The sequence below is a fragment of the Hypanus sabinus genome, chromosome 16, assembly GCF_030144855.1.
Source record: "Hypanus sabinus isolate sHypSab1 chromosome 16, sHypSab1.hap1, whole genome shotgun sequence".
NCBI classification, from domain to species: Eukaryota; Metazoa; Chordata; class Chondrichthyes; order Myliobatiformes; family Dasyatidae; genus Hypanus; species Hypanus sabinus.
This window is the reverse complement of record NC_082721.1, coordinates 25,599,812-25,734,491: the sequence shown is the minus strand read 5'-3', so window position 1 is coordinate 25,734,491 and position 134,680 is coordinate 25,599,812. Positions and strand designations below refer to the sequence as shown.

General features: G+C 43.8%; 4 protein-coding genes and 1 long non-coding RNA gene across 10 annotated transcripts; 4 read left to right on the top strand and 1 right to left on the bottom strand.

Annotated features, from left to right (window-relative positions):
- Positions 1–881: 881 nt before the first annotated feature.
- shc2 (SHC (Src homology 2 domain containing) transforming protein 2) lies at positions 882–41,390 on the top strand. The gene is made up of 13 exons (XM_059990804.1): positions 882–1,315; positions 8,036–8,106; positions 11,628–11,688; positions 12,524–12,643; positions 18,496–18,549; positions 19,556–19,607; positions 21,274–21,400; positions 22,427–22,598; positions 29,815–29,902; positions 31,341–31,493; positions 34,514–34,806; positions 35,804–35,940; positions 40,294–41,390. The coding sequence occupies exons 1-13, from the start codon at positions 890–892 to the stop codon at positions 40,295–40,297; spliced, it is 1,758 nt and encodes a 585-aa protein (XP_059846787.1). The 5' UTR covers positions 882–889; the 3' UTR covers positions 40,298–41,390.
- A 14,773-nt stretch (positions 41,391–56,163) lies between these two features.
- On the top strand, positions 56,164–63,188 carry tpgs1 (tubulin polyglutamylase complex subunit 1). 2 transcript variants are annotated; one of them, XR_009516066.1, is made up of 3 exons: positions 56,164–56,403; positions 57,290–58,580; positions 63,067–63,188. XR_009516066.1 is itself a non-coding variant. In XM_059991345.1 (2 exons), the coding sequence occupies exons 1-2, from the start codon at positions 56,200–56,202 to the stop codon at positions 57,866–57,868; spliced, it is 783 nt and encodes a 260-aa protein (XP_059847328.1). In that variant the 5' UTR covers positions 56,164–56,199; the 3' UTR covers positions 57,869–59,167. The 2 variants fall into 2 exon arrangements, 1 of the variants encoding a protein (XP_059847328.1); XM_059991345.1 differs by lacking the exon at positions 63,067–63,188 and having other exon boundaries at positions 57,290–59,167.
- A 4,002-nt stretch (positions 63,189–67,190) lies between these two features.
- LOC132406115 (ubiquitin-conjugating enzyme E2 R2-like) lies at positions 67,191–76,691 on the top strand. The gene is made up of 5 exons (XM_059991344.1): positions 67,191–67,838; positions 70,113–70,199; positions 71,391–71,488; positions 71,616–71,750; positions 74,086–76,691. Exons 1-5 carry the CDS (start codon positions 67,662–67,664, stop codon positions 74,300–74,302), a joined length of 714 nt encoding a protein of 237 aa, XP_059847327.1. The 5' UTR covers positions 67,191–67,661; the 3' UTR covers positions 74,303–76,691.
- Positions 76,692–81,932: 5,241 nt separating this feature from the next.
- Positions 81,933–134,069, top strand: sin3b (SIN3 transcription regulator family member B). 4 transcript variants are annotated; one of them, XM_059991339.1, is made up of 20 exons: positions 81,933–82,027; positions 90,533–90,709; positions 93,784–93,890; positions 94,626–94,785; positions 95,913–96,224; positions 100,360–100,512; positions 102,034–102,162; positions 106,673–106,762; positions 110,808–110,926; positions 111,894–112,104; positions 114,792–114,908; positions 115,268–115,506; positions 115,871–116,054; positions 116,616–117,210; positions 117,802–117,971; positions 119,311–119,484; positions 127,494–127,586; positions 128,399–128,496; positions 128,712–128,916; positions 129,624–134,069. In XM_059991339.1, exons 2-20 carry the CDS (start codon positions 90,533–90,535, stop codon positions 129,852–129,854), a joined length of 3,564 nt encoding a protein of 1,187 aa, XP_059847322.1. In that variant the 5' UTR covers positions 81,933–82,027; the 3' UTR covers positions 129,855–134,069. The 4 variants fall into 4 exon arrangements, with proteins under 4 accessions (XP_059847322.1, XP_059847321.1, XP_059847324.1 ...); XM_059991338.1 differs by having other exon boundaries at positions 93,772–93,890; XM_059991341.1 differs by lacking the exon at positions 81,933–82,027 and adding an exon at positions 91,143–91,248 and having other exon boundaries at positions 90,576–90,709.
- Positions 85,183–118,386, bottom strand: LOC132406116 (uncharacterized). Of its 2 annotated transcripts, XR_009516065.1 has the most exons (4): positions 118,152–118,386; positions 115,292–115,428; positions 110,999–111,068; positions 85,183–85,534 (listed from the first exon to the last, which is right to left on the bottom strand). It is a non-coding gene; the product is annotated as an uncharacterized LOC132406116 (long non-coding RNA). The 2 variants fall into 2 exon arrangements; XR_009516064.1 differs by lacking the exon at positions 85,183–85,534 and having other exon boundaries at positions 110,931–111,068; positions 118,152–118,377.
- Positions 134,070–134,680: the final 611 nt, after the last annotated feature.

Sequence of the window (134,680 nt, the reverse complement as noted above, 5' to 3'; positions counted from 1 at the left end):
ACTTCTGCTCTGCTCCCCATCTTGCCCACTCTCCCACCTCTCTCTATCCTTATCAAATCTCCCCTTCTCCAGCGCTCTCCTCCTCTCCTCACATTTCCCCCATTCACTCCTCTCCCTCACTCTCCCCCACCCCAATCATTATTCCCATTATCCTCCTTCCCCCTCCCTTTCACTTCTCCCCTTCTCTCTCCCGTCTCCTCTTCCTGTATCCCACCTTCTCCTTTGACTCTCCCCTTGTCCTCTCGCTCTCTGCCTCTCTCCCCCTCCGGCATTCCACTTTGCTCACCCTCCTCTTTCCCCTTCCCCTACACTCCCCACTCTTCCACTTACCTCTCTCGAACCCCTCCCTCCCTCTCTCCCACCCCTTCTCCCTCACACTCCGCCCTCTCTCCCCTCTCACGTTTCCCCTTCCACCTCTCAGTCCTCTCATCCCCTCTCCCTTCTCCTCCCTCCCGTCCCCCCTCACGCACTACCCACACCTTCTTCCTCGCCATCATCATCCACTCCACCACCTTTCCGCTTCGCTCTCCACTCTCCCTCCCAAGTGCACTCTACTCTCGTTTCACGTTAACTTCATCTCTGTCTCTGCCTCTGGTCCTTTCTATCGATCTCTCCGCTTTCGCTCACTCGCACTCTCCAAACCTCCCGTACACGCTCCTCCGTGCTCCCTCTTCCCCTCACTTGTTATCTGGCAGCCTCGCCTTTGCCTCTGCCCCCTCCCCCGGCCGCCGGCTCTCTCCTTTCGCCTGCCTCTCAGTTGATGCCAATTCCCCGAATGACATCAGCGGCGGTGGGAGCGCCGAGCCGAGCCGAGCCGCGCCGGGTCAGTGCGAGAGCTCTCAGACCCTAAGGCGGGTCAGCGGGAGCTCTCCGGCCAGGGTCAGTGCTGATGAAGCCTCGCTATGACCGGTTCGGGTGCGGTTCGCTGACCATGAACGGCGGTGCGACTCCCGTGGCCGAAGAGCCGGACGATGCCACCACCTTTTGCGCGCTGTTGCCCAAGCTTCCGCCCTGGAAATTCTCGGCGTCCTCCCCGGGTTTCCTGGGCGGCCGGAGTCCGGCCCCGAACACTGTACAGCCGCCACCAGGGCTGGCCACTGCCCTGGGATCCTGCGAGTCCTTGTGCCCCGCTCCGTGCTCTCTGCAGCCGCCGTCAAGGTGCCGCCGAAGCGGCGACAGCAGCGTCCGACTCCAAGGGGTCAGCCTGGCCGGGGAGCAGAGCAATCGCAGGGGAAGCTTCATTAACAAGCCCCCGCAAGGCTGGCTGCACCCGGAGTCCAAAATCCTCCAAGCCGGAGTTTTCTACCTGGTCCGAGTGAGTAAAATCTGCCGGCCCCGGCGGCGATCCGAGCGAAGTGTGAGACAGGAGAGTGTCGGAGTGGGCAGCAGGGAGGGGCAGCGAGTGCCAGTCCGGGAGTAATGGAGGGGGAGAACCGCAGAGTGACCGTGTGTGAAGCTAAAGGAGAGTGACCGCCTCACCTCCAAAGTGAGAGTCAGTGTCAGCACCAGAAAGGAAGAGGCAGTGTGAGTTTCACAGGGTAGCAATGCACGTGATAACTGCAACAGCAGTTTGGTCAACACGGGGCCGGTTTCCCCACGCCAGTGCGAGGGCACCGGCACGAAGAGGGCAGCTGCTGGAACGCACTCGGAATGCGGGAGTGAACAGTCCGATCCTTCAGGAAGCCCCCAGGCTGTTCACACTTTTCCCATAGATGCCGCCTGGCCTGCAGAATCTCTCCAGCGGTGTGTGTGTTGCTTGAGCACTGGCAAGTGTGACTACCACGGGTACTGTGGGCACCCAGAGGGGTCTGAGCGATAGGGAGTTGTTGGGGGGATTGGCACCATCAGCTACTGTGAGTTACAGCAGTGGGAACGAGTGGTGGGGAAAGGAGGACGGATGTGAGCAGGGGTGGACAGTGCCGAGTGTGAGCCTTGGGAGGCAGTACCATGAAGTGAGTGTGAGCGTGTGAGATCTGGGTGGGTGGGGGCAGCAACAGCTTGAGCACCAGAGTATCCATGGGCAACTGTGAGTGTGAGGTTCTAAAGCGCCAGGGAGATTTAATTGACCCGATGCAGCAGTGACTGTGTGGAGAACAGGAGCGTGGACAAAGTCTGTCACTGTCCGAGTGTGTCACCTCCAAGGAAGGGAGAGAGAAATGGGTGTGGCAGTGCGTGTGATTGCACGCCCAGGGCAGTGACAGAGAGCAGCGGTGAGTGTGACTGTCGGTGCAAGAGTGATTGGCAGCAACTGTGGGCACTGGCGGCCAGCGGAGTGACGAGTGAGGGGTATTGAAGGGAGGCAGCAGCTCGGAGAGTGTGATCATCAGCAATGGCGAGCAGCCGCAGGCAGGAGCGTCCGGTAGCGAGAGTCCCAGTGGATTCCGGGGAGCAACAATGAGCTCCAAAGTAAGGCAGGAAAAGGCAGGGAGTGTGTGCACCTGGGCACACCAGTGAGAGTGAGTACCAAGTAAATATTAGTGGGGTGTAGAGCACACCAGCAGATGAAAGTGAGTGTGAGCCTACAGGAGAGACAGAGCTTTCCTTGGGACACGGCTGGTCTGAGCACAAGGGGAGAGTGATTGAAGACGAGCGCCCAATTAATTGTGAGTATCGGTTCGTGACAGTAAGCGTGATCACTGGTAATTGTGAGACGTGACTAAGTGCATGGGTACTGAGGAGTGCATTGGGCTAGCTTACATTTAGATACAGCAATCTAATCTGGCTCTTCATTTGCTGAGTGATTTTCTGAATTCTGGCAGTGATTTGGGGACTCCTGCACTGCCTTGTGCACGGGAATACACAGGGCAATTGTCCACAGTGAAGTAGCTGGTTAAGTTTCTACCTCACGTTTTCAGTTTGCACTCTTCACTCTTGCTGCATTAGATTGATAAAATAAACTGTTTTTATATTGTCTTTTCAAGTTCGTGGAAGATGCAGTTGCAGTGTTTGGGATTTTGAACATTTATAGTTGATGAGTTTAGAACAGGGGTGGGATTTTGCATCAGTGCCAAACTCTTCATGGCAGAAGTAAGGAAATACTTCACAGAGACTCTGGGATTTTCTCTCACAGAAAGCAGTAGCTGTTATCTCAGTTCATTACTGTAAATAAATCAAAATCAAATCAAGTTTAATTATCATTCAACCATACATGATAAAGTTGGATGAAACAGCGTTCCTCTGGGGCCAAGGTGCAAAACGTACACGGCACATTAAGACTAGCGAGTAAAAAATATATATAGTCGCGCAAAGCAAAGTATAGACCTTGAGCGACATGTCCATCAAATTGATAATACAATTCCAGGCAAACTGATTATTGCTATGCAATGATATTAAGGGTGTTGGAGACAAAATGATTGGATGGAACAAGAATACAGACCAGCCATGATATCAGCGGACAGCAGAGTGGGTTCCAGGGAATGGTAGACTCCTGTTCTTTTCCTGATGAGATAGTTTCGTAGTGAGAAATGGGAGGTGGGGCTGGTAAGGGGTGGTAGTGTCGGCCAGATATTGGGAGTGTGGAAAGAGGAGAATGGAACAAGTCCAAGGTTTCCTCTACTGCCGCGATGAGGCCACACTCAGGTTGGAGGAGCAACACCCCCACCTGGGTGGCCTCCAACCTGATGGCATGAACATCGATTTCTCGAACTTCCTGTAATTGCCACTCACGGCTTTCACCGTTCCCCATTCCCATATCCCTCTATTACCTTATCTCTGTACCTGCCCATCACTTCCCTCTGGTGCCTCTCTCCTTTCCCTTTCTGCCAAGGCCTTCCGTCCTCTTCTCCAGCCCTTCATCTCTTTCACCCATTGACTTCCCAGCTCCTTACTTCACTCCTCCCCCTCTCCCTGTTTCACCTGCTACCTTGTACTTCTTCCTCCCCCACCCCACCTTCTTACTCTGACTTCTCACCACTTCTTTCCAGTCCCGATGAAGGACCTCAGCATGAAACATTCACTGTTTACTCTTTTCCATGGATACTACCTGGTCTTCCGAGTTCCTCCAGCATTTTGTGGTCTGTTACTTTAATTTCCAACATTTGCAGATTGCCTCTTGTTTGTGAATCCCTTCAGTACTTGTAGGTGAGGTTGCTCAAATAGCAAAGCAGTTCATTTTCTTGCTAATATACTCATCTCTCTAAAGGACATTTCCTGATGGGACCTGGTCCAAAGATGTACTGTATTTCTTCATTTTGTGAGCTAGGCTGATTATTGTCTGGAGCACCGTTAGACAGGGAGGACATGACATCTGAGTCTGACACAGTCCTTTTTCTATTGGGCCATGCACAGCTTCTAAGTCCACAGTGGGTGACCCTCTGAAAAACATGCATGGGGTTTGCATTAATCTCACGACAGAACAGCAGCTCACGGTGTGCAGTGCTGTCTTGTTAGCAAAGTGAAGCAGGTTTCATCCCAAGCGCTGCAGCCACTGAGACTCAGAATTGATGTTCAATTCAGAATGAGTCAGCACTTCACCCTATTTCCTCCTCAGCAGTACTTGTGACCTGTTGGTGTAGCCTCCTTGTGTGGTGCAGGGGGAGCTGTGATGAAATACATTATAGACCAAGCTGTAACTTAAGCCATGGCAAAGCTCCCTTTGCAACCCTCCCCCAGCCAGCGGCATCTCTCCAGCCTTCCAGTCTGTGATGACAGCCTTTCACAGCCTTCGTGCTGGAACATCAGCACCAAACACAACATGTGGTCCTTGTGTGGGATAGATAAACCCTCCTTTTATGTTTCAGTCCTGCATGTGTGTATTTGCGTGTATCTGTCTGGATGTAGAGAGTGTCGGAAAGTGGGAGAGCCAAGGGATCTATATTGCTTATTGACAGATAGCATGGTAATTGAAATAGATGATCACTTACAGTTTGAAGAAAAATGTACTTCCTTTTTTTGGTGGTTCATCTTTATCAAACCCTTTTCTGGCTTCTCTGCTTGTCAGCCTCACCTTCTCTCTTCATCTGAGGTATAGGGGCATTAAAGAGCACCAGAAACCCTTACTCCTGGCCTCTGGCCATCTTTCCTGGTCCACCCGTAAACAAGCCAAAGCTGGGCTGTAAAAAGTAGTTCTTTTGTAATTTATCAGGTCTAAATGGAGTTGCTTGTGACAGGATGTGGTGAGAAATCTGCTTTGTAATCACTGTGGGTCTTTGTTTAATTATCTGGAATATAGATAAGCAGTGAAGTTATAATGCACACTTAAATTCTTGTTTCTTGACTAATGCTAACTAGACATTGATTAGGATGCAGAGAAGATTTATCGGGGATAGAGGGTGATTGGAGGAACTGGGATTGGAGCAAAACTAAGAGAAGTAATGACAGAATATAAAGTTGTGAATTAATTTGAAGTATCAGCTTTTTAACTAAAACCAGCAAAATCAATACTAGATTAATGGTCTTCTGTAGCAGTCTTCTCCCAAGAAGTTCATTCTATCCATCAGTAGATACATTGTGCTTGGTTTTCAATGCGTATTAACTCCAAAAGAAATGCAAGGCTTTTGTGTTTCTTTATTTGATCTCACGAAAACCCTTTGATAACATCAGTAAAGAGAGTCCATGGAGTATTACTTGCAAATTTGGCTTCCTACAAAATTTTTCTCTATCTGTTATGTGATGGTGTGCAAGCCATGGTGGTGAGTACAGTACAGAATGACCTCAACAAAGCTGCACCTTTTTCTCAATCTCAGACCGGGGCTCTGTGAGGCAACAATGAGTTCTGCTCAGAAAAATGGAAAACTTACAGCGCGCATCTCAAAACACCAGAGAGTTACCACCAATGAATTCTCCAAATCCACCAGCAGGATAAAGAAAACAGCAGCAGCAACCTCTCCCGGAACTACATCCCACACTTGCAGCCCTAATTTTGTTTTGCTGATCCTGATCAGCAGTCCGTAATGTTGCACAGCTGACACAAAACTCCAGGAACTGATGTCTGAACGTCAATTAATTGCAGACTACCAGGTGGATAGAGGGAACAATTTAAAAATATTCTCAAAGCCTCCTTGGGAAAGTGTAATGCGCCACACCCTATAGCATCCTCTGGGTCATACTCACTTGGAGAAGGGACATCCAGGATATCATTGAGAACCTCAAATCTATTTATCTGGAACACCTAGAAGAAGCCCAGTGTGAATGGCAAAAGGAGAGCATTACCTGCCAAATAGCTGACACATCCACACCGTCAAGCACCTTAAGCTCCACGAGTGGCAGAGTCCGGTCTCATCATACACCTCAAGGGCCACAGAAATGGAGAGTACGCAAGTCATCCTTAACCAGGAGGGACTGCCAAATCGGCAAAGTGCCAGACTGGAAATGCAAGGAAATTAATAAACATCAGAGATTCTGCAGATGCTGTAAATCCAAAGCCACACACACAAAGTGCTGGAGGAACTGAGCAGGTCAGGCAGCATCTATGGAAATGAATAAACAGTCCATGTTTCGGGATGAGGCCTTTCTTTGGGACTGGAAAGGATGGGGAAAGACGCCGGAATAAAAAGGTGGGGAGAACGGAAGGAGAGCCAGCTAGAAGGTGGAGTCAGGTGGGTGGGAAAGGTAAAGGGCTGGAAAAGAAGGAATCTGATAGGAGAGGAGAGTAGACCATAGGAGGAAGGGCATCAGGGAGAGGTGATAGGCGGGTGAGGAGAAGAGGTAAGAGGCCAGAGTGGGGAATAGAAGATGAGGGAAGGGGAGGAAAAAATTACTAGAAGCAGAAATTGATGTTCATCCCGTCAGGTTGGAATATAAGGTGTTGCTCCTCCACCTTATCATGGCAGAAGAGAAGGGCACAAGGAACTCTATCACTGTTAACGTGGCGTGGGAAGTTGGGGGCAAATGTGGATGTCTGGGAAATGGAAGAGATGTGGGTGAGGGCAACATCAAGAGTGAGGAAGGGAAACCCTAGTCTTTGAAGAGGGAGGACATCTCTGATGTCCCGGAAAGGAAAGCCTCATCCTGGGAACAGATGTGGCAGAGATGAAGGAACGGAGAAAGGGGACTAGTATTTTTGTAGGAGATGGGGTGGGAAGAGGTATAATCAAGCTAGCCATGGGAATCAGTAGGTTTATAAAAGATGTCGGTGGACAGTTTGTCCCCAGAGATAGAGACAGAAAAAAGCAGAGAGTTTTAAGGCATAGAGGGTATAGGGACTGGAAATCCATAGTGAAGATAAGGCAGTCAGGGCCAGGAAATCGAAAATTGTGAGATTGAGAGCATGTGAAGTGTCACGGATGTAAGTGGGAAGAGGCCGATTCAAGGGGGATAGAATAGAGATATGAGTTCAGTGGGGCAGGAGCAAGCAGAGACAATGTGGCAACTTGGACAGTCAGTTTTGTGGATCTAGGGTAGGAGGTAGAAGTGGGCAGTGCGGGTAAAGGAACTATGAGTCTGAGTGGCAGTGGATGGGAGTTCTCTAGAGTTGATGAGGTTAGTGATGGTGCCAGTGACTATTTTCTGTTGGTCTGGAGTTGAGCCCTTATCAAGGGGTACATAAGAGGAGGTATCTAAGAGTTGCTGCTTGGCCTCAGCAAGGTAGAGATACATCCATCACACTATGACAGAATGCCCTTTGTGGGTTTGATGGCGAGGTTGTGATTGGTGTGGAGAGAGTGTGGAGGTCAGTGTGTTCAGAGGGGGTGTAAGGTTCGAGGAGGAGAGAGGAGTGCTGAAGTTGAGCCAGTTGATGTCTCGTTGCCAATTGGAGATGAAAAAATCCAGAGCAGTCAGAGAACCAGGGCGGGGTTTCCGAGAAGAGGAAGACGGTTGGAGATGAGAGAAGGGGTCATCGATGTAGGGTGAGGAATTCTTATCAAAGGGATGCAAGTTGTTGTGATCTACTGAGAGAATGGAGGAAACAGGTTCACAGAAAGTTCAAAAGGAAATTGGATAACTCCTTGAATAAAATGAAAAAAAAAGTAGGAATTTGGGGGAAAGATTGTTCTTCCAAAGAGCCAGTATGTAGGCATGATGGGCTGAATATCACTCAGTCCTATATCTCTTGAATTCTACATTTAATGGTGTTTGTACTTTTGTCTTGTTGTAGTATATGGGCTGTATCGAAGTGTTAAAGTCAATGAGGTCCCTTGACTTCAGCACCAGAACGCAGGTGACAAGGTAGGATTATGTCCTCTACTGATCTGTATTGCTCCTACAAGCCTTGCATAAAATAGGCAAACGAATGGGTCTAAATCTTTGATCATTATTGGTTTAATCCTTGCAGGAAGAAGCTTAGACACAAAAGTGATTAAGTATATTAAAATGCCATTATGTCTAAATTTTATTCATCAAGGATATGAAGGATATTCTTCACATTTATTTTTCATTTGGGGAATAAATCCACCAATCATTCAATGCAGATTCCAGTACATTCCCAATAGCATCTGTGACAGACTCTGAACAGATTATGAAATTGCTTCCTTTTTCCCCTCTCTCCCCCTCTCTCCCCCTCTCTCCCCCCCTCTCTCTCCCCTCTCTCTCCCCTCTCTCTCCCCCTCTCTCTCCCCCTCTCTCTCTCCCCTTTCTCTCACTCTCCCTCTCCCCTCCTCTCTCTCTCTCTCCCCTCTCTCCCTCACCCTCTCCCCCTCTCCCCCCTCTCCCCCTCTCCCCTCCCTCTCCCCCTCCCCTCCCTCTCCCCCCTCCCTCTCCCCTCTCCCCCCTCTCCCTCTCCCCTCTCCCTCTCCCCTCTCCCTCTCCCCTCTCCCTCTCCCCTCTCCCCCTCCCCCTCTCTCCCCTCCCTCTCTCTCCCCTCCCCTCTCTCCCCTCCCCTCTCTCTCCCCCTCCCCTCCCCTCTCCCCTCTCCCCCTCCCCTCCCCTCTCCCCTCTCCCCCTCCCCTCTCTCTCCCCTCTCCCCCTCCCCTCTCTCTCCCCTCTCCCCCCTCCCTCTCCCCTCTCCCTCCTCTCCCCCTCTCCCCTCCCTCTCCCCCTCCCCTCCCTCTCCCCTCTCCCCCTCCCTCTCCCCTCTCCCCCCTCTCCCTCTCCCCCTTCCCCCTCCCCTCTCTCTCCCCTCCCCTCTCTCTCCCCTCCCCTCTCTCTCCCCTCCCCTCTCTCTCCCCTCTCCCCCTCCCCTCTCCCCCTCCCTCTCCCCCTCCCTTCTCTCTCCCCCTCTCTCTCCCCTTCCCCTCTCCCTCTCCCCCACTCCTCTCTCCCCTCCCCCTTCTTCCCCCTCCTCTCTCTCCCTCCTTCCCTCCCTCCCTTTGTGTTGAGCATAAATAGTTGATGTGAAGTGGCTGACAGATTGATGGGCTCTGTGTGCACAGTGATGAGAGTGGGGTTAGAAACAGCAGCACCAATCAATAGACACAAGTGAGAGCTGAGTGCAGTTCTAATCTATTATTGATGGTTCTCCATAAAGAGTCAGTTTTGCTCTTATATAACAGAGAATATCCCAACTTGAAAACACAGACAATCTCGCAAAGGAGAAATAAAAATTCATTGAAATCCTGAGCAGAATTCTTTATCAGGAAGAGAGTATTGAGGGAGTTATATGAAGTTTTTCAAGTGTGTGCAGCCAAATAGTCGTCGTCCTCATGATGAATGACAATGTAAATTAATTCTCACTCCTTCTCCTTCCCATCATGCTAACTTTCTCTAGGGTATGCATAAACTGAGAGGTTTTGATAGTTCATTATTGCTCAATAATTCATTCTTCACCTGTCTGGCTCGACAGCTTCTATCCTCGAGGATATCACAGGCCAATCCTAACCTCACCAGCATATGTACAAATGTGCTCCCAGAGTTGCCCCAGGCAATCATTTATCCAGCTGATGTTTCTAGTCTGAAGAATAGGACACTGAAGCTTTGCATTTTTTAAAATGTATTTATTTTTCAGGACGAAGAACATAGAATATAGAATATAGAAATCCTACAGCATAATACTGGCCCTTCAGCCCACAATGTGTCCATTATTGGCCAACCTAATTCATGTTAACAGGATTTCTCACCAGACCATTTAAAAATCAACAACATTCAACCATCAGACTCTAAACCAGTGCGGATAACTTCACTCACCTCAACAATTCCTCACCTATCGACTCACTTTCAAGCACTCTGCAACTCATGTTCTCAGTGTTATCTATTCACTTATTATTTGTTTGTTTGTTTATCTATGTACTGCATGTGTTTATTTATTTATTAGTTATTTTTGTATTTATACGGTTTGTCATCATTTGCACATCGGTTGCTTGTTCGTGTTTGTGTACAGCTTTTCATTGATTCTGTTATATGTATTTGTTTTACTGTGAATGCCTGCAAGAAAATGTGTCCCAGGGTAGTGTACGGTGACATATATGTTCTTTGATAATAAATTTACTTTGAACTTTGAACATCGCTATTCAATGAAATATGTATAAGTAAGACTAGGTAGATTTTTCTGAAGAGCATTATTGAACCCAAGTGTTATAATAACCTGTTTCTTTTGTGATCATTATTTTTAAACTGCATATTGATCTGATTTTAAATTCCTCATCCATGGTGGGATTTGGACCTGGTCACTTGTTAGTCCAAATTTCTTGAATACTGCATCAGTAGGTGCACCTACTCACTGATAGACGACTCTAAGTTCATTTGCCCTTCCTTCATTCACAGTATGTAGACTTTTCCCGAGGTACAGATGCTCTCCTTAGTTGAACGTCTAAGATCTTAGGACCATTAGGTATAGGAACAGAATTAGGCCATTTGGCCCATCAAGTCTGCTCTTGGCTGATGCAATTTTCCTCTCAGCTCCAATCTCCTCCCTGTATCCCTTGATGCCCTGACTAATCAAGAATCCATCAACCCCTGCCTTAAATATACATAAGGACTTGGCCTCCACAGCCACCTGTGGCAATGAATTCCACAGACTCACCACTCTCTGGCTAAAGAAATTCCTTTTATTCTCCATTCTAAAAGGATGCCTCTCTATTCGGAGGCCGTGTCCTCTGGTCTTAGACTCTCCCACCACAGGGAACATCTTCCCTGCATCCACTCTGTCAAGGCCTTTCACCATTTGATAGGTTTCAATAAGGTCATCCGTCATGCTTCTGAATTCTAGTGAATACAGGCCCAGAGCCATCAAGCACTCTTCATATGACACACTGTTCTCCATGTGCTAATGTACCTATTGCTGCTTTGAATGAGATGGGTTAATTTTGCGCATTGCAGACATGAAATTTGTGGCCTTCTGTCCTTTGTGGCCCTGCTACTCACTGAGGAAGAGGTTGGCTTGTAGCAATGTCCTGAGAACAGTGCACAAAGAGTAACTGTGAGTCCCACAAGGGTAGTTGAGGAAATTAATTTCAGTTTTTACTAAAAATCTGGGAACAACGAATTGTCAAAAAAAATAAAGGAAATTAATCATAAACAAGTTCCTTCCAGGAATGGAAATGTTCTCAGAACCCTGCCACCGTTCTGAATGGTGTGAGTTATTGAGTTCTGATTTTGCTGCTGCGTAATGGGTTTTTAGATCATGTAGGTCGCTGTGACAAAGATTGAGACCATGACACTTTGCTACTAGATAATACTGCTGTGTAATTCTCCTTGAGGCTTTGAAAGTTGTCAGAATCACATGGAATCAGTGTTCCAGGATTACAAGGAGGAATGGGTCAGGCAGCTTCTGTTATTCTAATCCAATCTTTTAACCCAATACATTTCCTTTTTAGGGAAGCCATTAATCGGCTGCATGAAACAGTGCCGGGCATGAAGGGGGCTTGGAAAAAGAAGGTACAAGACCACACACACTGTCCCATGAGTCTGTTTCACAAATATTACTCTCAGTAGGCTGCCAGATCTTGCTTCTATATGTTGTGGTGATTTGAATCTCATATTCATTGGGGGATATGAATCTCACTGGGTGGGGAAGGCAGTGTGTTGTCGCTCATTTATATCCCCCAGTGACTTCCACTCCCATTGGAGCTGGGTATCCACGGTTTCTGGTGATACCGGTGAGGGTGTCTGGCTCTAAAACCCCACAGCATCTTGCCAAGCCCAGTGAGATGAGAAAGGCGAATGTTGAAAATACACAGCAGTGCAGTGACATTGCAGGTTGATGACCTTTCATCTCTCTCTCTGAAGAAATAGCTTTCTGCAGTAGTAATCGGTTCCAATTGATTGCAGGGTTACACGAGCAACTGTCAAGAGAATGGTTCAATAGTCTCACTGAGTGATGGGTCCCACAGATACTGGAGAATGAGTCTGATGGACACTAACAGCCCCGAGGGTACACCATCCACAAAGGGGGTACGAAGCCGACTTTTCACCTGAGTACGGTCCCACACTCAGGCTATCCCTGGAGCACTGGCTGTCACTGGGGTTGGCGTTCCACAGTCACTGACTCTCTGTGGGGTACAGGCACTAATAATTCTGTCTGCTGACTTTGGGTGGGTGGACAGGGCAGTTAGAGGCTGGAGTGAAGGATTGCTGGTGGAGGTGTTGGATAACTGAATACTTTAAAATGGTGAAATAAGATTTAGCTTGCATGCTGACTGATGACCAGTATATGCTGCCAGTTAATTCCTCCGACCTGGAAGCTGTGTGATTTATTTTTGTGTCCTTTCAGCCTCCAAATCACTCCCTCCATTCAGTTCTCGGGAGGAGCAACCTAAGATTTGCTGGCATGAGCGTCACTCTCAACATCTCCATCGAAGGGTTAAACCTGGCTCTACCCACTACAAGGCAGGTATGGAGAGGCCGGGGAGAGTGGCACGTGGTGGGTGTCGGGGAGGATAATCACCAGTAGGTTACTGGAGGAGAAGAATAAGGAGAGGGTTGGGGTGGGTATGAGTGATGGGTCCTTGAGCACACCTCCAGTGGGGCATCCCACAAACACTGATTCTCGGTGGCTCCCATTGTGTATGGAAACAATAGTCTTTTGATACGTCATTGATCCAACTGGTGATCAGGCTGTCTCTTAGGTAATCGTTCAGTGGAAAAACAGATCAGGCAGTATCTGTGGAAAGTCAACATTTTGAGCCAAGACCCTTCATCAGAACTGGAAAGAAAAGCTTTTACTTCAGAGTAAGAAGCTGGGAGGGAGGAGAGGAAGAAGTACAAGGTGGGAGATGATAGGTGAAATTGGGTGAGGGGAAGGGGGGTTGAAGTAAAGAGCTGGGAAGTTGATTGGTGAAAGAGATAAAGGGCTGGAGGAGGGGGAATGTGATTGGAGGGCATAGAAGAACATGGAAGAAAGGGAAGGGGGAGGAGCACCAGAGAGAGAGGGTGATGGGCAGGTAAGGAGATAAAGTGAGAGAGGGAAATGGGAACGGGGATTGGTGAAGGGGAGGGCATCACTGAAAGTTCGAGAAAACAATGTTCAAGCCATCAGGTTGGAGGCTACCCCTGTTAAGTATCAAGTAGTAATCCCATTTACCAGCACTTTATTCAGAGTCCTCTATGCTTTGGTGATTTAAGCACTTGTAGATTCTTCAAAAATGTCATAAGAGCACTTTCCTCCACTAACACTTCAGAAAAGTTATACTAAACTCCAACCATAGGTGAAAAAGTTCATCCTTTGGTATCAACAAATTTCTTTCCACTTTGTTATAGGGAAAGGTTTCCTACTGTGCATTCTTTTTATCTATCCCTCTTATAATTTTGTACGCATCTACTGTTGTGCAATGAGACCGGGTTACTTCCTCATAGTAAGGGACCATCTTGGGAAAGGGGATTACAATATGAAGGAATTATATGCTGAGTTCAACAATGACACTTAAATCAGAACTTAAAGCCTTGAAGATGAGGTATGGGACACAAGTTGGTTTCATTGAATTGGGAACTTAAGTTAAAAGTTTGTAATGGATAATGACAGACATCTAAAATTCTTCATAATTGTCATAAAATATTTTTTCTACTGGAAACTAAAAGTGCCAGAGGAAGAACAACTCATTCTTGGCTGAAGAGGGTAACGAGAGCTTTAGATCTAAAACTGTAAATCATAAGATCCCAGAATCATTGTGGCATCAAAGGAAGCACACTAAGTTTCATTCGTCTCCAATCAGCCCATTCTCTTTACTTTTCCTAGAGACCTACAAATTATTCTTTTGCAAGAATAAAATCTGTATGATTCACCTTTGACCTTATTGACCTTTTTTCTACTAGTATTACCATAAGTAAGTTCTGCATAAGAAGTTTCCCCTTGGATCTCCCTTGTATCTATTGATGAATATTTTACATCCGCACCCCTCCTTGAGCTTTCACTTCTGTGAAAAAATTCCTTTTACACACAGTGCTATTTTATTAGGTACACCTGTACACCTGCCTGTTAATGCAAATACCTGATCAAATCATGTGACAGCACCTCAATACATGATAGCATGCAGACATGGTCAAGAAGTTCAGTCACTGTTCAGACCAAACATCAGAATGGAGAAGGAATGTGATCTGAGTGACTGACTATGGAACGATTGATGGTATGAGTATCTCAGAAACTGCTGATCGCCTAAGATTTCACGCAAAACAATCTCTAGAGTTCACAGAGAAAAATAAAAAGCATCCAGCAAGTGGCAGTTCTGTGGGCAAAAATGCCTTGTTAGTGAGGAAAGTCAGAAGAGCATGGCTAGACTGGTTTAAGCTGACAGGAAGGTGACAGTAACTCAAGTAATCATGAATTTCAACAGTGGTGTGCAGAAGAGCATCTCTGAATGCACAACACATCGAACTTTGAAATGGATGTGCTACATCAGCACAAAACATGAACGTACACTCAGTGACCATTTTATTGTGTCCAGGGGTTACCTAATAAAGTGGCCATTAAGTGTATATCCCTATCTAAACTAGTTACGATCTTGCATGCTTCTAAAAATATTCTCCTGAGTGTTTCCTCCAAAGAGAAGAACCTGTTCCTCCTATCTCACATAGCCCAAATCCCTCATCCTTGGTACTGGCTGATCAAAGAACTGAGGAGACAAAGAGTCAGCAAGCCAGCAATAAGAAATATTGCAAAAGTCTTTAACAAGTTTGTGACGAGGAAGAGAATGGAAAATATATTTTAAGTTCCTGAGAGACAGGAAAAGTTACAATAAAGAAAGGCTGAGATGTTAAATCAATATTTTATATTTGCCTTCCCAGACAAATAGACAAAGAATTTATGTGAAACTGTGGAAACCAAAAGTCTACCAAAGTGAGGCATTAGAAGTAATCAGTATTAGGTCTGCTGGACAGGAAATATTTCTGCATCAGGTAATGACTCACAGGGTTAGAGTCAGGGATATGGGAAAGATTAAAGGACATAAAGCATAGAGTATCAATATTCAGGCTTACAGGGCCCTAAATTAGTCACAATTTATTGTAATAACTTAGTTGAGAAGGCAGAATATAACTTACCCGAGTTTGCTGCTGATACAAAGCTAGGTGTGAAGATAAACCGCAAGGGTGGATCAAAGAATTTACAGTGCACCGTGGAAAGATGTAATTGAATGAGCAGGGAAGTGACAGATGGAGTGTAACATGGGGGGGCCACAGTGGTGCAGTGGTTAGCGCAACAGTAATACAGCTCAGGGTGTCGAGCTGTCGGAATTCAATTCCAAAGTCATCTGTACGTCCTCCCCGTGGAATGCATGAGCTTTCTCAGGGTGCTCCAGTTTCCTCCCACAGTCCAGAAAGGTAACCGTTAATAGGTTAATTGGTCTTTGTAAATTGTCTGTGATTAGGCTTTATTAAGTTGCGAGTTGCCGGTTGGCACAGCTTGAAGGGCCGGAAGGGCCTGTTCCACAGTGTAGCCCAATAAATAAATAAATATAATCCTATCAGCTAGAATGGTGAGAAGGTTTGTAAGAAAAATAACATTAAAAAAACCAATTTCTATGTGGTAATGTTGGTGTGGGGAAGGAGCTGCAAGAGCTCTTTCAGAAAATTGCGGAACGTAACCTGCAGGAGTAACAAATGGAAGATCAGTGATACGTTGCTCTTCATTTCAGGAGAAATGGCGTTCAAAAGGAAGTGGTCTGCTGTAATCGTACAGGTTTGATGCACTGTGTACAGCTAACGTCTCGATATTTATGGAAAGCTACACTTTCCTTGGAGGCAATAAAGTGTCAATTCACAAGATTGTCCTCTGGATCAGGGGTTGACCAACGGGGAAAGACTTGAGTTAGAATGATATTCACTGGTGCTTAGCAAAATGAGAAGTCATTTGTTTTAAATATAGGAGATTCGGAGAGGATTGTAGCTAAATGTTGATAGGCTATGTCCCTTTGGTCTAGAATTAAGGGCTAGATTAAAACCCCAAGACATAGAAGCAGAATTAGGCCATTTGGCCCATCAGGTCTCTCCACCATTTGATCAGGGTTGATTTATTATCCCTCTGAACCCCATTCTCCTGACTCCTCCCCGTAATCTTTGAAGCTGTTACTAATCAGGAACCTCCACTTCAAAGATACCCAATGACTTGACCTCCACAGCAACCTTTGACAATGAATCCCATGGATTCACCACCTTTTGGCTAAAGAAATTCCTCCTCATCTTTGTTCTAAAGGGGTGCCCTTGTGTTCTGAGGCTGGGTGCTCTGGTCCTAGACTTTCCCACTACTGGAAACTTCATCTCCACATCCACTCTGAACATTTCAACATTCAATAGATTTTAATGAGATCTCTCCCTCATTCTTCTAAACTCCAGTGAGTACAGGCCCAGAGCCACTAAACACTGCTCATACGTTAACCTTTTCATTCCTGTATCATTCCGGATAAATCTCCTCTGGACCCTCTCCACTGTCAGCACACCCTGTCTTTGATAAGGGGCCCAAAACTACTCAGAACTTAACGTTTGGATAAGTATTGTGTGCTTATTTATTTAGTAATACAGCGTGGAGTAGGCCATTCTGGCCCTTCGAGCTGTGCTGCCCCAGCAACCCTGATTAGCCCTAACCTAATCACAGGACAATTTACAATGACCCGTTAACCTACCTGGAATTTGGACTGTGGGAGGAAACACCTGGAGAAGACCCACATATTCCACCCGAGGGTGGGGAGGACGTAGAGAGGCATCTTACAGTACTGTGCCAGAATCGAAGTCTGACCTCCGGAACTCCCTGAGCTCTAATAGCATTGAGTAACTGCTACACTACCATGGCACCCAAACTGAGCAGATACTCTTGACTTGAAAAGCTGTTAATCTTTGGGAATTCTCTTAGAAGAGGACTTTCTAGACATTGAGGAATCCAGGGAAACGGAGAACCATCAGAAAGATTAGTTGGAAGTGTAGGATTGGCTCTGATTTAATTGAATGCTGGAACATATTTGAAAGACTGAATACCCTTCCTGCTAATTTTTCCTGACAGTGTCCAGAAGTAAAATGATAAAATAGTGGACTCACTGAGTCAGTCAAACAGATCCCAAGAAAGATTCTTTCTAGCAGCTGAAATAAATGTCTAATGAACTTTGTTAAAATACAATGGAACCAATAGGAGGAGCAGATAAACATATAGGTACAAGGGAAGAAGCGCAGATACACATACATGGTTAGGGGAGGAGGTTCAAACATAAACACATTAGCTACCTTATGTGGTACACCTGCTTGCTAATGCAAATATCTAATCAGCCAATCATGTGGCAGCCACTCAATGCATAAAAGCATGCAGATGTGGTCAAGGGATTCAGCTGTTGTTCAGACCAAACATCAGAATGGGGAAGAAATGTGATCTAAGTGACTTTGACCAGGGGATAATTGTTGGCGCCAGACAGCGTGGTTTGAGTATCTCAGAAACTACTAATCTTGTGGGATTTTCACACACAACAGTCTCTAGAGAATAGTGTGAAAGCAAAAAAAAAAATCTAGTGAGCAGCAGTTAGACCATCAGATAAAAGAGCAGAATAGGCCATTTGGCCCATTGAGTCTGCTCTGCCATTTCATCATGGCTGATCCAATTTTCCTCTCAACCCCAACCTCCTGCCTTCTCCCCATATCTCTTCATGCCCTGACCAATCAAGAATCTATCAACTTCTGCCTTAATTATACATCAAGACTTGGCCTCCACAGCTGCCTGTGGCAATGAATTCCACAGATTCACCACTCTCTGGCTAAAGAAATGACTCCACTTCTCCATTCTCAAAGGGTGCCTCTCTATTCTGAGGCTGTGTCCTTCTGTGAGTGAAAACACCTCGTTAATGAGAGAGGTCAGAGGAGAACGGCCAGACTGGTTCAACCTCTCAGGAAGGCAACAGTAACTCATATAACCACGCATCACAGCAGTGGTGTGCAGAAGAGCATCTCTGAACACACAACACATTGAACCTTGGAGTGGATGGGCTACAGCAGAAGACCACAAACATACACTCAGTGGCCACTTTATTAGGTGTAGTCTCCATTCTGGTTGAAATTAAGTTCCTTATCACTCTTTAGAAGTTCAAAGCCTTAAGATTCTTGCATGGAACTTTCCCTTCCACCCAATGGATATGATTCAGAGGTCCTGGGAATCAGTGGGCCATATATTGCTGATGTAGTTTTACTTCCCTGGGGCAGTGGTAGAGGGTGAAGTGGGGAGGTTCATATTGTTTCAGGTTGTCTCCATGAAAACGTCATGTGCATTTCATTTTACAGATCATCGCAAACCATAACATGCAGTCCATCTCCTTTGCTTCAGGTGGAGACATGGTAAGGACCCCCTCGAATTCGCACCACTTCCATCTCTGTTTTTTCCTGCTTAATAACGATCTCCTATTTTGGCTGGACCTCAGATATGGGCTGTGAAGTAACTGCATAAGAACAGGATATTAGTTGTCACAGGTCTGGGGTTAAGTTTTGCATCACGAATAGTGTGTTTCATGATTCAGTGATGATGATTCCTCCTCCCTCACTCTCCTCTCTCTAATTCCTAGTTGATCGAAGCAATGAGTGAACTAGATTAATTGATCATGGGCTGTGTGGGTGTCACAGCCTAGAGGGCCATGGCCTTGTTTCAGTCCACCTAATCTGAAATCCGGAGGACATGCACATGCCCTGACCAATGGCACAGAGGGTGAGGTCATCAGTGAAGGAGATGAACAGATGTGATATCTCAGTTGTCCAAGTCTTAGAACAATCCCTACCCTTCTGATTTTTCTCAGAGAATACACATAATGAGGGCACAGACTTGTTCCAACAACTGCTTTAATGTGATTTTTTAATAATCCATTGATGGGAATTGAACATTGTTCATTGCTCTGATTTGGGAAGCAGTTAAAAGTCAATCATATTAGGGGTCCAGAGTCACATATTGGCCAGATGGTAAGAATGACAGATTTCTTTCCTTGCCAGACACTAATGAACTAAATGGTTTTCAGTACAGTTGTTTCATGCCTGCAATGACTAAAATCAGCTTTATTCCAAATTTCAGATTTATTTAATTACTTGCATATGATATACTGAACTGCAGTGGAGCAATTTAAATTTGTGCCTCTTTATCAATAAGCAAGATCCTTGTTATTAATCCAATAACTGACTGCCTTATCTATCAAGCAGAAATAGGAATTGCACAAATTTGACCTGCCGAGTTTTCTGATCTCATTACATACGTTCAGAGAATTCATAAGGATCCATCACTTATTGTTGAATCAGTTGTTCCTCCCTTATTTTGTCTCTTATTAGGAGCCTATTGATAACTGTCTCTGTTCCCCTGCAGGATACCGCAGATTATGTTGCTTATGTAGCAAAGGATCCTGTTAACCAGAGAGGTGAGTGTTTACTCATCATCATAAACTGTGCAATGTATTTAATGTGGCAAAGCATCTCAAGGCATTTCACAGGAGTATTATCAGACTGAAATTTACAAAGAAAAACCACATGAGAACAGGCTTGGCCAGAGGAGTAGATTTTAAGGAGCGTTGAAGGAGGAAAGAGAGATGAAGCAGTTTAGAGAGAGTGAGCTAGAATTTGGGACCTTGGCAGCTGAAGCTGCTACCACTAGTGGTAGAGTGATTAGAATCGGGGATGATCAAAAGGCAAGAATTGTAGGAACACAAACCTCGGGATTGCGTGGCAGTAGATTAAAGAAACAAATGAAGTAAGTTCATGGAGGTTACTCGAAAACAGAAGAATTTTAAAATCGACGTGGAAGCTTGCAGGTCAGTGAGCACAGGTGTGGTAGGTGAATGGGAGCTGGTGTAAGTTAGAATTCAAACAGCAGGACTTTGGAACAGTTTAAACGATAATTCAAGGTAGGTTGGTCAGGATAATTTGGAATTATGACTTACTTACCTTCGCCCAGCACCCCTACTTGAGCGTAGGCCACTGACAGCAGTTTGCCAGAGTCCTCTGTCTTGAGCCAATCCTTCAAGTTGTTCCAGGTGTAGCCCATCTTCAAAGCTCCTTCCTCTCCTAAGGATGAAGCCCCTGTTGGTCGTTCTGTGTTACTGGGTTTTTATGGGATGTGGTTGCTCGCCTCCAGACCAGCCTGTCTTGGACTGTCCATGGTGAAGTTTTGGAGTAGTCAAGTGTAGTCATCATGATGATCTGTAAAAATTTCCAGGACATATAAATGAGATTTAATTTGATTTAGGTGGCAAAATTTGAACCTTGATTGATGCTGAGTTAATTAAGACCTCTAGGGGTTCACTAAACCACAATTCCAGACACAGGAAATGGGAAATAATTGCCATATGTGTAGCACTAAGTTGGTTTCACTGATGCACAATGTCAGTCTGAGGCTTCTAAGAACATAAGACAGAGGAACAGAGTTGTTAGTTTTTCCAAGGTTGTATGTTAAGGGAAAGGAGGGACCGTGCACGTGTCCAAGGATTTCTGAAGGTAATGGCATAGATAGATAAGGTTGCTAAGAATGTATATGATATACTTGCCTTCATTAATGAAAGAATGGAATTCAAGAGCTGGGAGGTTATAACACAACTATAAAAAAATCGGTCAGGTCACAATTGGAGTATTATGTGCATTTCTGGTCACTGTGCTTCAGGAGAGATGTGATTGCACCAGAGAGGTTGCAGAAAAGACTAGTAGGTTGTTGTCTGGGAAGGATGGTTTCAGTTACAAAGAGAGACCAAGTGGGCTGCGTTTGCTTATTTTTAAGAGCGAAAGCTGCTGAAGGGGCCATGATTAAGGAAAACAAATTAATGACAGTGTTGAGGGTAAAACCAGAAGGCATAGGTTTAAGGTAAGGGGTGAAAGGGTGATTCAAATCTGTAACACACTGAGTGTGGTGGTGGGCTTCTCGAGACAGGAAATATTTGGACGAGCACTTGAATCATCAAGGCATAGAAAACTTCTGGCCAGATGCTGGAAGATGGGATTAGTATAAATAGGTACTTGATGTTCAGCATCAGCGTAATGGGCCAAAGGGTCTGTTTCTGACTGAAATTAACAGAGACTCGTGTTTATTTCCTGTAGCCTGCCATATACTGGAGTGCTGCGAGGGTTTAGCACAGACTGTGATCACTACAATAGGACAGGCTATTGAACTGAGGTTCAAGCAGTACTTGCACAGCCCCCCAAAACTGGTTGCTCCACATGACAGGTAAGAGCACTCTGAATGTGCTGTATCATTCAAGTAATAAAGCCTTCTGAATCTGATGTGTTGGAATGAAATTTCTCCTTTCATCCCCTGGATGCCATGCTTTTACTGAAATACAGGTTTCTCCCTTCTCCATGATGTAGGCTGGCAGTAGGGTACGTGTTCCTCTTCTCAGTGTGTCACAGGTGGCATTTGGGTAAAGTACTAACCCCCTTCCTATCGCCCTGTGGAAGAATCGCAGACCTTGATTGTTCACTGTGTGAGGGAACCACTGACACGAAAGACCGTAAAACACTGGAGCAGGAATAGGCCATTCAGCCCATTTGCTCTGCCATTTGTTCACAGCTGATATACTTTTCCTCTCAATCCCATTCTCCTGCCTTCTCCTCATAACATTTGATGCCCTTACTTATCAACCTCCACTTTAAATATACCAAATGACTTGGCCTCCACAGCTGTCTGTGGCAATGAATTCCACTCTAAACATCCTCTCCCTAAAGAAATTCCTCCTCAACTTTGCTCCAAAGGGATGTCCTTCTATTCTGAGACTCTGCCCTCTGGTTCTACACTCTCACTCTATTTGAAACATCCTCTCCATGTCCACTCTATCTATATTAGGTATGTTCTGATGAGATCGCCCCGGCTTTGTCTAAACATCAGCAAATAGAGACCCAGAGCCTTCAGAAACTCAAACGCTTGTCATACATTAACTCCTTCATTCCCGGGATCATTCTCATAAACCTCCTCCGGACCCCCCCCCCAATGCCAGCTCATTCTTTCTTATATTTGAGGCCCAAAGTTGCTCACAATACTGTGTCAGGACCATTGCCTTTTTACCCCTCTTCCATCCCCCTGTGGGGATTTGTGGATCACCATCCCATTGCCAACTTGTGCAGTGATCCTGGGACGTCTCAGCGAGGAATGAACTGAACGGTGCTTAGACTTTGTGTAGAGATCAGCTTATTGAGCACTTTGACATTGCTGTCGTAAAAACTTCATCTGAATGTTCCTCATCTCTGCTGACTGTAGGATGACAGGCAGCGAGGAGTCTGCCTGGGGTGAAGAGGAGGAGACAGCAGACCACAATTATTATAATAGTATTCCTGGGAAGCAGCCTCCCCTGGGAGGGGTTGTGGACATGAGGGACAGCAGACAGTGGCACGTGCAAACCCAGGCGCTGTTCTGCACGAGCACCCAGCAGGTCAGTAACTTATGCTGAAATGTTTGTGCTACATAAACTAGACTTCTACGACTAAAGTCACACAATTACCTTTTTAGTTTTGTTTGCTGTTTTGAAGCCACTCACTAGTGAAATGCTTGGTTATAAATTTAAAGCCTGGCCTGACCCATATCCAACCTGGACCCAGGAAGCTAATTATTGTTTAAGTATTCAGTCTAAATGCTGTTGGCTTGACACTTCAGCTAGTCTTGGATACAGGGAAATCACTCACTAAAATATGACTAGGTTGAAAAACCTAATGAGGTTGAACGAATCTTGGGTTGAAGGAACAACACCTTATATTCCATTTGCATAGCCTCCAACCTGATGGCACGAACATGGATTTCTCAAACTTATGGTAATACCCCTGTGGTGAACTACATATACCTGTCTGGACACACCCCCCCGCTGACTGCTCCTGTGGCTCCTCCCACAGACCCCGGTATAAAGGCGATTGGAGACACAGCCCCGGCTCAGTCTCCAGGATGTAGCATGGTGGTCAATTGCTACTTGTTCTTTCTTCCAGCCAATAAAAGCCTATATCTCGCCTCACGTCTCCGTGAGTTATTGATGGTGCATCAATCCCATCCCCTTTCTCCATTTCCCATCTCCTTTTCACTCTCTCACCTCACCTCACCAATCAACTTCCTAGCACTTAACTTCATTCCTCCCCCTCCAGGTTTCACCTACCACCTCTCCCCACCTTTTAAATCTACTCCTCAGCTTTTTTTCTCCAGTCCTGTCAAAAGGTTTTGGCCTGAAACGTCGACTGTACTTTTTTCCACAGATGCTGCCTGGCCTGCTGAGATCCTCCAGGATTTTGTGTGTGTTGCTAAAATATGATTAATGTATTTCAGTACCCTGAAGTACCCACATAACCCAGCACACATGGCTAGGTCCCATCTGGCTAGATTTTAGTATCTAGGCTCTAGCATTGATCACATCAGAGATTCCATGGGTACCCGTACTAGTACCATGGGTGCCCACCGATACCCTGTAAATATTAACAACATATATTTTTTGTAGTGGTTGGATGGAAGCAGGTAATGGGGGCTGTAGTGGAGGGCAATGTAGGAAAGGCGACAAAAACTGTGACGAATGGAGGAGGATTCACAAGGAGAGGAGAAAGGGACAACACCCGCCAAAGGTGAGAATTACCTGAAGCTGGAAAACCAGTGTTCATGCCATCGGGTTGGACTTTGTCATGGAAACCAGAGTGACTTTGAGTTTCGTTTCAAGAGATTATTAACATGATATCATGGAGAGTCTGCAACAGTCTCCACCACCACCAGAACTGATTTTTAGGTTGTACAAAGCTCATAGTTATACAGCAAGACAAACAACACATAACTTTGTTTGGCATCCCACGATCAGTACAAGATCAATCGTTTAAAAGACATGTCAATTATCCCTCAGCACGAGTCTAACAGTCGTCTTTGTTCCCTGTTATCAGGACTCATAATTTACCCCCAGACGCATCCTCCCTCCTGGTTCCAGGGGTCTAGTATCTTATTAATTGGAGTTCCTGGTACTGCGCTTATCATCCAAGGTTATTCTCGACGTGCATCGGCAGTCTTAAGACCAGCTACTCCAGAATGGTCAAGTATCCCATCAGACACTAGTTTTAACCATTTCTACCACAGACTTGCTACCTGGTTTTGTCTTGATAATTGGTTGGCGGCTCTGGTGATCCCGCCAACTGATTTGGCACGCATCTCGGGAACCATCCAACACAGTCTACCACCTTACTTTCCCTACGGCCCTCAAGAGTATTCTGTTCACACCTCTGTAGTAAGCTTGAGGACAGAGATGTTCTTTTACCTAGGCTTCATCCCTAGAGACAGGTTGTGCGACACAGTCCAGCTCTGTGACAGCGTGACCAGACCCATTTTTCACAATACTGGAGACAATGACAAGTTGAGCAGGTAGTGACTCTTGGTATTGCACATGAAACATCTTCACGCAGCTCGAGTCATCTGTTAATACTCTTTTGCTTTGCACATTGTGTCTCTGAGAACATGATCCAGATGAAATAGAGAAGGGTTTAATGACTACTTTGGTGTAGTAGTTGGTTACCGACCACACTTGCACCATGTATAGAGAAATGGCCAAGAGCCATGTCACACCGAGTGACCGGGTATGGAAGAAGGGGTAATGAACTCAGTAGCTATCTTTCATTTCTCCATTTGAACTTCGTAACCCAATGTCCTAAGCTCAGGGCTGCAGACAGCAGACAGACGGTCACAATCAGGATGCAGCACTGAGTGCAAATGGCAGAAAAGAGGAACACACACTCATATCATTCAGTCATTTGTCTCTTAAAGATATCTTCCTCCTGGTAATACATACTTGCTTGTTCTTCAGAATAAATATAGGCTGAAATTGCTCTGTAACTCAGAGCCTTGCAGATTTCTGCAGGCCCTCCATGATATCATGCTGAATAAAGGTATCACCACTTGAAGTCTGGTCTTTAGAGTCATTTTTCTTTGACACTAGGGTTGTTTCTGCAATTGAGAAGGAGCACGATACCCACAACTGCAGTTTCAGCTTCACCTCAGCTGTACACTTCAACCACCTCTTGATGTGTTTATAGTACCCCCCCCCCCCAGTGTTCCACACACATTTGGGGGTATATGTGAGTAGCTGAAGGCTGTCTGAAATCTTCCTGCCAAGTACAGCATAGGTTTGAACTGAATGAATCTTCAGTTTTTTAACTCATTCAAATGATGTAGGCTTTGTAGACTGAGCCAGCCCATCCCTCACTGCCCTTGAGAAGATGACAGTGAACTGCCTTCTTGAACTACTGCAGTTTGTGAAGTATAGGTTCATCCACAACAGTAGAGTTGCAAGATTTGGCAACAATGGTGAAGGAACAGTGATACTTTTCTAAGACAGGGTGGTATGTGGCTTGGGGGGGGGGACAATTTCCAGTTGGTGGTTTTCCCATGCTGTTGTTGCCCTTGTCCTTCGAGCTGGCTGAGGTCGTGGATTTGGAAAGTGCTGTCCCAGGAGCTGTTCTGCTGTGCGTCCTATAGAGCAGACTTAAGTTAATTCACAGTGACTTGCCAGAATATTGTAAAACACATTTAAAATAAATGAATCACCAATTATTCACTGTCTCTCTTTCCCACTTCTGCCGATAGAAGAGAATAATGTGGCAAGATTGGAGTACGGTACTGCACACTGCCAGTCAGCCTGGGCCGATTCAGTCTCATATGACTCAGCCAACAAGCCATTCTTTCTGGGAATTTTCTTTGCTTTGAACTGGGAACAGTGAGATCCTGCTCAGAAATAATGTGTGGTCTGGACTTCCACTTTCTGTCATTCTAAAACCTCCAATATAAAGCTCTGGGAGTCTCTCTGTGTCTCTGAACTGTTTGACCAACATGGAAGGATTTACAGATTCTTAAAATGAGTTCTGATGAAGGGTCTTTGACCTGAAATGTTAACTTTTATTCCTTTCCAACATATACAATCTGACCTTCTGAGTATTACCAATACTTTTTCTTGTTTTATTTAGATTTCGACTATCTGCAGGTCTGTTTTATTTTCTTTAAAGTGTCAGGCTGAATGTACACTGCAGGACAATCCTTTCCTTTCAATAACTTTCCTTGTGCTCCTGATTACAAATCTCCCTGTGTGAATTTTTCAGAAGTACAAATACTTCCATGATGTAGATCTAAGGTTAGAAGATCCTCTTAGAGGATTCCGAGACAAAGACCAAGGCTTCTTTTCAGAGACAAATTACTTTTTGCATATATTTAGTTTTTGAAATTTCTAAGGATATTTAAAATCTATCAACCCATAAATTGCCCCACTAGTGTAACAAATTAATCTCTGTGATGTTTCTTTTAAATCTGCCCAGCACCTCCCTCTGATTCACCATCTCCTTCCCTTTATTCCATGGTCCTCTGTCCTCTTCTATCTGCGATTCCTTTTTCTTTAGCCCTTGAACTCTTCCTCCTAGCTTCTGACATTATCCCACCTCCCCCACCCAGCCACTGTTCTCACCCATCACCTACCAGCTTATAGACAATAGGTGCAGGAGTAGGCCATTCAGCCCCTCAAGCCAGCACCGCCATTCAATGTGATCATGGCTGATCATCCACAATCAGTACCCCATTCCTGTCTTCTCCCCATATCCCTTGACTCCGCTATCTTTAAGAGCTCTATCTAACTCTTTCTTGAAAGCATCCAGAGAATTGGCCTCCACTGCCTTCTGAGGCAGAGCATTCCACAGATCCACAACTCTCTGGGTGAAAAAGTTCTTCCTGAACTCCATTCTAAATGGCCTACCCCTTATTTTTAACCTGTGGCTTCTGGTTCTGGACACCCCCAACATCGGGAACATGTTTCCTGCCTCTAACGTGTCCAATCCCTTAATAATCTTATATGTTTCAATCAATATGTTTCAAGCTTGTACTCTTCCTCATCCCCACCTTCTTATTCTGGACTCTACCCTCTTCCTTTCTGGTCCTGATGAGGGGCCCCAGCCGGAAACACCAATTGTTTGTTTGCCTTCACAGACGCTGCCTGGCCTGCTGAGTTCCCCTAGCATTTTGTGTGTGCTGATCATTCTTTTAAGTGTGCCTTACAGGATACAATAGTCAGTTTCTTGTGAGTCACAGACCCCTCCCCAACTCTAACCCATTGTCAATAATCTAACACACTTGTGGGTAATAGTGCACTTTTATTTAGCCTGTAATATTTTTTGATGTAATGCATTTTCAAGCTACTTGTAGAAAAGGGTTAAAAAGAGAAGTCATTCTGTATCGTTCTGTAAAGCCATTTTCAGTCAGTTCATTTCAGGATCTTTTGAGAAGGTGTATGAGAAGCATATTAAAATGCCTGTTTTTTTATTAAACCTAGTTCCAATTCTGGTAATCAAATTGTATGGCTTATTGCCCATATGTGCATTAAGGAATAGAGAGTTTATTTGGAAACAGAAGTGGAAGATTTTATATGTGATAATATGCAAAAAATGCAGAATTTGAGAAAAGGAAACTCAAAATAAGCAGTTTATTCTCTGATCATCGATTGTACCTAATTGAGAACCTTAATCCCAATCGATCATTGATCCAGAGATATGATTTTAACTCCCACTGTAGCTGCTGAGGAATTCATATTCAGGCAATTAAATTAATTCTGCACAAAAGAGTTGGTCTCAGCACTGATATAGCCATTAAACAACTAAAAAGACTTAAAGACGTATTTAATTCATTAATGCTGTTCAGGGAAGGAAATTTTGATCTCCTTCAAAAATAAAGAAAATGCAGACGATGTAAATCTGAAATAAAAACAAAAAAATGCTGGATGCCCTCAGCAGGCCAGGCTGATCTATGGAAGGAGAAACAGTTGGCTACTCATGTTTAAGATGTGAAACGTTGCCTCTGCTGCTCTTTCCACAGATGCTGTTGATGCACCATCAATAACTCTCGGAGACGTGAGGCGAGAGATAGGCTTTTATTAGCTGGAAGAGAGCACTATCAGCAGCAAGAGACCATCACACAACATACTGGAGACTGAGGGAGGAGCTGTGCCTCCAATCGCCTTTATACTGGGGTCTGTGGGAGGAGCCACAGGAGCAGTCAGCGGCAGGGGAGGGGGGGCCAGACAGGTATACGTAGTTCACCACAGCTGCCTGATCTACTGACTGCGTCCAGCACTTTCTGCTTTTGAACTTGCTGTCTTTATGTGGTCTGGTCTACTTATGGGCCCTAGCTATTACTGTAGAGCACTTCAGCACAGGGACAGGCACTTTGGGCCTTCCAGCCATTCCCTCAGTCGAAGCTCTCTGACTTGCCAAGTTCCCTCAACATTTTGTGGGTGTTGTTCTGGATTTCTAGCATCTGCAGGATCTCTTGTGTCGCATTATTAGCAGTGATCTGGCTCCGTTTTCATCTTTTAAGACCGTTCTGGTGGAGTGGATGGCCTCACTTCTGCTGAACCTGTCTAATGTTGTTTCATTACATCTTGTGCAGGCTGAATGAGTTTGTCTTTAGACTTGCCTCACTGCCTTCAGTAACAGCACACTTAGTAATCGTTGGTCTGGGAATATTATGTGGGTAAGACAGGAGTTCCTGGATGAGGATAAATCCAAGGTCAATCTAGTTAGTCCACAACAGCTCTTCTAATGACATGACCTAATCGTTATGGAGCTGTTGACTAGTCACAGCTATTATTTTCTATTGATTAATCTGCAACACATCCAGACACGAGGCCAGCAAATTCTGATTGATGGAGAGTGCTGTGAATCAGATGTTCAAATTCTGCTGTTTAAACTGTGAAGCATTCATCACAACGTAGTATCAGTGTGGCTCATATGGATTGTCATTTACACTTACAGTGTATGCTTGTAACAGAATCTTGTAGGTTCTAGAAACTTTTACATGGGGGTTGCATTTTGACCAGGGTCAGATCTTCAGTTCATAGTGTGCAAGGTACCAGCTGGGCAAATAGCAGATAGCAAGCGTTACAAAATCCTTTCCTTTATTGGCCACAGTTAGAATGCAAAAACAGGCAGATCTTCCGAGAACTGTAAAAAGTACTGATTAGCCCATTGCTCAAATAGTGTTCACTGTTCCGGCCACCACCACCACACAGAGGATGTGCTGGCATCAAAGAGGATGAAGAAGAGATTTATGAGGACATTGACAGGGCTGGATAATTACAGTATAGTGAGAATGAGAAGTTCTTTCAAATGAAGGAGACTGAGGGGAGATTTAATTGAGGTTTATAAACCTCTGAGTGTCTGAGGGGGTAAATAGAACAATCTTATTTCTCTTATTAGAGAAATCTGTAACTTGGGGGGGGGGAGGGAACAAATTTCTTAATTTATAGAATTAGAAGGGAGTTCAGAAAAAAATATTTTTTCCCAGCATCATGGCATTTCAACTGATTGCCTGAAAGGCTGCTGGAGGCAAATCCCCAAACCACGTCGCTGAATGAGCACTTGAAGGATTATAACCTGCAGGGAATGAACCACAGGGTATAATGGGATGAAAGGCCTCCTTTTGTGATGTAATTTTGTAGGTTTGATAGTGGTGTCTTGGATGATGGTGTTTATTGCTTTAAGGCCCTGACACATTTCTGGCGAGGATTCCTGAGATCAGGGCTCTTACTACTGGCTCCCTTGTGGAATTTTATGGGTAGTTACTCCTGCAGATCAGTCCTTCACATTACGTGCCTCTCATTCCAGCTCAGCGGTTCGTTGCAGAAGGCAAACGGCCACATATCCCAGCAGAACATGGACGATCACAGTGAAGAAGCAAAACTCTTCGTGGCAGGTGAGTGGCGATCCATTCTCAAAGTCTTTGGCAGAATCCTGAGGCGGGACAGCTCTTAAGGTGGTGGGACACACACCTGAGTTGTATCAAAAAGTATTTCCTCTAGGCACACTATCCTGTTCTCTTCCCTTGATAGCAATGGAAAATATGTAAAGATTTGTGAGGATTTTTCAGGGCATAAGAAAGTTGGTGATGATTAGAAACTAGTTGGAACAAAGGAAACTGAGGAGAGATTTAACTGAGATGTGAGGAGCATCAAATTATTCCTTTTAGCAGACATGTCAAAGACTCAAGACGTACAAAATAGCTGGATGAACTCAGCAGGTTGGGCAGCATCCATTGAAACGAGCAGTCAACGTTTCGGGTGAGACCCTTCATCAGGACTAAAGAAGGAGGGGGCAGGGGCCCTATAAAGAAGGTAGTGGAAAACCCATCAGAGGAACGATCAAGGGGTGAGAGAGGGGAAGCAGGAAGGGGATAGGCAGGAGAGGTGAAGAAGGAATCTAAGGGGAAAGCACTATGGGTAGTAGAAGAAGGCAGAGTCATGAGAGGTGATAGGCAGCTAGAAGAGACAGAGTAGAGGTGGGATGGGGGAAGGGAGAGGGAGGGAATGACCGGAAATTGGAGAATTTGATGTTCATACCAAGGGGCTGGAGACTACCCAGACGGTATATGAGATGTTGTTCCGCCAACTGAAGTTTGGCCTCATCATGGCAGTAGAGGAGGCCATGTATGGACATATCCGAATGGGAATGTGAAGGAGAGTTGAAGTGAGTGGCAATTGGGAAATCCGGTCTGTTGTGGCGGATGGAGCGGAAGTGCTCAATGAAGCAGTCCCCCAATCTGCGTCGGGTCTCGCCGATGTAGAGGAGGCCGCACTGGGAGCACTGGATGCAATAGATGACCCCAACAGACTCACAAGTGAAGTGTTGCCTCACCTGGAAGGACTGTTTGGGGCCCTGAATGGTGGTAAGAGACTCGGAGCCATAGACTTGCATTATTTGGTAGTAGGACTAAACACGGGGGACCTCTTTTGTGCTGGGTATGGAGATTGCTCCCACCTTAACTGTCTTTTCTAGATGTCACTCATATTCAAGTGCATGGGAGGGCGACTTTACTCTCACCCCATTCCACAACAGGAGTCTGAGGTCAGCTGTAGAATACTTGGTTGCTCCGGAATATTGGAACTGATCCTGCATAGGGTTGCAAGGCTTGACCCCAATGGGCTGTCTTATGACAACGTGATACAGCAGAGCAGAGTCTAAGGTAGAAATCTGGGGAAAAAGATGTCTTTGACATCCACATTGATTTAAATTAGGATCAAAGTAGCCAGCATGCACAGGCACTGGCCCAGACCGGCCCATGCTCCACTATACATCTGCTCTTGTTTTTTTAACTCATTGTGCACTGCTGATGCTCTTGGTACTGTGGATTGTAGGAATGTCGAGTGATGGCTACCTTCGGCCATATGGGAAAGTCTCCTGTGAAGACCACATGTATGTTAATACCCAGTCCCTTGATGCCCAGCAGTGGTTGAATGAAACGTTGGAGGACACAACCAACACTCCTGAGAAGGATGTCTTTGACATGAGTAAGTTTGCTGAAGCTGCTGCCTGGGTCAGAGGTAACCTAAAGACCAGAATCAGATCTTGATGCCGTTTTAGAGAATCTGGGGTTTTAATCCACGAAACAGAAAAAGTTAGCATGGTAGTAGAGGAACTAATTATGATGCCTAAATCTGATCACAGTTCATTCACAAATTTTATAAAAAGGCTTCACAGTCTTCCCTCCTACCTCCAACAATAGTGACTTGAATTGGTTTGGTACTTCTCTGAAATACTGAGAGTTTGATAATAGCCAATACTGGGAGGGCTATACAGAGGAGGAACCATACTATTGGGGTGTGAGTGGAGGGAGAACAGAGGAAACCTCATCCTGTAGGAAGGGGATTTTGGAAGCAAGACACTCATGTTTCTGATAGTTCTTCCACAGTTCAATTATCATGGACCAAAATGCTGCACTAACCTTGTGCATATCTTCTTTCATTAGTAGTGGATTTACTGATGATACAAAAAATAGTTGTGTTATGAGGAATTACAGATGAGGAAGACAGAAAGAACATGCAAAGTGATATGAGAAAATTAAGAAGGTGGACAAGAATTTGCAGATGGAGTATGTGAAGTTATCCACGTTGGATGGAAGAAAATGATTAAGCAAAGTATTACTTAAATGGAATGAAGCCATTACATGTTGTGATATGAAGAAATTTGGGAGCTCTAATCCTTGAAATGCTAAAGGTTAGCATGGGAGTAGAGGTAATAATTATGATCCCTAAATGAATAGTGCTTTTTAATGCACAGGAGACAGAAGTAGGGAAACTTTGAATTGATGTGAGAGCACCCTTCAAGAGGGTGAGCATCTGGCCGAATACTGAAGACTTGTGCTAATCAATTGGCTGGAGTGTTCACTGATCTGTAACCACTCGCTTTGTCAGTCTGCTTCAAGCAAGCTTCAGTTATACTGGTGCCCAAGCAGAATGTGGTAACCTGCCTCAATGACTATTGTCCAGTAGCACTTACATTCACTGCATTGAAGCGCTTTGAGAGACAGGTGAAGAGATGTATCAACTCCTGCCTGAGGAGCAGATTGGATCTGCTCCAATTTGCCTACCGTCACAACGGGTCCCCAGCAGATGCCATTTCATTGGCTCTTCACTTCACCCAGGAACACCTGGACAGTGAAGACACATACTTCACTGAAGCAAATGAAGCTCTTCATTTACTGCTGCTCTGCAGTCAATACCATCATCCCCTCAAGTCTGATCAAAAATCTCCAAGACCTTGTCCTCAAACTTGTGTAATTGGACCCTGGATTTCCTCTCTTGCAGACCCCAGTCAGTTTGGATTGGCAACGTGGGTGCAATATGGAAAGCTGTGAGTGAGTGGACAAGAATGTGGCAGATGGAATGTAATATATGAGGCAGCATGGCAGAGTAGCGGCTAGCATGATACTGTTACCTGTGGTAGGGGTCAGAGTTCAGAGTTCAATTCTGGCATCATCTGTAAGGAGTATGACCGGGTAGATTAATTGGTCATTGCAAATTGACTGGGTTAGGGTTTAATCCGAGGTTGTCAGGGGTTGCTGGGGCACTGTGGCTCGAAGGCCTGAAAGGGCCTTCTGTGCTGTATCACTAAATAAATAAACCAACCACAAGGCATGTGTTTAGCCCCCTGCTCTTCTCACTTTACACTTACGACTGTGAGGCTCAGCGCAGCTCCAGTGCCATTTTTAAGTTTGCTGACTGTCGTTGGCAGAATCAAAGGTGGTGACGAATCAGGATGTAGGAAGGAGATTGTAGATCTGGCCAAGTGGTGCCACAACAGCAACCTGTCACTCAATGTCAGCGAAAGCAAAGAGCTGATTATTATCTACAGGAGGAGAAAACCAGAGGTCCAGGAGCCGGTCCTCATCGGGGGATCAGAGGTGGAGATGGTCAGCAACTTTAAATTCCTTGGCGTTATCATTTCAGAGGATCTGTCCTGGGCCCAGCACATAAGCTTCATTACAAAGAAGGCACAGTAGTGTCTCTACTTCCTTAGAAGTTTGCGAAGATCTGGCATGTCATCTAAAACTTTGACAAACTTCAGTAGATGCGAGTTAGAGAGTATACTGACTTGTTGCGTCACAGCCTGGTATGGAAATACCAATTCTCTTTCAAGGAAAAGCTTACAAAAAGAAGTTGATCTATCACACAACACACACAAAATGCTGGTGGAACACAGCAGGCCAGGCAGCATCTATAGGAAGAGATGCTGCCTGGCCTGCTGTGTTCCACCAGCATTTTGTGTGTGTTGTTTGAATTTCCAGCATCTGCAGATTTCCTCGTGTTTGATCTATCACAGTCCATCATGGTTAAAACCCTCCCCACCACAGAACACATCTACAAACAACACTGTCACAGGAAAGCAGCATCCATCATCAAGGACTCCCAGCATCCAGGCCATGCTCTCTTCTCACTAATGCCATAAGGAAGCAGGCCCCACACCACCAGGTTCAGGAACAGTTGTTACCCCTCAGCCATCAGGCTCTTGAACGAGAGTGGATAACTTCATTCACCCCAATGCTCACCCCCACAACCTATAGACTCACTTTCAAGGACTCTTTAACTCATGTTCTTGATAGTTATTGCCTATTTATTTATTGTTAATATTTTGCATTTTTCTTTTTTGTATTTACAGTTTGTTGTCAATTTCACATTGCCTTTGTTGTGTGCAGTTTTTCATTAATTCTATTGTGTTTCTTCGTACTTACTGTGAATACCCACAAGAAAATAAATCTCAGGGTAGTATATTGTGACATATGTGTATTTTGATAATAAATTTCCTTTGAACTTTGAATCTGTAGGGCATTGGTGAGTTTACCTCTATACTACCACCTACAGTTGGTCTCTGATAATTAAGGATGTGCTTACATTGTTGGCGGTGTAGAGATAGGTCTCGAGGCTTATTCATGGATGAAATGAAGAAAGACTGAGCAGGATGGACCTATATTCAATGGTCCCAAAACAGACAGTCTTGACTTGCCTTCTCACTCCTCATCTTTCTGTCAAAGGGCCATTTGAGGACGCCCTGAAGCTGCACGGCACCACCTCCTGCAGAGGCGGTGGCCAAGGAAATGGATGCCTGTGGCCAAATCCTGGATCTGCCAGGGATACAGAGGAGGAGCAGCTAAAGCAGGAGCCCTGGTACCACGGGAAGATCAATCGGAAAGTGGCCGAGGCACTGCTGGTGCAGGATGGGGACTTCTTGGTGAGGGACAGCCTGACCAACCCTGGACAGTATGTCCTGACTGGGATGCACAATGGACAGGCAAAGCACTTACTGCTGGTGGACCCTGAAGGAGTGGTGAGCAACACTGTGCGGGTCTCTGGGCAGGGCTACAACCAGTATCCATGGGTTAGGGCAAGGGCAAATCAGCGGCAGGACCAGCATGTAATATCTCTCTAACACAAGAGGTTCTCTAGATGTGGGAAATCCAGAGCAACACACATAAAATGCTGGAGGAACTCAGGCAGCATCTATGGAGGAGAATGAACATTTGACATTTTGAACAAAGACCCTTCAACTGGACTGGAAAGGAAGGGGAAGGAAGCCAGGAAAAGAACGTGGGCAGGGGGGAAGGAGTACAAACTGGAAGGTGACGGGTGAGACCAGGTGAGGGGAAAGGTGAGTAAGTGGGGGAGGGAGGATGAAGTGAGAAGCTGAGAGATGATGGATGGAAATGGTAAAGGGATGAATAAGAAGGAATCTGATAAGAGAGGAGTGTGGTCCGTGGGGGAAACAGAAAGAGGAGGGTCACCAGAGAGAGTTGATGAGAAAAGAGGGGCCTGGAGGGGGGCCAGAATTGGGGAATGGAAAAGAGAGAAGGGGGGTAGAAATGATCAGAAGTCAGAGAAATTGATATTCTTGCTGTCAGGTTGGAGGCTACCCAGACGGGAATATAGGTGTCGCTCCTGCAGCCTAAGAGTAGCCTCATCGTGGCTGTAGAGGCCATGGACTGACATGTCAGAATGGGAATAGGAAGTAGAATTGAAATGGGTGGGTATCTGGAAATTCCGCCTGTTGTGGCGGAGGAGCGAAGCTGCTCAAAGAAGCCACCCCCCCCCCCCCGATTCTGCATCACGTCTCACTGATACAGAGGAGACTGCACTGGGAGCACCGGATGTAGTAGACAACCCTGACAGACACATCAGCTCAATTGCTGACAATCCCTTTTATGTTCAACTATAAAAAACAATATTCCATTCATTACCCTGTCCCCACCCTCTGAATCACATTCCCTCTCCCTGTGCCCTGTCAGTCCTAAACTCACCCAGCTTTATGCTCCCTCTTCTCCCTCCAGGTGCGGACGAAGGATCTGCTGTTCGAAAGCATCAGTCACCTGATCAGCTACCACGTTGAGAGTGAAGTTCCTATCCTTGCGGCTGAGAGTGAAGTCTGTCTGAAACAGGTCATCAAGAGGACACACTCGATGCCGATGTGAGTGTTGGTGCCTCAGAATGCGTCATTGATAAACAATCATAATGAGAGTGGGAAATCTCCAAAGATTCAAGTGATGGATTTATACGTAAAGATAAAGATTGGCTTTATTTGTCACATGTATATCGAAACATACAGTGAAATGCGACATTTGTGTCAAAACCAACACAATCTGAAGATTATGTTGGTGGCAGCCAGCAAGTTTCGTTACGCTACCAACGTAGCGTGCCCATAAATCCCGAACCCTAACTGCGTGTTTTTTGGAATGAGGCAGGAAACAGGAACACCTGGAGGGAATCCACATAGTCGTTGCCAAAACGTACAAACTTCTTACAGACAATGGCAGGAATTGAACTGATTGGTGAATGCTGGTGCTGAAAAGCTTTGAGCTAACTGCTCTGCTACCATGCTGCCCTGTCACTGGGAGAAGCCGGGACAACAGACACCTATCACAGTACATTGCCTTGAGGTCGGAGAGAGAAAGATTATCCGGCGTTAGAAAGGTTGACGATACCAGCTGTGCAGAGCTTTGGCAGATGGAATTTGATCCTGACGAGTGGGAGTTGATGAATTCCTGAAAGTCAGATTGGGGCGGGACATGTACAGCAAATGATAGGGCCCAGGGTGGCACAGTAGTGCAGTGGTAGCACAATGCTTTACTGTTCCAGCAACCCGGGTGCAATTCCCACTGCCGCCTGTAGGTGTCTGTACGTTCTCTCCGTGACCCTGTGGGTTCCCTCCACGGTCCAAAGATGCACCAGTTGGTAGGTTAATTGGTCATCGTAAATTGCCCCATGATTATTCTAGGGTTGTATCAGGAGTTGCCAGGTAGCCGGCTCGAAGGGCCAGAAGGGCCTATTCTGAGCAGTATCTCAATAAATAATAAAACTGATGAAATGAAAAACCTTGAGATCCAAGTGCATAGTCCCTTGAAAGTGTAAACACAGGGATTATGGGGTCATAGCAGAGAAAGTGCAGAGGAGGTTCATAAAGATAGTACCCTGAGTGGAGGACTCTAGGACTTATTAGGGTGGGCTCGTTTTCCCTGAACTGAAGGAGGCTGAGGGAGGGGTGGGGGGGGGGGGGTGTTGTGAATCAGAATCAGATTCATTATCACTGATGTATGTTGTGAAATTTATGGTTTTGTGGCAGCAGAACAAATTACCATAAGCTGCAATGAGAAATAGAAAAACTAAAATAAATATTGGAAAAAGAGAGCAAAATAATAAGGCAGTGTTTGTGAACCATTCAAAAATCTGGTGGTTCAAAGTTCAAAGTAAATTTTATTATCAGAGTACATATATGTCACCATATACAACCCTAACATTCATTTTCCTGTGGCCATAATTAGCAAATGTATAGAATAGCAACTATAACAGGATCAATGAAAGATCAACCAGAGTGCAGAAGACAACAAATGGTATAAATGCAAATATAAATAAATAGCAATAAATAATGAGAACATGAGATAAAGAGTCCTTGAAGGGAGATCATTAGTTGTGGGGAAAGACTCAATGATGGGGGCAAGTGAGTGTAGTTATCCCTTTTTGTTCAAGAGCCTGATGGATGAGGGGGAGTAAATGTTCTTGAATCTGGTGCACAAGTCCTTGTACCTTCTACCTGTGAGAAGAGAGCATGGCCTGGCTGGTGGGGATCTCTGTTGACAGATGCTGCTTTCCTTCAACAGCGTTCCCTGTTAATGTGCTCAATGGTTGGTTGGGCTTTACTTGGGACATACTGAGCCAAATCCATTAATTTTTGTAAAGGGGGAAAGAAGCTGTTTCTAAAACATCTGATGTGTGTCTTCAGTCTCCTGTACCTCCTTCTGATGGTAATAATGAGAAGAGAGCATGTCCTGGATAGTGAGAGTGCTTTAAGATGGATTCTCCCTTATAACCATATAACCGTATAACAATCACAGCACGGAAACAGGCCATCTCGGTCCTCCTAGTCCATGCCGAACTCTTAATCTCACCTAGTCCCACCTACCCGCACTCAGCCCATAACCCTCCACTCCTTTCCTGTCCATATACCTATCCAATTTTACCTTAAATGACACAACTGAACTGGCCTCTACTACTTCTACAGGAAGCTCATTCCGCACAGCTATCACTCTCTGAGTAAAGAAATACCCCCTTGTGTTTCCCTTAAACTTCTGCCCCCAAACTCTCAAATCATGTCCTTTCGTTTGAATCTCCCCTACTCTCAATGGAAACAGCCTATTCACGTCAACTCTATCTATCCCTCTCAAAATTTTAAATACCTTGATCAAATCCCCCCTCAATCTTCTACGCTCCAATGAATAGAGACCTAACTTGTTCAACCTTTCTCTGTAACTTAAGTGCTGAAACCCAGGTAACATCCTAGTAAATCGTCTCTGCACTCTCTCTAATTTATTTATATCTTTCCTATAATTCGGTGACCTTCTTGAGGTACTGCTTTGAAGATGTCCTCAGTGGTGAGGAAGAGAGTGTATATGTGGCCCCATATCTCAGAAAGGAAGTGTTGTCATTGGAGAGAATCCAGAGGAGGTTCACGAGGATGATTCTGGGAATGAAGGAGTTAACATCTTTTCTCAGCAATATTTTTATTGGTTTTTTAAATCAAGAAGCATAGTACAGAGGAGGTTTGTGCAGTACGTAACAAATGTGCAATTCACATCTATGAAAGAGATGCACCAATCATGCTTTGGTTGCCTCCCTGCCCGGACCTACCCCTCCCAATTCCCATCTCCAAGCCATCATTGCATTAGCAAAAAGGATTAAGCAGAACCTTTATCCCCACAGAGCTGCATTGGTATAGAGAAGGTATATTTTCCTAACACACATCTGAGTTCGTAGAATTTTACCAGAGAATGCTGAGAGTCAGGGAGTTATGTGTAGAGGAAAGGAAGAAGGGATGAACCTTTAGTTTGGCTGGGAATTCTGAAAATATTCAAGAAAGGGTCCCCACACCTTTTGGAATTTTATGTCTGAATTGAGAGTTGAATAAAGGATCTTCTCAAGTTATGGACTGGACATGATGTCCCTAAGCCAGTGAGCATGGGTGTTAACACTTGAGAAGCATTGGGCAGCTTTGGATCTGTACTCACTGGAATTTAGAAGAAAGCAGGGGGATCTCATTGAAACCTACCAAATGTTGAAAGGACTAGATAAGGTGGATGTGGAGAGGATGTTTCCCAAGGTGGGGGTATCCAGAACTAGAAGGCACAGCCTCAAATTTGAGGGGGCGACCTTTTAGAACCGAGGCAAGGAGGAATATTTTTAGTCAGAGTAGTGAATCTGTGGAATACTCTGCCACAGACTGCGGTGGATGCCAAGTCCGTGGGGTTATTTAAGATGGAAGTTGACCATTTTCTGATCAGTCAGGGCATTAAAGGATATGGCAAGAAGGCAGGTGTATGGGAGTGGGATCTGGGATTAGTTATGATAGACTGGCAGAGCAGAATCGATGGGCTGAATGGTCTAATTCTGCTATTATGTCTTATGGTTTTATGATGGAGCTGGCTGAGTGTATAACCCTCTGCAGCCCTTTCTCTATTCTGTGCATTGGAGCTTCCATGTTAGACGCTGATATAACCAGTCAGAATGCACCCCTCGCTACATCTGTAGAAATTTGCTAGAGTCTTTGGTGACGTACCAGATCTGTTCAAACTCCTAATAATGTTCCTCCTTAGTGACGGCATAGATATATTGTGCCAGGATAGATTGTCTGAGATGGTTGACGCTCATTAACTTGAAGCTGTTCACCATGTCCACTGTTGACCTCTCAGTGACGACTGGTGTGGGTTCTCCTGACCTCCCCTTTCTGAAGTCCACAATCCATTCCTTGGTCCTGCAAATGCTGAGTGCAAAGTTGTCTCTGCGACACCACTCAACCAGCCAATCTGTCTCACTACTGTACGCCTCCTCTCCACCATCTGAGATTCTGCTAACCACTGTTGTGTCATCAACGAATTTATGGATGGTGTTTGAGCTGATACATGATTAGAGTATATATGACTGAGAGAGGCATAGGGATAGAGTATCGAAAAAACGTCGGCATAGATTTAAGGTGAAAGGATGGGAATTTCAAAGGGGAAATGAGGGGTGTCTTTTTACATAAAGTGCTTGATATCTAGAATGTGTTGTCAGAGAAGGTGCTGGAATCAGATATAATTACTAAGTTTAAGAAGCAATCAGAGAGCTACCTAAATAGTTAAGGCAGAGAAGGATAAGATTCTAATGCGGGCTAAGTATAGACATTAGTATAGATGGGGAAAATAAGGTTGGCATGGGTACGATGAGCCAAAGAGGCTGCTTTAAACATTACCGCTATTCCCATTGCTGCTAAGCATGTTTCTCTTGTTCACAGGTGAAGCTCAATACGATCTGTGAATTGTCACCCTGAATTCGGCAGGACTGGGAAGTTTTGCTCGGGAACTTGGGTCTGCTGTGGATAACTGAAGAGCATGGTCGCTTGTTGAATACGGTTGCGGGCAGGGACCCCCGCTCCACACGGCCTGCTTCCTTACCACCCTGACGCCCCAGCCACTTCACAGGGCACGTTGCTTCCTGCAAACGGAGAATCGTTAATCTGAGGTCAGGCAACAGGAGTCGACAGAACTTTAAACTGATTGTCATGTAGTACAGAACCACTCGCGATCAAATGGCAAATGAAGAAGTCATAGGGTATGAGGGGCTTGTGTCCGAACTGTGCAATTGCCCGTCTCTCAGTATATGTTGGCATTCATGGGATAAAAGTTTTACTCTGCCCAGGATTGTACAATCTGTGTGTCTCTGTGCTTTGTGTAAATATCCATGTATCAAATTATTACATTAATCTAACCCCGCCCCCCCACAAACACAGCTGAGCAACGAATGGGGAAGCAGGTCAGCTAGGTGGAGGGAGAAGGAAGCAGGGATCCGCTGAGGAGCAGAGGTGTACGTGGAAGGTGAGGACCGGAAGCAGGTAGAGGGGGAATGCTTGATGTGGAAATGCACTGGGTGAGGCTCTCCTCAAGGTGCTCACAGTGATGAGGTGAAGGAGTCGGATAGCATCTGTAGGTTATACCTGTGTTCTTGGAGATATATGTGTGGTTTGGAAAGTGAGGGAGCCTGATCCCATTGGAAGAAAGGTGGGAGAAGTGGGAATTCAGTCCAACTTCAAGCTGGTGGTGTCTGATGGCACTGAATCCCATGAGAAGATCATCGAGAGGGCTTGGGTCTGCAACTCTGTGGTCAGCAGCTTGGCACCTCCTGTGAATTTGAAGTGGTTTCGAAGACTTTCCCATTTTCTCTCTCCCTGGTTCTGAGCCTGTGAAGCTATAAACATCTGAGGACGTTGAGTGGGAGTCACAAAGGTGGGCAATGGGACTTGTAGTGGGAGTACTGGGGACCTTGCTGCTGGATGAAGCACATAATTTTGTCTGAGTGGAGTGGAGTGCATTGTTTGGTGTGAATTTGAGGGTGGATTGGATGGAGGGAGTCTGTCCAACGCTGGTGATATTTATTCTTATGGATGTAAATCAAGCTGTGTGATTCAGATTCTTTTCTTGATCTTTGAAATAAAAGTAAAGTTTGGAAGGTGCTCTGTGTTAGGATCATTTAAAGTGCACACACACGCACACTCACTTTTCTCTGGAGAAATAACTGTATGCTTTGGCTGCAGTATTCTGCTGGTTGAGGTTTCCACTGAGCCTGAGAAGGCTTGCTAATGAAGCTGGGAGGGACCAGCTCTCCTACACAACCCTAAAATCCCCTCCATCCCTGCAGGGAGCTCCATGACCATCCCCAACGTCACACACTGTGACCATCTCCACCGTCAATCCAGCCAGTCCAACCCAGAGCTCCAGATTAAGTTCCACCGAGGCTGGAGGTACAAGGATGGGAAGAGAAATGGACAATAACATTTCTGGACACCCCCGCTAACCCCACCTGGCAATGGACACTTACCATACAACAGTACTCCTCTGGTTTATCCAGGGACGATTGCATTGACTGATCATTTTGAGGAGGTGACAAAGAGGATCAGGGCAGATAGAACATTTGATGTGGTCAATGTCAACCTTGGTCAGGTACCTCTCACAGCTCCACATGGCAGCCTGGGTAAAGTCAGTACAAGTCCATGGTACTGACGGATGGGGCAAATTAAATCCAAAATCAGTTTAGTGGCAGGGAGTTGTTGGCTATTTACCAGTGCAAGGCTGCTTCTGTGAGGTTCCACAGCACTTATCACTCAGTCCCTTGACTTTTGTAATACATATTAATGAGTTAGACTTAAGTGCAGATGGCACAACGAGGGAATTTTCAGATGATACAAAAATTGATCTTGTGGTTTTCAGGCAGAAAGCTTCAGACTGCAGAGGAATATTGATGGGCAGTAGGGCAGCAACTGGAACTCGATCCAGAGAAGTGTGATGTAATGCACTTGGTAAAGTGCATCAAGGCAAAGGAATATATAATAAATGGTGGGGGGGGGGGGGATAACGAATGATATGGAAGAACAAGTGGCTACAGCATCTTAAAAGTGGCCAAACAGGCCAATAAGCAAGATGCTTTCCTTTATTAGACACAGAGTATATTAGCAGGGAGGTAGGCTCTGGTTAAACCATTGTTGGCATACTGCGTAAGGTTCTGTATTACAATAAAATGTGATGCCTGGAGGGAGTGCAGAGAAGATTTTCCTCTCAAGTTGCAGATAAGGGGAAGCTGGCTTGTTTGAAGCAGAAGGGAAATTTAACTGAGTTTTATAAAGTCATGAGGGACTAAGGCAGAGTCAAGATCTACTTTTCTTAACGTGGGCAACAGGGAAGTTGTATAATTAAACGGGAGAGAGGTTAGGAAGAGGATGAATGTGTTTTTTTCACCAGAGGAAGGTAGAAGCACACAAAATAGGAACAGAGCGGGCCATTTCCCTCTCAAACCAGTCCCACCACTCAATATGCCCATAGCTGTACTAACTGAAATTTATGAAGTACCTGGTTATGCCAGAATAAAAAGATGGGGGGAAGGGAAGGAGGCTAGCTGGAAGGTGAGAGGTGAAGCCAGGTGGGTGGGAAAGGTCACAGGCTGGAGAGGAAGGAATCTGATGGGAGAGGAGAGTGGACCATAGGAGAAAATGAAGGAGGAGGGAGCCCATGGGGCAGTAATAAGCAGGTGAGAAGAAGTGAAATGTCAGTAAACACAAAGTATACTGCAGATGATGTGGTCAAATCAACACGTACAAACAAGCTGGATGAACTCAGCAGGTTGACCAGCATCCGTTGAAATGAGCAGTTAATGGATGCTGCCCGACCTGCTGAGCTCATCCAGCTTGTTTGTAAGTAAAATGTCAGAATGGGAATTAGAGGAAGGAGGAGAGGGGGGGTGGAATTTGTTTACCAGAAGAAGAAATTGATAATCTGTTCATGCCATCAGGTTGGAGGCCACCCAGATGGAATATAAGGTGTTGCTCTCCCATCCTGAGGGTGAGCTTATCATGGCACAAGAGGGGGCCATAGACCGACATGTTGCATTGGGAATGGGGATTAAAATATTTGACCACCGGAAAGTTCTGCTTTTGGTGGATGGAGTGGCGGTGCTTGATGAAGCTGCCTCCCAATTTTCAACGGGTCTCACCAGTGTAGAGGAGGCTACATTGAAAGCTCAAGACATAATAGACAAACTCAGAAGATTCAGAGGTGAAGTTTTGCCTCGACTGTAAGGACTGTTTGGGGCCATGGATGAAGGTGAGAGAGGAGGCGAATGGGCACTGTAACACTTTGGCCACTTGCAGGGATAATTGCTGGTAGGGAGATTAGTGGGGAGGGATGAATAGACAAGGGAATCACAGAGAGAAGGAGGAGAGGTAAAGATATGTTTGATGATAGGATCCCTTTAGAGATGGTGTAAGTTGCATAGGATAATATGTTATATGTGGAGGCTGATGGTGTGGTAGATGTGAAGAGGAACTGTTAACTAAAAAAGCCATAAGGAGAGAAAAGATGAAATATGAAGGTAAACTAGCCAATAATATAAAAGAAGATACCAAAAGTTTTTTTCCCCAGATATATAAAGAGTAAAGGAGAGGCGAGAGTGGATATTGGACTGCTGGAAAATGATGCTGGAGAGGTAATAATAAGGGACAAAGAAATGGTAGATGAACTAAATATGTATTTTGTGTCAGTTTTCACTGTGGAAGACACCAGCAATTTTCCAGAAATTTGAGAGTGTCAGAGGGCAGAAGTAAATGTAGCTGCTATTACTAAGGAATAGGTATTTGGGAAGCTGATAGGCCTTAAAGTAAATCTTAAGGTTTACCTGGTTCAGATGGACTACACCCACAGTTCTGAAAGAGGTAGCTGAAAAGTTTGTGGAGGCATTAGGAGTGATGTTTCAAGAAGCACTAGATTCTGGAATGGATGGGAAAATTGCAAATGCCACTCCACTCTTTAAAGATGGAGAGGGGCAAAAGAAAAGAATAGGCCAGTTCATCTGTCATGGTTGGGAAGATTTTGCAGCCTATTATAAGAATGAGGATTCAGGGTACTTGGAGGCACATGATAAAATAGGCCAAAGTCAACATGGTATCCTTAAAGGAACATCTTGTCTGACAAATCTGTTGGAAATAATTGAAGAAATAGCAAGCAGGATAGACAAAGGGGAGTCAATGGATGTTGGTTACTTGGGTTTTCTGAGGGTCTTTGACATGTGCTGCACATGAAACTGTTAACAAGGTAAGAGCCTATGGTACTACAGGACAGATACTAGCATGGATAGAAGATTAGCTGACTGGCAGGAAGCAAAGTGTGGAAATAAAAGGGGCCTTTTCTGGTTGGCTGCTGGTGACCAGTGGTGTTCCAGAGGGGTCTGTGTCAGGACTGCTTCTTTTCATGTTATATGACAATGATTTGGATGATGTTGAAACCTTGTGGCCAGGTTTGTGGGTAAGATACACACCACCAGGTTTCAGGAAAATTTATTACACCATCAGTCTCTTGAACCGGAGAGGGTAACTTCACTCACCTTCACTCTCCTATCACTGAACTGTTCATAATGAACTCTGAGATCACTTTCAAGAACTCTTCATCTCAATATTTATTGCTTATTTATTTATTGCTATTTTTTTTCTCAGCTCAAGCTGGTAAAACCTGAGGTATGCGCACAGCCAAGTACTCTCATTTCTCAATTGCTAGGAGCTTCTGGACTATTCTAGTGCTGCTTAGTATTGTGGCTTTTGGAGTTTTACATAGATATTGCTGTGTAGGCCTAATTGTTTAATGCTATTGTGTAGTGACTTTGGGATGGTAACAGTTGCAGATATTACTATCAGGACAATGTATACCCTGTTCATGTTCCAAAGTCTTTCAATTTCCTCTTCTAATTCAGCATATCTCTGGTGTTTTTCACTTACTGATTTCTGTAAGTTATGTGTGTTTGGAATGTCTATATCTATTAAATAGGTTGTTCTTGCTTTTTTTATACTGTATTACTAAATCCAGACGGCTATTATGGATTGTCCTATCAGTAATAACAGATTGGTCATAATATAATTTGTGGTATTCTGATTCTAAAACTGGATCAGGCTTGTATTTAAAGTAAGGCATAACTACTTTTATGAGTTTGTATTTTAAAGCAAGATTTTGGTGAATGATGTTTGCCACTTAATTGTGGCTGAGTACATAATCAGATTGAGTTAAACTGCTTCAGGATCCTGTAATGCATTGGATTGTTTCTAGCTTCTTTCAACATTTTCTGCATTTATCATCTTGAATTTGTTGATCTTTTATTATGTATTTTTGATTTTTTTTGGGGGGGTTAACCACCTGGTCCTGTATTGCTACAAGCAACCCTTCTATTTCTGGGAAGAGGTCTCCAACTCTGAGCAGGATGTTCAATGCTTCCTTGTGGACATCTAGTCTGCTTAGATCATGAGGATGTCTTCTGTGGAAGGTCATGCTCTTCCATTGGTTAACTTTTTCTTCTGTAGTGATAATATTATAGGATATCATAAATAACATGAAGTGAGGCATTTTATGTTTAATGAAACCCGTAACGCATTTTATTGAACTCCAAAACCTACACCACAAACACACTAAATCTCTTTACCTAACAGCGTCATCACACCAAACCAGCCTTTTAAAGTGAAACCCAACTCATTGGCAGTGGTTGAGAATTATGTGCATTTCTCTCCATTACTTTACCCTACACCACCCGCCCCAGAATTCACTAAAACCAGGAGTGTGAGTCTGTCTGGAGCTCGGATGACCCACCCAGCTTGGCTCCTGCTTTCCAGGAGTGGAGGAACAGCAGGTACCTCTGGCTCGTCCAGAGGTGTGTTGACATGCTCGTGGTCATGTTGCGACACCAGGGACACGGCAGTGGGATATTCCAAAACCTGAGATACGTTCAGGTTGACCCCTCTTATCTTTGATAGAAGTGTTTTCTCCTTGTTCCAAAACATGGAAAAGGCCATCATATGGGGGCCTTGGGGGGTGTTGGTGTGCATCATGGCGGATGAAAACCAATGAGATGATATGTAGGTCAACAGGAACTCGAGTGCTGTACACCGTGATGGACGGTAGGAACAGGTTAAAAGACATTTAATTTCCTGAGGAGGGTGGAACGCTATTGAGAGGCTGACCAGGTGGCTACTTTTGATGGGAGGGGTTTTGCACCTTCTGTGGAGATGTGATGGTTGACAACCCAAATTGGCATTTGGCTGGTGTAATAATCAACCGCTGGTGGCTTAAGCGCATGGGAAGTTTCTGCTGTATTTTTCAGTCCAAACAACATGCGCAGAAACTCGAAAAAGCCAGACGGGGTTATCACAGCTATCCAATCACAAACAAGAATAAATCTGCAGATGCTGGAAATCTAAGCAACACAAACAAAACACTGGGGTGCTCAGCAGAGCAGGCAGCATCTAAGAAAAAGAGTACAGTCGACGTTTCAGGCCGAGACCCTTCAACAGGACTGCAGCCTTTTCCATAGATGCTGCCTGGCCTGCTGAGTTCTTACAGCATTTTGTGAGTGGTTGCTTATCTCTGCTGTTTTGGAAATGTCCTCTGAGCACACAGGCACCTGATGGTAGCCCCTAACAAGATCCACTAAACATGCTGAAAAGTTTTGAATGTGTGGGACCTGGTAACGATCGGGGAGGTTGGCCTTGTTAAGGGGTTGGTAATCACCAATGGGCGGCAACCAGCATCGGACTTAGGGACACATGAAGGGGTGAACCCTAGGGGCCATTCAGCCAGTGTACATTTCTGACTCTTTCCATGTTGCAAACTCAGCCTTCGTGGTTGCCAGCTTTTCTGACTCCAGTTGTGCCAGTGGGCCAGTTGTGGGAATGTGGTGCTCAACCCCATGCTTTGTGAATGTATTGGAGAACGTGGGCTTGGGGAGGTCTGGGAACTCACATGTGGTGGTGTGTGCACTTGACAGAGTCATTGTGGGGAACTTACTGGGGAGTAAAGCAACGACACAAAGTCCTGGACCTCCACAAGCTGGCAGTTCATAATTCGACTAACAGTCATTGAGCACACAGAAAGTCTGCTCTGAGCAGAGGTCTAGCCACTTTAGCCAGGGAAAAATCCCATGTGTACTGTCGCCCACTGAAGCAGAGCGTCCCCTGACGTATCCTGTGAGTCTGGATCCTGCTGCCATTGGCGGTCTCCGGCGAGGTTTCGTTGCTCTTTGTCTTCTCATCAATAGGCGATACTGGCAGCACACTCACCAGAGCACCCGGGTCACATGTGGAACTTTGCCTTGAAGGGATGTCTATAATGAACCGTAGACGACCCTGGCAGCTGGAACCCATTATGTTCAACGTTCTCTGCACTGGCACCGTCGGAGATGCAAGGCAGCCAGCGCTCTCTGGTGTTTGCACCAAAGTGGACGCGGTAAAAACACAGACCCGGCGTTGTCTGCTTCACAGCTGCAGGCGTCCTTGTGTTGGGGGCCTTGCTAATCGGGCTTATTGAGGTAGAGAAAGAAGCAGGAATGGTGAACTGCTGCCCGGCTGAGTGTAGGAAATCAGACATTTTAGCAAGCTCCCTATAATCCATCACGGATGCATTAGTGAGGGCTATGTGAACTTGATCGGGACTTTGTTGCATGAAGAATTCTTTAAAAATAAAACAAGGATGGTGATTTCCCAGGAGAGACAGCATGTAGTCCAGTAGCTCTGAAGGCCTAGCATCACCGAGACCAGTTTGGTGGTGTTTGGTGTGCTCAGACTCCGATAGTTCAAAAGTCTGTAAGAGGTGAGTTTTCGGTGATTGGTTTTCATTGTGTTCAGGCAGGTGTTCAAGCAGGCTCACCACCCTCGCAGCCGTCGAATTGCTGAGTATTGGAGAATAAAGTTGCAATGTTTGCTGTGTGGCCAGAACTACACGGCCAGCCTTGTGTTTGCTATTTGCTATGTATCCAATTTATTGGCCAGAATGTAATCTCTGTATTGTCTCTGTACTATTGAACGCAACAATGCCTTAAGAATGTAGCTAACAGTGAAAGTAAGCATCTAGAGATAACGGTGGTAGACGGGATCATGGAGTGGTGTGATGGTATGAAAACCAGACAAAGCTGGGAAGGGGGACACGTGTTCCAAGGAGTAGACTGGACAGGATCGTGCGATGGTGTGATGGCATGAAAACCAGTTAAGGCACTAGAACAAGTATATGCTAATGTAACTGAGATAAGAAAGTAATATAAAGAATACCGTGTACTAGGCTCGGTGGACAATTAGTGACACGCTCATTAATTGTCTCAGCTTTTGTTTGCAAATAAAAGCTTAAACTTCTCAAAGAACCTTCTGTGTCTCCTGGTTATTTAAAGAAACCACAACAAAATTGGCGACCGCGACAGGACCGGTAAGAGACCCGCGGAAAGGAAATGCCAGATAGGGGACGCTTCCTGGTCCTCCAGGGACCTCCACAAGGCTAACAGAATTAAGGGTGCACCCAAACAAAAGGTAAGCGCATTTTGCGATAATTTGGACTAAGCATTCTGTTGGTTTTGGGGAGGTCTTGGAGTCTCAGAAGTGTGGAACCACTGCCGAAGGGTCTCTCCGGTCCGAAGAATCTGGCAGAATTGGGGGTTAACAGGAGGCTCAGAGGATTGATCGAGAACACTGCAGTGAGGGTAAGTACAAATAAGCTAATACCGAGTTAAGTGAAGAAAAATTCCACGTGGTGTTGTTAAGTCCCAGTGGATACCGCTTCATATGAAACGAAGGTCTGAACGGGCAGGGAAAGGAAAAATAGAGAAAATCCTCGTGAATACCGCTTTAAGAGATAAGGGTCTGAATAGACGAGGTGCAAAGAGAAAGTTCTGCGGATACTGCTCTAGGTAGAGGTCTGCACGGGCAGAATGGAATAGGAAATAAGGACAGTCCAATATATAGTTTAAAGCGCTGGTAGATATTCAATAGACTAGGCATAGAATTAGAGTAAATAATATTATCCAGTAAATGAACTGTGAATCTCTGAAATACCTTAAAAAGAGAGAACAACATGACAGATAAAGGAACAGCAGTAGAGATTCTGAGCAAAAAATTCCCGGTAAATAAAAGTGAGATCACAAAAACTTCAGAAAAAATGGGAAAAAAGAACCCTGGTCACAAAGTGGCCAAGAGAAGGAACATTTGATGTAAGCTTGTGCGAAGAAATGGAGGCGCTAATTAAAAATTACAAACCAAAAGATAAATCTAAGAAAAGAGGGCAAAACAGAGAACGAGAAATAGAAGTGCTAAAACTCTTCAGAATGGAAGGAGAGAGGCTGAGGAGGACAGGTAGAATATTGATTACAAGCGAGGAAGACACTAAGGAGAAGGAGAAACAGCCTGTTAGAGAGAGAGGAAGGTACTGTGAGAAGCTGGCTTCAGCTCCATACCCGGATGTGAAAGAAGCAGAAAGGCCACCTCCCTATTATGAGGAAGGAACCCCTAAGCAGTGCCCCATGCTGACGGGTGCAGTAAACATGCAGAGAGAAGTTACTGAGACGGAATTGCCAGAGGTGATGTGAAAAGTACTCCAGGGGCCGACTAAGTATTCAATCAGGACAGAAAGGAAGGACTCCACAGGGAGACCGAGGGAAGAAGAGGATCCCGGAGACATTTGTGTGGGAGGCAGTAAAGACATACCCTGAGATGGATAAGGAGTCAGGTGAGGAGGAGAGCCAGGGCAGGTGGGAAGAAGGATGAAGAATGATGCCGTTGTTAGTAAAAGGATCAGGACATGTGCAGTATATCCCTTGGGGATCCCAGGACCTAGAAGGGCTGAAAAACACTCTGCCCAGTCTACATGAAGGAGCAGGGAAATGGATTAGAGCCTTTGAAGAAGAAACGGTGGGACGATTATTGGCTATGGGAGAGTTAAAGGCACTATTGATAAGGTTGATGGGAACCTCCAAATTTAATGAACTAATGGAAATGGCTGGCATAATAAACCCGAACGACCCAAGAACTGATGGAGTCGGGTTTGACAGAGTGAGGCAGAGGGTATGGCAGGCCCTCAAGAGGCTTTATCCACCCAAAGTGGACCCCAAAGCCTTAAAGGGGGATCCACTGGGAGACACTGAAAACCCAGCAGCCTACGTAGAAAACCAGTTGAAAAGGTGGAGACTGGAGACTGAGCAAGAGGTGGAGAATAGCTTATTTATCACCACACTGTTCCGACATAGCATTTTGGATGCAATGTCTCTGCAAGTTAAATCCAAACTGGAGGAAGTGGTTGGGCTGATGTCAATGACCCCACAAGAATTTAGAGACCACATAGTCCATGTGGTTGAGAAGTACCGGAAAGACAAACAAAGGTTGGCTGAGCAGCAGGAAGAGGTGCAAAGAAAGTTAATACAAATGCAGCTCAAAGAACTCAAAAAGAAGGAAAAAGAGAAAAGCAAAAAGATGCTGCCAGCAACCACTGGTCCGAGTACTGCCATCGAACTGGATGAAGCACCGCTATATGGAGGAACCGACCATTCTGTAAGACAAGGGCCGGAAAACCCCATGCCAATAATCAACGTCTTTGGAGGAGAATTCCCACAAATGCCCTATCAGGAACAGACTAAATTCAAACAGCCCAGACAGGACTGGAAGTCCCAAGGAGGGGGACAGAGGAGCTATGGGCAGAGGGGACCAGTGAGGAAACAGGGGGAAAGAGAGGTAGAGAGATTGTGCTGGGGATGTAATCAGCCAGGTCACATGAGAAGAGATTGTCCGTTTACACTATGGCCTGTCACACACCAGCAGGAACCGATAAGAAGGGAACTAAAGTTTAGCCAAGGACCAGCCCCCACAGGCCCAAGCGGACCTGTGAACCCCTAGGCGAGGTATTAGGGGTGCCCCGAGAACTCGAGTGGGAAGGGACATTACCCAATGATAAAAAGGGAGGCAGACAAGGAACCCATTGTTCAGGTTATGTTAGAAGGGCAACTGACACCAATGATGATAGATACTGGAGCCACGTACACTTGTGTACAGCCACAGTATGCCCTTCACCTTCCCATGTCAGGAAAGTTTATTAAGACGGTAGGGTTCTCGGGGAAAACACAGTTGACACTGTGCACAGCTCCAGTGCAGTTAAGAATGGGAACTAAAGGAATTGTTTTGCCAGTGCTAGTATCTAAGGGAACTCCGATTAATTTGTTAGGCAGAGATGCCTTATTGAAACTGGAATTAAAATTAGAATGCACCAGAAATGGGCTGAGTGTGGAAAGAGCAGGGGCTTAATTGATAATGCGAGAAGACAAGAAGGCCAATGTTTTTTGGATAGGAGACATAGCAGATCAGATTCAGGAAACCTGGGGAAAACGGAAGAAGGGTGTGCAGGCTATATTACCCAGGGCTGTAATGCTCAAATCTGAGCTACATTGTACAGTGATTTTTGACGAGACTCAGAACAGGGAGTTAGAGGAGAGATGGCACCTGGAGGCATGTACCCAACAGCACCTGGAAGGGGAGGCTGTGATAATTGGAAAGCAAGGGGCAGCTTTACAAGTTAAGTGGAACACCTTTTTAGAAAAATGGTACAGGATACCAGGGGCTGCACCCCACGTAACGTTGTTGGTAAACGAGGGATATCAGTCTAAAGACTTAGGACCCTTAGTTAAGAGTGCTGAAACAGTAACAGTGTGGAGGAAAATCACGCCGGAGGTGTGGGTATCAGAAGACAAAAATTACATTAAAATAATGGTAAGTGTAGATATGGTAGGGACAATGAAAGAGGTCGAAATAACTCCCCAACCACACATGCCATGGCGGAAAAGGAGAAAATATGAACCCAACTCCACGATTTGGATAGATAGTATAGGTCAGCCGAGAGGTATACCTAATGAATTTAAGGCGAGGAATGAGATTGCTGCAGGCTTCGAAGCATTTCTACCCTTGATGGGAACTATTAACAATGTTGAATGGATAACTTATATATATTACAATAAGCAAAGATTCATCAACTACATTGGAGGCCTTGGGACAACAGTTAGATGCAACTAGCAAAATGGCATGGCAGAATAGACGAGCATTGGACTGGCTGTTGGCAGAAAAAGGAGGAGTTTGTGTGATGTTTGGAGAGCAGTGCTGTACCAAATAACACTAGTCCAGAAGGATTGTTTACTAAGGCAATGTATAAGTTGAAAAGTCTCAGAAAGGAAGTTAAACAGAATGCAGGGTTTGGACATCAGTTATTTGACTGGTTAGAAAGTAGACTCGGAGGATGGGGAGCATGGCTGACTAAAATGGCAATAACTGTCACTATTGTATTGCTGAGCTTTGCGCTTGTTCTGTGCTGTTTTCTTCCTTGTCTCAAATCTCTTGTAGTGCGTGCTGCAACCAAACAATTTCCGATGCTCGTGGCAATTACTGAAGCAAGCTCAGTGGAGAAAGAAGCACCGTAGAAGTATTGTTACAGCCTACAACACCTGCAGGATGAACAAGAGCAAAACGACAGTGTGGGAGTAGATTGTAAGGGCTAATGAGTTTTTTTCCCTGTCTCGGATACAAACGGACAGGTTTTTGGCTCGGCAGCCTAGGGTAACAGGGAGAGAATACTTTGAGGTCTTGGCACAGAAAATTATAGTTTAACCCAAGATTTGGGAATAAGTGCTGGACTTTATTGGGGCTTTTGTGTGCGGACTCTTAGTCTTTCTCTGTGTGAGACCCTATGGGTCTCAAAGGGGGGATTATATTGGGGAATAAAGTTGCAACGTTTGCTGTGTGGCCAGAACTATGTGGCCAGCCTTGTGTTTGCTATTTGCTATGTATCCAATTTATTGGCCAGAATGTGATCTCTGTATTGTCTCTGTACTATTGAACGCAACAGTGCCTTAAGAATGTAGCTAACAGTGAAAGTAAGCATCTAGAGATAACGGTGGTAGACGGGATCATGGAGTGGTGTGATGGTATGAAAACCAGTCAAGGCACTAGAACAAGTATATGCTAATGTAACTGAAATAAGAAAGTAATATAAAGAATACCGTGTACTAGGCTCGGCGGACAATTAGTGACACGCTCATTAATTGTCTCAGCTTTTGTTTGCAAATGAAGACTTAAACTTCTCAAAGAACCTTCTGCGTCTCCTGGTTATTTCAAGAAACCACGACAAAATGAGCAACGCTACCATGTTGTAGAATTTGGTATCATCCGCGGTGATTTTCCGCAGTACGAACTGAGCTTCAGCTTGTACCAACCAAGCAACGGCATTCTGCTCCCAAAACTCTGGCAGTTTCAGAGCAACTGCATTGGCCGACATGTTCAGTAACTCTGGAATCATCCCAGAGCATCAGGGTCACCAACGTAGGTTTTCGCAATAAAACAAAGTGAGGTGTTTGCATTTAATGAAACCCATAACACATTTTATTGAACTCCACTTACAGATCAGTTTTGGCCCAAGATATTATGCCAGAAGAATACATTAAGATGGGCATAGTGAAAGTGTTTATCGCCTGTGTTATATTTTTATCTTTGAGCTCTGTTGGGCAGATTTTCTTAAACCTTGAAGCGAATTCCGTCCAATGTTTTCCCTGATTTATTCTCTTTGCCTGTTGGTATCGCAGATACTCATGTTTTTCATATTCATCCATTGGTTGTATTGTAATATTATTATTATTATTTCCCTTAAAAAAATTTATTAGCACAGTTTGTTCTCTTTTGCATATTGGTTGTTCGTCCATCCTGCTGGGCACAGTCATTGATTCTATCATGTTTCTTGTCCATACCGTGAATGCCCACAAGCAAATGAATCCCATTGTTGTTCATGGTGACATATATGTACTTTGATTGTAAGTTTACTTTGAACTTTGTTGAGGAAGCAGGGAGTCTGCAGAAGCACATAGATGGGAGAATGGGCAAACAAGTGGCAGATGGTGTGTTGTTGCAAGACAAATACAATGTTAGCATTGATTTCAAAAGGTCTAGAATACAAGAGCAGGGATGTGATGCTGAGGGTTTATAAGGCACTGGTGAGGCCTCACCTTGAATATGTATTATGAACAGTTTTGGGCTCCTCATCTAAGAAAAGATGTGCTGGCATTGGAGTGGGTTCAGAGGATGTTCATAAGAATGATTCCGGGAACAAAAGGGTTAACATACGAGGAATGGTTGGTACCTCTGGGTCTGTACTCACTGGAATTTAGGATGAGGGGGGATCTCATTGAAGCCTTTTGAATGTTGAAAAGCCTATACAGAATAGATGTGGGAAGGATGTTTCCCATGGTGGGGCAGTCTAGGACAAGAGGGCACGACCTTAGGATAGAGGGATGTCCATTTAAAACAGAAATGAGGATAAATTCCTTTAGTCAAAGGGTGGTGAATTTGTGGAATTTATTACCACAGGCAGATGTGGAGGTCAGGTCAGTGGGTGTGTTTGATAGGTTCTTGATTGGACATGGCATCAAAGGTTATGGGGAGATGGCCAGTGAATGGGGTTGAGGAAGGGGTAAAAGGATCAGCCATGATTGAATAGTGGATGAAGACTCAATTGGCCAAAATGGCCTAATTCTGCTCCTATGTCTTATGGTCTTATTGAATTTAGTGTAGGGGTGTGATGGTCATGCACTTTGATAGAAGGAATAAAGGTGTCAAATATTTTCTAAAGAGGGAGAAAAGTCAAAAATTAAAAGTGCAAAGGGATTAGCGAGTCCTCATGCAGGATTCTCTAAAGGTTAACTTGCAGGTTGAGTTGGTGGTGCAGAAGGCAAATGCAATGTTAGCATTCTTTTTGAGAGAATTAGAATATGGATATGATGCTGAAGCTTTTAAGACCTTGATCAGACTGCACTTTAAGTAATGTAAGCAGTTTTGGGCTCCTTAACAAACAAAAGATGTACTGGCATTGGAGAGGGTCCAGAGGAGGTTCATGAGAATGATTCTGGGAATGAAAGAGTTAATGCATGAGGAGCATTTGACGGCTTTGGGCCTGTACTCGCTGGAGTTTAGAAGAATGAGGAGGGATCTCTTTGAAACCTCATCCAATATTGAAAGACCTAGATAGAGTGGATATTGAGAGGATATAGTGTGAGGATTTAGGACCAGAGGGCCCAGCCTCAGAATAGAGGGACGTTCATTTACAAGAGTCAAGGAGTTATTTCTTTAGTCAGAGGGTGGTGAATCTGTGGAATTCATTGCCACAAAGGGCAGTGGTCATGGGATATATTTAAAGAGGTGGTTGATAGGTTCTTGATTAGTCAGGGCATTAAAGGTTAAAGGGAGAATGCAGAGGAATGGTGCTGAGAGGGAAAAGTAATCAGCCATGTCGGAATGGTGGAGCAGACTTGATGGACCAAATGGTCTACTTTGCTTCTGTGCTTTATGGACATGATAATTATCACATAATCCGTAAAAGTGATGTAGAGGCTCTGACTTAATTTGGAGAGGGGGAAGGGAAGTTTCTGTTTGCCCTGGAATATTTTATCGTGACGTGACAAAGAAAAGCTAGCCTTATCTGACACTCACAAGAACGCACACAAAGTGCTGGAGAAATTCTGCAGGCCAGCCAGCACCTATGGAAAAGAGTATACAGCCGACGTTGACCCTTCCACAGGACATGTGGGACCTCCAATATAGCAGCACTCTATTGCCACTTTTCAAGTGTCAAATTCCTTTATATTTTATAAATAATTAACTTTGGACCATAAAATAAAATAAGCTAAATAGCTTTGTAGAAGCTGTTCTGGATAAAATATCGTCACTGTCTTAAATCGTCTTTACATTTTCCAAAGTGAGAGGAATCCCGGGACAAACGTCCGGCTTCTGTTTTGTGGGGAACAGGTTTTGAAGTGACACGAACCCTCGCCCCGCAGAAAGATGGCGGCGGCAACGGTTTCCGGTTGGGTACACGGTGCCGAGCTGCCTCTCCCAGATGGGCTCTCATTCACACTTCGTGAGGCGCTGCTCAAGGTTCTGGAAAATCGGCCCGAAGACCCCGTCTCCTTCCTGGGTGAATACTTCCAAAACCTAGCGGTGGCTTCCGAAGGAACAGCAGAGAAACCGGTTCCGAGGCAGCAGGAGGTAACCAGACGGCGGGATCGTGATCAGACTAACCCTCACGCTGCAGAGGGTCCGTGCTCGATCCTCAACCCAAGAACTACCCCTCAATCTCCGCACCTCCTCCCTCCCCCTCTCCCCTCCCTCCTCCCTCCCCCTCTCCCCTCCCTCCTCCCTCCCCCTCTCCCCTCACTCCTCCCTCCCCCTCTCCCCTCCCCCCTCCCTCCTCCCCTCCCCCCTCCCTCCTCCCCTCCCTCCTCCCTCCCCCCTCCCCCCTCCCTCCTCCCCCCTCCCTCCCTCCTCCCTCCCCCCTCCCTCCCCCCTCCCTCCTCCCCTCCCCCTCCCTCCTCCCCTCTCCCCTCCCTCCTCCCCTCTCCCCTCCCACCTCCCCCTCTCCCCTCCCTCCACTCCTCTCCTCCCCCCTCTCCCCTCCCCCTCTACCTGCCTTCCCTCCTACCCCAACCGCTCCTCACCGTCTGAGGGCCTTCAGCTATTGATGCACTCTGCCAATACCCTCTCCTTTTCAATACCCCTTTTTAAGATTCCAGAACATTATGATTATACTCATCTAATATAACCATATTTGCTCTAGAGTTTCTATTCCTTGGCAATTTAGGCACTTTCAACACATTACAGCAAGTAGAGGTCCTTTTAACCTATTCTAAGATCAATCTAACCCTTCTCCCCTGCATAGCACACCAGCTAATCTAGGTGTTGTTTAAATGTGAGGGTGCTTGCCTCCATGGCGCCCCCTCACAAATTCAGGCTGCACTTTGTGTTCACATTCAGGTTCCCTTCGTCTTCTTGAGGGAAAGCAGGTGCCTGTTGATGTCTTGGAAGAGAAGGTTGATGAATGAAAAAGGGTGAGTTGGGTAGGAGACTAACCGAGTTTGTTTTGGTCTCCCAACAGGAGCAGATTTCCAGTGCCTTTAAACAGCTACTGCTCTGTCACTACAGCAGACCGGCCTTCAGCAGGAATACAGCCCTGGCTTTCCAGATGCTAAGCTACCCCACGAACAAGAGGAAAAAGCCTGGTCTCAAGGGCAGAGTTTACACTGAGCTCTTGAGGCAGATTTGTGGAAGTGCGGGCACTCCCTCCTGCTCCCTGATCCAGAAATTGCGATGCTGGGACCATGAGGCAGTTCCTTTCAGCATCTTCAGACACGGAGTGCTCACTTGCTTTGTCTTCCTGGACTTTGTGAAGATTTCCGGGAGGCTGTTTGAGGTGGTGGCAGAGTCTGGAGAGGCCAGTCGGACAGTGTGCCAGGCCCTGCTCGAGGCTCTGCAGGATGCTCTGAGTGTTAGCGGGTCAGCCAGTGGCAATGGGTGCCTGGGCGCTGCCTCAAAACTCAGCCCTGACCAGCTTGGGATGACCATGGAGCAGGCAATGAGGCTACGGAGAAATGAAACCACCCCACCAATGACACAGGAGGAGTTCACTCAGCTCACTGCACCTCTCTTTATCCAGAGAGTGAAGCCCATGTGTTGACTGAATAGAAGCAGGCAGCAATCTCATTCAGACATGATGGCACCAGATCCCTGCATGCTTCCCCTCAGCCAGTGCTGCATGATGCTGGCATATCGTTGCCTGGCTCGACACAGTGTATCGTCCACCTTGAGGCAAACTCCACGCTCACACACCCTCTGCCATCCTTTCTCTTGTCCACGCTGTGCCTGATTATTTCTTGCCTAGGCTGGTGCCTTATCCCCATCCTAGTTCTTCAAGCACACCTGCCAAATTAATCTTCTGGTCGTAATGCCTGACTTGTAAAGATGTGCTTCGTATACCCAAAGACTTGGCCTCCACACCTGTCCATGGCAATGAGTTCCACAGAATAGCCAGCCTCTGACTAAAGAAATTCCTCTTCATCTCTGATCTAAAGGGATATCTTTGCATTTTGGTCCTAGACTCCCCCACTATAGGAAACATGCTCTCCATATCCATTGTGTCTAGGCCTTTCAATATTCAATAGGTTTCACTGAAATCCCCCACATTCTTCTAAACTCTAAATAAGTACAGGACCAGAGCCCTCAAATGCTCCTCACACCTTAACCCTTTCATTCCCAGAGTTATTTTTGTGAACTTCCTCTGGACGCCTTCCAGTTCCATCACATCTTTTCTCAGATAAGGGACCCAAAACTGCCATATTCCAAGTGCGGTCTGACCAACGCCTTATAAAGCCTCAGCATAACATCCTTGAGTGAGTATATTTTAAGTGAGTTCTATACACACAAATATGCTGGCTGGTGATGTGGTGGTATCAGCACCGGCCTCTGAGGCGAGTGGCCCCAGGTTTGAAACCAGCCGGCTCCTTGCACGCTTTCCATCCATGCTGGGTTGAGCGCCTCGCAACTCAGCCTTGTTAAAAAGCAAGTTAAATGCTACAGATGTGGAAAAAATGCCTCCCAATGCACCATAAGTCGTGAAAAGGAACAACAATACAGATAAATTCCTCAACCCAATGCCATTGATAGGAACCAATTTCAAAACTGCCCCTGATCTAGTTGGACTGGATAGGAGCTGGGAGCAGAAAGCCTCCTCAATGTGAGGAAACACTGTCTCATATGATTTTCTTCCATTCCGAGGCATTCTGCCTGTACAGGTGCATCACAGTGATATAACCTTGTGAACATGACCACATGAAAGCAAGTTACTAAACTGCAGGAGGCACCTTGATTGTCTGCCTGGAGATTTAGATCAAGGATTGTTGATTGGTTGTAACTTGTTTTATACCAGTGTTGCATAAAGGACTCTTGCGTATTGCGAGATTAAATTAAACAAATGCTATTCACATTTTGGGTTTACTCTCTGTTTTGGACCCCTTATTTTTGACTGTAATATAAACCTGCCCCCAAAGGTACCACCTCTGATTGATCTGGAATTCTCAATTGCCCTCGGTTAGACAGCGAACATGGACAGGATGTCAGACCTTGATGTGAGGTGACGGCATCATAGCACCACTTTCTTTCCTCAGCCAAGTGCAACAGTCCTTGGAGGTGTGTCAGGCCACCTGTCTGACTGTCATTATTTATTCTTGGTGAAGTACACCAATGCTCTTGGACTTCCCTCATGGGTCACTGGAACCCCTGTGGGGGTTGTGGAGTGGAGGAAGAAGGCCAGAACTCCTATGAGGGTTGCCATCACAGGCCACTGACACTTGGAGCTGTCAGCCTGCCGCTAAAAACAATCAGTATCAAAGAAGGAATTTTGTAACAGGAGGCTATTCACCCCCTAGAGTGTTCTACCACTCAACAAGATCAGAGGTCTAACTCCCTTTCCATGTTATCAACAACCTGTCATTTAACAATGAATTATTTGTGAATGAGTGTTATAAAATTCTGCGTTCCTCAGTGAGTAGAAATGTTTTCAAAGTTTAATTATGAAAGGCCTATCAATTTGGGAAAATACCTTGTTTTGGATTCCCCAAGCAGAAGAAATAGAATCTGTCAGTTCCTCTTAATATCTTGAAAACCTTGATCAAATCACCAGTTAGCCTTCTAAATCCATGGAGGAAAATCCTCCTTTGTGGAACCTCTCTTCACACTTAACCCTTTGGAGTCCAGGGATCATTCTGATAAACCCGCTTTGCATTCTGTCCTATCGAGTAAGAGAACTAGAAATCTTTTCTCAATCTGCAGTGAAACAATGTAAAGCAGAGATTTTATTCAGGAAAGTTCCCAGGATGGGTGAAGGCGAATAGTTTGCAAGAGGAGTCCTCTTGTCAGATGACTGAGTGAATTAGTTGCTGCTGCCAGATTGGCGGCATCTGAAGTTGCCTGCAAAGGGAGCTCAGAACTGAGGTCAATTGTTTGAATCCAAAATTGCTTTTATATATTCAACTTAGATATACAGGGCTCCATTGACTTGCATTCTCTATGAAGTATCTCCATTTTTGTTTTCAAAACAATGATGGAATTCTAGACCTTGTAATCAAGGGTATTTGGAGTCGAGCTTACTTCTTCTTCTCCATCAAGACATCAAACCATCGTTTTAGAGACTCCTTTCCCCGCCTTCCAGGTCTCAGACGAATGGAGCTCCCCCGTGAACGGTACCCTCTGAGGTAAATTTTCCTGGAATCCGGCCTGATTCTACGCCGAAGCGAGGTTGGTGACTTCGGAATATCCCTGGCATGCACTCTGGAAACGTCAGCCATTCCCACTGGGAAGTTGTGCAGTGTTTGGTTGTGTAGGATGTCCCTGGGATGTACTCTAGAAACATCAGCCATTCCAGTTGGGAAGTTATGGAATGATTGGTTGAAGATGTCCCTGGGATGCACTCTAGAAATGTCAGCCATTCCCACTGGGAAGTTTTGCAGTGTTTGGTTGTGTAGGATGTCCCTGGGATGCACTCTAGAAACATCAGCCATTCCAGGTGGGAAGTTCTGGAATGATTGGTTCTGAAGGTTGTCTCTGGCAGGCACTCTAGAAACATCAGCAGGTCCCCCTGGGAAGTTGTGGAATGACTGGTTTTGAGGGATGTCCCTGGCATGCACTCTAGAAACGTCAGCCATTCCAGTTTGGAAGTTCTGGAATGATTGGTTGAAGATGTCCCTGGGATGCACTCTAGAAACATCAGCCATTCCAGGTGGGAAGTTCTGGAATGATTGGCTGAAGGAGATGTCCCTGGGATGTACTCTAGAAACGTCAGCCATTCCCACCTGGAAACTTTGAAATGTTTGGTCGAGGTCATCGAATTCCATCGAAATCTCTCCTGCCAAATCCCTGCGTGTTTGGTTGCGGCCCTGGGCCATGGTTGTTGCCATGATAGAATACATGCCATCATCTGAAGGTAATTCGAAGGAGGAGGAATCCATATCATACTGGTAGAAACCGTTTTCTTCATCTGCCCCTAGGCCGAATGAAGCAAGGATCCTGTCTGCAGCCCATTCAAACCCAGCCAAGAATATATTGAAAACAAATATCCTCCAGTATGGGAACAGCAGTGTTAGCAGTTCCCACAAAGCCATTTTCTGTTTTCACCACCCATGCGTCTGAGGTGCCCTGGTCCATTGGACCTCATTGAAAAACTGAACAAAATGAATTGAACTAACTTGAGCTTGAATGTAGATGGCTTGCTTTAGTCATAATGTTGCTGTGATGTCGTACAAGGCCAAATCATTGCGGGGGAGGGCAGCAGAAACTGTGATATTGTAAACCGTGTGTCAGTTCAGAAATGTGGTAAACAGAATGTCCAGATTCTCATTGGAGCTGGTGACAGCAACACGAGGACAATGTCTCTACAATTCCCTACATGTAATGGAATACTTTGCACTTACTGAGGTGGATTATTAAAAGCAGGACTGACATAAGAAATTGGGGAACAAGCAAATTCACATTTCAATTCCAACTTTATCTTACTCCCAGGCATTTGTTCTATTTATATATATAAATGCTCTAAAAGGATTTGGTTTCACCCTGCAACTCACGCAGGATACCTATTATTACAAATATAAATTTGCTTGGATCACTCATCAGTTAAATTCTATCCTGAAATTCAGTCCATGGTATTTGAATGTTCATATTTTAAAAAAAACAGCAAAATGTATTTGAGATTCCACTCCATAAAACCCTACATCAATCTTTTAAGGTTTGAAGATAATTTGCTTCCATTCCATATCCTTATGTTCTTGAATGGCTAATGAGGCTAACCTTATTAGGATGCACAAAACTCTGTCACAATTGAAACAGGAAGTTTGCTTAAATGGCTTACTCCTTCTGCAGTTTTCTTCTGTGTCCTCTCAATGATGAGTGCCAAGTTTTCAATAACATGCTTAGTATGTCATATCCATTTTAAGCAGTCATAGATCATGAATCAGTAGCATTTTTTGAAGAAGGCTTTAAGAATATCTTGAATTATTTTGTCCACTTGATAACACTGGAGAACAGAGATTTTGCTTCCTGAATACTTTTGGGTGTATCTTATGGATTTTGGGCTGCTGATTATGAAAATCATCATGAAATTTTCCTATCATGCACCACTTTAAAAAAAATCACCTATTATTGTTATTTCAATTCATAATTCAAGTCAGAACAACAGATCCTTAGATTAACAAAGGCATTTTTGTTGGTCCACAAGTCAAACAGGTCATAAATGACAGATAATTTGAAGAACTTCTAGTGAGACCAGAGAAAATCACATAAAGGCACTAAAGGATGTTGAAAATTTTCGGCAATTTTATCTTTTACTGCCCATTATACTGCTGGTGTTTTGGGCAACAATGAAAGTTCTCCATCTCTGGTGCTGTTCAGAACTTCATTTCAGTAGTTTTATGTTGGTTTTCACTACTGTCGGCCATGCAAGTGCCAGGTGGAGACTCAAGAATCCCATCATACTCAGATGTCGAAGGAATCTTCATTGCTGTTTCTTTAACAATTTTGTTTTACCAGTCAGCTGAAGCCCCAAACCTGGAGGACTGGAGGCCAACTGACCTTTACCCTTTGACCTGTTTGGCATGGGTGACTCTACCAAGAGTCAAAACATAAAGCCCTGACTCTAGCCAACATAGCTCTCCACGTCATTGAGGTATGCAAATCTCCAAATCCTATGATAAGGTTGTGGTCCTCTTGGAGGTCTTGGTAACTACAGAGCACCAAACAACGTGCAGCTGGTTGACAACATGCTTCAAGAATACAAAACCATGAAGTGCAACATGTCACTAAAGATTAATTTTATACATTCCCATTTAGATTTCTTCCCTGCAAATCCTGGCGCTGTCTGACAAGCATGGTGAGAGGTTTCACCAGGACATTGTGGTCGTGGAGAAACGGTATCAGAGAAACTGGAGTCCATCAATGCTGGCTGAATATTGTTGGACATTTAAGCAAGAAGCTTCAGACACTGAGTACAAACAAAAATCAATAATGCAAAATTTTTAGCTTAGTTGAACCACTGCAAGTGTCGGCAACATGATGCAAATAAATGCATATTTTATAAAAGTTAATTTCTTGTTTCTCTAAATTTTTACGTGATACAAATATTCTGAAAGTGTATTTCTGTTCAGCTTCAAGTGGTCTATTATAAACAAAAAAAAACACTGAGGAAGCAACACTTATGAAAAAATATTGTTGGTCCAGTGTAATTTCTTGTAGGAGTAGCACGTGTCCCAGCAACTTGGCTTACCCAACAAAGCCGATTAAGTGTAATTTGGAAGGCAGTGCTTGAGATGTCTGGAAGATGATGCTGACATTGGCTATTCTGGCATTTAGAGGACTTTGCGGAGACAAGGTTTGGCCTATTTCTTGAATGCCTGCTGTAGATAGTCAGGATTCTGTTCCAATTGTGACAGAAATTGTACCTCCAACGTTTGCCACACTTACCGTGCAAGAGTAAGGGGTGAAAACACGTCATCATCAAACTCTGAAGACTGTGGGTATGAGGTGTAAAATCTCAACAGGGAGGACAAGGATCACTGCTGCATTGTAGGCCACAAGCTTTATTCTGGGTTTGAAGTCAGCATATTTTTGCTTAGGTGGCTAAAGGTGTGTTAATCTTATAATTCTTTGTCGAGATGTAGCTCAAGATATGAGAAGCGGTCTATTAATTACATTGCCTTTTTGTTGTCTTTTATTCCTGGGTTGAATTGCTGAATGAATTGTTGTGTAACAGAGGCAAGTTGGTAGAAATCTGTTGTTTTACCGGTTTTAATATACGTCTTCAGTGAATAAGTCAACGATCAGTTTCTGTGCACTAACACGGAAGCTTGGGTGATTGTGACTCTGCAGTGCATTGCATTTTTAATTTTGTACCCTAGTTCTGCTGAACTCTTGCGGCAAATTTGAAATTGAGGTATGGTATTAAAAAAGCTTGGGTAAAGTGTAGTGATAAGTTAGACTTGCTTTTATTTTGGTCCTTGCATAATTAAGAATTATTGGAAAAAAGCAGGTAGGTGGAACTGAGCAAAGATGATCTTTACTTGTCACGTGTAGATTGAAGCATAGAGTGAAATGCGTCATTTGCATCAAATAAAATCAACGAGGATTGTGTTGGACAGCTTGCGAGTGTCACCACGCTTCTGGTGCCAACATAGCATGCCAGAACTCACTAAGCTTAACCGTATATCTTTGGAATGTGGGAGGATTACAGAGTACCTGGGGAAAACCCATGTGGCGACAGGGAGAAACAGTGGCAGGAGTTTATACAGCTGTATGTCATGATTGTATTGAATGGCAGAGTAAGCTCAGCAGGCCAGGTGGCCTATTTCTCCTCCCATTTCTCATCTTACTGACATCAGTTTGCACTGAAATTGGGTCTATGTAGATTTGTGGGTTCAGATTGTGGTTAGCAGATGTAGGATGGAGCTTAATTTCTGAGGGCGGTCATACTTGAGCAGGATGTTTTACAGACTCATTGAAACAGTGAGAAGCTCTTCTGAGGACAAAACAAAAGGCAATGTGCAGTGGTTAAGGCCACTCACGGCATTTATCTTGGAGCAGTTGTACAGTAAAGATTACGTTCATTGCAATTCTGCCTGAATGGAATCCATTGGAACGATGCTGGACTGGATTTCTCTGTGGTAGACAGCAGGAATGTCTCTGTAGATACTACAATCAGATCTCCTTTTTGAATATGATTGAAATTATGATAACCCTGAAGTCCCTTGACATGTTCCTCCTTTGAGATTCCAACCTATTACTTTTTCCCTGGTAATTTATTTATTCTGCATATAAAATGTGTTTCTCAAACTTCTCCCCTTCTTGAGTTGTCATGTACACTTCATACTATAACTGACTCCTAGACATTTGCTATTGTGTAAATTAATTCAGATCCTTTTATTAGTTTCCAGTCTACAATATACTCTCAGTTTTCCCTGCCCCGAACTCTTTAACCAATTCAAATATTTAGATTTTACTCTGATCTATTTTTGAGTATTTGCCAAGAACAATCATGGTCATGGATAGAGCAACAGCAAGAAGGGGGTCTTCTCACAGGCAACAATCCCTCGCTTGGTAGACAAATGGACGATCATGATCGCTCACATCAAATGAGACAACACATAAATGATGAATCTGAGTGCCCGTAAGATTATCCTGTTTTTGTTTCTGGATTTTCATAGTTCTGTACATTACTACCTCTGATCTCTCTTAGAGGGAGAAACAGCACAAGATAGATCCTTCAGCCCACTTTGTCCACATCAACCACCAATTTACACTATTCCTACATTCCTATCAAATCCCCAGATTCTGACACTCAACTGCACAGGAGGAGCAGTTTGCAGTGACCAATTAACCTACTAACCTGCATGTCTTTTTTGGAATGTAGGGGAAACAGTTAAATTCTCTCAATATAGAGAGAATCTTCTCCATGGATTGTCACCTTGTCGTGGTGGAGAAGCTCGTGTGGTCCTGAGATCCCGAGAGCGATGCCGTCTGGAGCTATGCTCCTGATAGGGTCACCCATGGTGGTAAGGTTGAGGGTGAGGTCCCCGACAAAGAACAATCCAACCAAGACCTCAATGGTGGAACAGGCGGACAAAGTTACTTTGAACTCAATGGCTGTGAAGGGGGATGAAGGCTGCAATAAATCCATCAGCTCCAATTGTGATTTCCATGCCATTGGAATTGGTTGATTTGTGAAGTATCGTGTGCTTCTTGGAGTGCAACATCAAGTACACGTTAAACAAATACATGCACAGGTGTCTTCGCTCTGTGATAGATCAACGGAACGAAGACCATCATCCTCGACCTTGAGGGATAGTCACGACGACGATAGAATGTACAAATTACATAGACAGTACCTATCCCAAATTAGGTTTGAACCTGGGACTCTAGCATTGTGTGGCAGAGGCTCTAATGGATTAAAATCCATTGATTGTAATTTCTCTTGAATATTGTGTAATATCTCTTCCCTCCCTTAATTTACAGACAGAAATTCACTTCTGGGTATTGTTACTTTTTATAAAACCCATTTGATTAGCTTCCAGCTGGTAACTAACTGGATGTCTATCATTTCATATATAATGCTGGACACTGAATTTCTGGATGAGATGATAACATGTAACCCCTGATGAAGGGTCTCAGCCTGAAATGTTGACTGTACTCTTTTCCAGAGATACTGCCTGGCCTGCTGAGTTCCTCCAGTATTTTGTGTGTGTTGCATCTGCAGATTTTCTCGTTTTTGATTAGACTCCTGTGTACTCAATATTCGATATATGAACCCCTCAAACATTTGCCAATTAAACTCCAGTCCATAACACAATTTCAAATGTCTTTTTTTCTAAATTTTACCATGATCCTGATTATCCAAAGGCCTAGAGTGGGCTGCAGCTTCTGCCCAAGATATTTCATCTAGAATTACAGCCCCACCTTTTCAATCCCTCTACCCAATTCCAGTCAATAAAAACCTTATGTAGATCTGTTAATCTGTCTTTACTGGATTAATATTTTAAAAGCAAATTGGAAAATAAACTACGTATGTTGTAAATCTGAAACAAAACAAGATACTGGAAATACTCTGCAGATTATTCAGCATTTGTGGAAAGGGATTAAAGTTAATGGATTGACCTTTAACGGTTTCTACTTTACAACTAAAGTTTAGCAAGATTAATGGGGAAATAGTACAGAAGTCGCACTAATTGTAGGGTGACCTCGCGTTATTTCCTACAGTTCTGGCAAAAGATTATTGATGCAAAACATTTATCCTGTTTCTCTACTCAATTGTACGTGTAATTGTACTGCCTAAATTGAGTAGACCAAATATTCATTTCAGATTTCCAGCACCTTTTAGTAATTATAATTTACATTTCTCACCGTTTAAAGGAAACTACATGTCCCAGAATAAATCACGCGCTTTCAGGCACGTTCACTTCAGATGCTGATGGTTATTGGTTTCCATAGAGCCTGCCGCTATTTAATTCGCTAGACCTCTAATGGCTCTTTGATTGGTCGCTTTGCCCTCCGCATTCTGATAGGGCACATGGCCCTTCTGATTTGATACAGTTGTTATTTTGCGTGGTGATTGGCTCTGCGTAGTGGTCATCTCTGATTGGACATATTATGATTTGCTACTTCGTTGCTGCGTACTGATTGGCTGCCGCAGGTCACGGGGCATTGTACCCAGGCAGCGGCCGGACAGCGGCCTCAGCGCTACTCCACAGCGGGGCTCAAAGGGCCTCAAATTCGGTCAGCAGCCACTCGACGTCGGGGCTGAAGGGCCTGATCTACGGCCTCTCAGCAACTGCATAGCGGTGCCGAAGCGGCTCCCCATACCGACGCTCTCAGTGCCTGGTTCCGGCCTCGCGTTTACCCCCTCCCCGGCAGTGCCGGGACCCGGGCCCCGGGCGGTCATGGCTCACCAGCAGACCAGCAGCTCCCAGAAGGCGCTGATGTTGGAGCTGAAGAGCCTGCAGGAGGAGCCAGTCGAGGGTTTCCGCATTACCCTGGTCGACGAATCGGACCTGTATAATTGGGAGGTGGCAATCTTCGGGCCGCCGAACACGCATTATGAGGGTGGCTACTTCAAGGTAAGGCTGCAGACACAACATGATGGGCCCCGTTTGGGTGAGTGCATGAACTACAGGGAGTCGGTGCTGGGGTGGGATGGGGGTTGGAGTGTTGTGGAGTAAGGGGAAAAATCCAGGGCTGAAAGCTTCTTTGTCCCAGTCGGCGATGGAACAGGTCTGGGAGACTGTTCTGGTAGTTTAGTTCTGATTTCATCCCGGCGGATGTTGTACAAGGTAATTGGGTCGAAACATTGCCCCTTGCCGCCCTGGAAATGAAGTAAAGAATGTCCCCTCTTTCTCCTTCCCCGCCCCCATGAACAGCAGACTTGTGGCTCTCGTGGTCCTTAGGTAGGAGTGTGTGGGGTGGGGTTCTCGAATAGTTCAGGTCCAGGATGGGTTCGTATTTACAATGGGGTGGCGAGACGTGGGATTAGTAGATTCTATGGCTGCTTTTCCTTAGTCTCTATAGGAGTAATCTTCCTCAATGCCCCATACATATGGGAGAAAAGGTTTAAGTAGATACAAGAGGCTGCAGGTGTTGGATGCTGAGAGTGGATCTGGTAGAGGACAGATAATTGGGAGTATAAATATTATGAAACGCGATGTGAATACAATTCGGTCACTGTTTAATTTTGGAGTACTGGTCTGGGGAGCAGTTCCCTGGTTCTTAGTTGGTAGTACACAGTAAATATAAACTGCTCACTGACCATTATTCTAGCTGGGTTTTTTTGTGTGTGATGGTGAGAGACATGCTCAAATTGCACTCTGGTGCCTCTCTGTTCAGTGGCCTTTAGATTGGTTAGCTGCAGAGCTTAGCAGTTGACCAACAATGGATTGCTTAGTGTATTTGGAGTTGCTAGCAGTGGCAGGGTGACCACTTGTTGACATACTAGTGCCTTTCTGTTTTTGCAGTTTTTCCTTTGTTAAATGCTTCTAATCTTTCCCAGCCCTGTGATTCTGGTTTTGAATGTCCTTGATTTTAATGTTGCTACCCACCAGCAATTTAAACCCTTTGTAAGACTTTATCATTGATAGGTCTTTGGCATGTGATCTGATTTTTTAAAATTCATTGAATACTTTGGTGAATTGTTCTAATTGATAACGCTCCTGTGGAGAAGCAGGGTTGCTTCATTATTCTTGCTGAGTGACGTTCAGAAATTGAGGTTAGTAAACGGCAGTGTGCCATTTACAAAAGGTAGTTATCTTAAATGTATCTCCATTGTGCTTGTATCAAAGGTAGGATGTAGTGATATGGTCGATACTTTGTTCCCAGTTATCACAGTTGCACAATGAGATGCGGAATGGTCTCAGGTAGATTGGGCCTGTGAGCTTCAGGGTGTTGATGCACTAGCACATGTGGAGCCTCTGAGGAGTACTTGCAGTGTTGAGGTCAGCGATTGCCTTCAGACAGGTGAAGGTGGAAACAAAGAACAGTGTGTCTTAGTTACTGCTGTCCTGTAGATTTATGTCCTTGTGGCTGGAAGTAGAGGGAGTGAGTGAATATTTTCAAAGTAGGTATGTAAGTTGACCCTCTGAATTAAGTTCCAAGTGGCTGGCACTGGCATTGCACACCCTGGGCTTAGCCAACCTGCCTGTAGTAATTCACACAAGCATCAATGTGTTGTGTGAACAAAGTCACCAGAGAGTACTGGTATATGTGTCTGGATTCGACAAATAACACAAATGAGCTGACAGCCTTTGGAGCAAGGGGTCTGCCTGGCCCAACTCTACATGATATTTTGTATACTAAAAAATCAAAGGACAATTCCATATTTACAGTCCTTCCTTTGAACTACATGTAAATGTTTCAAACACCTGGATCTTCCAACCAACAAACCTCCCTGTTTGCCCCTGTGTTAGAGAAATCAAATTACACACACAAGTACCAGATTTAAATCAGCATTGTCTGTTCTTCCAATTTAACTTGGTTCACAGGAGCCTATTGTTCAGAGCTGCATTTTAGATTAATCCACTATTCATATCTGAGTTATTTGCTACATGTGCGGACTGCCCAAAGATTGCTCAGACAGTGTGTAGTTTTGATCAGCTCATCCTTGTAGCTTCTGTAACCATGTTTCCCTCATTGCCACCCGCACTATAGTGATACACTCCCTACCATTTTGTGTGGTGATCTTTAATGTTCCCCAGCTGAGTCATTGCGCATGAACCATGGCAACAGATGTGACCCATTCGGGTAAGGGTACTTTGGGGGTGGTCAAAGTAAGTAACTTGGTTGAGGACTGAATATGAGGTTTCTGCTCTCAGCCCCTTAACAGCTTACTTGCTCCCTGCCAGGCTCAGCTGATGTTCCCCATGGATTACCCCTACTCTCCACCATCGTTCCGCTTCCTTACCAAGATGTGGCATCCAAATATCTACGAGGTAAGATGGGATAGGGGAGGTGAGAGGGTGCACGCACAAATCATTGGTATGAAGCAGGGGGACCTTGGAAACGAGAACTTGACAAACTCATAGGCATGCAACAGAGAAAATGCCCTTTGGTTCACTGTTCCTGCTAGCTGTCAAATTCCCATCTACGCTAATGGCATTTCAAATGTTTGACTCGTAATCATGTCATTTAAATGCTTTTTAACATGACAGTGTGCCTGTCTCTTACCCTTCATTGGGGAGTATATCCAGATCGAAATCTCCTACCTCTCCCCTTCAGATAATGGCTTTGGGTCATGGACGCCTATATTAAGGGAAAGAGTTTCTTGCTATCCTTCTGAATTTTGCACTCCTGGTTCAGGTCACCCTTCAGCTGTCTCCACTTCAAAGGAAACTTTCCTTTTGTTTTTGTAGCTGAAATGCTACCTTTCAGATTCCTATTGAATTTCTTCTGCACCCTCCAACCATATGAACACAGCATTCAGGCTGTGGTTTAACTGGGATTCATACAGTTGTACCATAACCTTCCTGCTCTTGTAATCCATTGAAGCAAGCAGCACTTTGCCATCTTAACCACCTTGTGCTGCTGCCTCAAGGAATGTTTTGATGTGTATTCCAAGGTCCCTATATATACCCTGGGGTCCAAACTTGCATTTTTTTTTCAGGTTAGGAGGATGTGTTCACAAGGCTGGATAAATTCATGACCTTCCTGGGGTGTGGTGTGTGTGCTTTGATCCTTGGAGTAATGATTAAATGCAGAGGTTTAACTGGTATGGTGGATTTTTGAATGGCAGTGACACTTGCTTTGTGAGAATTGGGTTCGGTATTGCATCGAATAATACTTGGGATGAAAGGAGGCATCCATTACGGTGGGGTTTGAATCAACGTCAGTTATTATTATTCTTCATCAGGCTCCTGAACCAGCGAAGATAGCTTGACTCACCTCAACTCTGAATTGATTGCACAACTAATGTACTCTATAACTCAGGTTGTCAGTGTCTGTTTACTCATTTTGCACCTTGGTTGTTTCCCTCTTTATGTGCAGTTTTTCATTGATTCTGTTGTATTTCTCGGTTCGACTGTGAATGCTTGCAAGAAAATGAATCACAGGATAGTAAACGTGCATCTATAATAGATTGATTTGATGTATTTGAGGGGTTAATTTCACTCGCCTTTATCCTGCAGAATGGCGATGTGTGCATTTCAATTCTGCATCCGCCCGTCGATGACCCCCAGAGTGGCGAACTACCTTCTGAGAGATGGAATCCCACGCAGAATGTCAGGTACAGACTTCTGGGGAGCATAGAGGTTATTTTCGAGCTGTGTTGTTTATCTTTATTTTCTGTAATTAAATGCCTAAGAGGTGTCCATGTCTCTGATTGTGACTGTGTTCCTGGTTTCCCAATGCAGAACAATTCTCCTCAGTGTCATCTCCCTTTTGAATGAGCCGAACACCTTTTCTCCTGCTAATGTGGATGCTTCGGTGATGTTCCGGAAATGGCGAGACAGCAAAGGAAAGGATAGAGAATATGCAGAGATTATTAGGTGAGTGCGTAGTTTTAAGCATTAGACGGGGAGGAAAAGGAATTGGTGGAATTATTCTGGGGAGAGCTTCCTTCGCCAGAATCTTGGTACAGTTTAAAAGGAATCAGGTCTAATATCACTGGCTTGTCGTGAAATGTGTTTTGCAACCGCTGTACAGTGCAATACATCAAAGCTGTGAATTACAGTGCATACATATATAAATAGTTAAATCAAAATAAGAACTGCAGTCATGTTCATGGGTTCAATGTCCATTCAGAAATCAGGTGGCAGAGGGGAAGAAACTGCTTCTGAATTGTTGAGCTTGTGCTTTCAGACTCTTGTGCCTCTTTCCTGATGGCAGCATTGAGAAGAGGACATGTCCTGGGTGTTGGAGGTCTTTAATGATAGATGCCTTCATTAAGGTCTTTAATGATTCCCTCCCTGAAGATGTACTGGATTCTATGGCTAGTGCCTATGATAGAGCTGACGAGTTCACAACTTCCTGCAGCTCGCTTTCGATCCTGTGCACCCTCCCCCCACTCTCAATGTACATCTGGAGAAATTAGTGTCTGCTAATATACCAAATCTTCTCAAACCCTAATCAAATATAGCTGCCACTGTGCCTTCTTTGTAATTGCATCGAGGTATGTTGGGTCCCAGGATAGATCCTCAGAGATGTTGACACCCAGGAAAATTGGAATTGCTCACTCTTTCCTCTTCTGATCCCTCTGAGAACTGTTGTGTGTTCCCTCGCCTTATCTTTCTAAAGTCTACAATCAAATCTTTAGTCTTGTTGACATTGAGTCCAAGGTTCTTGAATTTGGTGGTCAGGGATGAAGTGGCTCAACCGTCTTACGAGTGAATACTTGGGTAAAAGTAACTATGATTGTGACATTTAAACTAATATTGGATTAAAATAAAACAATGGGGAACAGTTTAAACTTGAGGTGGCAGTGGGCTAATCTTCGTGGGACAAGAGGGAATTCAGCCAGGATTGGTGTGAATGTCTATGATGCAAATATCAGATTTGAGAACTGAAGATTAAAATATTATTGGCAAAGAGAGAATGAGACTAAATGAGCAGTTAACAGACTCCAAATATTTGTGACGATGTCTCTTTCAAATAATTGGGTATTGAGTGGTAGATGGAACTGGTGTTGATGTTGTACATCCCAGGTTGCTGAGGGGAACGGGTGAAAAGGCATATTCTTAGATCTTCCGTACATACACACAGGGGTACTAGATGATTAGAAAGTGACAAATACAATTCTGATGGAGGAAAGTTTGTAAGAATATTCTGAATAGCCGTAGGCCAAATAACTTAACAGCGGCCCGTAGTGTGTATTTGGGGGGGGGGGGGGGGGGGTGAGGGATGGGAGCTAACAGGCACAGTGGGATCTAAGACACTGCTTGACAGACCTAACTGAAGCTTTGCATTACACAACTTGTACACGGAATTTCCTTTATCATTTCTCTATTGTTGGCATGGATTTTAGGAAACTAGAAAGGAATCTGTGAAGTAGGTGGGTTGGTATTAATTATGTATATGTGCATGTATGTGTGTACATACTCTTACGGAAATGAATTGCAGATGAAATTTAACATGGAAAAGTTGGTGCTGAAGTTTGGAGAGAGCCAGTACAGATTTAACGGTGTAATTGTGTAACAGATTTAATGACCTCAGAGTACAAGTTAGAGGAACCTTTGATTTAATGTGCACAGATCTTTTTCAATGACATGGTATCTTGGGCTTTAAGTGGAGCAGAGATGTTACCCTGAGGGAGAACTTTCTATTTTGTGAGATAATTACCTGCACCTTGCTACTTGTGTGGGCAGTGGAGGTGGTCAAAAGAAAATTGGATAGGCACTTGGGGAAAGTAAACTTTCAGTATTTAGTTGGATAAGAGGACTCTGTGGAGTGCTGACACGGCTGGCAATAGTTCAAATGGTCTGTGTTCTATTCAGAAATGTGTAGCTCTCGGGTTGGTGCCAAGCTAGAGCACTGCATTGATCTTTTGGTTGGTGTTCTGTGATTGTTTAGTTAGTGGGGATTGCTGAGTAGACAAGGCTAACTGGAGCAGATTCAAAGACAGAAACCCGGACATCACTCTGGATCGAAGAATCTCTGTGTAAGTGGGGTGTACGTTGAACTCTGAGCTGGAGGCAAATAAGCATTCATCAGATAACTGGGTAAAGACCTGGGGAGAAAGCAACAGAAGGTTTCAGTGGAATGGTGAGAGAAGGTCTTCCTGTTATCGAGCTGCTTATTCTGTAAATCCTACACTGATCAATGTTGGATTTGAATGGGAAAATGGATGACATGGACAAAATGGATTTTGTTTTAATTCTTTCTCAGAAAACAGGTCTTGGCCACCAAAGCAGAGGCAGACAAGGACGGCGTGAAGGTGCCGACCACCCTGGCGGAGTACTGTGTCAAGACAAAAGCTCCGCCACACGACAACAGCTCGGACTTGCTGTACGATGATCTCTATGACGATGACATGGATGACGAGGAAGATGGGGATGGTGATTTCTTTGACGATGATGACGACTCAGGAAATGAGGAATCGTGACCAACAGCGGGAGGGGGCGACCAGCCGACCCCTGAGCCCCAACCCCCTTCCTCCTTTCTGCCCCCTCCCTACCCACCTCCCCCACCCCCAACCCTTTTCCCAGGGCCAGTGGCTGCCCTGACTCTGGGACTGAACCCAATCCTGACACCCATGCTGCGACACTTGCCCAACCCTCCCCCAGTAAATGTATTCGGGCCCTGAGTCGCAACAACGCTGCTCTTCCAGAACAAACTCTTTTCCTGCTGTGAGCCTGTGGCTGGGAGGGGGATGTGTGGGGGGGAGGGTGCTGTATTCCTGTCTTTGTTTCCGGAGTTGTCATTTTTTTTTTTTGAAAGTCCAATGGTGAAACATTTATGGGGTGGTTATGGCATTGCTCCATGTAATATGCTGATAAAGATTGTCTCTGGTGATACTTTCTAGCTAATAGCCAAACCCTTTCTTTCCCATGTATGTTGAAGGGATGGGGACAGAGTGGAAATGGCCCCAGTGCTGGTGGAGTATGAATCTCCACTCTATATCCTGGTCCTCTGACTTTGACACGTCCATAATGCTGTCGAGCCAGCAGCCCAACTGGGTTGTTTGGTGTTTCCTGGTGCCTGGGTTCGCTAGTTCCCCTCTGACAGCCTCTCCTGAGGAGTGAGTAGGAGATGGGGTGGGGGGGCACCTTCTCCAGTTCTTTTCCCCTCATTTGGAATATTCATTCATCAGAGATGGGTCTGAGAGAATTGTTAAAAATTCAACTTCATTGGCTTATTCTGCCCTTGCCTTCTGGTTCCATTTGTTCTCTGCCCTCCCCACTCAGACCCATTGCTCTGGTCCTTTGAAAGCTTGGGCATGTGGATGCTCTCCCCATTTCACAGGTTGCTGGTGTGAGGGTGCCTTTCCACTGTGGGTCTTGGGTGTGAAATCGTTTACATTTAAGTTTTCTTTTGCAATTTACCTTTGGAGAAACTGTTTGAAATTGACTTGAATCAACTTATGCACGCCCCCCCCTCCCCACCTAACATCACACTCAAGCTGTACTTGAACAAGATCTGGACCTGCAGGGCTACAGACCAAGAGCTAGATTGGGTGAGCAGCTCTTTCTTTGGTCTACAGGATGTGGGCCACCTGTCTACCTCCTGTGCCATTAAATTTCTATTCTTGCTGTTCAGCCTATGGTGAAATTCTGCTCTGAAGTATGACAGCAAGGGAGAAAAGAGATGAAAATGTCTCTACTGTATTGTCTCGTGGTTCTTCCTCGACTAGTAAAGCAGTGAGACAATTTTTTTGGGTGGGTGGGGTTCTTTTATGCCTTAACACGCAGTACAAGCGATTCTCCCAGCTCAGCATTACTCCTGGATGGTTAATTAAATATTATGCATTTGTACAGATGCATTAGCTCTCCAGTTAGAGAATGGTGCATCAACTTTGTTTGGGGCTTGGAGGTTGGGTGGGAAGTAAGGGAATTCCTAACGTGAGCATGAGAATTGAAGACTTAATGATGGAGCTTGCAAGCATGAGATGTGATTTTCCCCTCATGGCATGGATAACACTTGTGTTTGTGCACAGCATGGCCATAAACATGGTGTACCAGCTGTGCCCTGAGGAAGATGGCATCTGTACCCAAATGAATTTCTAATTATGGTTCAAGGCCTTGCCCAGTGGGGCTGTGGGCCCAGACTCTGCTCTTGAAGATGAGGTTGCTGAGTTCCCTGAAGTGCTGCTGGATGTCTGAGGTGGGCAGTGTGCTGGCAGCGATGATCATTGGAAGAGAGGGAAGTACAGTCAACTCCAGGCTGAGTGCAGAGGCTTAACCTGGAATAGCTGGAGTGTAGGCCCTTGTCTGCAGGTTCCATGCCCAAACTCTGCAGTTCTCAGTAGGATGTCCAGCACCATTACCCCTTCTTGTCAGTAGGCTGCTGAGTGTGGACCACCATGGCAAGGAGATGGCATGACGGTAGAGTGTTGGTGGTCTTTGCTATGCCCAGTCTGGCTGCATGTTTGATAGAATTTTCAACATGTCACCCTGCACACGGTTGTGCAGCCGTTTACTCGGAGTTTGGAGGTTGCTGTCATTCACTGATAACCTGGCACACTCGGTGAGCCCTTGCTGTCAGTGATCATCCTGATTGTACCCTCCAGTCATGGCAACTGCACCAGGTGGGGGGCCCAACTGTGTGGTCTCCCTTTTGCTTGCGGATGCCAGTGCTACTGATTGTGTGTGTATGCACGCACTCCCTGCATTTAACCTGCAGCGTCTCTGGAGCCAACAGAACTCCTGTTACCAAGAGCATGGGTCACGGTTGCTTCGTCTGTGTTCACTGGCAGGAGCCATGAGTGATCCAGAGTTTGGTTTTTAAGTCTTTTTATTTCTTTGTTTCTAAAACTAATAAAGAACTTTTCAGGACACCAGTGAGTGTTTGTGTCGCTATGAAGCTGTTTCCAACCTCTGTCCAGTTTGAAAATGGTACTTACTGGCTGGAGTCTGCCCCCATTCTGATACCAGTTGAGGGTTGTGGTTATAACCCAACTTCAATTACTGAGAAGGAATCGATACATTTCTTCTGCATTTTTCACTAGCACAGCCTCACCAAGAGTTCTGCAAACACTGGAGGCTAATTTTTCCTTCCAAGGACCCAAAAACAGTGTTTGCATTAATTTACAGAAGATATGAAAAAGACTGAAAATTTGCAGCAATGTATTCAAATATCACATACGTGCAGGAACAAAAAACTAAAAGATGAATTTTAAGGGCTGAAGTACCAGGAGGTTAGAGGTTATGCTGCAGCTACAGTCCTGGTCAGACTGCAGTCAGTAGTTTCAGACGCCTCATCTAAATGATTTTCTGACCCTGGAACTTGCACACCATGAATTTATTGGGATGTTATTTGGACTCTTAATTATGAAATGATTCTTGTACAAGAATTGAGTTGGATCAACTAGAAGTTTGGAGGGAAAAAAAAAGGTTATAAAGGGGAACTGATAGTTTCTCTTATTCTGAGTTGGAAAATCTAAGAATAATGAGTAACTTTAGAAGTTTGGAGTTTTAATAAAATAAAACTTGTATTTGTATGGTGACTTTAATTTCCCAGTGATGTCTGATAGCCCTTCAAAGTGTATTTTTTTTTGTTGTAATCCCACCACATACATGATTGGAAGCTTTGAATTTTTTTCTGCAGAAAGCCATTATTTCATTGAACCTATTGGCATGTTTGGGGCTGGGATATGAAGATAGCATGATTTTCCCTGACGGCAAGAGGACATTCATCCCCCCCCCCTTTACCAAAGTGCTTTGATGTAGGTTGAGGGACAAATATTAGCCTCGGGGTATTGTCAATAGCATTGCAGGATCTTGTATATAGCTCTGTGAGGTGAAAGTGAGCTTTGATATGCCCAACTCAAAGTACACTGCAGATTATGTGGTCAAAGCAACAGGTACAACAAGCTGGAGGAACTCAGCAGGTCGGGCAGCATCTGTGGAAACGAGCAGTCAACGTTTCGGGCTGAGACCCTTCGTTAGGACTCACAGCTTCTTGTACGTGTTGCTTTGATATGTCATTGGGTCTTATCTGAAATCCTTGGGAAAGATGCTATTGCACCTTCCCTAAGGATTGAGACAGGAAGCTGAAATGGATGACAACTTGTTGCATTGTGATGGTGAGAGTTCCACTCTGCTGGTTTCTGCAAAATGGCATGTAGTACTATTACACCTGCCACCAGTCTATTGGTACGTTCCCCCTGTGACCGCATGGGTTTCCTGCCACATTCCAAAAACATACAGGTTAACAGATCAGTTGGTCATGCAAGTGTAATTGGGTTTGTTGGGACTGAGGGGCCTGTTGCTGTGCTGCATCTACAATTAATAATAATGATCTGGCTGAAGCTGAAATTTGGGAGATAGAGAGGGATTTAACAGCTTTGGCAGATTGACTTGAGTGGCTTCACCTTGGATATTGACACCTTTGTCAGACAGCTTGGAGCTACTTTCTTCTCCCTGTCCATGTAACCCTCCGAAATGCAGCAGGTCTTTTAATTTTGCTGCTCTGTGCCTGCTCACATATCTCATGGGGTGCTATTCGAGGACAGTTGCTTTCTGCTCTGGCACTTGGTGCAGCTGTGACTTGACAGATTTCTCAAACTGGCCAGCAGGAATGTACTCAGTAGTGTTCATTACACCTTGGGTTTGGGGGATGGGATGCAGAGATAACATTCATAATTTACAGACATGGTTATCAGAATAGGCTTTCTTCCCAGAGTCAACAACATTTATTAAGAATATTGACCCCCTCAGTATTCTGGATTTCAGTCTCCTTACTTTCGCTGACATATGAACCTGTGTAGACTTGTGAATCACTGCCAAGTTCTTGATGGATTTTGGAGCCAAGTGTGGAGAAGCTGGTGTTCCCCTTGGATCAAAGAAGTTTGAGAGGAACTTTGGTGAGGGGTTCAGGCTCATGACAGGTTTTGAGAAGGTACAAACTGTTACCACTATAAACAAAAAAGTCTGCAGATGATGAAGGAACAAGAACTAGGTGTTCTTGTACATCAGTCAATGAAAGCAAGCAGGCAGTGAAGAAAGCTAATGGCATGCTGGCCTTTATAACGAGGAATTGAGTATACGAGTAAAAAGGTCCTTCTGCAGCTGTACAGGGCCCTGGTGAGACCCCACCTGGAGTATTGTGTGCAGTTTTGGTCTCCAAATTTGAGGAAGGACATTCTTGCTATTAAGGGAGTGCAGCGTATGTTCACAAAGTTAATTCCCAGAATGGCAGGACTGTCATATGTTGAAAGATTGGAGCGACTGGGCTTGTTTACACTGGAATTTAGAAGGATGAGAGGGGATCTGATTGAAACATATAAGATTATTAAGGGATTGGACACGCTGGCGGCAGGAAGCATGTTCCTGCTGATGGGTGAGTCCAGAACTAGAGGCCACAGTTTAAGAATAAGGGATAGGCCATTTAGAACAGATGTGGGAAAACTTTTTCACCCAGAGAGTGGTGGATATGTGGAATGCTCTGCCCCAGAAGGCAGTGGAGGCCAAGTCTCTGGATGCTTTCAAGAGAGAGTTAGATGGAGCTCTTATAAATGGCGGGGTCAAGGGATATGAGGAGAGGGCAGGAACAGGGTACTGATTGTGTGTGATCAGCCATGATCACAGTGAATGGTGGTGCTGGCTAGAAGGGCAGAATGGCCTACTGCACCTACTGTCTGTTGTCTACTAACTCAGCAGGTCGGGCAGCATCTATGCAAATGAATGTTTTTTTGAGCTCAGATCCTTTTTCAGGACGGAAGCAAGGGGAGAGTGCCAGATTTAAAAAAAAGTGGCTGGAGGGAGGATTGCCAGGGGAAGGAGGCTACATGGAAGGTGATAGATGAGCCAGGTGGGTGGGAAAGATCAAGGGCTGGAAAAGAAGGAAACTGATAGAGAAGAGTGGATTGTAGGAGAAAGGGGCGGCGGAAGGGACCCGGGGAAAGTGACAGACAGATGGGAAGAGGTAAAAAATCATTGGGAAATAGAGGGGAGGGGGGTGAAATTTGTTCACCAGCAGGAGAAATCAATATTCATGCCAACAGATAGGAGGCTACCCAGACAGAATATAAGGAGTTGTTCCTCCACCTTGAGGATGGCTTCCTCTTGGCACAAGAGGAAGCCATTAACAGTGCCCAAGGGTTACTTTGCCAAAGGGTACATCACGATGATTAGGAATAAGTTTTAATACACCAGAGTAATTGTAATCTGGGAAATGCTACCTGCTGAGTTGGTGGTGACAAAGAGCCCTTTCAGAAAGTATCGGAGTAGTAGTAATTTGGAAAGTTTTGGGAGAGGAGGGAAATTGACTTGGTATTATAGTTCCAAGAGTGTTCTCTTACAAATGTTTCGATTCCAAGAATTCACCTCCCTCACCACCATTCAGAAACAAATTCTTCCAGCTGAGGTAACACTTCATCTGCGAGTGTGTTGGGGGGCATCTACTGTATCTGGTGTTCCTAGTGAAGTCTCCTGTATGTTGGTCAGACCTGGCAGAGATTGGAGTGTTGTTTCGTTGAGCACCTTCGTTCGGTCCACCACAAGAACGCAAGATTTCCCACTCACTTCAATTCAACTTCGTATTTCCATTCTGATGTGCCTGGCCATGGGCTCCTCTGCTACCGTGATTAGACCGCACTCAGGTTGGAGGTGCATGTTGGAACTCTTGTCTATCTTGCTTGTTTGAATGTACTACCGATGGATGAGAGATCATCTACAAAATATACAGTAGTTATTTACAGAAGCCACCCCAACAGCAGTTCCTAAACCTGTCTCCTTCCCCACCCCGCCATTGCAATGACAATAGGGACAGTGGATACCTGTATGTTCCCTTCCAGGTTACACGCCAACCTTATGTGGAAATAAGTCATGGGCTCTTCCCTAGATAACGCTGCACTTCTCTTCAGTATCATGAGACTGTCATAGGTTAACAAGGTGCCTCATCAATCTCTTCTCAACAATTGCTGCATTTCATGGCTATCTGGAAAAGATGAATTTCAGTGTTGTACTTTGATAATAAATTAACCTTTGGATGGGCAATGATGCCTGTAACAGCTAAAAATTTGATAACTTTTAAGATAGCCATCCAGAGCAAGAACCTTGGCTGGGCTATTGATTCAGAATTAAAGGCTATACTTGTGCTTAAATAATCTAAAACTGAGTAATCTTTTTTAGTAAGAATACATAATCTATGGCAATAAAACAATCATTTACACACGTTGTATCACTACATTGATATTAATTATGACAGTGTATTCAGATTTCAGGGTCAGGGAAAACGCCATTCTTTTAGCCGTTACATATCTTCCATACCATTGAAGCTTAATTGGATCAACGCGCCTGTGCAATAAAAATGCTCCAAAGGCACGCTGGTAGATAAAATTGGCTGAGGTGAACTTTCCTTTAATTTAGATTGATTGTGAAAGGAATCAAACGAAAATTCATGAGCGTGCGAGATATAATAAATGGTAAAGTACTGAAAAATAAGGATTGGGGATAAAGGATTAGCGATCATTCCCGGAAGCTGGCTTGGTGCGGGTGGGCTAAATGTACTTTTGAATCTGGTTAGAAGTGCAAGGTGAGGACATACAGTAAGAAATGTAGGGATCTTGCCTGCGGGTCCATAGCACGCCACTTGAAAGCTGCTTGCGATATTTATGATACAACGAATACACTGATCCATCATTTTTTTTTCCGGTGTGAAAAAAAACCCTAAAATCTCCAACCGGGAATGTCTATGTGAGGCTGAAATGAAGAGAAACCTCTTTACTCAGGAGATTGTGAATCTTTCAACTTTTCTACCTTGGAGTAATTCAAAGAATTGGGGGTTGGATGGTACGTGTTTTGTAATAAAGATTCAATTGTGACCTTACTGAATAGTACAAGCTCAGGGTTTGTGTCGCTAATTTGTAGGATCCGAGATGCGACAGCGAGCTTTGCTGTGCCGGGTCGGGTGGGTTGACTCGATCGGAGTGACTGCTCTCGCCCTCCCAGGCGAGGCCTCCTGCCAGCCGTGGGCTGGAACCGTTGGCGGCGACCGGAGCCGCCATCCGAACCATATCTGGGAGGTACCGGCCGGTTCTGCGTTCCGATTGGCTGGTGGGAGACCGAGCTCGCGGAATGGTTAGATTGTTGTACCGGAAGCGGGGCGCCGCCGGGGCTGAGGAGCCGGAACCGAGAGACGGAGCGCGGGTCCCGGGCCGGAGCGGCGGGTGAGAGTGGGACCTTCGGCCCGGGGTGGGGGTGACGGAATAGGTGGCAAGGGTGGGAGTTCAGCATGAACTTCAGGCCTCGCTGGGCGCGGGAATAGCACCGCCCCCTCTGCTCCCGCTTCCCACCCATCTCCCTCCATTCACCGTCAAACCCGACAGCCGCAGTCTCCCCGTCTTCTCCCCCGAAATCCATCGGGTCAATTCCCGCCTCTTCCCTCACTCCGAGGGGCCTCGTCTCTTCCCCACCCCCATCCCGTCGGCTTTCCTCATCATCTCCTCCCCCCCCCCACACACCAACACCATGCCGTTGGCACTCCCCCCTCATCCCCATCCTGTCGATCCCCGTCTCTTCTCCCACTTATCTCGTCGGGCGCCGGCCTCTTCCCCACCCCCCACAAAACCCGTCAACTCCCTCGTCTCACCCCTCACCCCACCTCGTCGGATCCCCATCTCTCTCTCTCTCCCCCCACCAACCCCATCGAACCACAACTCTCCCCCCCATTCGCATCCCACTGCCCCTCCCCCAGTCCTGTCTAGTCGCCCCTCGTCTCTCCCTCAACCTCGTGGTCTCCTCCCCTCCACCCTGTTGGCTCCCCGCATCTCCTTCCCACTTCCATCCTTTCTGCCCACACCTCTCATCTCTTGATCCTGTTGTCCCTATTTTCTCTTCCTCCTTAGCTCTTTCTCTTCCTCAACATAACTTCAGCCTTTTCTTCCCTGCAGTGCTCCTTGCCTTATGTTTAAACATCTGAATTCATGATATACTTGTTCTGTTAATTGAATCTCAATGAAATTTTTGCTTCTGAGAATCCTGTTCTGTTCAGCACATGCTGACTGAAGCAAGAACAGCATGCGACGTGAATTGCTGTCTTTTATTCAACTGATCATTGATTTTACAGCAATCAATGATTATCCGGCCAGTAAAGCTTTAGTGGAATTAGTGGGGTTGATTTCTTGTTCCCTTTCTAAAGTTTCACAGATACTGAACTGAGTTAAAAGAACTTACAGCTTGATTATGAATGTCCTGTGTGTTAGATCTGATTTTAATGTCCACACCCACTAATTGCTGAAAATGAAATGAATGTTAGTATCTGAATGAGACCTGCTATATTGTATGGGAGGATGTCATTTCATTCAATCCAAAGTCCTGCTGTTGACTATAATAAATTGTTTGGAGCCAGTCTGATCGAGAAAATTCTAATTTAGATATTCTGCTTGGTGGCGACTTGCTCTTGCACCTAGTACAGTACTGAGCTGTTTCCCTCTAAGAAATGAAAGAATAAGTTTCTGATGTTATTTTCGGTATTAACAGTTTTGGTGAGAGACTGTGGGGAACATTGAATATTTTAGACTCCTTGGTCTTGGAATTAATCAAGGCAATAATGACATTTTTATTTATGCTTTCTCTTCTTTCTGTCCTGTGACTTTATTGCTGCAGCTTGTATTCTGACCTCCCTTAACATAGGAATTCCTCATTGCTCAGTGTGTCATCCGCACTGATATAAGCCCATTTATTTAAGAAATTGTACTGGTTGGGTAACAGTTTCTTTAATGAACTGGCATAGTTGGACCGAATTTGTTTATAATTTAGCTGTCACATGCCTTAATGTATTTAAGATCAGTAATGCTGCAGTTTTATCGATATACCCAAGTTCATTTGTTTTGTGCAGTGTCGTATTATGTAGACAATCATGGTCTTTCCATGACCTAGTACCTAAGAGATTGGTGAGGTTGAATTTGGAGTATTGTATGCAGTTTTGGTCACCGAATTACAGGAAGGATATTAATAAAGTTGAAAGAGTGCAGAGAAGGTTTACAAGAATGTTGCTGGGGCTTGAGAAGCTGAGTGACAGAGAAAGGTTGAATAGATTAGGACTTTATTCCCTGGAGCATAGAAGAATGAGGGGAGGTTTGATAGAGGTATATAAAATTATGATGGGTATAGATAGAGTGAATGCAAGCCGGCTTTTTCCACTGAGCCTAGGGGAGAAAAAACCCAGAGGACATGGGTTAAGGGTGAAGGGGGAAAAGTTTAAAGGGAACATTAGGAGGGGCTTCTTCACACAGAGAGTGGTGGGAGTGTGGAATGAGCTGCCAGTTGAAGTGGTGAATATGGGCTCACTTTTGACATTTAAGAGAAACTTGGACAGGTATATAGAGGAGAGGGGTTTGGAGGGATATGGCCCAGGTGCAGGTCAGTGGGACTAGGCAGAGAAATGGTTTGGCACAGCCAAGAAGGGCCGAAGGGCCTGTTTCTGTGCTGTAATGTTCTATGGTTCTATGGCCATGGTTGTTTTTGGCAAGGTTTTCTACAGAAGTAGATTGCCATTGCTCCTTCCGGGCAGGGTCTTTACAAATTGGGTGACCCCAGCCATTATCAATGCTCTGCAGAGATTGTCTGCCTGATGTTGGTGGTCACATAACCAGAACTTGTGATATGCACCAGCTGCTCATATGGCCATCCACCACCCGCTCCATGGTTTCATGTGACCGTGATTGGGTGAGGGATGGAGTTGCTAAGCAGGTGCTATACCTTGCCCAAGGATGACCTGCAAGCTAGCAGAGGGAAGGAGGCCTTGCACTTCCTTTGGTAGGGACATACCTCTACCCTGCTATCTATACCTGAGTATAGTATATATAAATACCTATTTGAGTTTGTCACCAAAAGTGCTTTTACTAATAGTGACAATTTCTTCTCATTTGCAATCACCTGATGTTATAGAAAAATAATGCCATACATTTCATTAGTTCAATTTGTGTAAATTCATTTGTTTCTTAATAAATTAAATATGTTTGCTATGCAGAGTTTTAAAAACAAATTGCCTTCGGCTGTGAGAGGGAACAGGATTTGAGGAGGCCTCCCGAGGCAGCACATTTGCACCTGATGAGGCTTGGTGGTTTAGTTCCTTAGTCTGATCTGGGTGAAATGAATCTCCAAATTGCTTAAATAGATTTGGAAAACTCGAGCACATAAATGATTTTAGGCGTGATGGTGTGATGCTGCTTATAATCTGCAGTCAGCTTACACTTGTACTGGTAGAAACTTCACGCTGTCACAGACACCAAATACAGAGGCAAACTGTAAAACAAGTGTCGTAAATGTATTTTTTTATGGAAGGGTTGTTTCACAAATAGTTCATGATTGTGGAGTGAATTTGAGTTTAATTTGTTGGTATTTTTGGTAATCTGCATGAATTCAGTGTGGAGAAGTATGAGGAGCTGACATTTGGATGGACCACTGTGGAAGGTCAGTATACAATTAAACAAGACACTTTTGGAAAGTAGATACGAAGAGACACACAAACATGGTTATCCAAGCTGATTTGTGGTTAAAGGACTGGGCTGAATCAGGACGAAAGGTTGGGTGGATCTTAAGGATGGGACAGCTGTTTCAAGAAGTCATTGGGGAAATTTGCTCCATGGTCCTCTGGTCACAACCGATAGGCAGGCTGCAGGATAGAAAGATGCTCCCCACTGCAAGATTACCTGCCCTGAGCGACTTAATCTCTGGAATACAAAAGGAAATCGAGATTCAGTGTCTTGTTTAGACTCCATCTAGAGCAGACAAGGAGCATTTCTTAACTGATTGTGCTGTCTTGCAGAAACCTCTTTTGAAGTTTATCTATATTTAGCTACAGTCGTCGTTTAAACTAACTATAACTGCCAATATGGACACATGATCATATTAATGACTTCTAAGACTGGTTAGTTTTATAAATCATTCTGCGAACTACTTCCGTTTTCCACCTCTCACCTTTCTTTCACCACCCTAAATGTTGTTTATTTTTGTCTTTAGAAGCCATTCTGCTACCTGTCCTGTGACTCTGGGCATTAACTATTGTATTTTATATTATCAAAGGTCTTTCATGGAAGACTTCCATGAGATTGGCCAAACGCGACCTTTACTTTTTGAATCCATATTGTATCTCACAGAATTGCCGTTTGTTGGCCAACCTAATTAATTAAAGGGGATGTTTGTGAGCTGGTTTGAGTCGCTCGAGTCACAGTGTTCTACTTCGACCAAATTGCATTCATCCTTTCTTAGTTCTGATGAAGGATCTTCAACCCAAAGCATTAACTGAGTTTTCTTTCCACCGATGCTGCTTGACTGACTGGGCTGTCCCAGCATTTCTGTTATTGAGTCTGTTATTGTGGTGTGGCTATTCTACAGAGCTTTTGTCTTTAAAAACCAAGGATTTTGACTTTGATAATGGAATGATATAGAGAGGTACCATCTAAGAAATGTTGGGAAATTGCTGCTGTGTACCTTGTAGACTGTGGATACTTCAGCCATTGTTACAGAAATGGCCCAGTGTTAAGCAGAAAGGTCTCTAAATGCATGGACACTAGGTATAATTTTAGTTTTCTGCAAGTCTTTTCACACTAATCTCGGAATGCTTGTAAATGTGGAATCTTAGATTATGAAATAATCCTTGGCTACCACAAGAGCAAAGTCTCTCAAACATTGGGCTGCCCATGGCTGTAAGTGGGAGCATCTGAGGCTGGAAAATGGTGTTGGGATTTCATGCTGACTCTCTATTGTATGTGGGAAATTCTTCCTGTTTGTGTGGATCTCCAGCCTTAGAAATCCGACTTGTTCAAATCCAGATGAAGTGCAAGGTGGGTGAGACTCTGGGCCAGTAATGAAGTGTTCATCTATGGAGCAGGTTTTCAATAAAATAAAAGCTAAGCTCGAGTGTGAATTAAAAATTAGCTACAACTTAAGACGCTGTCCTGGATTAAAAACTCTTTCTGGAAATCAAAATGCAGATGGTGCAGATGCATTTATCATCTCTACTGTGCAATATTTAACATGGTTGAATCAGTATATCTGCCTGTATACTGATGGCAGTATAAGTGGAGATGGCTCTTTTGTTTAGAAGTGCAAATGTGTTATTTTAATATTTGGTTGCGGTACTGATGAGGCTATGGAGTTAAGGACTGATATGTTGGGATGGATGATTGGTTGGATTAAGTCTGTTGCTGTATGGTCATTCTTGCTTTCCACTTCCTCTCCTTGCTTCGTGCTCTCTGTTCTCTGAATTTTGACCCAATTTATATCTAACCTTTCCAATGTAAAGTCATCAGCTTTCCACCATGTTGTCTAACCTGCTGAGCTCCTTTCACTATTGATAGGATTTTGTCATCTCAATTTATCAAAAGAGAGTAAGAGCAGGTGTGCTGAGCCGTAGAGGGACTGAATGCTTCCTCTGTAAATTATTCCATGTACAGAATGGCTCTCACATGGTTTTCTTCAGAGCAAGATTAAGTGCTTTCTTTCTCGTGATTTCAGATGTTTTTTGGGATGTCTTGCTCCACCCCTGCATGCCCTCGGCCACCCAGCTTCTTACTGTCCTTGGTGTGGCTAGGCATGTTCCCCACAGAGTGGGAAAGTTTCAGGTTTGATTGCTAAATTGGCACTGAGCCTGGACATTTGATTGACTGCGCACTCGGTGTCTGCGCTGAACTCCCAGGGATTATTGTGATACGTATTTGCTGAGGATTGCACATTATTTCTTCTCTGGTAACTAGGCAGACAATGCCCGGAAGCAATATGAGCCCGACAGCATTTAGGATTGGGCTAAAAACTGGCAAGTGACATTGATGCCACAGCACATGTGGTAAAAAGTAACCAAATCTAACAAGACAATATTCAAATGACCTCCACAAGGATTCAAAGTCAGGACCACAGCTAAATCCCCCACCGTTAATATTCCAACATAATGGTTGTGATCACCTTTGAACTGAAATATTGCTGGACCAGCCTGGCAATCTCTGGCTCCAAATGCAGGTCCAAAGCTCCATATACTGTATCGCGTGTTTCTGCTTACTTTCCAGTTCTTTGTGTTAGCGGCAAGGGAGTAAGACACATGTAAGAATGCTCTCCCAGCATGCAGCGACTTAACTGATGAAGGTGCCTATCACTGTTGAGGATAAACCAGCCTTTTTCACTTGTATCCCCATCATCCTGAACTTCCTTTAGCAATGTATACAGTAACTTCACTGTGTACGGTGTACCAAACACACTGCAACAATTTGATAAAGCTTCTGTGATGGTTCCTTCATCATTTATTTTACTTACTGCCCTTTACGCCGCTGGCATTTAGGGCAGCAATGAAGATCCTCCATTTCTGTCTGACTATATGGTCGCACACAGGTATAGTAGGATTCTTCATTGCTGTTTCCATATTTTTTTTACATTGAGGGTTGTTAGCCCTGAGCTGAGCCCCCAAAACTGGAGGATGTGTGATCCACTCTTAGTTTGGCCTCTTCTCTTTGACCTGTTTGGCATGGCCAAAGCACAAGGCCCTGACTCCAGCCAACATAGCTCTCTGGGTCATTGAGGCACGCAAGCCTCCAAACCCAACGGTGCGGTTATGATTCTCTTGGAGGACCTTCGTCGTCACCAGGCCAAAATCATGAAACCCCCACTGTAAGAGCAATATGCAAGTTCATTCACTTCAAAGCCTTTAGTGGTTTATAAAGGCAGTTCTAAACCAGCTTCTTGAGCAATTAGTAATGGACATTAAATAATGCTGTTGTTAAGTGCCCAACATCCATGAGAAAAAGAACAAATAAGCTGGTACTGGGTAACATCTATTTTCACCCTTTTCAGTGTGTCTCAAAGTGTTTAAAATTTAGTTTCTGAAGTATAGTTGTTATGTAATAGCAAAGCCGTTAGCACAGAGAATTCTCAAATCAGTGATTGGAAAATAACCTGTTTTTAAAATGTCATTTATTTGGATATTGGCTGACATGCTGTGGGGTAAAACCTTGTTCTTCAAAATGGTGGTGTGGAGCTCTTTGCATCCACTATTTGAAAGGCAGTGTCACTGCCAATGGATGTCTCCTCAGAATTGTCAACCCAGGTGGTGTGCTCAGGTCTGTGAAGTGGGAAAAGAACTTGGCAGTCTAGCTCAGAAGGTAGAACATTGTGCTGATTAAGGGCTGTAAAATTGCAGATGTCATTCCACTCTTTAAGTGAGAGAATGAGAAAAAAGGAAATTATAACCAGTTAGCCTGGCTTCAGCGGTTGGGAAGACGTTGAGTCCATTATTAAGGATGAGGTTTTGGGGTCCTTGGAGAAGCATGTTAAAGTAGGCCAAAGTTAGCATAGTTTCATTAAGGAGAAATCTTTCTTGACAAATCTGTTGAAATTCTTTGAGCAAATAACAGGCAGGATAGACAAAGGAGAGTCAGTGGAAGTTGTTTACTTGGATTTTCAGAAGGTCTTTGTCAAGGTGCAGCACATAAAGCTTCTCAACAAGATAAGAGCCCATGGTATTACAGGGAAGATATTAGCATGGATAGAAGGTTGGTTGACTGGAAGGAGGAAAAGAATTGGAATAAAGGGGACCTGTTCTATTTGGCTGCCGGTGACAAGTGGTGTTCCGCTGGAGTCGATAATTGGGACGACTACTCTTCACTTTATATGTCAGTGATTTGGATGACGGAATGGATGATCTTGTGGCCAAGTTTGTGATGATACAAAGATAGATAGAAGGGCAGGTGGTGTTGAGTAAACAGAAGCTGCAGAGGTTTTAGACGGTTTACGAGAATGGGCAAGGAAGTGGCAGATGGAATACAGTGTCAGGAAGTGTGTGGTCATGCATTTTGGGAGAAGGAATAAAGGCCTAGATTATTTTCTAAAAGAGGAGAAAATTTCAAAATCAGAATTGCAAAGGGATTTGGGAGCTATTGTGCGGGGTTCCCGAAAGATTAACTTGCAGGTCGAGTCAGTGATAAGGAAGGCCAATGCAATGTTACCATTCATTTTGAAGAGCAAGGGGATGATGGTGGGACTTTATAAGGCGTTGGTCAGACCACCACACTTGGAATTTTGTGAGTAGTGTTGGGCCCCTTATCTAAGAAAAGTTGTGTTGGCATTGAAGAGGGTCCGGAGAGATTCACAAGAATGATTCAGGGAATAAAGGAGTGAACATATGAGGAGTGCTTAATGGCTCTGGGCCTGTACTCACTGGAGTTTAGAAGAATGAGGGTGGGGGTGGGGAATCTCATTCAAACTTATTGAATATTGAAAGGCCTGGATAGAGTGGATGTGGAGAGTATGTTTTTTACAGTGGATGAATCTAGGACCAGAGGGCATACCCTCAGAAACATTTTCTTTAGGCAAAAGGTGGTGGATCTGTGGCATTCATTCTCACAGAAGGTTGTGGAGGCCAAGTCATTGGATGTACTTAAAGAGGAGTTTGTAAGGTTCTTGGTTAGTCAGGGTGTCAAGGTTATGAGGAGAATGGGGTTGAGAGAGATAATAAATCAGACATGATGAAATGGCAGAGTCAAACTTGATGAGATGAATGTCATAATTCTGCTCCTAATTCTTATGGTCTAATGAAAAAATTCCTAATGAAAAAAGCTGAAAACATCCTAGAGATGTGGTATCATGTTCCTCGGACAGCAGCCTTTACTCCCGATTATTCTCCTTTTTATCCCCAGCACTCTTTGAATCAAAGGCTTATTTTTTTTTTATCCTTTTGCTACCAGATGCCTGGGGTGACCCAAGGCTTAGACTTGGAACCTGCACCGTCCCAGGTACATCGTTGCGGAGGGGAGACTATGGCCAAGATTCAGGCCCACCTTCAGCAGATGAACCATCAGATCCAGGCTCAGACTTTTGCAGTGCAGAAACAGACGCAGCAACAACAGTTCCAGAGGCTCAAGGTAAGACTGATTCGAGGAACCATCTGTACACCCAACGTGATTTTGACAGAAGAAGGGTCTCAGCCCGAAACAATGACTATCGATTCATTTCCATAGATACTGCCTGACCTGCTGGAGTTCCTCCAGCATTTTGTGTGCGTTGCTTTAGCTTGTATTCCAGCTGTCATTTTGAAGACTCTTGCTGGAAAATAAGCTTTGGCTATGAACAAGCTGTACCAGAGCATTTACATCTCACCTTGAGATGTGAATAATAGCTTGCATTTTTTTTCTCTCTTCACAAAAAGTTGGACAAATTTAACCTGGCTAATTATCAAATCTTAATAATCAGCAAAATGATGAAAGATTTTGACAGCTCTAGCGAAGTATAAAGTAAATTTATTATCAAAGTACACATTTGTCACCATATACAACCCTGAGATTCAATTTCTTGCAGGCATTCACAGTAAGTAGAAGAAACACAGTAGACTCAATGACCGACTGCACCCAACAGGATGGACAAGCAATCAATCTGTGCAAAAGATGAAAAATTGTACAAACAAGTAGGACTCACTTGATAATATCGTGCTCACTGATGCCCAGTGGTTCCAGACCTCACTGATACAAATGGGGACCAAAGAACTGAATTCTGGGCTTGAGGCATTTAGGAGCTCTGGTAAAACTGTGAAGTCTGGGGTCATCAAAGAGAAATAGTTCACCATGCAGAAAGAAAGGCATCTGTGTTTGTTAGAGGTCAATCACCTAAAACTCAGGACATTTTTGGGAGTTTGTCCTTGGCCCAACTCTCTTCTGCACCTTCACTGGTGCATTCCTTCCAGTGCAAAGTCAGAAAAGGAATGCTCTTTAATGATTTCACAATGTTCAGTTCCATTCACAACTTCTTAGCAAGTGAACCAGTCCACACTAGAGGACATTTAGACTTGGGCTAAAACTGGCAAGTGGCATTTGCACCATAAAAGTGGTGTGCATTGCCCACTCCAATAAGAAAGGGTGTCTAACCACCAGCCCTTGAAATTATAGAGCAGAGAATAGTATTTCACAGGGAGGAGTGTGAGATTATGTTGGACCTGTACACTGTATGGCTCAGGTTTTTGCCAGAGTCTCTGTGCAACAGCCCCAGGATGTGTTGCTTACAGCAGTTGACTCTTAGCTCAAGCATCTTTTGGTATTCATTGTCACAACTAAGACTGAGCTTTAAAATTTCTATGCTCCGTATAACATCTAGGCAATATGTCACATTCTTCAAACCATTGAAGATTTTAATTGGGTGGAGTTGTTCTCCAATTTTGGCAATTTACTGGCAAGTGTTTCGTCGCCATGCAAGGAGACATGTTCAGTTGATTGTGGTTTGTCCTCCAAATGCTTGGCCTTTGTATATCTTTCAGTCCGCTGATCAGACGTCATTTCGGAACCTCAGTGGTGATGTGGGGAGGAAATCTCATTGCTGATTGGCTGTGTGTTGAACCTCTTGCAGATTATTTCCAACTGAAGTTTTTGCTAGACACTGTCCTCCTCCACATCCTCCAACTTATTTTAGCTGATAATATGACTGGAGTTGGGTCAGGTGGATCAAGATGGGAATCACATGGACAGGGCAGCCAAACTGAAGGAAAGACATGCTTGAATGGTCCAAAGTAAATTTATTATCTAAGTACACATATGTCAACCCTGAGATCCATTCTCTTGCAGGCTTACTCAATAAATCCGTAATAGAATTATATCCATATAGAATCCATGAAAGACTGCGCCAAGTTGAACATTCAACCTGTGTGCAAAAGTTAACAAACTTTGCAAGTACAAAAAAGAAAGAATTAATAATAAGCAATAAATATCAGGAACCTGAGATGAAGAGTCCCTGAAAGTGACTCCATAGCTCAGACTGCTGTAGTGAGATCTCAGTGAACACTCCAGCCAGGTGATTGGCACAGGGCTTTAGTATAGGAGGCTGGATGCTTTTTGTGGGATCACCCTCCTGAAGGCTGCTCACGTGTCGGCCTCAGAGACTGAAATAACAGGATCATCGGGGACTGTGGGTTGTGGTTACCTTGCCTTCTAGGTAAACGTTGATCTACTTTTGCCACTACTTATTAATATTACTGTAAACTGAATATTTCTCAGACGTGGTCACGTCCCTTGGGGGAAGTTGGTGAGTAATATGGTGAGCACTAGCATAAGTACAGAAGGGCCAATGTGCACTATGCAAGTGCATTACTTGCTGAAAGGGGCCTTGCAGTTTAACCAGGACTATGCTTCTAAGTCTGTTCTCAGAAGATCCCTGGAGATAACGTTTCCTATACCTTGTCCACACAGGATTTGAAAAAATTGCATCACAGAATTGGAGAATATTTAAATAGAATTCATGCGTTCATGAGCATGCATGTCTACCCACGTTTGCGTACATATTCATTTGTGAATGCATTTAGGCGTGAGGTGTGTTTGAGTTTTTTAAGTTTTTGCCATGCTGCAGGTTTCATGTAAGAAAAGACTGCCTAATTGTTTTCAAGTTATGGTAGCAACACCATCATGACTTGTATAGCCTTAGTTGACTGAGTAGTTAGGTAATCTTGTCAGATCCTTAGATTGTCAGGGTAGCTGGACCATAAAATCCAGGCCAATTAGAGGGCAAATTTTGCACAGTTGTTCTCTCACCTCCTTGAGCTAAGATGACATCTAAACAAGCCCTTATTACTTTTTAAAACATTTAAGATATTTTATCATTTAATTTAATAATGTCCGTCTTTCCCAGCAGCGAACCTTCTATATGAATTCAGTCTGCATTTACTGCAGATCCATGATCCACAAGAAGTTATAATACCCAGTGAAGACCTGTCCCTGTATAACCCAAATTGAAATAATCTATCATCGTCAATAGCTTGCCCATTGTCTTCTTATTCCTACAGTATTAGGACCAGGTTTCTCATTGTAATATTTAAAGCTCAGTTTTAGCCAATCTGATGGGTTGCAATTTCTAAATATGACATTAGCAAGGGGTTTGAACAAGCAGAAAATGTTGTGCTCTGTTTTCTACAGAATAGTCCTGTTAATACAACCTCATACGTTATTAGTGTGCTTTTCAGGTGGAAGATGCCTTGTCATACCTGGACCAGGTTAAGATGCAGTTTGGGAACAACCCGGCCGTTTACAATGAGTTCCTTGACATCATGAAGGAATTTAAATCTCAAAGGTATGCAGGCAACCTCAGAGCATTGCCAGCTCAAACTGTTGGGCACAATTTGAGCCACTGCTGTCTCATCTACTCATTGTTCAACTCGTTCATTTAATGTGTTGGGAATTCAGGAGATTTGAAAAAGTTGCTGAGTAACAATGTTGGCTCAATTATTAAGTCCTTTTATGATGTGTGCTATAACACAAATATGATGAATGATGTTTTTAATACAAGGAATCTAGTCTAAAAATTTGAGCTTGGCTGTTCCAGTTGATGGTGGGGAGAAACAAAGGGTATGGAATCAAGGGTTCTGGCCCCACAGAAAGCTGTGTGTTCTGGAGATCAATTGCAGCTTTCAGAAGTGGTGCTGGCAACTTCTTTTAGAATTGGGTTACCAAGAGATATAGAATGAAAGCTAGGAGAAGGAAGGAAGGTAATGAACAGTTAGAAGTCATTTGAGTTATGAAACTGGGTTAAGAGGCCAAAACACAGCCACTTGCTGCTGTATTGCTAATGCGATGTCAGTCATTTCTTATCCGCCTAAATCACACAGTACCATGGCTCTATTTCTCTCTCCAGTCTGGCTTACAGTTTGATTGAATAGATAGTTGAACCCCAAGTGTTTAGTGTCGGGGAACAAAACTGATCATTTTGGAAAACTGATGGAGTTATTGCACTTGTACTGTGAGGGGGTTTGTAGTACTTTAACATGTGAGATTTTCATTACCAAATATTTCTTGTTCTGGATTGCAGCATCGACACTCCTGGTGTAATTAACAGGGTTTCCCGGCTCTTCCAAGGACATCCCGACCTAATTCTGGGATTCAATGCCTTCCTGCCACCCGGATATAGAATAGAGATTCAGAAGAACAAGGCAGTGAGTGTGCATGGACCCACCCCTGCTGAGACTCAGGTGAGTGCATTGGCCGTTGCCTGTGGTCCCCAGCAGAGCTGTCCGTGTCCACGGTAACATTTTGTAATTAAATCCATTAAATAGATGTAGGGGTTGGAACCAGAGGCTTCTGCTGTTTGCCTCTTCATTGTTGACCTTTTGTGGCTGCTTCTTTCTGAAAGGTTGTAATCAATGTTCCCTCTAATTTGTAATGGTCAGTATGTGCAAAAAGCTTGTGCTGTGCCATGTTTTGCCCAGCATGTGCGCACTGAATTTTTAAGTGGAATTAAACCCAAAGCTACTCTCAGGATAATAAACTCCCAAGTCCAGTTTGTAGATTATCGCTTATTAGAAATAAAATAATGGTCAATAAGAACTATGATCTCTGAGTTTGATTAATTTCACTCTCGTTCATGGGCACTCTTGCAGAACGTAGGTGGTAGACTTATAGCGGGTAATGAAGGATTTTCTTGCCTGAGCTTTTGCACAGCATTCATGTGTGATTTGCTTGCTAAATAATGCTTCAAAAAGTCAAGTTTCTGAATATCATTCCACTCTTCCCACTTGTAAATTCTCCAGCAATTTTTGCAACACGACAATACACGCAGGTAACACCAGTTTCTGTGTTGAACATTAATATTTCTCATAGCTGCACGTTCCTGGCTTCATGAGCTTTTGGTGTTGCAGTTGGTATTGTTTCATCAGGCTATTCCACTTTAAATGATCTAGTAGTTATTTTGCGCTTCACTGTCCTTGCGTCTTTGGAATTCAACATAGTAAATCAATAATTTCTTCAATAAAAACAGTATAAATAACCTAATTCTAAAATCTGCAAACAAATTGTCACAAATTCCACATTGTCAATGCCATCACCACAAAAAGAAATGTGATTGTGTGTGATCATGAAGTATACGTAACATGCCAATAAGGTAGAGTGTGACCAACTTCTTTGTCCAGTTTAAATTCCTTTGTGTTCTAGTAGCAAAAGAGCGCGCACACCTTAGAGGGAACATTGGTTATATTCTCCCATAGCTGAGTCTCTATTAATGCTGTGTTGTATGCTATATCTAGATAGTCCTGGGCTTAATGTGGCTCTGTAATGGCATCCTGACTCAGTAGTCTGATTCCTTCCTTCCACTCTTCCACAGGTGCTGTCTGAGGCAGCACACGAGCGTGCATCTGCCGCTCCCACCAATGCCGCCGTAGCTCCCGCTGCCCGTGCCGATCCTTCTCCAACCCAGAGCCCTCTGGTGGGCCACAAGGACGAGCACACAGACCGCCGTTCAATCCGCGAAGACTCCACTCCACGTTTGCTGGATCACCATGACGAGCTGACATCCAATGATCCACACCCCGTGGAGTTTGACAACGCAATTAGTTATGTGAATAAAATCAAAAACCGTTACTTGGAACGTCCGGAGGTTTACAAGTCCTTTTTGGAGATTCTACACACCTACCAGGTAAAACCATTTTAACTAACTCGGGGATTCTTCAGTACAGCTTTTATTTGTGTATCCCCTTTAGATATTAAAAATCCGAATGTTCACAAGAAGGTTATCAAGGATCATGTTATTAAAGGATACTGGGATAGGTGATGAAAAAGTTCTGACAGATTGTTGATTTAGAGACGATCATAATCAAGGAAAGAGATAAGCAGGGTGAGGAAGAGTTTTACAAACCTTTTGGTCTTGATTGCAGAAAGCATTGAAAGTGGTGGTTCAATTAAGTTGAATGATATTTAAGAGGGCAGAATTGGAGGGTGGACTGGATATTTCAGAAGGTTATGGACTGGAGGAAGAGGAAATTGTAGAGATGAGGGGAGACCAGAGTGGGATCTGAAAACAAAGTCGGGGATTTAAAAAAATGAGATGTTCTTTAAATAATGGCCTTTGTAAGTTAGCCAGCACAGGCACAAGCTGGGACATGGGCAGCAGAGTTTTTGACGACTTCGTGTTCATTTAGCAAGAAAACTAAGCACATGCTTTGGATTTCCTGCAGACCCTATTCTTTCCGCAGTAAGCGGTCTGTAAGATGTTCTGTAAGTAGGTAGGTGTTGTGCATATGGGGTGATGGGCAACATCTCAGTCAGCACAGAACTTCCAAAGAGAAGTTAACAGGTGTAGAAGTGAGGCTTATCTTATTGAAACTACATGAAGCAGAAACAGATGGAAAGGATGAGCAAGTGATATTAATATTTGTTAGATTATAAGTGCTTGGAACTGATAGAAGGATTGAGCAAATCTTGGAATCCTGGAGCTTATACTGAGCTCATATCATTCCGTGGCAAGAAGCCTATTTTGTCTATATCTTGTTTTCATAAAGGAAAGCAATCAACCATGTTTCTGATGTTTTAAAAAAAAATCTGAAATCTGGTTTAGTATTTTAATGAAAGTAGCAATTGGTTTTCTCCTCAGAAACATCACACATGATTGCATTTATTCAAATAAATGTGGCATGTTTTCTTAATTTTAAGTTTTAACTGAAGTTATTTAAAATCATTGGAACCTCAGTATGAAGCTAACGCTGGCACTGGAGTTGTAAGTGAAGAGCAGAACTAAATGTAGGTTCTTACCTACTGTTGTAACTACCATGTCAGATGTTTGTTTCACCTTGCATGTAGCTGTAGGTCTTGGATGATTCACCAACTCGTTTCCATCCTTTCTCTGGTACATGTCAATGTTTAGGGGAAAAATAGGGAATATAAGTTTGCATACAATATTAGAATTAGCAGTGTGCTTGGGAGAGGAAGGAAGTTGTACATTGGTTGAAGAATTAAGTGGGTAATTAAGAATTGTGTCACAAACAAACACAAGGACTTCAATCAGAAATATGAGGTAATCTGGATTCGGAGGTCAATTGAGCAAGTGTGTACTTAATAGGTTACTATAAAGAGTAGTTATAAAGATCTTGGTGGCAAAAAGGTTAGATATAGTAATTAAGAAGACACATGGATCCTGAAGGTGGTAGGACTGGTAGATTTAGTATTTAAGAAAGCATGGTTTCCCTGGTTTTTGTGATTGAAACATAAAAAGAGATGTCATGCTAGAAATTAATAAAGCAGCCTTTGAGCAATTTGCATCTGCACATGATAGGATGGATGTGATAGTTTTAGAAACCTGCAGAGGTTATTTTCAGAAGTGCATGGTTTCAAAGATGCTTGCTGGACTGGAAAATTTTAGCTATGGGGGAAAATTGGTTTTGTTTATTTTGGGACCAAAAAAATCAAACAATTTAATTGAGTTTTACCAGATCAAAATGGGTCTTTACAGAGTGAACAGGAAGGATTTGTACAATAATTAGTTGTTTGAATGATTGGCAGGAGTTGAAGAAAATGTTTTCTGGGAAAAGGTCTGAAACTCTTGGCTGAAAGGTAGACTTTCTTGCCACATGTGAAGATTATTGAGACATAGAATGTAGAATTAATCTGACTAGCTCTTTTTTGGTTGGTTTGGACAAAATGGATAATTGGTCTTTCCATGCCATGAACTTTAATGGTTTTATAAAGGAGATGCCAATGGGACTCTGGATAATTTCTTCTGTAGAGAATGTTGAAGCTTTGAAGTAATGAAAGGCTTTGATTAGGTCAATACAAGTCTGTAAGACATGGGAGCAGAATTAGGCTTTTCGGCCCTTTGAGTCCCCTTCAACCCTGTTCTCCTGCCTTCTCCCCATAACATTTCAAGCACTGACAAATCAAGAACCTGTCAACATCCTCCCTAAATGCACCCGATGACCTGGCCTCCACAGCTGCCTGTGGCAACGAATTCTACCACCCTTTGGCTAAAAAAGTTCCTCCTCATCTCCATTCTAAATGGGTGTTCCACTATTCTGAGGTTGTGCCCTTTGGTCCTAAACTCCCCCACTATAGGAAGCATCGTCTTCACGTCCACTCTATCTAGGCCTTTCAACATTTGATGAGGTCCCCCCCATTCTTCAAAGTTCCACTGAGTACAGACCTAGAGCCATCAAATGCTCCTCATATGATAATCCTTTCATTTCTGGAATCATTCTCCTCAGAACTTTGTCTGAATCCTTTCCAATGTCAGCATATCCTTTCTTAGATATAGGGCCTAAAATTGCACACAATACTCAAAGTGAAGCCTTACCAATGCCTTATAAAGACTCGGCAGTACATCCTTGCTTTTATATTCTAGTCCTCTTGAAATGAATGCTAACATTGTCATTGCATTTGCTTTCCTCACCACTGATTCAGTCTTTAGGGACTCCCAAGTCCCTTCGTACCTTGCCTCCTGCCAGTCAGCCAGTCTTCTATCCATTATGGTACCTTTTCTGTAATACCATGGGCTGTTGTTAAGCAGCCTCATGTGCAGCACCCTGTCAAATGCCTGCTGGAAATCCAAGTACATAACATCTACTGAGTCTCCTTTGTCTATCCTGCCTGTTATTCCCTCAAAGAACAACAGGTTTGTCAGGCAAGATTTTCTTTTAAGGAAGCCATGTTGACTTTGACCTATTTTATCGTGTGCTTCTATGTACTCTGGACTTCATCCTTAACAATCGACTCCAGAATCTTCCTAACTACTGAGGTCAGAGTAACAGGCCTATAATTTCCTTTCTTTTGCCTCCCTTTCTTCTTGAAGAGAGGAGTGATGTTTGCAAATTTCCAGCCCTCTGGAACGATGCTGTGATCTACTGATTCTTGAAAGATCATTGCTAATGATTAATAATTTAATAATAGGAATAATTACCTAATGATATCAACATTTAAGAAAAATTTGGGTAGGTACATGGATGGGTGGCGTATGGAGGGCTGTGGTCCAGGTGCAGGTTGTGAGACTAGGCAGATTAATGATTTGTCAAGGACTAGATGGGCCAAAGAGCCTGTTTCTGTGTTGCAGATTTGTCAGGCAAGATTTTCCTTTAAGGTAGCCATGCTGACTATTTCATGTTCCTCCAAGTACTTCCAAAACACATCCTTAAAGATCGACTCCAACATCTTCCCAACTGCTAAGGTCAGGCTAAAAGGCCTATAATTTCCTTTCTTCTGCCTCCCTCCCTTGAAGATTTGATTAACATTTACAGTCTTCCAGTTCTCCAAAATCATACCAGAATAAAGTGATTCCTGAAAGATCATTACTCATACTTCCACAATCTCTTCAGCTACCTCTTTCAGAACCCTGGGGTGTAGTCCATCTGGTCCAGGTGATTTATCTGCCTTCAGACCTTTCAGCTTCCCAAGCACCTTCTCCTTGGTAATAGCAACTACACTCACTTCTACCCCCTGACATTCTCGCACCTCTGGTATCCAACTAGTGTCTTCCACAGTGAAAACTGATGCAAAATTCTCATTCAGTTTGTCTGCCATTTCTTTTTCCCCCATTACTACCTCTCCAGCATCATTTTCCAACAGGCTGATATCTATTCTAGCCTCTCTTTTTATATATCTGAAAAAACTTTTTGTATCCATTTTGATATTATTGATTAGCTTACCTTCATATTTTATCTTTTTCCTCCTTGGGGCTTTTGTTTTTTAGTTGTTTTTAAACTTAAACTTGTGTTTAAGCAACTCCACCAGTAGCCTGTGCCAGTCCTGTTCTTGTATCCTAATGAACACCCATCCTTCTCTTTTGTTAGAAGGAACAGCTCATTGTCAAAGACACCAAGGGAAAACCTTACTGCGGCATGACCGAAGATGAAGTCTTTGCAAAGGTGGCCAACCTGTTCCGAGGCCAGGAAGATCTGTTGACTGAGTTTGGCCAATTTCTACCAGATGCCAAACGATCTCTGGTATGTCACAATTCGCACTGCCTCCCTCCACCTCTCTCCATCATAACTACACTTGAGAACTTTACAAATCTCTCTAGAAAATAGGTATTCATTTTACAGGGTCAAAAATCCAACCCATAAGTTTACCATATAAGGCTCTAGTGTTAAATCCAAATGCTTTCCTCCAAACTGTCACAATGCTGCACCGCAAATTCTGTCAATTTTGTCTGTGGTTCGGTGGTAGTTTATTTTCGAATGAGGAAGACAATTTCATGTTTGGATTACCTGAATGCCCTGATTGGTGTCTATTTCATTGATCTAATTCTTAATTTTAAATCTAAATCTAAAATCTATTTCATTGATTCAGTTTGCAAGTCGATGCACAATGGGTTCATCACAAACACCACCATATCCTGGCTTGTCTATTCCATTCTCCTGCCTGGAGAATTTCATTCACACTCGAGGTGCTTTTATCATGCAATCCAGGCAGTCCAGCTTTGTCAGACGAAGGAAGTGCCGTATTATTACAGGTGGACTCATTTGAGATGAAATTCAATTATTTCATCTGAGTTGTGTTTTCCTGTAACAATGTTGATTTTCAAAGCATGTGATTATCCCCTTACCAACCGTGGAAGTCAAATGCAAGAGGAAAGTTTAGAGTAGATGGCAGGCAATTAGGAGGATTAATATACAGGAAGATCCTGGGGTGCAAGTCCATTGGTCCCTGATAGAGGCAACAAAAATGCATACTGTGGTACAGAAACATTATGGTAGCTCTGCCACTTTTGGTTGAGCCATTGAGTATAAAAGTTGACAAGTCATTTGCAGCCATATAAAGTTTCAGGTAGGCCAAGTTTAGACAATTATGTGCAGTTAACACTTTGGGAACAAATTGGAGACTTTGGAGAGTTTCACCAGGATGTTGTCCAGACTGGAGAGTAATTGCTGTAAGGAGAGCCAATGAAGCAGAATTAGGCCATTGCGTCTGCTCTGTTATTTGATGGTTGATTGATTGTTCCTCTCAATCTCAATCTCCTGCCTTCTCCCCGTGATCATTGACACCCTTACTAATCAAGAACCTTTCAAACTCTGCTTTAAATACACACAATGACATTGATAGGACGCAGAGCTGGGCTGAGAGTGGCAGATGAGAGAGAGGTTGGACAAATTTGGATTGCTGTCTCTGAAGCATTGTGGCTACCTATTTTAGATCCTTAAAATTGTGAGAGGCATGGGGAGCATAGGTTTAAAATGAGGGGTGGAAAGTTTAAAGGAGATGTGTGAAGCAAACTTTTGCATAGGGAATGGTAGGTGCTGGGAAATAGTTGGCGAGGGTGGTGTTAGAAGCAAATATGTTAGCATTTAAGAGGCATTTGATGGGCTGAAGGGTCTTTCTGTACTATACTTTGTTCTACCATGATGGGTTGTGAATACCAGGAAGTGCGATGGTGATATTCAGAAGTTTATTGTTTGTGCTTCATACTTTGTATATCTTGTTTGTTTTGGAACTATTGCCATAATGTTTGAGATTTCAATTCTCAGTTCACTGGAAGTGCTGCATCTGAAAAGGACGAGAGTAAAATGATCGATGAAGACGATGGATCTAAACACTCGCAAAGCAAGAAGCGTTTGCGAACAACGCTGCTGCCTCAAGTGCCTCCTCCACTCAAGGTAAGCTATACATGTATTTACAGTTAGAGAACTATTGTTCATCGCCATCCTGATGATTGTAGTTGGGGGCCCAAAATTTGTGTCTCATTGTCTTGAGCTAATCAATTTGTGGGATATTAATTACACCACAGTACAGTCAGGCAGATAGAGGACAGGTCTGTGCTTAGCCCACTTCTCTGCTCTCTATATACACATAACTGTGTGGCTAGGCATAGCTCAAATACCATCTATAAGTTTGCTGACGATACAACCATTGTTGGTAGAATCTTAGGTGGTGACGCGAGGGCGTACAGGAGTGAGATATGCCAACTAGTGGAGTGTAGTGGTGCTGCATAACAATCTGGCACTCAATGCCAGAAAGATGAAAGAGCAGATTGTGGACTTTGGGAAGGGTAAGACGAAGGAACACATATCAATCCTCATAGAGGGATCAGAAGTAAATAGAGTGAGCAGCTTCAAGTTCCTGTGTGTCAAGATCTCTGAGGATCTAACCTGGTTCCAGCATATCAATGTAGTTATAAAGAAGGTAAGACAGCGGCTTTACTTTTCCTGGAGTCAGAAGAGATTTGGCATGTCAACAGATACACTCAAAACCTTCTATAAATTTACCATGGAGAGCATTCTGACAGGCTGCATCACTGTCTGGTATGGAGGGCCTACTGTGCAGGACCAAAAGTAGCTGAAGAGGGTTGTAAATCTAGTTAGCTCCATCTTGGGCACTAGCTTGGAAAGTACCCAGGACATCTTCAAGGAGCGGTGTCTCAGAAAGGTAGCGTCTATTATTAAGGACCTCCAGGCACCTAGGGCATTTCCTTTTCTCACTTACCATCAGGTAGGAGGTACAGAAGTCTAAAGGCACACACTCAGCGATTCATGAACAGTTTCTTCCCCTCTGCCTTCTGATTCCGATTCCTAAATGGACATTGAACCCTTGGACACTACCTCACATTTTTTAATACACCGTGCCTTGCTCAAGGACACACACACAGCCTCAGCCAAGGCTCGAACTAGTGACCTTCAGATCACTAGATGAATGCCTTAACCACTTGGCCACGCGCCAACTTGGTCACTAGTTTGAGCCTTGGCTGAGGCTGCGCGTTTGTGTCCTTGAGCAAGGCACTTAACCACACATCGCTCTGCGACGACACCAGTGCCAAGCTGCATGGGTCCTAATGTCCTTCCCTTGGACAACGTCGGTGGTGTGGAGAGGGGAGTCTTGCAGCTTGGGCAACTGCTGGTCTTCCATCAAAAAAAAAACCTTGCCCAGGCTTGCGTCCTGGAAACTTTCCAAGGTACAAATCCACGGTCTATTGAGACTAACGGAGGCCTACAATATACTGTCTTTGTTTCTTGCATATTTTTAAAATCTATTCAATATACATATACTATAATTGATTTTACTTGTTTAGTTATTATTTTTTTTCTCCTATATTATGTATTGCATTGAACTGCTGCAATTTCACATCACATGCCAGAGATAATAAACCTGATTCTGAGGTTAGATAGAGGAAATCTTCTATACTGCCCATCAGGCAGTCACTACAGACAGACAGACATACTTTATTGATCCCGAGGGAAATCGGGTTTGGTTACAGTTGTACCAACCAAGAATAGTGTAGAAATATAGCAATATAAAACCATAAATAGGGATTGACCCCTAGACAAAGAATAAGTTAGTTCTACATGGGGTATAATAGCAAAGCATTAAGTGATTGGATCAGCAGTTGGAGTAGTTGAGAATTAATTGAAAAAATTAGTGTGAATTCCTTCATTGCAGCTAGTGTATTTAAATTCAAGTAATTAAATAAATCTGGTGCCTAGGATTAAGGAGAATCCCAAGCATTTCATACATGTATTAGGCACAAGAAGGTAGCAAGAAAGGAGGAGGGAATTTGCAAGGTCTTTAATGCGTATTTGAGATTGGCATTCACCAAGGAGAATGGCATGGGTAATAGTGATATCAGGAAGGTTTATGTTGATATTCTAGGGCTTGACAATATGAAGTGGGGGGGGGGGAATGGGGATGGGTATCTTGAAAAAGATCGAGGTGGATAACTCTCCAGGGCTTGGTGATATTTATCCCAGGATGGTGGAAAGCAAGAGAGGTGATTACTGGCATCTTAACAGAGATTGATATCTCCTCTTGCGTGTGATGCTTGCTAAATCCTCTTTAGCCACACATGAGGTGGCAGAAGCCATTGCGTTTACTCTTTATGAAGAGCAATAAATATAAACCAGGGAGTTAGAGGCCTATGAGCCTTGCATCAGTGGTAGGGAGCTATTGAAGAAGATTCTTAGGGATAGGATATATTTGCACAAGGAAAAGCTTTGACTTATTAGGGACAGTCAGCGTGGCTTTGTGTAGAGGAGGTCATGTCTTACAAACTTGATTAAGGAAGTGATAAAGAAGATTGATGGGGCCAGGTCGATGGATTTGGAAAGTATGGGCTTTAGTAAAGCATTTGACCAAGTCACTTGTGGTAGGCTGATCCAGATGATTAATTCACATGGAATCCATGTTGGTAAATTGGACTGGTTCTAGAAGACAGAGGAAAATCTGTGATTGGTGGTGTTCTACAAGAATCAGAGCCAGGACTTTTTGTAATTGTTGTAATATATTGTTTGTTTGTAATATATAATACTGATTTTGATGAAAATGTACGTAGTGGTCTGACAACACAGAAATTGGTGGCGTTGTGGATAGTGAGAATAATTGTCAGAGGATACAACAGGTTATCAGTTGGAAACCTGAACAGAGAAATGGCAGGTGGAACGTGTTACATTTTGGATTGCTAAATGCAAGAGGGTACATTAAATGGCAGGAACATTAGGAGCAGAGAAACACAGATGGCTCCTGGGGTGTGAGTCCTTAACTTCCTAAAAATACAATGTAAGTGGATAGGGTGGAAAAGAAGTTGTACCTCATGCTTGCCTTCATCAGTTGAGACATTGAACTAAAAGCTGGTAAATCTTGCTGCGGCCACATTTAGAGTTCTGGTTCCTATACTATAGGTTCTAGAAAGAGTACTGAAAAGGTTCATCAGGATGTTGCTAGGGTTTGGGTATTTTAGTTATAAGGAGATAACTTTTTTTGTCTTGTTTTTTCTGGCGCTTTGGAGGATAACGGACAACCTGATAGAAGTATATTAATGAGAGGTATAGCGTTATTAGATTCTGTTCTCTATGGTGGGAAGAGGTTAAGTTTAAGGTGATCAAAGGAAAGTTTAAAAGAATTTTGCAAGGCAATTTTTTTACACACTGTAATAGATGCCTGGGATGCACTTCCAGGGGAGATACAAGAAGCAGGTACCTTAGTAACATTTGAGGCATTGAGCCTGAACACGAACAGGCAGGGAATAGAGGCAAATTAGATTCATTTGGCATATTTGTGATGTAGACTTGAGGGTTGATAGGCCTGTTCCTGTGATACAAACTTCTGTTTTTTTTTAAAAAAGATTACAGTTTTGTAGCCATTAAGTTATTGTGATTGTTCTAAAAACATATCAGGTTCAATATCTTTTGGGAAGGAAATCCTCATCTGGTACATATGTGATACCAGAGCCACCAGTTTAGTTGACTTTTGATCAGCTCCTCAATTCTGAAACAAAAAGAGGTAGACTCTTAAATGCCTTCTAAAGTGGCTGATCAGTTATTCCATTATCAGAGCAAGAATAAAGCCAGGGGGTTCACTTGGCATCAACTTCAGTACTGAATCAATATGGCAAAGTTGCTCCCAGCCAAGGCACTCTTGCAAAGTTCACTTCACAAGCGTCTGAGGATCGGTGTCAAAATTGAGAGATTTATTTATTTATATTTAGAGGTATAGTGTGGAATAGTCCTTTTGAGCTGCACTACTTGCAACTCCAAATTTAACACTAACCTAATCATGGGACAATTTAAAATGACCCATTAACCTACCCAGTCCATCTTTCGACTGTGGAAGGAAACCAGAAGACCTGGGGGGAAAAAAAACCCAGACATTCCACAGAGACTCCTTAGAGGATGCCGGGACTTAACTCTGAACTTTGATGCCACACACAGTAATAGCTTAGCACATACAGCTGCACTATTGTGGTGCCCACTGACTAGTGGAGCAAAAACCTGACAATTGAACTCTCAAATCCTGCTTTCCAGACAATGGACGAGACTCCCATCACTATCCCTCGACAGACCCACTGGAGGTGTTGGAATGGTAGTGGAGAATTCCAAACATTCGTAATCATTTGGTTGTATGTTTTAGGTAGTTAGTTACTTTATTCTAAGATTAGTTCTAGGCATTATGACTCGGGGGGAAAAACATTCTCATAGAACCTAAATGCACCAAGTTTGTGGACTACTTTAATGTGGATAATCCAGGTGTTTCTGATTTTGATTTGGTCGTAATGTTTCCATTTGATCTGTTGAGTAAGCTCTCCAAGTGCTGTCGTTCATTGCTTAGTTTGAGAGTTTGAGGTTATTTAATATTCTGATGATTGTCTCAACACTCCATCATTATTGAAATGTTTTTCAGAAAAAGCTGAAGTTGTCGAGTGTGAAGGACCGGTCGTTGGCTTCTGCGGGCAAACATGGGACCTTGCGAGAGTTCAGCTTCTTTGACAGAGTGAGTCTGCTAAATTCATGAGTGCATTTGATGGTATTCTGAATTATTTATTTAAAGTGCGATCAGGAATAAGAGACCAAGAATATTCAGCACTTCTTAAAAGTGGTGGGAAATGTTGAGGATGCTCTTATAAGAGGGTACCCTCTGAATTCTGGAGCTTATTAATAGAGGAGGGGTTGCTGAACTGTTACAAAACCAAGGTTAGATTTTAACTGAAACATTGTCTGCAGTTCTGGTTAGTACACTTTACAGTCATATTATATTGTGGCAATTGCTACAGGAGATTTATTAAAATGTTAGAAGGGCTGGAAAAGTTGAGTTATGCAGCAGGAATAGAGGAACTGAAGACGTTTTTGGTTATTGAAAAGAGTTTGAGAAGGTTTAATAAATTCCATTAACTTTTTCATAAAATGGGAGCAAACTTACCAATGGCCAAAAATAAATCTGAATTGATCAACTTAATTACATATTCATTGAAAAACAGTGAAATGTGTTGTTTGTGTTAACAGCCAGCATGCCTAAAGATATGCTGGGGGTAGCCCGTAATGTCATCACATATTTGAGCGCTGATATTGAATGCCCACAGTCTTCCACAGAACAACACTAGCAACAACAGAAAAAAGAAGCAAGATAGCAACAGCAAAAAACCAGCCCCTTTCCATCTGTTCTGTTACCTCCCTCCCTCTCTCACGTACATAGAATGGCTTCCAACCCCAGGACAACTCCAAGCCTTCAATCCCTGTCGCTGATTCTCACACTCATAGATATAAGGCCTTCTATTTTGGATTTCACTCCTTGGCTTGTTGATCATGGGTTTGACCTTTAGGCCTCGACTTCCAGGCTTGTACAGGCCTCTGACTGCAGTGACCTGGGTTCTCGAGACTCCTTCATGCCTCTGACTGCAGTGACCTGGGCTCTCATGACTCCTTCGGAACTCTACCTTTTGTCTACAACCTTGAGGCTTCCACCTGTAGACACAATGTGCTCTGGATTTCGGCTTTGACTTTCAGACTTCGCCAGATTTGACCTTCGGGCCTCAACTTGCATACTTTCAGACTGACATGGACCTCTGACCCAGGACTGGTCATTGACCTGGGGAACACTGGGCTCCTCATCGCCTATGACTCAACCTCCTGGATCACTGACGGTTGACTGTGGAGTCCACTGACCTAGATTCAACTCCCGCCTAGACTCTTCATCTACTACTCCTCACCTCTAACTCCCCCTCAGCTCTGTACCCAAATCCTAACTTGACCTACTCCCCAAGAACATCCCGATAAGCCTAGGTGAAACTAGGTCTGAGCCGCAACATCAACGGACAGTGCAGCTTGACAGGAAGTTGACAGCTCCCGAAGAAGTGCATCAAAGTTATTAGGGGACACAAGGGGGGAAATGATGGAAGCTGTAGTAGCTCTGGCATAGGTATGGTGTTGGAGGTTTCACAGATTCACAATTGAAACCCACTGGTGAGGTTGCTCAGCAGGACAGAAGCACCTAATGTGAGCAGCTTCACTCTGCACATGACATTTATCCTGTAGCCACAAATACAGTTCAAGTTATGTGTAGGTAACATTTCAGATTAGAAATTTTGAATTATTTGCACCAATAAAGCCTTTTAGCAATGCTCAACTCTCAGTAGTAGATTGTTTCAGGGTGCCTTTGTCTTTGGTAGAGCAAGCTCCCCTTTTAACTTTTCATTCCCGTTTAGTGTTGCAATCCTTGAGCTGTATTCTGGATCTGATTATATGTGGTGCCATGCTGTCAGGATTTCCTGGCACATTGTCGCCTCTCTCTGACAAAAAATTGCAACAAGCCAGCTGATTAATTTAATGGTTGTTGCCATGACAGCAAACAAGCATGATGCATTTGCAAACAATATGTAAACATGGCATCTGTGGACATTTCTAGAATAGACCTCCCTCAAATATTAAGTGTTTATTGTTTGAAGAATATAAATGGATAAATGATAATGGCAGGTTAATTGGTATATTGAGTGAAGAGATTATTGGGGAATATTCTGTGACACATCATAAAGGGCAGTGGAAACCGATTCAATAAAAACTTAAAATAAGAAGTTGGAATATTTAAAGCTGAAAGTAGAGTAGTGATAGAGACTAGTTTGAATATATCTTTTACAGAGCAAGCACAGGCATGATGACCTGAAAGGCAGCCTCCTATTCTACGAGGTTTCTTCTTTTCAGTTGTGTTGTGCTATCTAGTAGATTTTGGGTACCAACATCTGGATGCTGTTCATCAACTATAGCTCAGCATTCAATACCATCATTCCCACAATCCTGATCGAGAAATTCAAGAACCTGAGCCTCTGTACTTCCTTCTGCAATTGATTCCTTGTCTTCCTTACCGGGAGACCACAATCTGCGGATTTGTGATAATATATCCTCCTCGCTGACGATCGACACTGGCACACCTCAGGGATGTGTGGCTGAGCAGAGCTCAAATACCATCTGTAAATTTGCTGATGATACAACCATTATTGGTAGAATCTCAGATGGTGACGAGAGAGCGTACAGGAGCGAGATATGTCAACTAGTGGAGTGGTATTACAGCAACAAACCTGGCACTCAATGTCAGTAAGACAGAAGAGCTGATTGTGGACTTCAGGAAGAGTAAGACGCAGGAACACATACCAATCCTCATCGAGGGATCAGAAGTGGAGAGAGGGAACAGTTTCAAGTTCCTGGGTGTCAAGACTTTTGAGGACCTAACCTGGTCCCAATACATCGACATAGCTATAACGTAGGCAAGACAGCATCTGTACTTCGTTAGGAGTTTGAAGAGATTTGGCATGTCAACAAATACACTCAAAAACTTCTAAAGATGTACCGTGGAGAGCATTCTGACAGGCTGCATCACGGTCTTGTATGGAGGGGCTACTGCACAGGACTGAAAGAAACTGCAGAGGGTTGTAAATCTAGTCAGCTCCATCTTGGGCACTAGCCTACAAAGTACTTGGGACATCTTCAAGGAGTGGTGTCTCAGAAAGGCAGCATCCATTATTAAGGACCTCCAGCACCCAGGGCATGCCCTTTTCTCACTGTTATCATCAGGTAGGAGATACAGAAGCCTGAAGGCACACACTCAGCAATTCAGGAACAGCTTCTACCCCTCTGCCTTTTGATTCCTAAATGACATTGAACCCGTGAACATTATGTCACTTTTTTAATATATATTTCTGTTTTTGCATGATTTTTAATCTTTTCAATATACATATACTGTAATTGATTTACTTTATTTTGTTCTTCTATATTATGTATTGCATTGAACTGCTGCTGCTAAGTTGACAAATTTCACGACACAAGCCGGTGAGAATAAACCTGATTCTGAGTAGTATTTTTGCCTTGAGTGCCTCTATTTATGGCTCAGCAAAACACCTCTGCACTGAGCAGTACTGAGACATCTCCTCAGGAAGTTTGCACTTTGCTCCTTAAAGTAGCTTTAAACTTAACCTGACGTCTGTTTCAGTTAAATGCAGAGTGTTCCACGTGCAATGATGCTGATTGATGAGTGTGTGACTCGTTGGCCCTCCCCACCATTGAGCACATCTACGTGGAACTCTGTCGCAGGAAATCAGCATCCATCAAGGACCCCTACTATCCAGCTCATGTTCTCTTCTCACTACTGCCATCAGAAAGGAGGTACAGAAGCCTCAGGTCCCACGCCACCAGGTTCAGGAACAGTTACTGTCCCTCAGCCATCAGTTTTCTCAACCAAATTCACTCACCTCAACACTGAGCTGATTCTACATCGTATGGACTCATTTTCCAAGACTCTGCAACTCATGTTCTCACTAATATGTATTGCTTATGTATCTATTAGTTTTTTTGGTATTTGCACACAGTTCGTTTTTTGCACATTGGTTGTTCATCTTTGTGTGCAGCTTTTCACTGATTCTTTTGTGTTCCTTTTTTATTTACTGAGAATGCCCACAAGAAAATGAATCTCTAGGTAGCCTTTCGTGGCACGTATGTACTTTGATAGTAAACTTACTTTGCACTTTGGTTACTTCCACCCATTCCCACCCCAGGTCCGCAGGATTCTAAAGAGCCAGGAAGTGTATGAAAATTTCTTGCGCTGCATCGCCCTATTCAACCAGGAGGTGGTGTCTGGCTCTGAGCTCCTTCAGTTGGTCACCCCATTCCTGGGGTAAGTTCATTCATCTTAACCACTCATTGAAGGTTAGAAGTTGTGAACATTAATTCTCAGTGTTTGACTCACTTTCTTCTGAGTTTTGCAAAACACACTCATGCTTTCTCGTTCTGCCATTCCTCTCAGTTTCTGTGGTTTCCTGTTAAAAGATATTTTTAAAGAATGTATCTTAAGTGAATTCATTTGCAAGCTACTTCAACTAAGATGGTAGCAGTATTTTAAATCCCTTATCGCATACCAGTGTGAGGTTAGACAGATAAAGGAGCTAGAAATGAGTTGGGCACTGTGCACAAAATACAGAAGGAGCTCGGCAGGCCAAGCAGCATCTGTGGAAAAAAGTACAGCTGATATTTCGGGCCGACACCCTTTGGCAGGACTGTCTTGGCCCGAAAAGTTGACTGTACTTTTTTCCATAGATGCTGCATGGCCTGCTGAGTTCTTCCAGTATTTTGTGTGTGTTGCTTGGATTTCCAGCATTTGCAGATTTTCTCTTGTTTGAGAAATGAGTTGGCTTTAACTTGTACTAATCAACAGTTTTTAGTTATTGAGTCATAAAGCACTACTGCACAGAAAGGCATTTTGGCCCATCTAGTCCATGCTGAACTGTTTATTCTGCATCATCCTATCCTGAACTACCTTGATCGCAGCCCTCCATACCCCTCCCATCCATGCACTTACCCAATCTTCTCTTAAATGTCGCAAAGAAAACCCACATCCACAACTTTTACTAACATGGTGTCTACATCCTGAAAAAGACTAAATAAAAAAGGCCCTTTTCAAGGATTTCGTTTTGTAAGAGGAGAATTTGGGGTTTAACTCTGCAGTTGGTTGCTTGATTGTGTATGAAAGGGCAAACTTCCTTCTGCGGATGGATAAGGATGATTTTCCCACTTTTTCTGTAAACTTTTTCAATGTACATGTTTTTGCCACTCCCCTCCCCCCATCCTCTCCACTCTGAAAGCAGGAAGTTCCCAGAGCTTTTTGCTCGTTTCAAATCGTTCTTGGGCCAGAAGGAGCTCTCACTCACCCAGCCTTTGCAGAGAGATCGGCCAGTGGATGGGATTGCCCGGGAGATTGACTACGCATCTTGTAAGAGGTTGGGCTCCAGTTACAGAGCTCTGCCTAAAACCTACCAGCAACCGAAGTGCAGTGGGCGGACTGCAGTCTGCAAGGAGGTATGAGCAGTTCCAGAGAAGGGTACAAGTGGGGTGACATCAAAGTATCAGAACTTGAAGTACTTCAAATAAGTGAGACCTGCAGCTGATGGGTGTGAGGGGCACCATAGGAGGGCATTCTTGTAATATCTTCACTTTTGGATACATTTTTGAAAAGTGGGTGCATTGTTAGTCATATCCAGAGGTTTGGGATGTTGATGTGGTAACAAGACTTTGAATCTGATTTGAGACTTAAAAAAATTAATCAAGTAAACAAGGTAGCTTCGGTGATGGTGACGTTGAAAGTACAATCAAATGGGACGAAAACTTTGATCCTCACCCAACCTAACCTGCTTCAGTCCTATCCTGGACAATTTAGTTTATTCTTAACTATCCTCTAAAGTGGCTTAACAAGCTGTTTACTTCAAGAACCACAATTAGGAATGAACTGTATAGCTTTACAAGCAATATTCACATCCCATGAACCAATAAGTAATGAAAACTCAATTTTGCTTTGGTTTACCATGATTTTGCTCTTCACTTTCTCACCCCCCCCCCCCCCCCCCCCCGACCATTCTCTGTATTTGATTCCTTCAGGGAAGGTGTTGCTTGGGCCAGTTTGACCTTCCAGTTTTGATGTTGAAGTTCTCCTTTGTATCACTTTGAAACCCAGCATCTTTCACTTCCCTTAACACTTAAGTTCTTAATGCCTAGAAGCATTGCATTTCTGTTTACTTCAACAATTACTGTTAAGAGTTTCTACTGTCAGCGAACTCTGCGTTATGATAATTGGTGAATTAAACTGAAATGTGATGATTCTGGGCATTAAGAACTTAAGTTTCAATTACTTGCATTAGAATCCTCTGTATCAAAATCTGAATTCCTGAGCTGGTAGCTCCCTCCATCTTAAACAGGAGTCTGTTATGAACGTGGACATAGAACAATGCTTACTGCACAGGTAGCTCAGGTCCATTTGCTTACTCCCCCTTCCCTGTCCCTGCCCTCTAATCTCCCCATCCAAGCATATGCTGCTCCTTCACATTCCCTGCTGTGCAAGGGTAATATCCAGTGTAAATGGTTCTGAAAAAGTGGCTTTCGAGATTGCAGAGGCATAAGTCATGATCTTTCGAGAATCACCGGATTCTGGCATGGTGCTGGAGGATTGGAAAGTTACAAAAGTTACTGCACAGTTCAAGAAGGGAGAGAGGCAGAAGAAAGGAAATTATAAGCCAGTTAGTTTGACCTCAGTGATTGGGAAGATATTGGAGTCGACTGTTAAGGATCTGGTTGTTTTGCTGAAGTCAGCATGGTTTCTTAAAGGGAAGGTCTTGCCTGACAAAACTTGGAATTCCTTGAAGAAATAACAAGCAGGATGGATAAAGGAGAATCAGTGGATATTGTATACTTGGATTTTCAGAAGGCCTTTGACAAGGTGCCACACATGAAGCTGCTTAACAAGTTAAATGTCCTAGGGAAGATACCTGCATGGATAGAGGATTGGCTGGGGCAAAAGTGGGAATAAAGGGAACCTTTTCTGATTGACTGCCAGTGACTAGTTGTGTTCCATAGGGGTCTGTTTGGGGGCTGCTTCTTTTTACATTATGTCAATGATTCGGGTAACAGAATTGGTGGCTTTGTGGCCAGCTTTGTGGACAATATGCAGATAGGTGGAGTAAGTGGCAGGGCAGATAGTGTGAGGAACCAGAGAGGCTACGGAAGAATGTTGACAGATTAAGAGAATGAGCAAAGAAGTGGCAGATAGAATAGAGGGTTGGGAAGTGTATGGTCATGCACTTTGGTAGAAGAAATAAAAGCATAGGCTATTTTCTAAATGGTGAGAAAATACAAAAATCTGAAATGAAAAGGGAATCGGAGGTCCTCAGACTGGATTCTACAATGGTTAATTTGCAGGTTACATCGGTGGTGAAGAAGGCAAATGCAATATCAACATTCATTTCAAGAGGACTAGAATATAAAATCAAGGGTGAGGCTTTATAAGAAACTGGTGAGGCCTCACTCAGAGTATTTGTGAGCAGTTTTAGGCTCCTCGTTTAAGGAAGCATGTGTTGACATTGGAGAGGGTTGATAGAAGGTTCATGAAAATTATTCCGGGATTGAAAGGCTTATCATATGAAGAGCGTTTGATAGTTCTGGGCCTGTACTCACTGGAATTCAGAAGAATGAGGGGGGGCTGTCATTGAAACACATTGAAGGTTGAAGGGCTTCAATAGATTGGATGTGAAGGGGATGTTTCCTATGATGGGAGAGTCTTAAGACAGAGGACATAGTCTCAGAATAGAGAGGCATCCTTTTAGAACATAGTTAAGGGATTTCTTTAGCCAAAGAGTGGTGAATCTGTGGAATTCTCTGCCACGGATAGCTGTGGAAGCCAAGTCATTGGGTATATTTAAGCCAGAGCTTGATAGGTTCTTGATTAGTTAGGGTATGAAGAGATATGGGGAGAAGGCAGGAGAATGGAGTTAAGAGGGAAATGGATCAGCCAAGATGAAATGGTGGAGTAGACTTGATGGGCCAAATGGCCTAATTCTGCTCTTTTATCTTCTAGTCTTAAAGCACTACTTGCTTTGAACACTGGAATTCTTAATCCTCACTTCAGATTTGCAGCTACAGTCTAATATTGTATCATTTGTGAACCCACTCTTTCCCAGAGTCCCTCTGATTAACTGCTTACATTTCTTCCGGATTAGGTTCTCAATGATACTTGGGTCTCATTCCCGTCTTGGTCAGAAGATTCCACCTTTGTCAGCTCGAAGAAAACTCCTTATGAGGAGCAGCTTCATCGTTGTGAGGATGAGAGATTTGAGGTACTGTCACTATTTTGATAAGTGGAACCTGCTGTAAATCTTTGAAAATCGGCTCAAGATCAGGGACTGAAGTTAAGGCCCGTCTTGGCACTTTACCAGGTCTCGTCCTTGTCTTTTTTGGCACCCAATCTCAGACTGGGGAAAGGAGTTGACCTGGCCCTGAGGTTGGGATGGGTCTTGGCAAATGGTAAAGAGCTGATCAATGTTTAGGTTTGGGGTAAGATATTATTAGCCTGGAAATTGCTTGGAATTTGAGAGAAAGCTGCTTTCAATATTAGTGTAGAATTGGGTTTGAAGAGGATGGGTTGTCAAGGATACTGAAGTTATAATATTTGCTTTGGATTTTTCTTGACAAATAGCTTGATGTTGTCCTGGAAACCAACCTTGCCACAATCCGTGTGCTTGAGAGTGTGCAGAAGAAACTAACCCGGATGTCCCCAGAAGATCAGGAGAAATACCACCTGGATAATTGTCTGGGAGGAACATCGGAGGTTATCCATCGCAGAGCCATCTATCGTATCTATGGTGATAAAGCACCAGAAATAATCGATGGACTGAAGAAAAATCCAGCAACAGCTGTACCTGTGGTGCTGAAACGGTAAGATTTAATAAATGGGATATGCTACCTTTGTTCCAAGCCATTGGGTATGCTAAAGGTAACTTGGCAGGAGTTGGTTTGTTGAGGAGGGAAATTCATGAGGAAATGATTTAAGCAAAGTTTGGTGTACAGAGTGGTGGGGGGGGGGGCAGAAAGGAGATCAGGAATATACATTTAGAGACGTTCATCTGCTGTGTTGGTGCTTGTGGTCTGTATATCTTTTGGGTGCAGATTCTTTGGCTGTTCCACACCTTCAAAAGCACACTGTCCTTGCCCAGTCTTGTACCACAAACTTAAGCCTGCAAATGAAGGTCTGAGGGTGTATTACAGATTTGAAAATTCTATTAAGTTTATACTGTTACAGGTTGAAAGCCAAGGAAGAAGAATGGCGGGAGGCACAGCAAGGCTTTAACAAGATCTGGCGGGAGCAGTATGAGAAATCGTACTTGAAATCACTGGATCATCAGGGAGTCAACTTCAAACAGAATGACACTAAGGCACTGCGCTCTAAGAGTCTGCTGAATGAGATTGAAAGTGTTTACGATGAGGTAACATAATGTCACCCAAACAAAAATTCTACTTACCTGCTCCAAGACCAACCCTTGTAAATAGTGCCAGTGGAGGCATATAAAAGCTTTTCTTTAAAATGTTTCCAATTAATGTACTGGTGGTTAACCTCTTTGTTAGGACAGAATCCCAGAAGCAATCCCTAATGAAACCTGGCACTAATAAAACAAAATGCTTGCTAAGAGTTTGTTTTTTTTAAAAAAGTTTTGTGCTGCATTCTTACCTCAAGCTGTTCTGACCAGGGAACACGGCTAAGTGGCAACAAAGTTCATTTGCAATAAAAATTTAGGATGGAGTCAAATTTGCCCATTAATATCTTGTTTAAATGTCATCTAGACCAGATTAAAGTCAGTAAGGTTCAGGTCTGATTTGGGCACCTAATCTGGTTCAATTCAATCATCGACTCTAAAACAGGTTCTGGTCACACAATCCCAATCTGTTATCTGGAATTTGGTCATTTCCAAGTGATAAACTGAATTTGACAGATTATCAGCCACTGTTTTTGTCTGAGAATTAACCCTTTCTCTTCTCTTGTGATGTAGCGACAAGAGCAGAATTCTGAAGAAGGTTGCCCAGGCATCACAGGGCCCCACCTGATGTTCGTGTATGAGGATAAGCAAATCATGGAGGATGCTGCGTCCCTCATCATTTACCATGTGAAACGACAGCCCACCATTCAGAAGGAGGACAAGGATCACATCAAACGTATCATCTATCATTTTGTGCCAGACTTGTTCTTTTCTCCGCGTGGGGAACTAAGTGAGTCAGAGGATTCAACGGACGAAGAGATGGAAAGTGATCAACGGCACAGTCAGCGCAATAATGCGGATACGGGGCAGAAAGGAGTGGCTTCTCCGGAGAGCAGCCTGGCTGAGGAGCGGGTGGACCTACGCGACCAGGTAGCCGAATATCAAAAGAGCTTGGACGATGTCTACAACCTCTTCTTCGTGAACAACAACTGGTACTTTTTCCTGCGGCTCCATCAAATCCTGTGCTACCGGCTACTGCGTATATACAGGCAAGCGGAGAAACAGCTTTTGGAGTATCAGATGGAGAAGGAGAAGGAGAAACAATTGCAGGAGGGAAGGAAAGAGAAAGCAAGCGATCCTGCCGTGGAGCTACGACTGAAACAGCAAAGTATGATTTAGTTCCTCAAGGTTTGGTTTCTCCTTTGACCCTGCAGTGCTGATAGGAGTTCTTTATTCAGTTGTCCACATTCCTTCCTCCATCTTTGGAACACTAAACCTAAACACATCAGTATTATGGCTCTGTCTTTCATGTCCCATAATCCTACCTTTATCCCCAGCTAATCCATCTTTGCCTGGTTCTGGCTAATATTTGATAACTTAACATCAAAATTCAGACTCTCCTTTTATTTCCATCCCTGTGAAAGAGATTCTGCACTGTGCATATAGGGCGATTGGGAGGCAAACAGGTTTAGTCTGACAATTGGAGGGCTGCTGTGTGACTGTGGATAAATACTTAATGCATATTTTGCAAGAATGTGATGTTTTAATTTGGGAGTTTTCAGTTGAATGTCCCACATAAAAAAACATGCTAATAGGCCAGTGGTCACACATTTTGCCTCTCCAGCTTCCCCCTTTCACTCTGAGCAGAATATTGAGCTAATGCTTACAGAATCCTGACTGGAGTTATATCTGCTTAGGCCAATATATATACATTGCATTGAAAGGTTGTGTTGTGAGTGCTCAATGTTTGTATCTTTAGGTGAGATTGAGTTGGAAGAGTATTACCCAGCCTTTCTGGATATGGTGAGGAATCTACTGGATGGAAACATTGAACCTACACAATACGAGGACACACTGCGTGAAATGTTTACAATCCATGCGTACATTGGCTTCACTGTTGATAAGCTGATTCAGAATATCGTACGGCAGGTGAGTGGCACTGTCTTTTGTATAGAGTTAGACCAGTAGTTTGTTGGAGTGGTGGGTTATTGATTGGCTTCTGCTCCCTCCTATTGGGCCAGTAAGATGGCAGGCCTTGGTATGCACAAGAGAAAACCCCTAGCTACATTTTAATTTCATTTTCTTAACTTGCATCGCTTGTGTACTCACTTTGCGTGTTTCAGATTCAAGGATGCCTCAGGCTTTCAGAGCAGTTGTAAATAGTAGTAATGAGATGTCACGGGAGGCCTGGGAATGTAGATCTTCAGGAAGCAGTGCTGACTAAATTACCACTGCCTCTTACTCTGTCCTTGTTTGAAAGGCTGCTTAAAAGTTGAAATTAATAATTAATTTAATGCTGTAACACTGCAGGTTATGCATTCCTGAAAGTCAAATATTAGTTAAAGTTAAGGTCTGTCCTGAGCCTTATTGGCTCATCAGGCCGGTGCTTATGCCGTTTTCTGTGGCGTGAAGCAACTGAGAGTACGAGACTCCCCCCCCCCCCCGGGATAGGACGCCAGTCTATCGCGAGGTTAACCCCTAACATTTTTCTGGTACCCATTTTCAGTGGGTGGACTGGAGCAATGTGTGATTAAGTGGTCAAGGAGACAACACGCTGCCTCGGCTGGGGCTCGAGCTCACGACCTTCAGATCGCTAGTCCAACACCTTAACCACTTGGCTACGCGCCACACTGAACGTCAAATGTGGACGGGACATATACAGCAAATGACAGGTCACAGGTGACACGGTACTGGTTAGCACGATGCTTTACGGTACAGGCGACCCAGGTTCAATTCCTGCAGCCGCCTGTAAGGAGTTTGTATGTTCTCCCCGTGACCGCATGGGTTTTCTCCGGGTGCTCCGGTTTCCTCCCCCAGTCCAAAGATGTACAAGTTGGTAGGTTAAGTGGTCATTGTAAATTGTTCTGTGATTAGGATAGGATTAAATTGGGGATTTCTGAGCAGCACAGCTCAAAGGGCCAGAAGGGCCCTTTAAAGTTTATAAAATAAACTTTATATGGTGATTTACACAAGTAGGACGTAAAGGAAGGTTTGCTATATACTAGCAGTCGTATTGCTTTCTGCTTTTTGTCATGATGGATTTATATGGTATCGAGATCCTGTGCTGTCATTACGGTAGTACCAATACAGATGATGTACTTTACTGCCCCAGCTGACAGCTAACCTCATGGAGTGCTTGAACCTTTCCTAATGTGCCAAGTATTTGACTGAGTGCTAAGCTATCCTAGTGTGCTGAATATCTTGCTGAGGTCAAGTCTGCCCAGAGCACTGGGTATCTCACAGTCTCTCTCTCTCTCTCTCCCCACAGCTGCAACATCTGGTCAGTGATGATGTGTGTCTGCAGGCAACAGAGGTGTATCTGAGTGAGAGGAAGCGAGGAGCCGCTGGCGGGAGTTTGCCTTCCCAGTGTGTCCGAGCCAGTCTGGAAGCAGCTTACCAGCTGAGGGCTGAGCGGGTGATGCCAGATGAAAACTGTTTTAAGGTAAGGAGTGAGTGCTCCATTACTGAGGCTGACTGAGCAGGGTCCTGTGAAGTGAAATCAAGGAAACTCCAAAGATGTTTTATAAGGACATAAAGAGCAAGAAGTTAAAATTGGATGAGATTTAAATTAATCAATTTGAGCCCCTTATGTGGATGTGCTGGCATCCACAGGAGGTTCACAAGAATAATTGCGGGAATGAGGGTTGACATGTGAGGTGGCTCTGGGCCGGTACTCACTGGAGCTTCGAAGAATGTGGGAGGATTTCATTGAAATCTACCGAATATTGAAAGGCACAGACAGCTTGGATGTGGAGAAGATGTTTCTAACACTGGGAGAGTCGAGGACCAGAGGACACACACTCAGAATACAACAATGTCACTTTAGAATACGAGATGAGGAAGAACTTCTTTAACCAGAAGATGGTGAATCCAGTAGATTCATCACCACAGACAGCTGTGGCGGTCAAGTCGTTGGGTATACTTAAAGCGGAGGTTGATGGGTTCTGATTAGTAAAGCTGTCAAAGATTACAGGAGGAAGGCAGTAGAATGAGGTTGAGAGAAAAAATAAATTGGCCATGATCTAATGGCAGAGCTGACTCAACCAAGTGGCCTAATTCTGCTCCAATGGCTTGTGATCAATGCTGTAAGTAGGAAGCACTTATTGCCCTAAGTAGAATAATTGGTAGAATGATTAAGGGGAAATGAGGAAATTTGCTTTCACCCAGTAGGTTATCTCTGCCTGAAAGGATTATGGAGGGAGAAACCTACTTGGATGTCTATTTAAAGAGTTAATGTTGGAAACTCCTTTGGTCAGTGGGCATCATAAATTTTTGGTGATTCTATGATTCTACTCTGGCTTTCTCTTCTAGTGACAGGCTGGAAAGTGTGTAGTATAAGAGCTTGCCATGTTAAAACTTATAATGACAGCCTCAGAGCCAACTTGAAAATCGGATGTAAGGGGCATTGTTCTGGAGGCTAGAAATCCTATGCCAAACTCAGTGGTTATCTGCCATCCACAAAGCCCAAGCCAGGAGTGTGATTTGATACTGTCCACTTGACTGGATGATTGCATGTTCAACTGCTCTCAAGAAGTTTGAGCTCTAAGGACACAATGATCTGCTTGAAAGACACCATATTTACAGCTATTCCCTCACCATGCTGAAGCTAGCTACAGTTTCTGCCATCTACTGGATGACCTCCAGCATCTCACCAAGATGCCTCAGATAGCACCTTCCAAATTCATGACCTCTATCAGCTAGAAGTGCAAGGACAGCAAAGGCATGGGAACAACCTGAAAAAGTCGCCACTTACCATCCTGACCTGGGGAAAATATATTGTCCTTCTTTCATCATCACTAGGTCAAAATCCTGGAACACACACTCGAACAGCTTTGATGTGCTCACAAACACTGCAACAGTTCAAAAAGGCAGTTTGCCACCACCTCCTTGAGGGCATTCAGAGATGGCCAATCAAATGCTGAATCAACTTACAAGGCCCACATCCCTTGCACGAAAATTTAAAAAGAAATCTACCACCAATCCCTCTCTGTTCCCATGAGGTTCCAGGATTACCAGACTATACTTACAGAGGGAATGGTTCTATTGCTAACTGAGATAGTGGCCAGTTTTTGCAGACTTGCAAATTTCTGTAGGTGTACCGTGAAGAGCATTATCAGTGCTTGTATCATCATCTGGTATGGAGGGGCCACTGCACAGGATTGGAAGAAGCTGCAAAAAGTTGTAAACTCAGCTAGCTCCATCATGGACACTAGCCTTCCCAGAATCATAGAAAACCTACAGCACAATACACGTCCTTCAGCCCACGACACCGTGCCGAAGATGTACTTTAGAAATTACCTAGGGTTATCCCATAGCCCTCTGTTTTTCTAAGCTCCATGTACCTATCCAGGGGTCTCTTAAAATACCCTATCGTATCCGCCTCCACCACTGTAGCTGGCAGCCCATTCCACGCACTCACCACCCTTTGTGTAAAAAAAAACAACTTGCTTCTGACATCTCCTCTATACTACTTCCAAGCACCTTAAGACTGTGCCCCCTTGTGTTAGCCATTTCAGCCCTGAGAAAAAGCCCCTGACATCAATATGATCAATGCCTCTTATCATCGTGTATCCCTTATTAGGTCACCTCTCATCCTCCGTCATTCCAAGGAGAAAAAGCCAAGTTCATTCAACCTTTTCTCAAAGGGCATGCTCCCCAATCCAGGCAACATCCTTGTAAATCTCCTCTGCACCCTTTCTATAGTTTCCACATCCTTCCTGAGTGAGGCAACCAGAATTGAGCACAATACTTCAAGAGTGGTCTGACCCTTAAATAAGCCCTTAATTGAAAGTAACAAAATAAAGTGTTATTTGATACTTTATATTTATTCTTTAATTGATCAAATGACATTAATATACCTCCTTCAAAACAATCTCCTATATATCTAATCCCTTTTTGAATCCAATTATATAAAAGTTGATTGTCCATTGTGAAAGGAATAAGTCTATTTTGAATTAAAGATCTCTTTGCTAATAAAGATTTTTTTGTCTCATCATCAACATTTATCTTATTCCATAAGTCAATCAAATGTTTTAATATAGGAGATTCTTTCTTTTCCCGTATCCATTTAGATTCCCTTTTAGAAAAATTAGGTCAAACAATGTTATTGCCGAAATCTAATGAAATAGAAATTTTAATTCAAAAAGGAAATATTAAAAAAATTATATCTTGTATGTATAATTTAATTCAAAAACAGGCAATTAAACAAGGAGTCCATAAATCAAGACAAAAATGGGAAAGTGATTTGAATATTAAAATTGAAGAAACAAATTGGTCAAGACTATGTCTTGATAGTATGACAAATACAATAAATGTTCGGTTAAGATTAGTGCAATATAATTTTCTACATCAATTATATATTACACCACAAAAAATAAATAAATTAAATCCAAATTTATGGGATCAGTGTTTCCAATGTAACCAGGAAACTGGTACTTTTTTACATTCTACATGGTCTTGCTCTAAAATTCAACCTTTTTGGACAAATTTAAGACTTTTACTGGAACAAATTACAGGAACACAATTTCCTCATAATCCAATATTACTCTTACTAGGTTATATTGAAGGGATAAAACCGAAACTCAAACTAAATAAATATCAGAAAGAATTCATAACAATTGCACTGGCAGTAGCCAAAAAAGCTATTGCAGTTACTTGGAAATCGGATACATATTTAAGTATAGACTCTTGGAAGAAAGAAATCTATGGCTGTATTCCATTAGAAAAAATTACTTATAATTTAAGAGATAAATATGAAACATTTCTGAAAATTTGGAGCCCTTATTTACAAAAGACAGGACTAAATATATAGATGCTCTGAAGATGAAACAATTGGTTACTTGGGGAAAGAAATAAATATATATATTAAAGTTATATACATGGAGCATGTGGAGATCTACCAACAACCAGGCACTCTTTCTTTCTTTTTTTTTCTCTTTCTTTCTCTTTTTTTTCTATAGGGCAGTTAGGGGGGAGGGGTTAAGGGGAGGGGGGAAGGGTTATATACTTCTTTTTCATACTTTGTAACTACTTAAAAATGCAATAAAAAAGTTTTCAAAAAAAAAAAAGAGTGGTCTGACCAGGGTCCTATAAAGCTGTAGCATTACCTCTTGGCTTTTAAACTCAATCCCACAGTTGATGAAGGCCAATGCACCATATGCCTTCTTAACCAGAAAGTCAAACTGCACAACAGCTTTGAGTGTCCTATGGACTCAGGCCCCAAGATCCCTCTGATCCTGCACACTGCAAAGAGTCTTACCATTAAAATGAACCACCTCACTCTTATCTGTGTTGAACTCCATCTGCCACTTCTCAGCCCAGTTTTGCATCCTATTGATGTCTGGCTGTAACCTCTGACAGCCCTCCACATTATCCACAACGTCCCCACCCTTTGTGTCTTAAGCAAATTTACTAACCCATCGATCCACTTCCTCATCCAGGTCATTTGGTCACCGTCACCAAATTGAATGCAGAGTATGACCCATCTACAACCACTCTTTGCCTTCTGTGGGCAAGCCAATTCTGGATCCACAAAGCAAGGTCACCTTATATCCCATACCTCCTTACTTCCTCAATAAGCCTTGCATCGGGTACCCTATCAAATGCTTTGCTTAAATTCCTATACACTGCATCTACGGCTCTACCTTCATCAATGTGTTTAGTCACGTCCTTACTCCTAATCATATTATGCCTCTCCAAATGTTCATAAATCCTGCCTCTCAGGATCTTCTCCATCAACTTACCAACCACTGAAGTAAGACTCACTGGCCTATAATTTCCAGAGCTATCTCTACTCCCTTTCTCAAATAAGGAAACAATATCCGCAACCCTCCAATCCTCTGGAACCTCTCTATTCAAAGTTCTATTCAAAAGTTTCAAAGAAACATCTAAACAAGCCTGATGCATTTTGGAAACAAGTCCTGTGGACTGATGAAGTTAAAATAGAACTTCTTGGCCACAGTGAGCAAAGTATGTTTGGAGAAAAAAGGGTGCAGAATTTCATGAAAAGAACACCTCTCCAACTGTTAAGCACAGGGCTGGATCGATCATGCTTTTGGCTTGTGTTGCAGCCAGTGGCATGGGGAACATTTCACTAGTAGAGGGGAGAATGAATTAAATACCAGCAAATTCTGAAAGCAAACACCACACCATCTGTAAAAAAAAAAGCCAAAGCTGAAAAGAGGGTAGTTTCTACAACAGGATAATGATCCTAATCACACCTCAAAATCAACAATGGACTACCTCAAGAGGTGCAAGCTGAAGGTTTTGCCATCGCCTTTACAGTTTTAAGCTCCTTCTCGCTAGCCTTATAATTTTCTAGATCTCTATCATTACCTAGTTTTCCAAATCTTTCGTAAGCGTTCCTTCTTGACTAGGTTTTCAACAGCCTTTGTACACCATGGTTCCTGTACCCTACCATCCTTTCCCTGTTTCATTTGGAACGTACCTATACAGAATGTCACGCAAATATCCCCTAAACATTTGCCACATTTCTGCCGTACATCTCCCTGAGAACATCCGTTCCCAATGTAACACTTACGCAAAAGGCTGGTATATGTCTAGGGGAAACGGAGATCCAGCCACTCACCAACCCACCTCCTGTTCGCGCAGGTGCTGTGAGAATCGAGTTTATGCCTCGCGCCCACCAACAGTATCAAACCCAGAACAAATACCGTTATGAAATACACTTTAAAGAGTTTACTAAAATTAAAAGAGTATTAGGCTATACTATATATATATATATATATATATATATACACACACACACACACACACACACACATATATATATATATATATATATACATATATATATATATATATATATACATACATACACACACACACACACACACACATATATATAAAAGGAAGAAAATAAAAGGCGCCAACTTATCAAAGTTCAGTCTGTTTAGTGCACTCGTTGGAGCTCAATTAACGAACCAACGACCCATCCGACTGCCACGCCGTCGCACCTGAGACCTCCCCGGTGGTCTTACGAGCAGTCCAGCGCATGTCCGCCTTCCTTGGCGTCTTCCTCCCGACTCCCCTCACACCAAAAACCCGCAAAAACCCCTCCCCCAAGTTCCCAGCCTCACAAGACACAATAACATTCCCCATTGATTAACAAATGAATACAATTACCATATCAGCCATTCTAAAGCGAAACAACGGCGGGAGAAACACTTATCCGGCAAAGAAGCATTCCTACTCGTAACAAACCAAAGAAGCCATTTTGAGTAACATACACAGGACATTGTACACCAATGTATACTTCTAAGTTCTTGCCTGATAGCCTCTTATTTCCCCTTACTCCAATTAAATGCTTTCCTAACTTGTCTGTTCCTGTCCCTCTCCAATGCTATGGTAAAGTAGATAGAATTGTGATCACTAACTCCAAAATGCTCTTCCACTGAGAGTCCTCCAGGGCACTTTCAAAAGGTGATGCCTCAAAAAGGTGGCATCTATCATTTAAGGACCCCCCCCACCAAATCACCCATGAAGCCTGAAGACACTCAACATTTCAGGAGCAGCTTATTCCCCTCTGCCATTTCTGAATGGACAGTAAACCCATGAAGTCTACCTCAGTATTTTCCCTTCTTTTTGCACGACTTCTTTAATTTATAAAGTTGTAAGAAACCCTTTGCAATTACCTGGCTTTCTGCATGAATTATTCATAAAATGTCTGATCTTTATCCAAGTCACAATAATCGACAAACACAATCTGCCTAAACTAATAACACAAAGGATTGTACTTTTCATGTCTTCATTGAATACATTGTTCAATCAACCACAGTTCAGGCTGGAAAAAGTATGTCAACTCTTGTTTTTAGTAACAGCAATTAGTAGCAATTATCTCCACCAAACATTTCCTGTAGCTGCTGATCAGACTTGCACAACAAGGAGGAGGAATTTTAGACCATTCCTCCATGCAAAACTGTTTGATTTCATTAATATTTCTGGAATACTTCAGGTTAAGCCACAGCATCTCATTTGGGTTAAGGTCTGGACTCTGACTTGGCCATTCCAAAACACATTTTCTTCTTTTATAAACCATTCTGTTGTTGATTTACTGTTGTATTTTGGATCATTGTCTTGTTGCATCATCTATTAAGCTTCAGGTGACAGAATGCTACCCTGACGTTCTCCTATAAAACATTTTGATACAATTCTGAATTCATTGTTCCCTCAACAATTGCAAGCTGTCCAGGCCCTGAGGCAGCAAAGTCAGCCCCAAAGCATGATGCTCCTTCCACCATGTTTCACAGTTGGGATGAGGTTTTGGTGCTGGTGTGCAGTGTCCTTTTTCCTCCAAACATAGTAGTGTGTATTTCTGCCAAAAAGTTCACTTTTGTCTCATCTGTCCACAGAGCGTTGTCCCAGAAGTGTTGTGGAACATCCAGGCAGTCTTTTGCAAACTTGAGACGTGCAGCAATGTTTTTTTTTAATTTTTGGAGAGCAGCGGTGTCCTTCCGTGAACACCATTCTTGTTTAGTGTTTTTCTTATAGTAGAGACATGAACATAGACTTCAGCAAGTTCTAGAGATTTCTGCAGGTCTTTAGCTGTTACCCTTGGGTTCTTTTTCACCTCATTCAGCATTGCACGTTGTGCTCTTAGTGTGCTCTTTGCAGGATGTCCATCCTGGGGAGAGTCACAACAGTACTCGATTCCCTGCATTTGTAAACAATCTCTCTTACTGTGTGCTGATGAAAACTCAGGTCTTTAGAAATGCTTTTGTAGCCTTTTCCAGTTTCATGTATCTCCACGATTCTTCTTCTAAGGTCCTCTGAAAGTTGTTCTAATTGAGGCATGGTGCGTATAAACAGATCTGTTTTGAGAAGAGCAGGTTTTGTCAGTAACCTGACTTTGTGTGTGTTTTTTATAGAGCAGAGTACCTCGACAACCCACACCTCCAATCCCTTCTCATTGATTGGAACACCTGACTCTAAATAGCTTTTTCAGAAGACATTACCTGAGGCTCGCACACTTTTTTGAACCTTGACTGTGATTGGTTATATGGTGTACTTGATGAGAAGTACAACTGTTTGTGTGTTATTAGTTTAGGCAGATTGTGCTTGTCTATTATTGTGACTTAGATGAAGATCAGACCACATTTTATGAGTAATTAAATCAGAAAACCAGGTAAATGTAAAGGGTTCACAAATTTTTTCTTGCAACTGTGTGTGTGTATATGTGTATATGTAGTGTGTGTGTGTGTGCGCACACGTTGCTTTTATTATGTATTACAATGTACTGCTGCTGCAAATCAACAAATTTCACAGCATATGCCAGTGATATTAAACTTGATTATGCATCAGTGTGTCATTTCACACAGGCAGTGCTGTGAGGTTAGGGATAGGTCGTAGAAGGGCACAGGCTGCTTTAGGGAAGGTGTGAATCACAGTGGGCCTCTACACAGAGTGAATTGGTGCCCTTTTTTTAAATTACAGATTATGTTTATCCAGAGTAAAGGACGTGTTTCCATGACAATTGAGCTATTGGATACAGAGGAAGCACCATCGGACGATCCCCTGGAGCTGCAGGTGAAAGAGCTTTCTGCTTGGAGTGTGTAGTTGGTGCATTCCTGATGTAAGGTGGGACAGTATGATGGCAGAGTGGTTTGCACACCACTTTACAGTACAGGCGACCCGGGTTCCTGTAAAGAATTTATACATTCTCCCCGTGATTGTGTGGGTTTCCTCCGGGTGCTCCGGTTTCCTTCCACATCCAGAGACATACTGGCTGGTAGCCATTGTAAACTGTCCCATGATTAGTCTAGCATTAAACTGGGGATCTCTTGGGTGGCGTGGCTCAAAGAGCCGGTAGGCCCTATTTTGCACTGTATCCCAATAAATAGATGAAAAGGTGGGAGCAATGCAGTCCCATTTTATGGCTTAGGGTTACAGGGCCCAAAGATCTCAAGTGTGCTTTCTTCTCCCAGTTGGAATTTCTTAACCATATTAGACTCAGTGCCATTTAGTTCATCACTGCCATTCATTCTTACAGCATGGAAAAAGGGCTGAAGGGCTAGTGGAATATCCCCTAGCACGCACAGCTCTCCCACACTCACCCCGCTCTTCCAATCCTTACTCCTTACCTACCTTATTTACAGTGGCTGCTGTGGCACCTCGGAGGCTACTGGAGCATCGGTGGGAAACCCTTTGGTCACACAGACCAAAGCTCCACCTGGAGAGCACTGGAGATCAGGATTGATGTGGCTCTGCTAACTGTGCAGCTCTGCCTCCTTTGTCTTGGATCTGTTTTAATTTGCATTACAGCAATGTTACTAGCATTCTAACATTGTCCTCTATCTACTGCTCGTATTCATATTAATCCGATGCTTTTGCATTGACAGAATTTAACAAGTTATGTTGAACAATATGCTGGTCCAGAGGCAGCCCTACAGTTCGAGCAGACTGATGGATTCTTTTATAAACCAGTGTTTTTACCCAGGTGAGTTAACACAGGTCTGTTAGGACCATTTAACCATTGTTCCGCTGGATTTTCTGTGCCTTGATGTTACCCGATGCTACCCCTTTGTTAATTGGGTTAATTGTTCAAACTCTATTGTTTATTTAGTCTCTTTGACACTGAATGAGAACGTTGGAAAGTTGGTCAGTAAGGAAAAATTTAGCATTCTGTGCATATTAAAACTTGTGTGTTGGCAGAAACCTTCGAAAATTTCGTAAATGGCAGCAAAAGCAGTTTCTATCAATGAGGAATGAAAGCAGGAACAGCCGGCAGCGCAGCCTGGGTGTTGAAAACTCCAACAGCATTGACTGCAAGTTTAAACTCAACACTCACAAGTTGGTGTACGTTATGAACTCTGAAGACTTCATGTACCGATGTGGGGCTCTGCATCGAGCTCGTGAGGTAATTTCTGCTCTTACGCAGGTCACTTCTGCACTTGTTTTAATTGTATAATACATAGCAGTGATCGCCCTTGTAAGCACTACCAACCTGTTGCCTCCACTCAAACCATTTCATAAAATAATAGAACTTCTGTGGCACAGACCGTTCAGCCCTTTATATTAAAAAACAGTTCTGTTTCAAAGTAGCATCACAAATGAAGGGACCAAGCTAACTGATCTGTTTGAGTACAGCAAAAACAAAACTCCCTGTAATGGGAATGAGATGGGGCAGAGAAAATGAAGTACAGTAGAAATTCCTCTGTGAGGAAGTAGTGAAGCACCTTCAATGGGACAGGTTAGAGGAACCTTCAGTTCTTCTAATCTTTCTTCTACCCGCCCAAAGTGTGCTTGTTGTGAGAATATCTGTAAAATGGAGTGTGGTACATTTTCAATACTGATGCCCTTGTGAGGTGTCTGCTTATCTGATCCATAGTTCCATTGCCTGGTATGAGATTTGGATTTGGGGAAAGGACTATTTGTAAGGAAAGTTCATAGACAATTTCAATATACTAACAAGCTTAAGTTTTTAGTACAACATTGACTTATTTTTTTTCTCCCTCTTTTGTACCCTCCACCATTTTTCACTGTCTTTGCACTCTTCCCATAACAACCTATCTCTCTCCCGCCCTCCCTCCACCCTTGTCCCTCTCCCCACCTTGCCCACTGCAGTCGCAATGCCAGGTTGCCAGGTATCAGCACCAGCAATTTCAGTTGTGGCACAACCGCTGGCTGCAGGACCACGTGACAGACGAGACGGCCGAACTGGTGCAGGATTGGCTGATGGGCGAGGATGTTGAGGACCTAATCCTGTGCAAGACTGTCTGTGAAACCGACACCATCCATGACATTCCCATCAATAAATACCGTGTACAGTACAGTCAGTGCCCTCCCTCACCATGACATGCTTTTGCACTCAACGTTCTGACACACGCACACACTGCAGTTGCAAGTGCACTGCGTGACCGTGGGGATACACCGTGCTCTCGGCTGGTGAGATGATTGTAATGGCTGTCTGACTCCCATGTAAGTGAATGGTCGCTGCAGCACCAGTCTACAGAACACAGCTAGTGTTATCAATGAGGAAATGCACTTGACATGAATCTGCTTGTGATCCTTGGACTCATTCTCCCTTCCCTTTCTCCTATTTTGTCATATTTTCATCTTCCCAACCAGATTTCACATTGTGATGTTGCATGACATATTTTTGGTTGTACCCAAATGCTTGCTGATGTGTACCCTGTGACCCTGTGATACAACCTAACCACCGGATAGCAGGACAAGTAAAAGATGATTATGGTGGTCTCCAGCTGCTGCACCTCTCTCCCACCCCATTCTTCTCCCCTTACCTTGCAAAAAAAAAGCAGAGGCTGTCATTTCTTCACCTACAGTGGTAAATATCTGGGACAACCTTACAGAAATGTACCAAGACTGCAAGGCTGTGGCTTCTTCATCCATGTACTGACTTCACCTCATTAAATAGACATCTGATAGACCAGCTGCTTATGCCTTCACCAGTGAGACATCTGCCAACTCTGGAGCATGCTACACTCTGCCAAGCCAACTTTTCGTTATTAGAGGCAACCTCGTCCAGATCTGAACAAATTGAAGGATTTACAAGTTGCTGAGACCCTTTGATTTTACAATGCCCAGCAGGGGACCCAGTATTAAAGGTTGGTATCAGGTGCTGACTCCAAGTCCAGAGCTGGTGGGTGTATTTGCTGCAGTCTGTGAAAGCAGTTCTTTGCAGCTTTGTTCAGCCCTGAACCGAAATGCTTCAGTTGCAATGAAGCAATGTTAGTGCGCATCGTTTGTTCTTGTGCAAACCCTAGGCCAAATGAAGGTTAAATGAAAGCATCTTAAGCTGTCCTTGTTAAATTGAATGCCATCTGGGCTTTGAGCTTGAACTGCCACATTCATATTACGGCTGACAGCATACCCCCCCCCCCCCCCCCCCGAGCTACTTGAGAATTTGTTTTGAGTCCTCTCATGGATTGAGTCCTTTAACTTCCTTTGAAGCTGCTGTATATCAAGTCACACTGAAGAATGCTTTCTCAGCAAGTGGGGTGAGAGTGAGGAATCATGGGCTGGAGATACAAAAACAAACACACATGTGTTAATATATTAACTGCCTGAAATTCAGGGGATTTTTTTGACTATTAATGTAAAGTTTTCAAATTTAAGGCTTGCTTCTTTACAGAAATATCTGTTTAAATTAGTGTATTGTTGAAAGATTTCAAGTATCGAGAATGTTTTTTTAAAATGTTTTGTGAATAAGAGTATCTTTAGAGGGAGGCTTAAAACTGTTCTGGGAGTATTCTTAAATCAAGCAGCCATCCTGATTACCTGCAGCATGGTGAAGGTGTAGCAGGTTGAATAATGGAGTGTGGCCAAAGGAGAGGCCATTGCAAAACATTCTTGGGTGCCTAGGTGGCTCCCACACTGAGGTAACTGTGCTGGTTGGGGTTCAAATTCAGAAATTGCAGAGATGTGTGATTCTGTCGAGTGTAATGTCTCCAGTGATGGTATGTTCACCGATATCCTCTGAAACCGGAAGTACGTAAGTATGAGACAAGGGAGGAAGCTGGCATGTGGTGGGTCTGGGTATCTATCACCATTCATTGCTTATCCATGTGGTTCACCACAGCTGATCCTGAAGCAGCTCACACTTTCTCTGGTGATGAGCAGTGGCGGCCCACACTTTGCTGCCTCTGTAACACAGACCTGCTGACTTAACATCGACGGTAGTTGGAAGCTGACTCGGTATGGGGGAGAAGGATGAGGGGAGGGATCGACCTCAGACAGGTGACTGCTTACAGTCCAAAATGAAAATACAGCATCTGCTGGAAAATGAGCACAGAAACTGCTGATAATACTGGGCAAGTCAGGCAGCATTTGTGGAGAAAGGAATAAACTCGATGCTAATGGCATTTCATCACAACTTCCAGCATTTTGTGTTACTCATAGGTGGCTGCATCTGAATGCAGTGGCCACATCTGTAATTTCTGTATCTGCAGGACTAAGTGACCAAGTGGGAGAACTGCACTTTTCTACATTTATTTGCCAGGCTAGACCAGAATTTCCATGGATTGCTTTTGGCTGAAAACTGTAAACAGTCAGAGGCAGAATCATTTTCATATAAACTCTGATGCCACTGTTGCACTTTGTCCCTCCCCCAGAAGTGGGGTGTAGCAGCACTAGGGATCCCAGTCACGGGTTGGGGAAGGGGGCACTCATCGGGTTTGATCGTCCAGTAAACTGGACAGGAACAGGGCTGCTGCCATCAGCTGCAAAACATGCATTCACATTAGCTGCATTTAACAACTTATATTTATCAAATGTTTTAAAAGGAAAAAAAAGTCAAGATATTCTACAATGAACTGTGTGTGCAATTAGGGAATGCGAGACAAAGTGAACTGTTGTGCTTTCCCATCAACCTCCTGCCTTCTCCCACGACCAGTGTCCATTATGGATGCTAATTTACTTCAGTGGGGGAGAAATGGTACCGGGGTGCTTGAAATCGTTATTTGATTCCCAGTCACCTCCACCCCTACACCCACGCCAACTACATCACCAGGGGACACCAGTAAGATGGTGTGCAGGCAGAGACAATTGATTGGAGTAGTATTATAGTCTGTGAGCGAACAGCCTGTACTGTGGGGCCGCTCGTTATAAGTATTGCCACGGAGACCATTCCTTTGGTGACGGCCATTAATTGAATAGGCTCGCCTGATGTTGACCGCTCACGGTGATAATTTTCATTTTGTTCTTGCCGTGTGAAACTATATAATGTGATTTTACATTGTGTGATAATTGAAATCTCTTGAATTGTCTTCAGATATGTCAATGCCATGCTCTCTGTTTTTGTAGTGTGATGCTTGTTTGTGAAGTCAAACATTCGTCTCTCTCGCCCTGTCTCGCTCGGCCTCCTCCCCCTCGCTCACCCCTCCCCCTTACTCCTCCCATCCTCTCTCGCCCCCCCCCCCCCCCAATCAGCCTAAGACTTTACTCGTTTCCCTGCAGCCCTCGCAGTTGACATACAGTTCTTTAGTGACAGGGGACCAAGGCTCCGGATCCCTCTTGTGTTACTGATATGCAAGTCTCCATCTCCTCCTCCTGGGTTGAGGATCCGGAGGTCCCTCCTCACCCCCACTTAGGAGAGGGAGAGGCTTAAATCCTGATTCTGCCTTGGAGGTAATGGAGCAGAGTTTGGTAGTGATGCCCTGGGGCTTCTGATAACCTCTTGAATGGGAAGTACTTGAATCCTGGGTCGCTTTTAACTGTAACTTCTAAAAGTAAAATTCCTTCTCATTTTCTGTTTTGAATAATTTGATTGCTTGGTTTTTAAATCCCTGGGCTGCGCAGGGTTTGAGGGAGGGTTAACATCAGCAGTTCCCTACAGTTTTCATCCCTCTCGACAAACAGCATTGTACCTTCATACAAAATGTAATAAAAATGAAAAATAATTGCCTGCAGATCGTGACAGTTTATTGGTAGGAAGGAGATGCCAGTCAGCAAGGAGAGGGAGGGAAACAATGGACAATACGCTTAAGTGGGTGAGGTGATAGCAGGAATTCCGTTGTTCATTTATCAATGCTGGAGAGTGGTGGGTAAGGGTCAGAATGACTTGTTCCTTAGGAGCTTCACAACCAGCATATATTTGTAGTTTAAATTCATAATTGAGAAGTAACACGTATGGAGAGAGAAGAGAAGCTGGAATTTGAAACAAGCAAATCGCTGAAGGAAGTCAGCAGGCCAGGCAGCAACTGTGGATGCATAGGGACAGTGGACGTTCGGGTCGAGGCCCTTTGCACTGAGCAACAGGGGGTGTAGCCAGCATGGATTTCACTGTCTGTCAAATTGACTCACCTATCTCATTGGCGCCCTACAGCTGAGTTCATGAGATCTTGATCAGATGTCACACAAGTATGTGCCAATTGTATATCTCGTGGTTTTTTTTCCATTTTAGGCTGTGTTTTTCTTTAAACAAAATAATATTCGTTAATCCCGGATTGCAGACACATTTTTAACTCCACATTTAAAAGCGAAATAACCGATTTCAAGGTTAAGATAGGAATAACCTGTTCGATACAAATTGAATAAAGCAACAAAAGACTCTCCAAGAACACATTTTATTGAGTTGTTAATGCGAGTTGAACCATGGTTTGCAGGGGCAATTTAACATTATAATCGCTAACAGTTGCACGAGTTCCGTAAAATTGACGTCCCTGCCTTGACTGTTTCAGGACCTCGAGGAAATGTTGACAAAAGGAGATAAAATAATTGCGTTAGTAACGTGTCATCATTACAGAGGTACCGGCCAAAGACTGATTCTTCCCATTATATCAGAAGTCCTCGGTCTCGATGGGCCGAATGCCTCTGAGCCTGAGCGGTACTGAACTAGTTCGGGCCAATCGCTTATCAACCCGGTTTCTTTTGTTCGTAGTTCTCTTAATTTTCGCCTCTCCAAGGAAACTGTCTCAATCCAACCGCGAGGTCGGTGACCTCAAAACGTACGGTTACTAAAAATGGGAGCTGGGTTTCGATCAGATTACGAAGCTCAAAGAAGTTCGAGCATTTGCTGTGCTCGTCTTTAGAAGCGGCTTCATTAAACACTTGCATCAGGGTAAACGTGGCTTCGGTGTGCAGGACATGGCATGGAATCACGGGTGTAACTAGCACAGGAAGACACAAACCCAAAGAAGAAATTCCACGAAATATGCCGGTAA

Coding starts and splice junctions, on each gene's coding strand:
- shc2 (XM_059990804.1), top strand. CDS start 890: ATGAAGCCTCGCTATGACCGGTTCGGGTGCGGTTCGCTGACCATGAAC. Junction 1,316..8,035: donor GAGTTTTCTACCTGGTCCGA/GTGAGTAAAATC, acceptor GTCTTGTTGTAG/TATATGGGCTGTATCGAAGT. Junction 18,550..19,555: donor TTGCTTCAGGTGGAGACATG/GTAAGGACCCCC, acceptor GTTCCCCTGCAG/GATACCGCAGATTATGTTGC.
- tpgs1 (XM_059991345.1), top strand. CDS start 56,200: ATGGCGGCGGCAACGGTTTCCGGTTGGGTACACGGTGCCGAGCTGCCT. Junction 56,404..57,289: donor CGGTTCCGAGGCAGCAGGAG/GTAACCAGACGG, acceptor GTCTCCCAACAG/GAGCAGATTTCCAGTGCCTT.
- LOC132406115 (XM_059991344.1), top strand. CDS start 67,662: ATGGCTCACCAGCAGACCAGCAGCTCCCAGAAGGCGCTGATGTTGGAG. Junction 70,200..71,390: donor GGCATCCAAATATCTACGAG/GTAAGATGGGAT, acceptor TTTATCCTGCAG/AATGGCGATGTGTGCATTTC. Junction 71,751..74,085: donor GAATATGCAGAGATTATTAG/GTGAGTGCGTAG, acceptor ATTCTTTCTCAG/AAAACAGGTCTTGGCCACCA.
- sin3b (XM_059991338.1), top strand. CDS start 90,533: ATGCCTGGGGTGACCCAAGGCTTAGACTTGGAACCTGCACCGTCCCAG. Junction 96,225..100,359: donor AGATTCTACACACCTACCAG/GTAAAACCATTT, acceptor CTCTTTTGTTAG/AAGGAACAGCTCATTGTCAA. Junction 110,927..111,893: donor TTGGTCACCCCATTCCTGGG/GTAAGTTCATTC, acceptor CTCTGAAAGCAG/GAAGTTCCCAGAGCTTTTTG.